Source organism: Colletotrichum fioriniae (assembly GCF_027942845.1).
Source record: "Colletotrichum fioriniae strain IMI 355084 chromosome Unknown scaffold_3, whole genome shotgun sequence".
Taxonomy (NCBI): Eukaryota; Fungi; Ascomycota; class Sordariomycetes; order Glomerellales; family Glomerellaceae; genus Colletotrichum; species Colletotrichum fioriniae.
In genome coordinates this window covers 194,940-329,621 of record NW_027076839.1, presented here as the reverse complement: position 1 = coordinate 329,621, position 134,682 = coordinate 194,940, and the positions used below count along the sequence as shown (strand labels likewise).

Sequence of the window (134,682 nt, the reverse complement as noted above, 5' to 3'; positions counted from 1 at the left end):
TGATCACTTCAGCAGCATCATCAGAGTCAGCCGAGGTCCAATGAGAACTGGAGCGCTTCCGTAGAGCTTCGTCTCATTACTTCAGATGCCTTCAGCAAGTCGTCGACTTGAGAGCTCGCAGTTATCTCTAGTATCGTGATAGTTTGGTTCACATTCTCAATCTACTGCAACACTTTTAAAAGAGAGATGACTATGTATCCCGCGTTCAGAAGAAGTACTCAGTTAACTTGGGCGTAATGGTCGGCTTCAATCGCTCTCAACACTATCTCCCGCTCATTCTTGATATCGAGTAGTTAACAAGTGTTCCAATGGATCAATGACAGATTGGCTATGCTCTCATGCTTTACCTGCGTCAACTTCCTCGGGATGGTACAAAAGAAGCGCCCCCTTTCCGACTTTATTTTAGAAGTGGTGGTTAGCGAATGAGCATTTTACATGAACTAGGCGCCTGGAATGGCGGTGCAAGAAGTTGAACCGGTACTTACCGAGATTTGGAATTTTTGACGCGGGAATATTACTCGGAGGTATTGCGATATGACCGACTCGTCGGTATATCTACCACGGAAAACTTCTGTGGCCATTGTCGCGGGGGCAAAGAGAAAAGCCTGGATCTAGAGTAAGACAAAAAGCAATTTGTGATATGTGGACGGAGAGAGAGGACTCTAAGCTACGAAAGGAGTGTTGAGAGCTGGAGAGAACAGGCCACGCAACCCTACATTTGTAGGAAATAAGGGACCTGGGGACGTATTTTTCTTTTTAGGAAACCCAAGATCCGCCTTGGCGAATTGAACATTCTATGTAGAAAGCCCTACGGGAAGCCGACAGCTGTGTCTTACACCAGATTTGTCGCCCTTACCAACCACTCCGACCAGCTCATCCAGCCACATCCAACCAAGTAATAAAAGGAAGTAAGGGTACACGTGGCGATGTTAACGCCAAATGCCTTTCATCAGTTTCGACAGGAAACGAGTAATAAAGCACCGCAATGTAGGAAAATAGGGCCGAAGGGATAGCACGTAGAGCCCCAGGAAGTCGTGCCTCCGCATGGCCACGGAAGAGTACATGTGGGATTCATTGTGTCTCACTGTCCGCAAAATTTTCTTCCCGCTGGAAAGAACCTGTCAGTCAGTAGTACCTACAAACATCCACGGTATCTGGTGTTGGTATGTGCGGGCGAACCATGGGATACGTGGCGAACTACCTTCTGCTTGTTTGCCTACACTAGTTTTGAGGAATGCTACTGGGTACCTCCACCACCAATCAGAAGACACTTTGTGATGCCTGATTGTACATCTGGTCCCAGGCTCTCGGCGAGCCGCCTCTTACGACTCAATTACCCGGTCACAGCATGATTCGGTGTTTCCCCATGTTTGGAGGTGGTGGCGGAGCTCAATCAAACACGAAATCAATGGTTGTGTGCGACCTTGGCAATCGATCGCCTTGCCCTGCCACAGAGAGGTACGTTGCATAAGCACGCCTCGCTTACGCTCGGTGTGGTATGATTCACGATACCTTACAGCGTCAACTTATTTCACATTCCTACCTAACACTTACCTACTAGATGAAGCTGATGATAGCATCTTTCGAGCTATCATGGATTGGCCATCAGATCAATGTGGCCTGAAGACGGCCGACTTTGCGAGAGTATTTCGATATAATCCTCAAGCCACTACCGTGGTGAATCTACTGAAAAAGGACTGTGTGAGTAGCTCCGTTTTCCGGTAGTAAGCAACAGTGCTGACATCAAAAAGGGGCCAGTCGTATGGTCTCATAAGACAGCTGAAGATTGGAGATCCTGGCTCAAAGACGTAAGTCTCTTCGGTTCGCAGCGCCAACTTCACTCACACTCATTGCTCTGAGTTAGTACCCTCCTTCTGTCAATGAAGATTCCGGTCTTGTTCTCATGTATGTAACTTTGGCCACTCTGGGGCTACTTATGTCTCACAACTAGTCGATTATGAAGTTTTGCTCGAAAACCAGGTGAACCGCAAAGTGAGATCGGAAAGTTGGCATCAAGAGAGCCGGATTCCTCTTTCATAAAATCTCCAAGCGGCCTGCAAGGCACTTTCAACGAGAAAGATCGATCCTTGACCTGGCCTAAGAATGAAACTGTATTGAACCACGGTGGCCAGTCTGAAAAGCCTCCCTTCGACGTCGACAACAGTTTGAAGGGAGGAGAAAGGGATGTTCGACAGCTACCTTTCGACGAGATCACATTCAAAGACATTTGCGAAAGGTTCTTTGTACATTCTTCGATATCGCGAGTCATCAGCCGAGCTGATGTCTCTCATTTCTCCAAGTCTCGAGTCTCTGTACAGGCCGGAGATTCAGACTCAACCAGCTACCCTGCAGTCGGTGTGTTGAACCATTATATCCAATCCTTGATGACGACGCCCAAAGCTAATCTTACCCACAGTCTACCACTGCAGGTCTTCCAACACTTGGGCAGATGATATGGCATTGACTGCAACTTACTTTCCCCATAGCCAACTGACCTTCGCAATACTATTTGGATGTACCGCAGAGGTCGAGAAGAACGTGTTCAATAGACTAAGTCGGGCTAAAGATCGAGTGTCGCATCCCATGATTCTTCCAGGTATATTTGCAGAGATAGAACGAGATCGCATGATCAAAGTTGTTGAAAAGACAGTAGATGATATCGAAGGGGCCATATTCGATTTAGGCACCGGAAATCCAATTGAAGGCGATACGCTTCAAGAAGAGAATAGGATCGATACGAGACGTTCTCGGAGAACAGCATGGTTGAACACCACGTATCTTCGCAACAGCCTTCGGGTGTGGAAAGTTCAGCTTCAAAAAATGGTCGATCACATCGCTCAACCCCCGAGCTTTGACAAAAGTCGTCCTAACAACGAGGAGAATGAAGAGCTGGGCGACGATGAACCGAGGAACCAGAGAAATGGGTGGATGGAGACTACAAGCACAATGATCAGTGACAGACTTAATGTTCTCATCGAGGAGTTTGAGGACCGAATCCAAGACTGTACCATGAGTGTGGAAGGCATGACCATCGCAACACAGTGGGTAAGTCTGACGCAACCTCAAACTCTGCAAATACCCTTCACCTACTTCGCTGTAATATTGACTACGAGGATAGGCCCAGGGTGATACAAATGTGGACATTGCAACTGCCACAGGCCGTGATTCCAGACAAATGCGATCCATTGCTTTGGTGACGATGATCTTCCTGCCCGGGACATTCTTCGCCGTGAGTATTCCAGGTTCTCGCATATTGCTGATGTTGGCAGGTTCTATCAAGACTGACAAAAGGCATAGACGCTATTCTCCATGACATTCTTTGACTGGTCTACAAATGACGACAAGAAGTCGGTTGTATCAGGATACATATGGATCTACTTCCTGGTCACCGGTGTTTTCACGGCATCCACGCTTGTAATTTGGTGGTATTTTCTATCGCCACGCAGAAAGAAATATCGAGGCTGCAACTTTGCTGCTTCAGTCTTTTCCAGTCAAGAGATCTAGACCTGGGAGCTTAAGTACTTGACCTAGGCACTGCATCGAACCCTGTAGTAAGTAAATGCACGGATACAAGATACCTGACTACTAATACAAATTCAAGGCCACTCTAGATCATCTGAGACTTGGAAGTACTCATTTGGGCTTTGTGTTCAGATTTGGGTTCATGCGAAGCGATTGTGAGTGGTCATTGGTGATAATGCAAGGCTTATCAAGGCTAGGAAAGACCCATGTGGCCAAGGAATGCAAAAGAACACATGCACACCCACAATCAATTATCGTAGCTTCGCCAAAACTTTACTAGACACCCAGAATCGAATAACCTGCCATTCTGCAGGTCTTTGCAAGCAATATGGGGTTGTTTCCCCAAGCTTCATGTCCCACCAAAGAATGTTGTGTTTTGCGAACAGAGACAAGACTACATTTCCCCGTTCTTCAAGTTTAGGTTCATAGAGTCCCTTGAGCGCCAGTGCCGCACTAGATGTCTATCCATCACAAGTTTATGCTATTTGAGTGTATCCTTGCACTGCCACAGTCAAGGCAAATCTACTCCTTATTTCTGACTGCGAGCTGTCGGCGCTTTTTATCTGCCAGATGTCCCCCCTTCAAAACCAATTCTCCAGCCTTGTTTCGAATCTCGAAATCATCAGAGGTTGTCCAGTCGTGCATAGACGTCTTTTCTCTGATGGTGTCCCGGCCAACTTGGTTCTGAATGTCGCGGCGGCCATTCAGAAGATCGTTGCTGAGTTTTGCCTGTGGTCTGGTCAGAAAAGCATCCTTATTAGTGTCCATAAAGAAAACTTACCCCTCGTTCTTTTGACGGCGCACCAGCATACTTGCAGAACCAGTCTGCACGGGTAAGGGAATGGACTATCATTTTGCAGTCCTGTCAATTTATTAGAAACGTCGAGGTATCTGTAAATGAGTCTTGTGAAGATACCTGAAGATTTTCACAGATGGCCTGCCATCTATCTGAAAACGTGTTGAAGTGCTCCCACGTTGACACTGTTCTCGATCCTGACCACATAGGGCGCATGGTGAATCCCTGTTGTTGATCCATGGCGCAACGCTGGATCCAAGGTCAGTTATGTTGGTACAAGAGAAAGAAAATACCAGATCGTGTGCAACATACCAGTAGCCTCCAGCACAGTAACTCCAACTCAATATCCGAGATTCGGTGATGAATCACGGCCTCTAAGATGTCCACAGGCGTACCTTGGTCATTCAGGAGAGCCCAATCGGTCTTACTCATTCCCTTGGGTCTTGTCGATGGATTGAGACTGTCATCTTCAGTAACACCGCCTCTCCGTCGCTTTCTTGGGTTCTCTGGGGCTTCTGGGCCCCAGCCTTCCTGCTGTGTGTTTGTAATTCTGTGAAGGCGCTCCCGGGCTTTCCTCAGCTCAAAGAAATCATCCAATTCGGTGATGCTTTCGAAGAGCTTCTTCACATACGCCCGCTGCTGCTCAGACGAAGCTGGCCAAGATGCGTCCTTGTTAGGGGTCTCGCCATTGGCGCGCTTCACATGCCTCTCATAGGCACTATCCAGCTCTTTGGAATGTTCCATGTTCTCTATGATGCCTCTATACTGGAAGACTGGAGTAACGACTAGTTCTGCCTCTAGAAGAGGATGCTTGTGCCGCGTCGGAGACAAGGGCCGGGAATGGCCTGTATTCGGCACTGCATCTGGCACCGGAGGAGTAGAACTCGGCGGCATGGCTAGCTGTTGCTGTATCGAAGCATCTTTACTGGCAAGCTTAACAGAATGATCTGGGTCATCGCTTGACTTCTGCGGCCAGTCATGAACACTCGCTCGAAGCTTCAGAGCCTCGATAGCTTCGTCGGCATCTTCAGGAGAGGAGGCTGCCACATTAGAGATCCACTCATGGAACCTCACCACGAGACCCCATATAGTGCTTCGATCAGATCGATTGTACAGCAGGGTTGAGTAAAACTCAATATTCGGGAAGAGCCTAAGATGGTCGTGAAAGCGGTAAGGGATGATATCATCTAGGAGGGCCACGTCAGTTTTGGATACGAAATCTAAGCCGAATTTACTCCGGCGAACTTACTGAAGAAAACATCAAAGATCCACATCTTACTCTCGGAAGGCTTCGTAGGGTCGTCAAGCATGTCGAGATCGGCTTGAAATAAAGACACCTGAGCCACCGTGGTGACAGGGGTAGCGGAAGACACAAAATCAGTCGTCGGATTCTCGTCGAACCACTGGAATGCGACCGGCGCAATTCCATCAGCGGGCATGTCAAAGTTGAAGTTTGGCATGTGGAACTCTGGCATATCGAAATCTGACATGTCCAAGCCGGGCGTGCCAAAGTCCGGCATGTTGAAGCCTAGCGAGTCGAAGTTCGACATGGCCGTTGACGAGTTGCACTGGAATTGGGGTAGATACCGAAAGAATTCGGTGTGGTAATATCGAGATAGAGTCCAGAGAGGATAGGGGTTGCGGGATTGCCGGTATTTCGCGGTAGTCTGCGGTGTAGGGATAGAGAGAGATGGAGAAGTGAAGATCTGTCGCAGTGAAGTCCTCTATTTAAGGGCCGGCAGAGGAAGAAGACCGTCCCAGGGCGGCTTCAAGTGAATCGCTGGGAATAGCTTCACTCTCATCTGGTAGTCTACTAGGGCCCGGCGATTGTGGGTCTAGCCACCTTCGCCTTGGCCCGAGCTTTGTCAGGTGGTTTACTACCACAAATAAGCTCCTTGACGATATTGATAAGATGAAGAAATGTGAAGCTCAACTACTCCCAGATAAGAAATTAGAGAAGGTTGACCCACCCTCGCCGGCGAGTATGGAGGGGATAAACAGAAGCTGGAGACATATGTGAGCGTTCCAGGCGGTAGAAGTCTGCCGATGAGAACTGCTACTGCTGACTGTTATGAGAAGGCCCGTCAATCTCCACGAGAGCCTGGCTGCCCGGAGGAAGAGACACGCTTGAGCCTCACATGGATCGCCATCTTGCGCGTTATAAACGCAAAATAGAAAAAGGAGGGTTCCAGAGAAGCTTGGAGCTTGATGACATCGAAGCCCGTGCCAAATAATCTCACTACATAATAGCCGGCTTCTTGTTCTTGTGCCAGTCTGAGGGAGTTAGGGAGTTAGGGGGGGAAGACGACTTCATATAGGTCTCCTTGCCCATGAGAGGCTATTGATACCTCGTGTAGTCTGTTTGCTTCCTACTACTAGTCTATGCTCAATAAAAGCAGACGCTTTGCATTGTAGAATGGTTTGTAACGGGTTGAAGCACACTCACTGCTGTCAACAAACAACTTTCTATCTGTCCTGGACACTCTCAATATCGCCAAACACACCTCATCACTCGAATTCTGCCTCGCATCTGAGAAGAATTCCAACAAATGGCAATAATCCTTATTGTAGCGGAAAGGAATATCACTCTGCGAAATCGATTGCGAGGCAAGCCCTACGGAAGGCAGCTGGGAATCGAAAGTGAACCCCCTAAATTCGACAGACAGTCAACACAAAGCATCAAAGATCATTCGGGCATCGTGTTCAACCAGTAAAGGCCGTGGTAAAACTCAATACAATGCTCAGAGGTGCGTGCTCATTGCAAGAAACCACTCTCATCTGAATCAATATTGACAAGGCTTGGGGCCCCTCAGCAAATCTGCGAAATTTTCTTAGGTATATGATCCCGGGTGAAAGACTGAGCTCCTGGAGTGATGCACTGACAATCCCGGACTGGTAGGAGAAATATTGGATATGTTGCATATCTTTACTAGACATTCTTTTCCTTTCTCGGCGGTGGACATCTTGCATGCAAGAGAAAGACGCAGTCAGTGATAAAGCGACGTGAATTGAGGCAACGCACGCAAGACGGAAAACCTTGGCAAACAACTCGACAGGCAGCTTCCCGAGAGAGTTGGTATGGATAGAGCTTGGCAAATCCATGTAATCAGTTTAGTCGTTGATGATAGTTTGGAAATCACGGTTTTGGAGCTGGATCTTTCGCATTAAGATAGAGAGTTGAGTTGACGTTGACGACGTCCGACTGTGACACAGAAGAAAATTCGTTGGGCTATGCTTCCTGGCGCGTCTCTCTGATGGCCACAAGACGCGTAACGCGTGGAAATTAATGTGTCCAACATAATGAAGCGGTACAGACGACTCGGATTAATTCCAATACAAGCCTCAGCCACACGAGGACCGGATCAACATGGAAATTTGTTGTCTTGGGACAGACTCTCCAATCCCAGCCATGATCGTATCACTCCTCATACATGTGTTCTCGAAGCACAAAAGGCTGTTCCATATCCATACAATGAAAAAATGCTGGCACGACAGGGCTCGTTGGTGCTTCTCCGTGCAAGAATAATCCCTTGCAATGGTGCCGATGTTCGGTCGACGCCGACAGGTTGTGAATCAGCGACCGTTGATGCTCGACGCTGTGGAGCAGATTATGCCATGTGTAAAAGCAGTGCTCTTGGTGGAAGCGCAGATCCGTGTAGAGTATTCTCCTCTCACCAGCCATAAGCACTTCTTCAGACGCTGGCTTCGTGAGGTTCTTGTCGAATGCCCAAGGGCTCATGTTGAATGCGTTGTACGTGCTGACGAGATCGCCGTTATAGCACTGAGATGGAACCCAGCCATAGGCCATGACATCAAAAACGCAGCCTTTCGCCTTTGCCTCGGGGACTGTAGAGCCGCAGGCGTGTTTTGAAACACCGTGTTGAGGGGATTCGATGCTCAACAAAGAGTATTCATGGCTGAAAGCGCCGAGTGCGAACAGTAGAAGAATGATCAAAGCGGAAGAGCAAAGAAATCTGGAAAGGTGGAATCGATGTCGGTCCACAGAAGAGTCAATTTGGTGTTGGCTATCTTCCTTTCTAAGAAGGACGTCAGCCTCGGGATCATCTTGGAAGTTTGCCATGACGACTACCCGAAACCAATGATCGATGTGTTGGTGACTGGAGTTTTGAAGTTTGCAGGAAGTATCTGTAATGCTCATGAGATGCCTTGTCCGTGAAAATCTTCGAAAGTTGGAGAGTAGAAAGTAAAGGGAAAGACTTCGGACAGTGGGTTTAGGTCCCAAGGCGGGCACAGAGAAGTTGAGATCGGGACATTCTTACCACCTTCCTCTCCCATATTGCCATCGTCCCTCACAACACTCCAAGATATCAACTATCAAATATCATGTTTGTCTCGGGGCCTCAAACTCGTTGTATTGTTCCTCCATCGAGTTCAATCCCACATTCTCGGCACAGACAAACATGGGTTTGATTAGCGAAAGGTAGCCGCGACGTCGCCAGGTGAAGTTTCCTAACTAAGTGTACCGAACAGTCTCCCCTGGTTGTTGCTAATTCTAGGAGGTACTTTTCCGCATTCGAAGTTGTCCTGAGCTGGGCAACTGTTGACGGCGGTTCCGATATGCATGTTGGTTAACGCAGCTGTTGGCGTCCTTCCTTGTCGCCCCCAGTTTATACAGGGTCACCCGCCCGGCCCCCCAAGAAAACGCCCGCACACACAAATATAAAACTACCGAGCCAATGAGTGAACATGTACTTTTATATATGGTAACCTTTGTTCAACTTACCCTTGTCCTTTACCTGTTGGTGGGTGAAGCCGTTGGAAGAACTAGTAGTCCCGGCGTCAGGCGGAGAGGGACAGGCGCTGAACATGTCCATAGTCCGATCCAACACCATGTGACTGGACATGGATCTTGCAGAACAAAGCCCGCCCAGTCGACGCCATGCGGTTTGCTTTGGAAACCACAGACATCACATATATCACATTGGCGCTTATCACCTTGGACCCCAACTCCCCAAGGCCGACGATGCTGTTGGTGTTTCTCCCGTGAAGGATGTATGAGACTCGTGCCACACTATGCTTGTCCAAAGACTCCTTGACTTTGAAATCGTGTCCGAGAACATGGTTCAGACTTATCGTTCCAAAGCTTAAAAGAGGCTTGACTCTCCCTCGTCGAGAAATAGACTCGGCGAATCCTTTCACTGAGCATCATCACCAGCAAGCCTCATATCCTCAATCAGCAGCCTCAAAATGCTCTTCAATAGAGTTCTCCTTTCTATCGCCGCCATCATAGGATCTGTTCTCGCTGCCCCAATTCAGCCCAAGGCAGACCTTGATCCCAGATTCATCTACGCGAGCCCTTCTATTGCTACATTCGGCGATGAGGGCCCGGTCGAAGAAGCTACGACAGACGCCTCGACTGCTTGTGTTGAATGCTTCTGATTTATAAATAAGGTATGGCCGTGTTTCTATTATCCTGTCTGCAATGGTTTCAGCGGCATCTACTTAGCAACTGCCTTAGTTCATGAAGTTATAGGAGGAGTCAGCCAGTGATCAGCATATGACAAGCTACTTGCGCATTTCCAGAACGCATAGCGCCGGGTCTCGGCTAGGCAATGGCAAGGAATCTACCAATACGCAGAGGAGGAACAACTAATAGCAATAGCAATGTTCCCGTAGCATAAATTGAGTGATTGGACATTTGAAGTCTTTTGGGTCCGAAGCTCTCTTACAAAGGTCCCAGGATGTATTGTGTTTCTTCCACATAACTGCCCAAGCGTGTCCATATGTCCAGGTCCTCTGGCCAGGAAGATACCATCACTATACGAGCCTTGTGTGTCAGATAACTTGCTAGGCAAGGGATTCTTTGGTCTCTCTCTACATGTTCAGGCCGAGGCTTGGCATCTTCTCGCTCCAAAGAACATGGTGGCAGCACAGTTCTTGCAGGCCCATAGGCTTGACTGAAAGCCGCTTTCCAGGCCTGCTACCTGCCACCTTACAAACTGTTACTATTTCATGTTCATGAGAAATAGAGCTCAATCAACCGACATTGGTTCACGTTGAATTATAAAATCACCCAAAGTTACCATGAAGACCTTCGCAAAAGGAACCTCCTACAGCTTAAAGATCTTGGGGACTTCCAATCATACAAGAATTTGCTATCCTAATGTATGCTTGAATGCAAACTTTATATCGCTGGATTGCGTGTTGCGTAAATAGTACTTGCGGAACTCCTATTGTTTCAATCCTCTTCAAACCAAAGCTCAATCTTCCCAGTGTCCTTGTCAAGCGTACTTTGCGCCTTATTCCAGTGCCCTTTCCCAGCCGTAGCCATGTTCACACGCTCTGCCTTGTTGAAGTCATACCCAATAACGCCTTCCAAGTAAACCTTGTACCCAGCCCAGCTGTGTCGCTTCGCCCATCTCTGTAGGGCCCCCAAGTCTCTGCACTTCTGATGGTGACTGTGCGAGTTGAACGAGACGTACTCGTCCGACCCCGAGAGCGAGATGTCGGCGTGGCACATCAAGTCGTTTCGGATGTGGTCTACGCAGTGCATGGTATGGATGTCGTTGCGCGGCCACTTCTCGAGGGGTATGTTTGATGTGAGTCTGTTTCTGATGCGGTACTACTTCTGTTGGCATCAATTTATCAGTCCTCCTGATTATGGCGTACCAAGCAGTGCAGCGCGTGGAAGACGTTGATTTGGTAAATCTTGGAAGCCGGATCGTCAGGGTGAGAGACTGTCTCGGGAAGTTCCTGTTTCTTTGCCCATTCGCTATGGACCGCGACTATGCCATCAGCTATTGATTGAAGGGTCAGCTATGAGCATGCTAATCAAGTCAAGGGAGAAAGCATACTTTCCTGAAGCTCATGCCAGAACGCGTCTGCTTCCGGCGATTTATCAGCAGCATCTACAATGTCGTAGAGCTTCTCGGTGGAGTTGTAGCTCTCGAGAGTGAAGTCTTTGGAATGAAGTGTTAGTTTTAGTTGACGATTTGACAAGATATGTCGACAAGAAACCCCTTACAATCTTGCTGGTCGATTCCTCTGGATACAGGACCAACATTATTCGTCTGGAAGTTATGGAAGGTAAGGAAGCTAAGCCCCAAGACAGGGATCTGGCATAGGAAAAAGACCAAAAACAGCTTCAAGTACGAGAAGCCCGAAGAGTTCTCTCCCGTGATGGCCTTTTCACAGCGGCTGCACATTCCACCTTGCTCCAAGTCGCTCACCTCTGCCGCCAGGAGTTTGGCACTCATATGAGACGAGTCCCGGTTCATTGGAATGGGGTTTCAGGGCAAGCAAGCACAGTAAGCTCCAACCTAGAGTAAGAGACGTGGTTGCAAAAATCTTCAGGTTGACAATCCGCGCGAGAATACTATGCCATTGAAGCCCATGCGTTTGGAGAAGAATTGGGAAGAGTGACCATATGAGGGAGCTCAATTGCTCCATATTCGGATTCTTTGGATGATAGTCACTGTCTATGCGAGATTCTGTTCATTGTGTTGGACGAGTTGTCTGCGAATCCCATCCATCACTTTTCACTTCCGACCAGCTATCAACACAAAACCTGCATTCTGAGGTAGGTGAGGTCAAAGGGACCAACTCCAACATCATCCAACTGCATTTAAGCTATTGGCAACTGAGAAGCAAACTTGTTCCAAGCCAATGCTTCTTTCCGTGTTTCCGAAGTCGGCAAAGCCTGCTGACTCTTCCCCGAGTCCCTGTCTCGTCCAGATCAAATCGTCAAACATATCCCCTCACACCTTCAACCCCCGGACACATCAATAGATCATATTGTCATCGTGATGTTTGCTCAAACCCCTCCTTTCCCAGCGGCGCAGATGTCACAAAACCCACTTACTTATCTCTCTCAACGCCATCCGAGTGCCGGCACCGGAACGCCGGGCAAGGGTCCAACACCAAAACGTGTCATCATCAATCATCAACCAACAGACGAACACTTCCAACAAGCCAATCACAGCTCACAAACATTTGCTGAAGGAACTACACCCTGGATAACACAAGCTTAAAAAGCCTTTGGCGAGGTCAGAATTATCGTCGGATTCAGGAAGATGTCCGCGTTTACCGCCCTCTTTTATTATGTTGTGGTGACGATGGCGGGATCTGCCAAGGGGCAAAGGTTGAGATAATCGCTTACGAATAGCTTCCAAGGACTCCCAAGGCAGGAAGCAAACAAGATAACATTGCGGGTTTCGAGAGCTTCAGTCGTCGTCACGATCGACGAGAGTGAGCAAACACCCTCGTTATCAAGAATTGGCAGGGTCATTTCGACCGCCCCGTCGGACTCTGCTCGTCGTTTAAAAGGGACCCTCACAGATGCATGTAGGAAAGTGGATGTTATCGTGCCAACGGTTCCCGAGTGCCCGGTTTCTTCAACAGATTCACAATTTCTTCCTGCTAATACTTTTCTCCTCCAAAAACCATACATTACCCTCCACCAAAGCGTTTTGATTGAAGCCAAAGAACTAGTTTTCCACGATGCAACCCCATAGTCCGGACCGTCTGACCGGCCTCGTCCGCCCTAGCGAGAAGACCGCCTACGCTCATCTCCAAGATGAGGAGCTAGAACAGACTCGGGAGGCTAGTCCGCGCCGTTGGTCTTGTTCACCAAGCGTGTCGCAAGTGCTTCTCTTCCTGATCTCCGTGGCTCTTCTCTCCGCTACCGGTGTTCATCATTTTCGCGAAAGCGGACACTCTCACAACCATCGAACAAGTACGAGACATTTTGAAGTAGAGTCGCGAATGTGGTGCTAACATGTGAACGTCAGATGTAGGAAACCTTGAAGAGATCAGAGGTCCGACGATGTTCAAAGAGGCCGATACCTCAGGCCCATCTCCGGAGCTGGATGCTGCTTGGGACAAACTCATCGATGAGCGTAAGCAACCGCTGTCCAATCATTCAATGGCGAGACTAAACTCAACTTTCTAGGCCATTTCATGCTGGTCCCTGATGAAGACTTTCCCAAGTCTGAGTTTAGAGCTAGAGAGCCCCTCCGGGCTTCGACCTCTACTCAGAATGGTACTCTGGCCGTGTTCGAGTATGTCCACGCCTTGCATTGCGTGGTAAGTATCCTCCACCCCATCCGCAGCGCCGGGTGAAGAGGGCTGACGGGTACTTCAGCACCTGATGTGGAAGCAAACATGTCCCGAGTACTACAAAGAAGATCACATGAAGATGAAGAACGACCCGAAGTGGCAACACGCCCACATCAGTATGTCGAGACTTCCCCCTTTCTGCGTTGAAAGAGACATACAGTAGCTAATAAAAGTTGATAGACCACTGCGGGGACTTCTTGAAGCAGTACATTCTCTGCAACGCCAACTTCGCGTTCAACACGTACTCCTTCAACGAGACACGCGGTGGCGCCGACGTGGATATTGTGTCATCGCACACGTGCATTGACTTGGATGCCGCGGACGACTACGCGAACCGACACTACGTCAATGGGTCTGAGCTGGCCATCGCTACCGGCAAAGAGATCACTGCCGATGTATTTTGAGGTGTTGGTGGGAGAGGTTTAACCAGGAAGACTTCATGAGAAGATTGAAAGCTGCTCAGGCTTTACTAGAAGCAGAGCTGCCAATGGGCCAAGGGACTGCGTTTGTAACGCAGACGGAAACCACCTCACTGTACACAGATAGAAGCATGAGTCTTGAGAGAAATGCCAGATGACTTGTCAGGGTATCTCTATGCCTGCTTTTGCCGTTCCGCGACCCGTTCTCGGAACTTTCCTTAGCAAACCATGTGTGACCTCACCACCGAATTCCCAAAACGCCGGCCGGGCTGGACATACATAACCAGCACATCTTTGTAAACAGACATGGAACATAGAGGCAATTACCACTGGCGGCGTCCACCGCGGCCTCTGCCGCCGAATCCGCCGCGGTTGCCGCCTCCCATGCCCTGCTGGTCGTAGCCTCCGTACTGTCCTTGATTTCCGCCAAAGCCCTGGTTGAAGTTCTGACCCTGTCCGCCTTGGCCAGCGTTGCCAGCCTGGCCCTGCATGCCATTGAACATGGCCGACATTTGCGAGGGGTCCATCTGACTGGGATCCATGCCCTGGCCCATCATCTGCTGCATCATGGCCTGCATCTCGGGCGGCATACCTTCCATACCACCCATTCCAGGCATGCCACCAGCCTGCGCGTTGGCGCCAGGTGCGGCTCCTCCGCCGGGTATGTTCATTCCGCCCATCATCATCATGCCAAAGTCCTCCATCATCTTCTTTTGGCCGGCGGCAATAGCGTCGCCGCTGAACTCTCCGCGGACAGCTTCCTGCTTGGCGGCGTAGAGCGCCCACGTGAACTCGTCGAAGCCGTAGTTGAAGTAGTCGCTGATGTCGGTCCCGGGTTTGCGCCAGGGCTTCTCGTTCTCGGTCAAGTCTGTAGACAATGTTAGCAACACGGCAACACAGCAGGTACGAGGGGGCGTTCTTACCCTCGTCAATATTGACCGCGGTGATGGGCTTGCCGACGGGAGGGTAATCGGGATTCGCGTTGACGTCGATCGTAGACTTGGAAGCCGCGGCAGCAGCCTTGTCGGCGCTGGGAATACCGAGAGGGAGGTCGGAGGGTGAGGCTCTCGCGGAATCTTCCTCCTTGGCTGGGGCTGCTTTGATAGCCATGTCGTTGGAGGCTGACCTTTGTGGGATGTTTCTGATGTCGCTGTAGCGAGATTGTCTATTGTTTGTGTGAGCAAAGGCACATGAAAGTTTCATGTCTCTGAAGGTAAACAAAAATTGGGACGTACGTCGGGGGTGCAGCCTTTGTGCCATCTTTGCGCTCGGTGATGATGTCGATATCCTGGAGAAAGCGCCAGAACAGTCAGTCGTCAATTCACGAGTACCAAAAGATGGTGCAAGGTAGGTAAGGTAAGGTATGTACAGAATCATCCTCGTCTTCATCCATGGCGCCGCCCTCGTCTTCCTCTTCGCCCTCCTCGAGCTCTTCTGATTTGCTCTCTGCCGCTTCTACTTTTGGCGACGCCTCCTGTGGAGGAGCAGCAGCATTTTCGGCTGTTGTTGTGCTTGTAGTGGGCTGCTCGGTGGACGGCTCATCCGCGTAGAAATCGTCATCTTCATCAATGTCCATTGTAGCTGTGTTTACGTCTTACGGTGTCGTCGGCAATGTTCCAAGAGGATGGTGGTGGTAGCGGTGGTACGAGTAGAGGTGGGAATGGAGGTGCAGGTGTTGGTGATGCAGCTTTTGCGGGTTGCTTCGCATTCAATGGTTTGGCGCCTGGAGCTCGAAGCTCTGGCGCGCCGAGGGGACCACCACCGAGAGGGCCACGGCGGCCACCGCACAGCAAGGGCCGCCCAGGCCGGCGGCAGCATACGCCACAGCTTGCGCCACAGCAGGTACCACACCAGACTGCACTGGCCAGTTACCAGCCACAGGCGATGGACCTCGACGACCCCCAAAACAGCCCGGCGGACGGTGAAAAGGAACACCGATTAGCCAATGGAGAGCCGTCGCATTTTACCACCAAGGCGGACGAGGCAACGCTCGCTGTTGGAGCTATCGAAGCTGCCCATGGCCCGAGCGCCAAAACAGCAGCCAATTCTTCCCCGTCGAAGATCGCGAAGCAGCAACCAGGAGCAACAAATCATTCAACCCAGGAAGGCCAACACCAACCGATACCGTTCCCACCCAAGTTCCCGGCTTTGAGGACTGACGCGCCCGCGCCTCGCAAGGACACACTTGAACAATTCAATATTGGCGCACTCGAAGAAAAATTCAAGATGTTTGGACGACCGGCCGGTGGCTTGAGCATCAACACTGGTGCCGCCAATGCAGGGTGAGTCGAGAGTCTCGCTATGTTCTGCTCATTGTATATTCCCGAATGCTAACGACAATGCCACTCTTTTCTAGCACCACCAGTACTGCCACAACTTCCGCACCTAGCGGTGGCGGAGGACTCTTCGGAAACTCGACAGCAGCGACTACACAGCCTGCTACGGGCGGTCTTTTCGGCGGCACTTCGACGGGAGGAGGAGGTCTCTTTGGCAACAAGCCTTCGACACCACAACAACCAGCGACCGGTGGCCTTTTTGGAGCGGCACCAGCACAGCAACCCCAGCAGCAGCAAAGCGGCGGCGGTCTTTTTGGAGGGGGCCAGACTCAGCAGCAGCAGCAGCCTGCACAGCACACTGGAGGAGGATTGTTTGGAGGTGCTGCGACCCAGCAACAACAACCTCAGCAACAGCAGAGTGGAGGGCTTTTTGGTGCAGCCCCCGCGAAGCCGGCGACGGGCGGTCTTTTTGGTGCGAGCACAGCGCAGCCCCAGCAGCAGCAACAGTCAACAGGAGGTCTCTTTGGCGGCGGCGGCAATGCACAGCAAACCCAGCAGAACCAAGGCATGGGTGGTGGTCTTTTCGGACAGAGCCAGGCTCAGAACCAACCGAAGCCCGGCGGTCTCTTGTAAGTGGCATTCCCGAGAAGGCGCCTGGCCAGTGATTAACAAAAGATGCAGCGGCCAATCTCAGCCCGCAGGTAGCTCTGCTCCCGGCTTAACTATGGGTCAGTCGACGACGCAGCAAAGCGTTCCTGGCGTGCGAGTAGACATGTCGAATATCAAGGGCACGACGCGATTCAACGACCTAGAACAATCCATCCAGTCCGAAATGGAGAACTGCGATCTCATGATCCAGCGCTTCATGGCACACGCATCCGAAATTAGAGGCTTCATGGCCGCTCACGGTGGTGACCTCGCACAACTCACCAACGACGTCAACTGGCTCCAGCGCAAGTACGAGGGCGTCAAGACGACGCTGGACGAGGATATCGTCACTCTGGGACACCTCAAGGATTTGGTCAAGTCCGACGCGGACATTGCCAAGATGGCGTTCGCAGGCGCCGACCAGCTCAAGCTTCCCGCACACTACCACCAGACCTGGCTCACCCGCGGCGGATCGGGCGGCAACACGACCAACGGCAACCAGGACCGCAACCTCGAGGACGTGCTCACTCTCTTCTCCAACGAGGCCGACCGCCTGAAGGAACTCAGTCAGTTCCAGGTCCAGAAGATTAAGGAGATGGAGCAGCACATGCCTGGTGTCGAACACGGTCTCTACGAGCGCGTACGATCCCTGCGGGACCAGACCCAGGTGCCGGCCTTCAACATGGTCCTCGACCTTCTGGAGACGATCAAGATGATGGGCGACAAGATTTACGAGGCCGCGGGTAGCATCGTTGACGTACGGGAAAAGCTTACCCAGCTCCAGCGCCAATACCCCACCAAATGAGAGAGGAGAGTCAAGATGGAAGTGTCTTGTGGATACATAGTATGCAGGGGGAGGCCACGGTCCAGGGAAGCAAACGGCGTTCAGGTTGGGGAAAAGAATTATATACCGGCAGCATTGGCGAAATGAAGCATTGATAGCTCTCGGGCGACCGTGGCCGCGGATAAGGGTTGTAAGGCTGTAATGATTGGATATTGAGATCCCAGAACGTGATGGAAATGGTCTGCTTCACCTTTGGTGGGAAGTAAGGGTTGTGAGAGACGGGTTGGTGGGTGGCCTAGATGCTCAGGCTCAGTCATATCAGGGCTCGACCAAGAGGATGAATCATTGTCGTCTCGATGCCTCTAAGCGATTCGTTCTCATGGTCCGTACATGACAGGAATACACGAGACGAATACGCAACAGTGCAATACCTTACATTCAAGTCCATCGCCGCATTCGTCAACCAAGCCAACTCGATCCCCATGGTCGAGCGGTATAACGCCCTGGTCCGTTAGTAAAGAACTTGGTGATGAAATTCTGAGAAGTCTTCTCAGATGGAGGGTTTCGTAGGGTGTCCAGTTCGATTCACGAACTGGGCACTTGAGCTTTTGCCTTGTGGGTCTCTTGCCTTCTTCATTACAAAGCCACGTTATTGATTCATATCCCATCGTATCAAACCATGAAATGCAAAAAGTGTGTGTATTTTGTAGTCTGAGCCTTGATATAAGGTAAGGTAATTGATGGGGTATCAGGGAGCTGTAATCCGCTCAGCAAAGCCGTTCATCCGCCCAATAACGCCCGGTGATGCCTCTCGTGTCTGAGGTAATAGCAAGAAGGCCTCTAAGCAAATCCTTCCGCCTTTGCCATGTTCGCCGTCTTCTTCGTCGCCGTAGCCGTAGCCGTAGCCGTACATTCTCAGGAGGTAGATAGGAGGTACCCAAGCCTGGATCAGTACGACCCCTCCCGACCGCCATGCTCATCATCCCCACCGCCATCATCCTCGCCAAACTCGCCGTCGTCAAAGTAGTTCTCCGCGTCGTAATCACCCGCATCAGAGTCATCATACTCAACATCCTGCTCCTCCTCCCCGCCCTCCTCCCACTCCTCCTCCCCACCCTCTCCCTCAGCCTCGCCCATCCTCTCCAGCGCCTCCAACTTCTTCTTCGCCCCATCCGGCCCAACCTCCCCATCCTCATCCCCCTCCGCATTGATATGAAACATTTCTTCCGCCGTAGAGCAACGCCGTGATCCGACTCAACTTCAACCTCTTGGCCTCCCCACCCCTCCTCTTCTCCCCCGGCGCGACGTCATCCCCGTCAAGCGTCTCATGCAGCTCCAGCGGGAAGAACTCTTTACAAAACGGCCGTCCGCCAAAGTCGGGGAGGGCGCGCTCCGGGCGGGTGAATTTCTGCGAGTAGGTCGGTACGGCGTTAAACGGGTCCGCCGTGGCGCGGGTGCGCACGCCGTATTTGGCGTTGACCTGTTCTTGGCCGTAGAGCTTGCGTGTGTTTGTCGGGTCCATGCCCCAGGTGCGCTTGCGGGTGTAGAGGGGTCCGTCTTGGAATTGGCGGCGGAAGAGGAGGAAGGCGTTGACGTTTGCTTGTTCGTGGTCTGTGACGGGTTTCGCTGTCGGGACTGCGTAGGCCTGGCAACAGTCACGGATTAGTGTTTCAATCTTGGTGAAGTAGAGAGGTTCCGTCGCGGAGTTTGTGTACGTACGGGAAAGAGCTCTGAAGGTCGTGTATCGGGTGCGTGTTCGCCGTTGTCCCAGGATAGCTGGGGGCCCTGGCGACCCCCGCGCCCGCCGCGGCCACCTCCTCTGCCACCGCGCGACATTATGTTCTGTTTCTGTTGTATTCGAAACCCCTTTTTTGCAATTGTTCTGGCGATTGAAGCTGTGAGGGCGGTTGTCGGCTCGAGTACAGGAGGGCAAAGTATGCGTCAGAACGAGAGAGTGTGTGTGTGGTGTTTGGTGATAGTTGGAGTCAGCCTCTCTTTTTTTGTCTCCGAGAAAAAAACCCCAAGCTGCAGTTCGGTCTGGGGCAGCGCTGCGGTGCATCGACAGCCTTGGGATTTTTTTTAGCGGGGTCGCATCCCGCACCTGAGGTGCCCTGCAGCGTGGTGGGTGACGCGCTGTGCCCCGCTTACCGGCGCTGTCAGGCACCGGCGTCACCCCGGAGCCGTCCAAATCTCCGCTCCGTCCCTGAGGTACCTCACTTGAAGCTTGATGTTACTGACTGTACTGTACCTCAGCGCAGGTACACGGTCATCCATGACTTGTGACGATGTCAATAAAACTACTCGAATCAATACTTACTTGACCATAGAAAATTCATCATTCATAATTTCCGACAGAGAGTCCAAGGCACCCAAGGTACGAAGCTCTTACATGCACACAGGTACCTAAGTCCACGCAACCCCTAGCAGCCTGTCACTCGTCCTTATCTTATCTTAGCGTCCGGGGACCCTTAAACCGAGCTTCCCTCTCCTTCCCCCGCCATCTCCAACGCTCGCCGTTCATCATCAACAGCTTCCTGAGCTTCACAACTCTGTCGCAAACACAACCACACCTCCATCACCATACCCAATCCACAAAAACCACGGCGACAACCTCCTATCGATGACAGAACACATCGTCCCCAAAATGACCTCCAATTCCGTCCCGATATCCGGCCTCGCCGAGCTCGAAAAGCATCTCGACGACCTTGTCACCTCCCCAGACACACCCCTCGAACCGAAGCTCCTCGACGATGTAGAGCTTCAACTCAACGGTCAGCCCCCCTCCTCTGCTTTTTTACCCCTACCTGTCACCCTCTCTCATAGACATCATCCAGATCAAAAAATAAAAAAACTAACAACCTCGCTCACAGAAACAAACACGCCCCCCCTCCTCCCACGCCTCCTCCCCCTCTAACAACAATCCTCAAAACAACCCCCCATGACCCAAAACAAATCGTCTCCCTCACAATAAAACTCCTCGCCCCCGTCCCTTCACCCAAACCCTCCAGCTCGCAGACGAATCCTCCCTCCTCGCAGCCCTCCGCTCCCCCCTCCCCGCACGCGAACCTCCTCGCCCTCGCCATCCTCTCCAAAGCATCCGCCTCACCCTCCGACGCCGCAATCCTCTCCCTCATGCCCCGCGTCGTCGAGGAGCTCCTCCGCCGCTGGCTCTCGGCGCCGCAAGTCGAGGTCGGCGAGCGCGCGGGCCGCGTGTTGGGCGATTTACTCGATGTCGACTGCGAACTCCCGCCGCCGAGTCACCTCCCCAGCTCGTCTGCGACGCAAGTCGTGAAGAGGAGAGCGCCGGGCCAAGGCCGAATGTGGCGCCGCATCTTCCACGATAAAGAACTCTTCGGCCTCGTCCTCTCGCTTGCAAAAGGCGTCGACCCCTCCCCCACACCGGACGGCGAACAAGTCACCCTCACAGAGCGCCAGCTCTCCCTAGCGCAAGGCCGCATCCTCCGCATCCTCCCGCGCCTCGCGGCCCTCAACATCGTCGAAGTAGGCGTTTCGCAGTTTCCGGACCTGACAGGCTCGTCTGAGACGGGTCTCCTGCAGCTGGCGGCGCTGCACATGGTGGACAAGAGCGATACGCTGATGCACCTGAACCTCATCGACTTCTTCGAGACGTTGCTGAGTGTGATGCGCGTGGTGGAGCACTCGCACCGGACGATGGGCATTTTGAAGGATCTGGTGAGGCAGGCGACGAAGGATGATAATATGTTGAAGAATGCTCTTGGTAGTCTGCCGGATCGGACTGTGCCCGAGGAATCCGAGGCACTGAGGACCTTCATCAGAGACGTATTAGCTTGATGGACACATCCCACACCTTGAGATTTCAGTAATGAGCAGAAAAAGGGCGTTCAGGGAACACAAGGACAAAAAGGAGCATAACGAAAGGCAAGCACGGAATAAAACAGCTTCTGTTAATAATAGTTCGACTTTGGTCGATCACGAGCCCACCGAGATAGGGGGGGGGGGGCGGTGACTAGAATACCTCAAATATGGACACGGAACTGCGAACAAACACCCCCTCGACGATCCGAGCCGGGTCGAGTAATTTTACATGGAAAATGATCCCCTTCCTACAGTCTATCCATTACGCCATCCCCATGTGCGTGCTCTCTGCCGTATTTTTTATGTTTCCTCTAAACAAAGCTCCACGAAGAACTAGCGCCTCATTCTCGCCGAAGCGTCACCCTCGGGCCCGTCGACTGTGTTTTCCGTGGCGCTGCTGATGATGCTGTCCCTCCGATCCACCTCCACCTTGGTCATTCCCTCAATACCGAGACCAACCTCGCCCACGCGTCTCAACACGAGCAAGAGCGCCGTCCTGAGGTCCGAAGTGAGGTCTTTGCCGAGGAGCTCTACAGCCATGACGTAAAACTCCTTAATGTGCTTCTGGAAGGCGTCCACAGGGAAGGCCGCGTAGCCCTCGAGGACATCAACCACTACGGGTCGCCAAGCGACAATGTTCCGGTGCTGGCTGTCCTCCTCGAGACCGACAAAGTCCTTGATGATGCTCTTGCATAGCGGCACCAGCGCCTGCTCAATGGCGTCGCGCGCCGCCGTGCGTTCATGACTATCGTCTGCATACATGCGGAAGAGAATGGCGACGTACGTAGCGGCCGCTCCGCTCTCCTGCTTCAGCAGGTTGGGTGCTTGCTTCATGAATCCCTCGCGCCACAGTCGCATGCGGAGCTCCTTGTCCGCGTTGAACTTTCTCGCAAAGAGGTACGACCTCTTAAGCAGTGCCATCAGGCGAAGGAGCTCTGATGTCGGGATCTGGTTGTATACGGTGTCGTTGCTGAAGAGCTCGTTCACCGTCTCAATCATGAGCAGCTGTAGCACGCATCTGGAGATGATTCTGTTGAAGTAGCGACGACGAGCCGCTGTGACCACGACCGGCTGCTGCTGCAAGTTTGACGTTGGCTTGAACTCCTCTAGCGGGGTTGGGGTTGGGGCGCGACCGGGGCCGTCGGCGTCTTCAGGTCGTCCTCGTTGATGCTTCCGAGGTTGGCATCACTCGAGTTGCTGTCAGAGTTCTCGCCGTTCTTTTCCGTTCCGTTGATCTTGAGGTTGTCCTCCTCCATTGAGGTTTCGGTAGGGCTGAGAGGACCTGAGAACTCCAATCCGTTCGGCGGCATGTCGATGGATGCTGTTGAATTGATGGTTGTCGCGGAGAAAAGCTGGTGAGCAGTTGTGCGCGCAAACAGCTCACAGAACGCCCCTACAATCTTGGCCCAGTGCTCTGTCGTGAACTTGGTGACGTTCTTCAAGATAAGCTGCTGCAAGCAGTTGCTGCCGATTCTGGAGATGGTGTCGTTTTCTTGACAGATACACAGGGCTAGTAGCTCCAAGAAGCGGTCCAGCATATATTCCAATGCGTCAAAGTAGTGCGTGAACAGTGTGATCATGTTCCGGAGTGCCTGGATCATGGTTGTGGAGAGCCAAACAGACAGCTCCTCGTGGTTGAGTGCATTGTTGAGATCCGGTCGCGACCGCAACACCATGAAGATGGGGTAAAGTTGCTGCCGCCAGAGGATATCCCAAAAGTCGGGTGGAAACTCGCCGCCGTACTTGAGGAGGGCCTCGAAGAAATACTCGAGCGCGTTCGACCGCACCTCGAGATCCTCGCCCGTCATCAGCACATCGTGGAAAGCGAACAAAACCGGGAACCAGTATCCCTCCTCCACTGACGTCCGGTTCTGAGATCTCTGCAGTGTGTCTGCTGCTGATGCTGTGTGCTCCCCGGCGGCGTTTTGTCCCTTTTGAGACAGCGGGCATTCTGGCGTCTTGAGCATACGGGGGATGATTGACTTCAAGCTCTCAAGCGCCTGCAGACTCTTCTTCTGAAACTTCATGTTCTTGGAGAACTCGGTCAAGCAAACAATCAAGTCGGTGAAAGCACCTTGTGAGATGACAACGCCAAACTTGGTCTTGTAGACCTGTGTGACGTTCTCATACGCAAGATTCACAATGCTCTCGTTTGTCTCGCGGGCAGCTACCGTGAAGACACCAAACATTGTCCTCCATCCAGAGCGGATGTTGTCGCCTCTGGCTTGGATCATTTGGATCAAGCAACGCAATACCATGTCCTTGACAGCAATGTTTTGGGAATTTGCCAGAACGTGCTCAAACGGCTTGAGGAAGTCTTTTTGGAACTTGAAACCAGCCAATTCCTCAAGCTCCATGAAGCGCATTGACAGTTGACGAAGCGAGTCCAAGGCAAAGAAGACAATGGTAATGTTGTTGTGGCATCCCACGCGGTTGAAATGGTCTCCAAATACGTCCCAAATGTTGCTCCATTCGAAACGCACACGCGTCATGTTGTAGTAGGCAATTTCAACAATCTTTTGCAAACTGTATGTTCGCGGCGAATCGTTGGAACCGGATACCTTGATCTCATCCCAACTGACTTCTGTCAGGGCCTTTGCGAAGTGGACAATAGCCTCTCCGTTCAAATTGCCCGTGTTGGTAAATATCCTGTCGACCGCCTTGATCACCTCATCGGATCGGCTCTCCAACGCAATTTCGCTCGAGAAGCCCTGCGGGCCGGTGCCAGACCTTGGACGACCACCTCGCCTCTTTGACTGCGTAGAGGATCTAGAGTCGCTAGTATTCTCCCGCTGCGGAGGCATGAATCGCGCTTTAGACACATCAGGAACAACGCTCTCGTCCACGCCGCCTGTGATCAGCTGTAAGCGATCAAGTTGACTAATGCACATAAGGACGTCCTTCCATGATGACCTCAGAACGTTGCCTTCGGTCTGTCCGAGCTCGAGGATGACCTTGAGAGCCTCCACATTCTTGGTCATCATCTCCTGCGGATTGTTCAGGTTGGTGGTGTTCTTGAGAGCGGAAACAAAGGCTTCCCTAGGCGTTGAGAGGTCAAAAACACATGCAATTTTTGTCGCAAGCTTCATTCCCTCGAGGCATAGCTTGTTGATCTCAAGATTGTGCGTCTTCTGCATCTGACTGGACAAGGCCGAGAAGTACGACATCCATGTGACGTCGAACATAGGGCCGATGTGCTGGAAAGAAGTAGCGGGGATGAACCTGACACCAGATCGCTGGGCGTTTCGTCTTTGGTTCTTGTATAGAGTCTTGAAGAGCTGCTCTGACCGCAACGCAATCTCTTCTGACTGTTGTAAATAGGCTTCTCTTTGCAAGTCTCGGCCCATGTTCGACAGGGCTTGGCCAAGACCAGCAGCAATGCCAGTCGATGGTGGTGGGACAGTGCCAGCCGCAGCCGCCGCCTCGCGTTCACTCTTGAGAACAATCTCGTTGCTCGCAATCTCATCATAGATGGCCAGCAGGTACTCGTCCGGCAAGTCAGCATTGTCGTTAATGCCGCGGTTGTTCTTGATGAATTCCTCCTTGCTCATGCGCTTGGCGATTTTGCTGCTGTGCAAATCGGTGTTGAGCATAATGACAGAGTATGCAAGAACGTAGGCCGTGTCAGCATTGGCAAAGGCATTCGGATTGCCCATCACGTAGCGTTCGGCGAACTTCAACATGTAACGATCGATCTTTTGCGCCTCTCCGGGGAGTCGGAAAGACTGGAGGAATGTCCGCAGCGCATCGACGAATCGCTTCTTGGTGAAGTCCATGGCATCGACAAAAGCGTGCATAGTCTCGATGTTCTTGGGGTCGCCTTCTCCCAGGTACTCGCCAATTTGCGCCTTGTCCAAACGCTCCTCGGTAAGCAAAAACTTGGCGACATCTTGCGGGCTATCGCTCGGAATGAAGCCGTTTTCGATGAGGAGCTTGATGCCCCTCTTGGGTTTGAAGTTGAACTGCTTAATAGCGTTGTTCATCGCCGTCTTCCTCGCCTTGGCCTTCTCAAGCGACGCCGGATCATCCTCCATGACGGGCGTTGATGGCGCAGGGGTTTCGAAGCGAGACGGGTTATCGTACATGCTCGGATCAATCGAAGGACGTACATCTTCGGAAGTTCTCGTTTCGCCATCTGGCCTCACCCCGTTGGTGTCTTGCCGCACAGCGGCGGACCAGTCCACCATTGACCTTAAAGAATCCACCAAGGCATCCAGAGCCACCCGCTTCATGACATATTCCTTGGGAATCTCATTTTCAGGTTCAGTGTGAGGCGTGATTTGCGCGACAGAAAGGGGCGGTGGTAGGATGGCTCTTAGCTGCCATTCGCCTGCCGACGTGCTCTTTGCGCTTCGTTCCTCGTATTGCTGCTCTTGAACGGGCGTTACCGGAACTGATGCTGTTGAAAACTTGGACAAGTCCTCAATAATAGTCTGGAAAATGTTGTCGACACTGCGCTCGCAGTCGTAGTTGAGATATGTCTCCACCAGGGCCTTCGAATCCGCGCAAAACCTGTTCAAGATGTTGACGACGTACACCTTTTGAGAAATGGGAGCTGTCCGCCGTGCCAGTAAGGCGAGATAGATTTCGTTGAGGAACACTGCGATTTCCAGCTTGAAGACATGTCAGCACGAAGACGGAAAGCGCGTAGAGAATCTGAGCACCAACCTTGAAAGACTCTCTCATGTACTTGAGCATCAACCAGAAAATCTCGCAGCAGACATCAAATACGCGGTCGACGGAGCTGGCACCGTTGCGCGTTATGCTGAGACACAAGTAGAACTTGACTGCTTGAAGAAAGGTCGTGGGCTCGTTGCTCTTGGAGTTCGTAATGGTACATAGAGGAGAAGTAAAGACGGCAATGTTGTTGTTGAGGAGGGTGTGAATAAGGTGAAGAGAGATGAGCTTCGAGCGCATGGGCTGGCCGCGAAAGTCGTACAGCTGATCGGGCGGCAGCACTTTGGTGGAAAGGTTGCAGAAGGATCGGAAGACTAGGTAGGCGTCCTTGATGTACACCTCGTCTTCGGCGTCCAGGGCTTCGGGGCTGTCCTCAAGGGACGACTCAGGGGTGGACTGCTCGGAAACGGATCGTGCTGCTTTCCTTCCGGGCTTGATCTCTGTCACCATGGTCGGTCCGTCGCCTAAGTGTGAATCGTCGAAGCTCTTGCGGTGCTCCAGATCTTTGAGTGTGAGCTTTCCGTTGCCATTTTCCTCGCTTTCGGCCGGGGTCTTTTCGATTTCGGAAATAGGGGCTGCGGCAGAATCGTCCTCTTCATCCCCGTTTACGTCTTCGTCTTTTTCTTCTGCAATGGTGGTGCCATTGATAGAATCGCCCTGCTCGAAGGTGACATTGCTCGAGCTGTGTTTCAACTTTTCGAGGTTCACCCGGGCCTCCTTCATGTGCAATCTCGTCTTTACGCGCTCGAAGACGGTGCCAACCATTTGTGTGAGTGTTCCCTGGGCCATTTGCTGGTTCGCAGTACTTCTCGACAGGAGGAAAACATTGTAGACTTGGCGGACGGCCTTGAGCAGACCGGCGCCGTGAACGACAATCTTGTCATTCAGGACAGCAGCCAAGAGCGACTTGACAATCTGGAGCTGGACCTCGACGCCGGTGGTCTCTCCCTGGAAGCAATCGCAAATGGTATCGATGGCTCGCTCGATGAGGGGGGCTCTGTCGGCGGGAGCATCTTGCTGGCCGTCTGCTGTAGTCGGCAAGCTGAAGTAGGAGTATGATATGAGCTTTCCGATGCAATCGAGGGCGCCAGTGACTAGCTGGACATTTCCGGTGCGCGTTGCCAGCTGCAATGGGGCAAAGACTATTTCGGGGTCCGGGAAATTCGGATCGCTCTCCTTGATGGCAGTGAGCGTCTTTTGGAGGGATTCGGTGAGCTGCTTGTTCCTCTGGGCCTCTTTGGAAGCGGCAATGGCCTCCAGAGAGGAGACGAGGAATTTGAGGGAGCTCATGGGGGAGCACTGGAGACACCAAGTGCCATTCGCGAGTCGAGGGACGGTTCGTGATCAGGAGAGGTTTTCGAGAGACAGTCGAGACGCCGATCTAGAAGTCTTGCAATAGCAAAGGTAATGGCAAGGTATGTAGGTAAGCTGGGCCGGGCATCGAGGGGCGCATGCGCATATGCAGGGCGACGTGGAGAGGACGGCAAGGCAAGGGGTGGGCCCGAGGTTGATGTCTATTAGTTTGGTGGTGTATCCGGCGTCTTCGGAGACGGCAGCATCGATGCTTGGGGGCGGTGGCAGAAGAGAATAGGCTAGTGTGGTCGGTAGTATGCACCTTGTTGCTGACCGTGGTGGTGATGGCGTTGATGGAGATGGGTTTCGAGGTTGGTGGTGACGGAGTCGCCCTAGCTTCTCGAGAAATGCAATACGAAGCAACACCGCTATGCTGTACTGTACTGTAGTCTTTCAGTCCTCGCGAATTGGACAGCACAGGTAATACACAGTACTAGAGTAGGCCGCAAGATGGAGATGGCAATGACGGTCCAAATTTCTTTGAATGGAGGGACCCCTGGCTCTTTCCCACGCTTAGCTTGGGGAATGGGGATCAGGCACTTGGAGCTACCTGATTTCATGTGTTGGTCTTGATGGTCTGCACTGTGAGCCTTTGGTGTAGAGCTGGTCGTAAGGTGAGGAGGAAACTCTGAGCTTGGTTCGAACACTGTGTAATGTGTGAATGGCGACACTGTAATCCGAAGGTGGCCCTGGTCGATTTACTGTAGCTGCTGCATGGAGCGTTCTTTTTTCCCAGGAGGGCTCCAGCAGCACCGCAGGCAACGGGACCATCTGGTTTACGTGGCGGACTGAGCAAGGCGTGTGCCAGGGAGCGGCCACCTCTTCATTGTTTAATTGCCTTATGTCAGCAATTGGAGATGGGAGCACAGACATCCATCTCAGAGACTCAGACCAGGCAGAAGTGGAGAATTGAAGCTGAGGTAAGCAAAGTGCATCCGTGTTCTTTTGGACTCTTCTCTCTTTTTCCTTTTTTTTTTCTTTTTTTTTCGGGCGAGGGTGACAGTCGCGTCTCGTCCCTACCTTATCCGACGGGAGTCTTATCTGCTGCGTTATCGGTGGTATCACGTGTGGCTGCGCTTACCTGCGGCCAATAACCCAATGAATGGAGCACAATCACCGTAGACCCGCACTGCTCTCAACATTGTCTGTTCTCATTGGACACACGGCCTCTGTTTGTTGCAGCTGGAGCCGTGACTCCAGTAAGGTCCCTTGTTTTCCCGGGCTATTCCCACTCCACCATCTCAAGTCCGAAAAGTTCCTCAGGCGTCTCGGTCTTAATCAAGGCCGCCCAGCGAGCAAAGCGATCGCGGACCCTGTTGGCCCTGGCCCATTGGCGTTAAGCACCGGCCACAATTATCGGCGAAACTATCTTACCTCTGCAGGCAGGCTTAGGTAAGTACCTATTACCTACGTGCCAAATACAGGCTGCTGTCCACTGTATCCAGGCCTCGCCCGGTGCCCTCAGTGAGCCAACGTGCGCCAAACGGCCGTCTCTCCCTGCGGCGTATTTTGTAGGGACGCGCTAGCTCCCGATTCGGCCTAGCGCCCCAAGCTCCATCCAGCGACGGAGCTCAACGCAAAAAACTCCAGCCCCAAGGAAAGATTCCCGTCCGACAATCTCGAGCATCAACCTCGCCGTCCCAGAATAATCCCGCGTCGTCTTTCTTCCTCTCCTCCTTCCCCCCCCTTTCTCTTCGTCTCGTGCAATCCCGTCATTCAATTGCCCGTAGGCTTCAATTGTTCGACGTCGACGGTCCTTTCTTCCTCTGAAAAAGGATCATCCTCTTGAATCGTCGCCCCCCCGAGCCTGGTCCGACGCCCAACTATCGCCAAATTTCTCCCTGCTTTCGCGCCGCCCGCGAGAGCTATTTATTCACCATGATCTCCACGGTCCTGAGACGGACTGTCCGTCAGAATGCCCTCCTCCGCACCAACCTCTCTTCCCAGATTCTGAGATGTTACGCCTCCTACCCCCCGCACACCATCATCAAGATGCCCGCTCTGTCGCCCACCATGACAGCGGGAAATATCGGATCTTGGCAGAAGAAGGCCGGTGACAGCATCGCCCCCGGTGATGTCCTGGTCGAGATCGAGACCGACAAGGCCCAGATGGACTTTGAGTTCCAGGAAGAGGGTGTTATCGCCAAGCTCCTGAAGGAGTCCGGTGAGAAGGACATTCCCGTCGGTAACGTATGTCCACCCCGATACCCAAATCCCCAATTCCCCTCGTCGAGTCCGGCCGGCGCATTTCGCCATCATGCCGATCATCTTCATCAACACCATCATAATGTACGCGCAAACTGACACATCCCTCGCAGCCCATTGCCGTCCTCGTCGAGGAGGGCACCGATGTCAGCGCCTTCGAAGGCTTCTCCGCCGCCGACGCCGGTGGTGAGTCCAAGCCTGCCCCCAAGGAGCAGCCCAAGAAGGAGTCCGAGTCCGCCCCTGCCCCTACCCCCGAGCCCGAGAACTCCTCCGACGACTTCAACAAGCCCGCCGGAAAGCTCGAGAACGCTCTCGACCGTGAGCCCAACGCCTCCTTCAGCGCCGTTCGCCTCGCCAAGGAGAAGGGCATCAACATCCGCGACGTCAAGGGATCCGGCAAGGGCGGTAAGATCACCGAGGAGGATGTCAAGAAGGCTGTCTCTTCCCCGGTTGTCGCTGCTCCCGGCGCTTCCTACGAGGACGTCCCCATCAGCGGCATGCGCAAGACCATTGCCTCCCGCCTCGTCGAGTCCACCCAGACCAACCCCCACTTCTTCGTCTCCTCCAGCATCTCCGTCAGCAAGCTCCTCAAGCTTCGCCAGGCTCTCAACGCCTCCTCTGACGGCAAGTACAAGCTGTCAGTCAACGACTTCCTCATCAAGGCCATCGGTGTCGCCTCCAAGAAGGTTCCCCAGGCCAACTCCAGCTGGCTTGGCGATGTCATCCGCCAGCACAACACCGTCGACGTCTCCGTCGCCGTGTCCACCCCTACTGGCCTCATCACCCCCATTGTCACCGGTGTCGAGGCTCGCGGTCTCGAGGGTATCTCCTCCGAGGTCAAGAAGCTCGCCAAGCTCGCCCGCGACGGCAAGCTCAAGCCTGAGCAGTACCAGGGCGGCTCCATCTCCATCTCCAACATGGGCATGAACGACGCCGTTGACAACTTCACCGCCATCATCAACCCCCCTCAGTCCACCATCCTCGCCATCGGCACTACCAAGAAGGTCGCTGTCCCCGCTCTGTCCGAGGACGGCACTACCGGCGTCGAGTTCGATGACCAGATCACCATCACCGGCAGCTTCGACCACAAGGTCGTTGACGGTGCCATTGGTGCCGAGTTCCTCAAGGAGCTCAAGAAGGTCCTCGAGAACCCCCTCGAGCTCCTTTTGTAAGCAAAATCTGCTGTCGTTGTTGTTGACGTTGCGTTGCGCGTGCGGAGGCAAAAAAGAGGGCATGATGAAAGTATCGAAGAGGCGTATCCGGCGTGAGAGAATTATAGACAATCCAGGCCGATGGATATGACCTGTGGCTTTTTTGCCAAAGGGAGGAAGCGGAGGGCAGTGAAAGACGGGCCGAGAGCATACACCATCTGCTCGGCGGCGAACGAGGAACGAACCCCCCTACCACAACCTACTTCCCGTGTACAATGATCTCCTGAACTAATGCTGCATCTCGGGTGCGGAAGAGGTTTCTGTCTTGTACATTTGGTCTCCTATTCCCATTTTACCTAGAAATCCAAGCAGTTACCGTTGAAAAGCTGAAACCGTCCCCAGTCCCTTCCGCCTTTTTATGTGTGCTTTGTATGTGCGCGCGAGTTAAACCAGTCAAACAGGTAGCCAGGGACGTGGCTTTTGGCGCGCTAACTCGAAGTGGTTCAAGATCGGATGAACGCATCGATGCTGGAGTGACCATTGACATGTGGTCAGGGATAGACGGCCTACCTTGCCTCGAGGCACAATCACATGCCAACATTGTGCTTTAACGCAATTGCCATCTCTTGGATGTTGTTTTGTTAACCCGTTCATTGAAAATATCATCGATTCCGGCGCCGATATCGGCCTCATAAGGTAGAGAAAGAATGCGTAGCTGAGAGTCGCGAGAGGTAAAAGTTTGAGAAAGATCATCCATAGCTTCGTCTGAGCAGGTCCGTTCAAGCTTCCATGTTCTCGGCAACAGTCTCGAGCATGCCAGTACCTAAATCTCTCCTCGGATTGCCGCTAACATTTTGAACAATCTTCTTTCGTGGGGCAGTAAAAGCTGCCTCCAAGCAGTTGGCTAGAATTGCGTTAGCCATAAGTTTCTCTTGAATATCATCCCAATTTGCGAAGGAAACTTCCCAGATTTCTCGCATACGACGATGAATACAGTATTAGGTCTGATAGTGGAATATGTTATCCACTCTTCTAGATGCGATACTTGGGAGAAACCCGATGAGACTATGATAGGGTGCCTTGAAGCGGTTTCTCTGCTCCGACTGAGCATCGCCGTTATGAATGCGTGGGAGATTTGACTCATAACTGGTCTACATCTTCGTGGAAGGATTGTGGCCGTGTAGTTTCACGACAACAAAGAAGTCCAGTGCAATGAAATAGTTCATCCATTTTCCCTGTCGTAGCATTTAGGTTTCTATTCTCATATTTTTGGAAACGTCCAAGTTGGAAATTCCGTGTATCGTGGCAATGTAAAATGAAAAAGTAAGGCAGAGTAAGGCGGATTGTCCCAATTCAATTTCTGTCCTCAGTCATTTTTGCTCAACTAACAAGAACTTCTGATTTCGAAGATCAATGTGTAGAGGAAAACGCATATGAGCCCAGCTTACCTATGCGCAACATTGGTAGCGTTAAAGCGTTAAAGTATTGGCCACCGTGCCATGCTAAGTAAATAAGAGTGTGGGTTATCGCAGCTTTTATCATCTCGTCAACAAATATGGAGCCGTGCTGTTACAGATTCCTAGAAGCCGCGTAGATGTACTAGGCGCCACTCTCGGTGATTTTCTTTGAATCCTTCTCGGGGTATCGTGTAAGTCGGCAAATTGGAGAGCAGCTCGGTGATTTCAGCTCGAGAGCTCTGCGCCAATCAAACTGCTGGAAACCTCGGTGTATGGCGGGCGAAACGGTCCATAAGCGCAAGAATCCCGACGACATGCCGGGGATAAGCTTCGTCTTACTCCCTTCGCCATCAAATCCATCGTCTTCGACCCTCTTCACAACTCACACTTATCTGATCATCTGATATGATATCTTGAACCTCTGCTAGTAATATCATGTACCCTTAAATTCCCAGCCCAGGCAACAACTTTCTAAACCGGGCCCAATCCGTTGTGGTGGGATTCGGACTCAGTTCAAAAAGCCGAGCATCCCACCAAGCTCGCCCAGCCCGCGTCCCATGATCGCATCATCCCCCCATTTCCCAAATTTTACTACCAGACACTTGTATTACTCCCCAATATGGACTCTTTGAGAAGCTCGGAGCAGCCCTCGGCGCCAAAGAAGCGGCGTAGACCTGCCCTGGCATGCGAACAATGCCGCCGTCGGAAAGTCCGCTGCGATAGGAACCTCCCCTGCAGCACCTGCGTCCGCTCGAAGCACTCGCTCTGCACCTACACCTCACAAACAAAGCCAATACCCAGGAAGAGTCCCAAACATGGGGCCGAAGGTAATGATGGTTCTCTCCATACTGCTCTTCGCCTACCGGACCCCATACTCCCGGCGTACTCATCCCTGCGGGCCACGAGACATCCCGTCACCTCCTCTTCCTCCTCTGCCGGCGTGAACACACCTCTACCTACACGCATAAGGCAAGAAAACTTCAAAGACCCCGTTCATGGTTCCACCAAAGCCAGTGAGTCAGGCCTAGGGTTCCCGGAACCAATCATACCGACTTCTCGGTCCTTGTCAGAAGCATCTCCCGCCACGCATGATCCCAGGACGCTGGATGGCCACCCCCTCTTCGACTCAACTAGCCCCGGCGAACATGCCGGCCCAGCGGACTTTGGGACCTGGCGGCCAGTGAACCCTACACGTCCTTCAGCCGCCGTCAGTGTGAGAGCGGAGACCGCCTCGACCCCCGGAAGCTGCCCCGGTTCCTCGTCGACGGTGAATTCTCTGGTTGACAGGGTGAAGCAGCTCGAGCAGCAGTTATCTGATCTTACTGTGAAGTACGGGGCTCGGGAAGAAGATGTGATTCCTCAACCTGTGCCTGGCCTCCGAGAGGGCTTGAGATATAGCCGTGGCTGCGTCAGCAAGACTCGCTATTTTGGCCAGAGTCATTGGATGAACGCGGCTGATATGGTTAGTCACCATTTTCTCATTTCGAGTTATCTTGATTCAACGTTTGCCATTCCCTCTCTTTTCCCTAGCAACGAATGACCTCCAACTCATCTGTCTATCATTTCTCATCCTGCCGTCATCCAGCTGTAGTGCCTACCTATGTTCCGCCATGGGGAACTGGGCACTCTTCCTGTCACATTGAAAGAACGTAGCTGACTCTGATAATAACTCCAGTTGTACCGCCTCGTCAACTTTGCAAGAAAGTTTGAGAACCGTCGATCATCCCAACTCTACGTCGACCTAGAAAAATGCAAGAAGCTAGGCCGCATAATCAAAGCCCGCCGGACTCCCTCATTCAGCACAATCTCAACTGGCAAAAGCATGCCCTCTCGAGAACTAGCAGACGTCCTCATCGAAAACTACCTACGTACTTTTGAGTCCATCCACCGCATCATCCACATCCCGACCTTCAAAGCGGACTACGAAAAGTACTGGCTGAACCCATCCGAGGCGAGCGACTCCTTCATCATCACCATGCAGCTATGCATGGGCATCGGAGCCACTATGCACGACGAGCGCTTCACCCTAAGAAACCTGGCCATCCAGTGGTTCTGGGAGGCCATGTTCTGGCTTATTACGCCCTGTGAAAAGTCCAAGATGACCATCCCTGGGCTTCAAATCCGTTGCTTGATGCATTACCTCCGTCACACGGCCAATATCGGCTGCGATCTGACCTGGATCGGCGCTGGTGCCCTCCTCAGAACGGCGATGTACATGGGACTGCACCGTGATCCCAAGTCCATCATCAAGATGTCTCCATACCGCGCAGAGATGCGCCGGAGGCTATGGGTCACGATCTTGGAGATCACCTTGCAGACGAGCATCGATTCCGGTGGCCCGCCTCTCATCTCACTAGACGACTTTGACACCGAATTACCGGCAAACCTAGACGACGAGCAACTCGTCGAAGACGGCGAGTCCGCCTTTCCCGTGCCCAGAGATCCGGGCACACACACACAGATGACAGTCTCCCTGGCCGTATTCGGAACATTCGCAGCTCGTCTCGCTGTAGCAAAGCGCGTAAATGAGTTTCGGTCAGACACAGTCTACGAAGAGACCCTTCGACATAGCAACGAACTCAGCAAATCCCTCCAGAGGATGATGCAGCAGCTCAAGGCACACCCGGCCGTCACCTCCTTCCAACTGCGCTACGTTCAGTTCCTGACATATCGGCTCTTCTTCGCCCTCCACCACCAGATCGCTCCGCTGGCGCTGCGAAACCCGGTTTACTACTTCTCCCGTAAGATGGTCGTCGACACGGCGTTGCGGCTGTGCGAGGTCGCCTTCTTGGCACCCGATAAATCTGGTACCGGCGCCGCGGTGAAGCCTGCGACCCCGTCTGAAGTGGACTTTCACCGTTTGACGATCAACGGTGCCGGATTTTACCGGTCTGTTCCCTTCCAGGGCGTCATGACGCTGGGTCTGGAGCTTATCAACATCAAAGAGGAGGAACTGAGGAACGGCCACTCCATGATCTACAGCGGCTCTGAAGATCAGCTGCGCGGCATTCTTGACGCTGTCTATCAGTGGTCGAGAGATCGGATTCAATCCGGGGAGACAAACATCAAGGGCCACGCGCTGAGTGTGCTCCTCATTGCTCATATTCACGGCTTGGAGCAGGGTGTCAGCGACGACAAGATTGAGGAATTCTTCGAGGAAGCGTGTAAGGAGCGGGTCAAAGAGTGCCATGATTTGCTTACGGAGTTGGCAGGGGGCGATGTAATTGAGGAAGGAGTTAGTATGCCCGATGTACACGATCTGGATATGGACTTTGATGCCGGGGTTGACATGCTTGGGGATTGGGATTGGGCAACATCCGTGGTAAGTTTTTTTCCCCGCTAGCCCTAGACTGTTTTGAAGTCGCGTTCTTACTTGGTTTCAGGACAATAATGGGTTCGGATTCAGTAACATCATGAACTTCAACGCTATGCCTGAGATGTTCTCATGATGCAGCACTCTGTCTGTTAGTAATACTGTCTGAGGAACCAGGACACACTCATCTGTACTTGTGTTTGCTCGAAAATCAGCGTACAATTTAATGTAGCATTGCGTCTTTCTGCAACAAACCGAGTGGCGGAAATCAATTCTCTCAGCTCAATCATAGGCCACGTGCTTGATTAGCGACGCACCAGCGACGAAATCTATTTGCGGGAAATCGCTCTTTTTTGTTGACAAACAGGACAGGTTTGAAGAGCGATAGGAGAACTAAATACACGAAAGATTAATGGATAGAGGGATCCATCACATTGGCGAGAAGCTGATAGACCATCAAAACTTACCAAGTGTGATGATGAGTTTTATTGAATGATTGAACATAGGACTGAGAAGGAAAAAAGAAAGAAGCCCAAGTAAGGTAGGCGGAAGACCACCTAATTCCCCTACGAAAGATGAAGAACCCGCTGTCTTAGCATGGCTATGAGTGAGGTTTTCGCTGCGGAGATTCTATAATTTCGGCGTTTGGCGGGAATAACAGCGGAATCCTGCTGCATCCTACTTTCATGCTCTGAGGTACCTACTTTAGCTGCAGCTCAGGGCGATTGCGACAGCATGTATCAACCTGGGGCTTCAGCGGCGTAGTGGCTGCTGATGGTCCTCCTCTGACAGCTAGGTACCAACATAGGCAAACCTAGACGTAAGTTTTGAGACGTAAGCTTAGAGGATGTCGTTCGTCCCGGCCAGCATCAGGATCGGATGAATGCCTCACACCGGTCAAGGAGGAATTTGTGACTATGGCTCGATGGAGTTAATAACTGTGCGGTGCAACAGTATCCCGTCAGACGAACAGAAGTCCCTTCATAGGCCCATAAGCCTCGGACTTGGTCCTTTTGAGGTCTTACTGCCTTGGTGCAGATTCCAGAAGCAGCCGCGCACGCAATTCAGGCGCCGTGAGATGGCGATAGCGCTAACTCCGGGACGCCTCCCGCCGGCAGATGACTCTGTAATTCGTCTGCTCTGGCGCCAGTGTGGATTTAATGTCCGCAGGACGCGGCCGCACCGCCCGCTCCGTCTTAGACGGCTGAGATTGAAAAGACGGCCGGATCGCTGCTGACCTGACTGAGATGTAGATGATTACTCTCTCATCTCGTTTACTTCTGATATTCAGCGCACTTTAGCACAAGCTAGCGTTTTCACGCCAACGTTGTTGTCATTTCTAAAAACGCGACTCAATCGACACCACTAACACCATGCATCTCATCCTCACTGGAGCCACTGGCCTTGTAGGCTCAGGCGTTCTCGATGCCATGATCAAGATGAAGGACATCACGAAGATCTCGGTCCTCAGCAGGAGCCCGATCCCCATGGCCGAAGCCGCCAAAGATCCTCGGATCAATGTCATCATCCACAAGGACTTTGAAAAGTACGACGCAGACGTACTCGACAAGCTCAAGGGCGCAAACGGCGCTGTATGGGCACTGGGCATCAGCCAGAACAAGGTCAGCAAAGAGTAAGCACAACCCCTCTAATCAACCTCAACAAACATGAGAAGTGCTTACACTGCCATAGAGATTATGTCAAAATCACAAAGGACTACACGTTGGAAGCAGCAAAGGCTTTCGCCAACCTACCGCCGGGCAACGAACCCTTCCGCTTCATTTACGTCTCAGGCGAGGGCGCAACGCAGACGCCGGGCCGCTTCAGCGCCATCTTCGCCCGAGTCAAGGGTGAGACTGAGACCCTCCTCTCCGAGATGCGCGCCGCGAACCCGCGTCTGCGCGCCGAATCTGTCCGACCTGCTTTCGTAGACAAGGCTGGCCACAAGGCCGTCGAGATCTATGCGCCGAACGCTGGTGCGCTGTACAACGCCATGAACATGTTTCTTGGCCCCGTGATTCGAACAACGATGCCGTCTTTTGTCAGCCCGACAGAGATTCTGGGCAGATTCATGAGTGAGATGGCGATGGGCAAGATGGATGAGGGACTTGCTGCTGGTGGGAAGGGGATTATTACGTTGAACGGCGGATTGAGGGTGGTGGAGAATGTTGGCTTCAGGAGGTTGGCTGGTTTGCAGTGAAGATACCCCAAAAGACATGAACTCTAGAGTGGATGCGTAAAGTTACTTTTCTGTTGTAGTGTCGCGGTGCACTGGCAGCTTAATTATGTTTCACCATACAAGATGTTTTACTGTTCAGAGTTCACACGGATTTGCGCTCATGTTTTCGAGTAGTGAGTTGCACAGCAGGATCTTGAGACTATATAAAGCGCAATCTGAGGCCAAGTCGCCACTGTCGAAACCACTCATTGGATCCCGCAGGGATCCCCTGGCTCAATGGTCTAGTGGTATGATTCGCCCTTCGGGTTTACCAATCCTTGCGCACAGCGTGAAATTGGGCGAGGTCTCGGGTTCGAATCCCGATTGAGCCCTTTCGTTTTGCCGATTTTTGATATTTTATGTCAAGCCTCCTTTAATTTTGGCTGATGATTAATCATACGTGTTTGCAGTCCACGGCTTCGTTGCTTTGACGTGGTTGTGGCCAGATAGCCCCTTTTGAGGTTTGGAGACACTGAAGCCAACACGGAGGTAAGGCACTCATGTTGAGATTGTGCTTGGTTGGCATGGCACGGCAACATTCGCGAAACAACAGTAGTGGATGGGAAGATGTGCGACAATGGGTGATTGGGCTGTATGAAGTGAATGCGGACTATCTTTTGTATTGTTGTCGTCAAGCGAGCTAACTGGAGCTGAACTCTCACTTCGGCATGTTTGCCAATGACCCCAATGACCCTTCCTAAATCAAACGAATGCTAGAGGCCAAGACGCCTCATTACCAGAAAGCCAAGACTCCCGAACGCCGAAATACGAAATCCTCAAGACCTCGAGGTTGTAGCTCTTTTGGTTGTTGTGACCCTTCTCCCGTTTCTCGTGATGTCATCCCAACATGCCTCTCTCCCTATGCCCATCCCCGTATCCCGTTTTGTTGTCTTTGACCTAGGAGCTCCCAAGTACATCTCGAATCGAAGTAGGAAAGCGATGTTCATCATGCGAACCAATCTAAGACAGATGGTTGGCGGCTGGGCGGCGTGTGTTGCTAGCCAATACGCTCTAGCTGCATCGATTGGTCAGCCCGTGTAGTTGCAAGGAGATGTAGTGTGCGTTAAACCATGAGAGTGGTATCGCTGCTGTCTGGTGCAACTGGCGACGATCCTGCTGAGTAGTCCTCATCGTTCTCATCGTCTTCATACGGCGCCGGAATATGGAAGACGGTACCGTATGCGGGCGGCGGGGTATTCCCTTCGAAAGCAAGAAGCGGTCTTGCAGTAGGATCCTCGCGCTCATATCGAGGCAACGGCTCCGACTGGTCCCGAAAGCCGCGCAGGTTGGGCACCGTTCGTAGGTTGTCTCCGTAGTAGTATTGTGGTGGACTGTACCGGGCATCGAGGTAGGCGACGAGCGTATTGGTTCCGAGCGCTATGCCTCCGAAGAAGATGAAGCTGAGAAAAATCAAGAAGAGTGCTTGAGGGAGGTGCATGTCCCAGGGGCTGCCGTGCAAGTCTTCCATGGCCTTAAGTTTGGAGTCGGAGATGCTGAAGTCGTGGATGGCGAAGAAGTAGTCAATGCGTCTGTCAGGAATGTACATATTGTCGTCTGGTGTAGGTGCTGATTCTGTTTTGATGTGTATTTGGGTTGAGCTCAGGCCTGAAGAGATAATTTTCGGGTGTATGGCAAAAAAGCGTGGTTATCTTTTTTTTCAAGAAGGCAGAAACAGAATTGTGGATGTATCCTTTAGGAGAATGCACACAGCCAGGTAAAAGCTGGTCTTTGAGTGGGAGCGTGAAAAGTATTTATTCTACAGTTCCAGGTCTTTCTCCGGAAGGAGGTAATCAAGCTTCACGATTACTGTTGTTGCCGAATTAAGGTGGTCTATAGACTTCCCAGGGACCTGTCTCTCTCTCTCTCTCTCTCTCTCTCTCAAGGAGGCACCTTGGTACCATAATGTAGGACAAGCTTTCCTGTCGCCCACGGCTCGTCCATGGACGAACACCTGGAGGATGGGAGTGTTGCGGCCGGGTAGTAATGCAGTATTACTCGATGAAAAATGAGGATGACCCGAGGCGGAGACAGTAAGAGATCGAGCTTCTTATTGAGTGTAGAATAAGAAATTGAACAAATGAGTTTCAATATTCTTTCCATTGGCAAGCACTTGCGAAGCTACATGTGCGCAGAACAATCCCCGTCAATGTGACATCAATCTCACTCGGCAGAGAAGCTGCGACCTTAATGTTGTCCATCTTTATTTTATGCCTCTGGCTTTCTTCCGTGAATGTTGTAACTATCATTAGATGTTAGCTCATATGAATTCCAAGAACAACTTGTTACTAACACTGTCCAGTACCCATGTATAGACTTGTCTTTCAGGTCCTTTCGGACGTCGACCAGGAAGGCCTGCACCTCTTCCTTTGTCCAGTTGTGTATGCGCGTGAAGGCGGCCATAGTAAAGCCCTCCACACCAGAAGACATATTCTCATGGTTCCACATTCCGAGTTCCTTGTACTTGGGATCCCTAGCCCATGCGTTCGAGGGCCATTTGTCGCTCTGGATTGCAACATCAACGAATCCGACCTCTCTCATCATCTCTGCGAGCGGTTCGATGTGCTGGTAGGGTCTTCCAAACTTGATGGATGCATCGTAAATCAGGTCGACACATCTGGAGACAGCATGTTCCGACTTCAGGGTACCATCGTCGGACTTGACGAACACATCGTACTCCTGCAGCTCGAGGAAACCTCCCGATTTGAGGTTGCTGTGAAAAAATGAGTCAACAACCATAATTCACTTTCGTCTGACTCTTTCTGGACAAGGGCTTCTTACTCAAAACACTTCTTGATGTAGACCTTCCAATCGGTGATTGAGGAGTTCATCGCCCGTGTGTGGATGTAATCGAACGGCTGCGAGTAGACCCAAGGCTCTTCTAGGTCATCAATCTCGAACTTGACGTTAGGAGGGATGCTTTACGGTGTCAGTGTTACGGAACCAGAGGCAAATGCAGTCTCCAGAATGGCTAATAGCTGAATTTGACTTTTGTATCAGGTACCTACAACTGTGGCATGGAAGGAGAAAGATCGATGCCGAGGATCTGATTTTGTCATTACTTTAGCTTTGCGCCATGGGAGTCACTTATGAGTATGTACTTCAGCTTCAGGGTGCTCCTCTCCAAAATCAACTGCCCAGATTCCAGTGCCAGTGCCGACATCAAGAACCCTCATCACCTTCGAGTCGGGGGCATTCGGCGGTGCGAGACCCAGCTTGTTATCCCAGGTCAGAAGGAAAAGGTTGTGTTGCAAATCTGTCTTACTCATCAGTGTAGTTCAGACCAGTTGAAATACAAGGACTTACCCAGCCTATCAGACTCCGATGCGTCATTGGGAATATGGTATTCTGCATCATCGATGTCAGGTGTGCTCCTATTGCCGATGTTTCATTGAGTCAAGACTCACGGCCATCCTTGTACTTGTGGTACGTTCGACCATTCTCGAGTCGAAAATCAAGAATGGAGGACGTAATACTCGTGCTCGATGAAGCGATGCTCTGTCGTTGATCATTAGCTTGACCACGTCCAGAGTATGGACACCAAGAATCGAACTCACCTCACCAAGCTCCGACGTATTGTCATCAAGGGCCTGATCCGTGTCAACGATTGATAAGAAACAAGGTCTTGCGTCTTTCACTGTACATCTTGCGGAACAATGTGTCCTGGGCCTTTGACGGTGGCCAGGTTCGTGGCAGCAGGGGCTGCGCTTGTGGTGTTGCTGAACATGGTCGGAAATGGAACAAGAACAAAGGTGTCGAACTTTGAGGTCAGGGTCTTCACCGCAAACGATCTGGCAATGTTTCCTCAAGATTTGTATTCACTTTGAGGATGAGGAGATCACAACAGTGATCTGTTTAGCACGTGTCCTCAAGAGCTTTATTCATTTCTATTTTACCCCTCTCCTTGGCTGGAGACAAGTATGCATGTTGGCGGCGAAGATACTATTCACGGCGAATGCAAGGTTCGTAAACACGGAACCAACGCACGTACCTGGACGAATCGGTCAGGTAAAATACGACGTGGAGCTTATTGCCATGATGCAGGATATAGTTATGAATATGCAGTGCACAGTTGTTTGTGAGTGTGTTGGTATCTCACTTTTAATAATTACAAAAAAGAACTTTTCACGCCAAGAGCAGAATATAGCATTGTGATTTGATGTTCACAGCCGAAAGGCATTGGTTTTTGAGGAAGTATGTGGATTGAGCTCAATATCTCAAACGGAGGACCCGCGGTCCCGCAAGCCATGACAACTAACTAAGCACTATCGCATACCATGAGGTTTCTAGAGGTTGTCAAGATGACATGCCTGGTCGATTTCAGTTCAAAAGGGTCGCTCTTTAGGAAGCAAAGTACCCGAACGGGTGCATCTTCTTAGTGTTGCTGTTCCCAAGGTTGGAACAAACTCAAATCTTCATCTAGTACCATTTCCATCATCAGCGGCCTCGGTAGGACTGTTAATCTCAGATTGATATCACCTTGTCTCCCTCATGCTTTCTTCCAAACACAGATTAGCTAACTCACGTCGTCAGCTTCGATGCGGGGAGATAGTAGGCATGAATATGCTGATCTCTCAAATCCTTTCGCACGTTAATGAGAAACAGCTGAACTTCTTTCTGGGTCCAATGATGTGCCCTTGTGAGAGGGGCCATTGTAAACCCCTCGAAGCCGTTGCAGAAGTTTTCGTTATTCCGGATTCCCAATTCCTTGAATATGGGATCCTTCGGCCAGGAGTTTGAAGGCCACTTGAAGATATGCATCTCCACGTCTATAATGCCGACCTCCTCCATCACTTTCACCAAGGGCCGGATCTCCTGTTAAGGGCATCCCATCATGACCGAAGCGTCGTAAATGAGGTTGAGGCACTTTGTTAGGGCACTGTCTGTTCTCAAGCACCTTTAAGAGCACATTCATATGTTGTGTGTCTCAAACAAATCGTCTACTCAACTCTCCAAGTTCCAATGAAGTATCACCCGTGACCTATGGCTCTTAGCTCTGTTGCCAGTTTGTAACTTCCCAGCATACCTCATCCGCGACTAGCCCAGCCACGCTGTTGGCTTGGACAGTGGGCGCGACATTCACCGCGTCTGGCACAGCAGAAGAGTCGGCCACAAGCATTGTTGCAGAAGACACTAGAGCAGCGTTGAGCGAACCTTTGCTAGCTTTTTCGGAAGTGAGGTTTGTGTAATTGATGTAAAGGAATAAAAAACCAAATGACCAGTGCAAGTGATTTAATGCCATCCAGGGTACAGGCAATTTGTTTGCTTCTCATAGCTCTTCTCCTTGGCCGGATTCAATTGTGCGGGATCACGGCGAAAATGCTCTCTGCAGCGAGGAAACATCCGCGGAAAAGAAAGCAACGCGCGTAACATAGCCAACCCACCCCCGCCCGGAAGCATGGAGCTCGTACGATAACATTATGCAGTTGGTTGTGATGTCTGATGCATGGCAAGGTAGCTCATGCATGGAAGTCATGTCGTTGGACCACATGACGGGGATATTTCCGACACTTTCCAGCTGCAGCAGCTTGTCGTCTTCGTGGTATTTTCCAAAAGTTTGACACGGATGATACGTTGCGGCTCACTTGGGTGTGGCTTGGTGAGGCTTAGAGTAGGTGTAATTCAGGGAACTCGTGAGGGGCGCCTTCTACGGTTCATCCAGACTCGGGCACCACCCAGAGTTCAGACGATTGGGCTTGTCAGACGATGGCGTAAATAAGTTAATTCGATAGACGTATGTGCGCCATGCAATGAAGTTCGGGACGGATTCTGGACACAACAAAGAGAAAACAGCACAAGCAACTGGGGGATAGGGAGTATTTCGAAGCAACTCGTTGGCGAGAGCCAGCTAGGATAATTATGTGAACGTGTAAGTTTGAAGACAAGCGTCCAGCAGAACCCGTCCGATGTTGTAGACCGGCGGGGCTATTCCGATCCATCATCTCAACAACCCGCTGTTTGAGTTCAGCTAAACCGTCGGGTTGACAGATGCAAGACTGGCAACCCCGGATTCGAGACTCAATAACGGCGTATAGCGTATACGATTCAGCTCACCCCCCAATTATTATGGATCATTTGGATTAGTCAATTCCACACAGAAAGGATTTGGGTACTGATGGCCTGCTCCCGACGCGCTCCACAACGGCCTCGGGAAACCCTTGGCGGCCTATTCCATACAGATGCAGCATTTACCGAGAATCGGGGGCGACTAACGTCCCGAGCCGTCGGCCGTGCCAGCCAGAATGGTAATGCCGTCAATATCGAGCCCCACTCAACATGCTCCGTCTCTCGATCGTGTAAGCCGTCACTACACCATTGAGATATCCTCGTCAAAACTGAGACCGAGTTGTTAGCTGCATTGGACAAGTATATAAGCTAAAGATCGTGGTCTTCGAGGTCTCAATTACACCAACACAGTTTTTTCGCTTCAGTGATGGTATTACCAAATTCTGGATTCTGATAATTTAATCGTCGAAAAAGCGCCCGCCATGACTCTCATAGCTCAAGAAAACAACGGCACTTCTGCAAAAGATGGTGTTCCCAAACCAATGCACGAAAGCACTTTCTTAGACGGTGTACTCCGATGGCCCTCTACAGGACTCAAGGTCCTCGTCGTTGGTGGTGGGCCTGCCGGCCTGCTGACCGCTCTCGAGTGCTGGAAAAAGGGACACGATGTCGAAGTTGTGGAAAAGAACAGCAAAAACTCTACAATTGGTGAGCCTTGGTTTCGATACATGAAGCAAAAAAACCGAATAATCAGAGGCAAATGGGTCAGCTGACACTCGGACATAGGCGATGTGATTTTCATCGGCCCATCTGCTCTCGCAACTTTCAAGGACTACCCGAGCATGCTTGAGGAATATCACCGCCAATCATGGGATGCGTTTTGTTCATACCGAAGACTTGATGGTGAAGAAGTGTGTCCTCCTCAAGAATTTGAGTACAATAGAGACGATGTCCAGCCCCATGTTGCTTGGCCCCTGAGAATCAGGACTATGGTCAGCCGACCAGGCATGTCAATCATGTTCTACGACCAGTGCATGCGTCTAGGCATCCCGGTTAAGTTTGGCGTGAATGTCATTGACTACATCGAGAATGCTGCCGAAGGAACAGGCACTGCTGTCACAGCTGATGGCCAGCGATTGACGGCTGACATTGTGGTTGCTGCCGATGGTCTCGGCACTAAGTCGCACAAAGTGGTCATGGGAGAAGCAATCAGAGCCGTTCCCACAGGATTCGTCATTTGCCGCATCTTCTACCGCCTTGACCCGGTGAAGAACAAGAACCTCTATGAGAAGCTGATCAAAACAACACGACCTGATCTCCGCACTCACTCCGGGTAAGTTTCTTGCAGACGATTGATGAAACTTTCAGTATACTGACTTGTGATATTGTAGTGACGATTTCCATTGCATCTTTATCACCGCTAATGACTCCATTGTCATCGCGATCACGATGCCGGTATGCCCTTGCCCTCCGACTACTCTCGCAATCGATATTGTTCTCCCTGTAAAAGAATTGACTAATCACTGCCGTTTTAGGACGATGGGACCGCCTCAGAGTCTTGGGCCGAGACCATTACTGGTGACGAGTTCGTCAGTAAACTACCAGTGACCGAAGGGTGGGATCCTTTGATTTTGGAAGGCATTCGCAACATCCCCGAGAACAGCATCGTCAAATGGCAGCTCTGTTGGCGTGACCCTCAGCCCAAGTGGACATCGCCCGAGGGTCGGATTCTTCAGCTTGGTGATAGTGCGCACGCTTTCATTCCATCTTCGATATCCGGCGCATCCACAGCGCTGGAGGACGCTCAATCTCTTGCGGAATGCTTGCGGCTTGCAGGAAAGAAGGATGCGAACATCGGAACCAAGGTTCATGAACTGTTGCGGTATGTTTAGCTTCATGCACGTGCACGTGGCATGCGATCCCTCGAGCTAGACTGACTTGGGATTAAATTTCTAGCATCCGACGCGCTTCTACACTCCAGCGTCTCGGATTCGCCAATCGACGAGAGATGCACCGCAAGGGTGGTTTTGAAGAGGTTATGAAATCTGCAGCAAAGGGCGGCCCGATGGGACTTGGTAAATGGATATGGACTCACGACCCTGCGAAGTACGCCACTGAAAAGTTTGCCGAAGGCCGCAGCCATCTCGAGAATGGCACTCCCTTTGAGCACACAAATCTTCCGAAAGGGTTCAAATGGGAACCCAACTGGACCATGCAGGAGGAGACTGAGAAAGAGAAACAGGGGATTCACACCCCTGACCTGAAAATGAATGGTGACTGGAGCATCTACTAGACCTGCAGTCAGGCTTATAGAATGAGACACACATATAGAGGCCTAGAATCAATAGACTATGTTTTCAAACACGAAATCAGTCAACTTAATCCTGACTCAACACCTCGGCCGACGACACGGCGAGGCTCAAAGGGGAGGCATGCAATCAGTCTGGTTACCCAGGGTAAATGATGCGGAGAGCTGAAGTAGGCTGCAAATACAGGTGATCCGACGTCATAAGATAGAAATCATGATCAAATGTTGAGGTGGAGCGCCGCCGAGCGTTGGTCCATCGCAGGAGGAGCGCCGCCGGGCCCCAGCGAAATTCGATTTGTAAACTGATTGAATTTGTCAACCGATTCGATTTGTAAAATTGTTTGATTTGTAAACCCAGCTGACCAGCGATAATCACCATGATCCTTCCTGCCAGCCGCTGTTAGCACTTGAGCCGTCGCTTACAGGTTGCTCAATCTAGACAACAATCGGAGCTCTTACTTTGAACTACTTTACGAGATAAAGTGGGTCACATCACCAAAGAGTACAATTGGCTCAGGATGCCAGTTTAGACGCGGCCTGTTGATCCTTTGTCGTTGAAGTTCTAGCTGTAACCTGGCACAAGGCACGGATGTGGCTGCAGGAGGTGCTTACACCTTATGGACGCCACGTCTGTTGTCCGGACATTGGCGCGGGGGCTGAAGTATATATGATGGAGAAGTCCGACAACACCACGGGGATCATTCCCCGACCTTGTTCATCGGAACCGACCGCTCTCTTACAATTTTGCAAAGAGTCCACTAGAAGACGAAGCAGCGATGGATTCGAAAGCAATTTTCAGAGTCGACGGCATCGTCGCCGTGATCACAGGCGGCGGGACAGGTATGCATCCTCCGTTAAGATGTTGATGAGCCCAGTTCTAAGACCGCATCTAGGCATCGGCCTCACAATGGCGAGGGCACTGGTATCTCAAGGTGCCGCCAAGGTCTACATCCTTGGGCGCCGTCTTCAGGTGCTTGAGGCCGCAGCCAAAGAACATCCCAACCTGATCCCGCACAAATGCGACGTCACCTCAAAGGAAGACCTCCAATCCATTGTCAACCGTATCACTAAGGAAGTCGGCTATGTCAACCTCGTCATCGCCAATTCAGGTGTTCTTGGTCCTTCGGTTCGCTTCAACCCGGCGCATTCCGTGTCCGATCTGAAGAAGATTCTCTTCGATGACTTTTCTATGACGGAAATGACGGAGGTTCTGCATGTGAACATCACAGCTGCCTTTTTCACCATGTCAGCCTTCCTTGAACTCCTTGATGCCGGTAACAAGAATGCTCTCAAGGGTGGTTTCGGCAAGCCGGACCAGGAAGGCAGCGACGTTATCGCTATTCAGAGTCAAGTCATCTTTACGAGCAGTATTTCGGCTTTCAGTCGGCATTTCTCCTCGACACCCCCGTATTTGGCTAGCAAGACTGCCATCATGCAGCTCACTAAGCAGGCCAGCAGCCAATTGGCTAGACATGGCATTCGAGTGAACGGAATTGCCCCTGGACGTAAGTATCACCGTTCTGATCCTGCAGCTCAATTCCACAAAACTAACAGACTCCAGTATTCCCCTCAGAAATTGCTGCTGGGCTCATCGGTGACCGCAAGCCAGAGACGGAGTCTCCTGATGATACGAAGTTCATTCCTGCGAGGAGGTTTGGAGGGGATGAGGAGATGACCGGAGCAATTCTCTACCTCACCAGTCGATCCGGCAGCTATTCAAATGGCTCGATCATGGTCATCGATGGCGGCCGGTTGAGCGCTATGGCTAGTTCCTACTAGAAGTATTGTAGTTCTTAGTGTCGATGAGTTGTGATCGTTAATTGAGGGGGTTCGCAGCCCCATGCCTGAATATCATGTTATAACATCGATGAATGCAAATTTGATAGAGATAACCAAACACCATAGGGCAGAAACGGAGATTTCATATCGCTATCTCAAGTCTAATCATGTAAACAGATCTTGATATCGGAGTTGCCGCATGCCGCATCATGTCTATCGATAAGTGACCTATCATCAGTCTGCTAAGATGAAGGAAATGGACATACAGGTTCTGTGATTACCCGGGCTGGCCGAGATCATGACAATAGAGAGTATTGTGTTCAATTACAGGACAAAGTAACAGCCAATGCGTCTCGTTCAACTTGCAATGCATCGTGATTTCAACATGAAATACCGATTCGCCAACAAAGGCCAATCCAACGACCTTCAGCTACCCACAGAACCAATGCCCAGTACCTTCCTATTTGTGCATGACGAGAAATACACACACAAAGACTAGACCTCGGTCTCTGATATCTCACAAACATGTTGTCTCTGGCGAGGTGTTACCAATCGCCGCTGTTGATCAGGAGATAATAATGAAGCAACCCACCGGCATCCGAATGCAGAGGCAAACCCACGATTCTACAAGCAACTTCTTGGAGTCCTATTTCCAGATTTTCTTGGCACCATCAACTTCGCATAAGCCCCCTGCAAAATCTCGGACAGTATCAAGTTTCCACTTACATCGCCCGCCCTACTTAACGTAAGCCAGAAGCAACTCTGCCCCTCGTCAACACCTGTAGGCATGAATGGCCTCTCAACCTCCAACGAGGCTGAGCGCGGTCAACTATGTACTGCCTCTCTTCCGAGTCTATTTTGGGGAGAAACTCGTTGATGAGTTCCGCCGACAGCGCGAGACAGATGAGAACGACGTGATGACACGAATGTTCAGGGCCGCTTGCGAGGGTCAGCTTGACGGCTTGATGAAGAATATCCTAAATAAACACGGTGTTGGTGATGAATATCACGTTCCTGATTGGATGCGCAGAGCGGCAAAGAAGCTGCACAGACTAGCGGATGGCTCTTCATTCCGGAAATGGCAACGGAGTCGTCGGCGCAAGGCCAGGGGCACAGTTGCGAGACGTTTGGTGAAAGTTGAACTCTTCCAAATGACGTTTCCAAGTAGTGACTGGGAAGCTGGACTTCAAAGAGAACCACTATTTTACCTCGGTGTATACCAGCACTTGTACGACCTTCGTCGGGGAAATCTGAGCGCTGCATTCGACGCCGTCTTAGATGATCAGCTTCGTTGGGGCTTCCGTGCCAACTACCTCGTGGCAAACATCGCAGAATTGCGAAGATTTTGGCCGGCAAACGGGAACTGCTTCATATTCTCTTTCCGAGACTGGAGGTGTGTTGGTTCCCGCACCATGTACATGATACGTATGCAGCAGTACAGGGTATTGACCTCCTACATTCGAAGCACGACAATCTTTCCAAAGCGGCACATGGTAGCTGAGGGTAAGAGAAACGATGCGAATACCGGTCTTGCTTGTCGGGCGATGACGTATATTGTAACTAGGATCATTGACGCCTGTGTTCCGGATCACGAGTGGCCAAATATGGTGTTGCAGATGCAGGCCCTCGGAGATAGATTGGAGGAGTCCCACAAGGACAGTAGGATCTGTGAAATCAGGGAATTGTTGTCGAATTAAGTCCCAATCCTCTTTTCAAGACACGACGGTCACATTACCGAAGGCATTACCCTAGATAACCCCTAAACTTGAATAAGAAACTTCCCGTGACTAGTTAGTAATATAAAACTCCTGGTGGTGGCTGATCTATCGAAACTGATCCCCTCAGATTAAAGTAGACAAAGTAGGCTTCCGTTCAGACTTAGGGCGTCAAAGTGTTCATAAATTTGTCAAAGTGCCTTTCCTCTTTGTGAGTCATTTGAAGATATAGTTTAGGTTTCTTGATATCAAGGTACACTCAAGGAGGGGTTTTTAACGTATGCTTTGGGCGCAACATTCAAAACCCGTAGAGGTACAGACATTCTAGTTTCTCCGCGGCGTCAAGCCCAGAAACACGTGCTGAAAATTTACCCACTTGAATACTTTATATAATAAGGTAGCTACTTGAAGGCAGAGGAGGTGTTTTCGAGCAACAAAGTCTATCATACCCTCTAGATCGCGTACAACACAATCGTCCTCAGCATTCCGCCACATCAGATACCACAAAATGGCCTCCTTCCAGATCTTATCCGATTTACATCTCGAACACAACAACTACTCAAACTATCACATTGTACCAACAGCGCCATATCTGGCTTTGATCGGCGATATCGGATGTGTTAGAGATCCCGGCTTCATTGGCTTTCTCAGAAACTTGCTGGACCAATTTGAAATCGTCTTCTATGTCCTCGGGAATCACGAGCCTTATGGCTCCAGCTGGGATAATGCGTGGGAGGCGCTGGACAAATTCGAAAAAGCAATCGAAACGAACGGAAGAAAAATCTTCATAGCGCAGTTGGCGAGTTCGTCTTCATGTATCAGAGAGAATACCGAATTCCCGACAGCCACATAACAGTACTGGGATGCACACTATTTTCCAATGTCCCATCATCGAAGATGACACCAGTTAGCAATGGCCTAAACGACTTCCGTGAGATCGATGGCTGGACAGTCGAAGAGCATTGTCAATTACACAAGCAAGATCTAGCCTGGTTGAATGACAAAGTCAACGCCATATCCGCCGACTCTGACCGCAAGATTGTCATCTTCACGCACTACAGCCCGACCGAAGATATCCGTGCTGTTGAACCTTGTCATGCTCAAAGCGACATCAAATCTGGTTTCCAAACAGACTTGCGAAGCGAAGATTGTTGGAAGAGCCCTAATGTCAAGGTCTGGGCGTTCGGTCATACGCACTTTAACTGCGACTTCGTGGATAAGGCGACAGGGAAGCGACTCTACACCAACCAGAAGGGCTACTCGCAGGAACACTCCCCGGGCTTCACGGAAGGAGACGTGGTTCACGTGGATTGAGGCTCAAAAACGAGAATTTGGTCTCAAGCTTTCGGCTGTGGAAATGGTGGTTCCCTAGCCTCGTGAGAGGGTGGCAACCCTCAAAGATTTTCCTCCTTGGGTTGGGCATATGCAGCCTACCGTTCGTAGCCAAACCCTAGCCGCCCGGAAGAGAAAAAAATTCATTCGCCTGCCGCTTGATCAGCATATTTTCTCACAGGGGACTCAAGTGGAACGCAATTCTGATATTCCGCTCTGCAAAATGGTCAGCTTTCCGACTCGTCCCGACTCTCGCGTCCGTATTCAGTGGAGAGAATGGTCGGTCAGCTGTCGCAGGCTGCGAGACATTCGTTCTAGAAGAGGCCACGCTCGAGCTCACCGACTCGGTGGTACCACGACCCTCTTTTACCCCTTTCTCCCCCAAAGTCATACGTGCGGAGGATTTCGGAGGCTCTCCGGTGAGACTGAAGTGCGGGATGAACAGGAGGCAAGCATCGAAAAGTTTGGGACGGTCATCGGATGGTGCAAAACATGGAGAACTGGACACAATTCTGGGGGGCGATTGGGGAATCAGTCCCGGCGATTGAGCAAAAGGATGGAGAAAACTCGAAATAGATGGTAGCAGACGTGTTAAATCCAAGAAAGCCAAGACATCGCTCTCCATTTATCATTTCTCCTTTCCCCATCAAAGACGTTCGAGTCGGTCCGTTGAATACAGCGAGAGTCTTGGGCGATTCCCACTCGCAATCGGACCGTTACACTCCACATTCCACCCCGAGACTGCGGAGAACGGGGCATGCAATTTGGGGCCCCGACGCTCCGCGCATGGCGGTCAAGTTCCCCGGCTGCCCCGATGGAAGGCTGTCGGAAGTATTGCTACATAACTGATGTCCCATGGGGAGCTCCAGAAAGATGGGCGGAGAAGCATAATGGAAGCTTTAAACTGTACTGTGAAGCTATCGAACGAGGAAGCTGGAACCTGTGCAACAAATATGGAGAAGGCCAACAGGAATCTCAAAATACGGCATAACTTCTCAGCGGACGTGAGGCAGACTGTCAGATCACAGCCACTCACGCTTCTCCCTCATCGAGTAATACTTAGAATTCATATGAATATCTTAGAAACTTACAGCCAAATGCTTTCAAGTATTCTACTGTCAATGATAAACTTTACAAGATGGACCAACAAGCAGCACTTTAGGTAATGCCAGAGGCGTCCAGCGCGCTGAATCACGGAGGGATCGCAGGGATGGCATTGACTCGTGTTACGGAGTAGTAGTCTGCCCAGACTGAAAAAGCACAACTTTGCCAATTGCCAAGTGACAACATTCGCCTAGCCAGCAGCCTTGGAAGTCCATAGTTAAGTTGAACAGAACGCGTTGCACTCACAAGTTAGGCACGTCACATTCTGTCTCGGAGCCAACCAGTGACCTGGCTGCATCTTACAGCGCGATAAACTTCTAAACGAGCAGAAACAGGTCGGACGCGCCGCTGTCTGACTCGCACGTGAGGGTCTGGGGATCGTCATTACTTTTTATTCCTGGTGTTCAATTCCAAGACGTTGCGTTGTGCAAAGTCGGCCCCACGTTGCCGGTTCCGCCTTCGCCTATTGCAGGTTTTGACATGCGTTTAGGTGGAAGAATCAGCAGCTTCGCAGAGTTTCCGGGGAGACTCGGTCGCGGTTTGAGAGCTTGGCCTTCCACCGTGGACTCACCTTGGCAGCATAAGCCGGTGTCTTGGCTTCACAAATCGATTCCGTATGCCAATGTCCGCGTACCCCTGCCTCGCTGTCGGCAATGACGGGGGCCAAGCAGCCGATCTGAAGCCTCACCCTCAAGTCTCCCAACCATTGTCGGCACAGTGAGCCCCATGAACAGGTGCTTTTCGCCCTATTCAGCTTGTCTATTGTCCGGCCTTAGCTTGTCAACTCGCTGGCACTGCGAGCTCTCTAGCTTGCACGACTCGCTCACACCAATTCCTGCCTTGGTGGAATGCGCGGCGCCCTTCCAACCCCGGATTGTCGATGCATGGGTCTTCTGGCCGTCGGTCGCGTGGGTGGCGCCTTTCCTGTCTCCCCCAGATGAAGGCGTGGGATGAAAGTGGATCGTGTCCATGTACGGATACAACAAGTACTTCCCAAGGTCATCCCACACCTTCCATCGAGCCTTCATCAACCTTGCCGGTCTGCGCCCCAGTATGGAGAAAGGATAGGACCGAGTCGGCTTCTGGGGCAACGTCATAGCATCGTCCCCAATCATTGTAGTCGGTCAGCCGACTCAGGCTCGTCCGCATCTGCGAAGTGGCAGGATGTGGCTGCAGTATAAAGCCATCATGGTGCATACTCGAGAGACATGAGCATCACTTGTCACGCTCTCTGGCTTTCCCACTATAACTGGTCTTGAACCGACCTTTCATCCTGTCTCCGCTACTCCTTCACTGGACTATTAGGACACCTGCATGAGTCCTTGAGCGAAGAGCTTCTGCTCCCTTGCATACTATTCCAGATTTCACGCAATTTCAATATTGGTACCGCACAAGAACATCTGAAAACATGGGGTTGGGCAAGAAGTAAGAATGAGTTATTACACAGTACACTTTGGTAGTCACTAACATGACGTTAAGGTCCATTCGCATTAATGGCGCCGACTGCGGCATCGAGTCGCTTCTGCTCGGTGTAATCACCAGCATAGGAGGCTTCCTTTTCGGTTACGACACTGGTCAAATTTCATCCATGCTTCTTTTCACGGACTTCAAAAGACGCTTCGCAACTGGTGCACCAGATGCTGACGGTATTCCACAATGGGTCCCCATCACCCAGTCCCTAATGGTGTCGCTCATGAGTATCGGTACTCTCATCGGTGCGCTCTCAGGTGCCTACACGGCCGACTGGTGGGGCCGACGGAGGAGTTTGAGTTTTGGTGTCGCAGTGTTCATTGTTGGAAACATCATCCAGATCACAGCCATGAACTCATGGGTCCACATGATGATGGGTCGATTTATCGCTGGTCTGGGTGTCGGCAACTTGTCTATCGGTGTGCCCATGTTCCAGTCTGAGTGCTCTCCCCGCGAGATTCGTGGTGCCGTTGTCGCATCCTACCAGCTTCTCATCACCTTTGGCATCCTCATTTCCAACTTGATCAACTTCGGCGTTCGCAACATCCAAGAGTCCGATGCTTCATGGCGCATCGTTATCGGTCTTGGTATCGGCTTCTCCCTGCCATTGGGCTTGGGAATCCTCGCCGTTCCCGAATCTCCTCGATGGCTCGCAGGTCGCCAGGATTGGGAAGGCGCTCGCATGTCTATGGCGCGCCTCCGTGGTCTTAAGGATGACCCGCACAACGAGACCGTCGAGAAGGATCTCCAGGAAATGTTCAAGGTCATTGAGGAGGAGTCTAAGACGGGATACGGTACTTGGCTCGAGTGCTTCACTGGATCCTCTGGAATCCCGAAGACCGTCTACAGAACGATACTGGGTATCTGCATTCATTTCCTGCAGCAGTGGTACGTTGCGGTACATCGAAGTTTCAACGTTTAAGAACAGTGTCTAACATTCATCATAGGACCGGCATCAACTACTTCTTCTACTACGGGGCACAAATTTTCGAGTCGGCCGGTATCGATGATCCGATCATGGTTCAGCTTATTCTCGGTGCCGTCAACGTTGTATGCACTTTCTATGGTCTCTATGCCGTTGAAAGATACGGTAGACGCTGGCCCATGTTCATTGGCGCTCTGTGGCAGTTTGCCTGGCTTACAATCTTCGCCTCTGTCGGCACTGCCCTTCCTCCCGAAACCAGCGCAACCAGCGGAATCGTCATGATCGTCTCGGCCTGCATGTTCATTGCTTCCTTCGCTAGCGTAAGCTTCTCCCTGCCAACTTCAACGATTACTCTTGCTCACTATGTATCTTACAGACCTGGGGACCTATGGCATGGTGCGTCATTGGAGAGACCTTCCCTCTCCGGACTAGAGCCAAGCAGGCATCTCTCGCAACCGCAGGTAACTGGTTGGGCAACTTCCTCATCTCGTTCCTGACGCCCTTTGCCACCAACGGTATTTCTTTCGCATACGGATTCGTCTTTGCTGGGTGCAACTTGGCCGCAGCTTTCCTCGTATGGTTCTTCCTCTACGAGACGAAGATGCTGTCCCTCGAGAACGTCGACAGAATGTACAGCGACCCAAGCGTCAAGCCCTACTCTTCCACCAAGTGGGTGCCTCCAGGCTACATCACTCGCAAGGACAAAGACGAGTCTGCGTTCCAGCGAGCATCGGTCCACACCGACAACAGCAACCCGAACGAGAAGGCAAGTGATGAGAGACCTTTCTCTGAACATCACACCAAGCAAGAAATTGCTTCCAACGCCGTTTAGGCCTTCGTAGTTTGATAGTTGTTTGAGTATACACTTGTAGTCATAATATCATTGAACAAAATTCATGTGCAAGGCCTTGGAAATTGCGTGTGAAATCGTCGTGTGACACATGAGCACATAGTTCCCCCTCTAAACGACTCCTATGCAACAGCTTGGTAGTATTGCAACGATAAGTGTATCATTTGAGCTATTACTTAGAAAACCGAGTTGTGTCGCTTTCCCCTTTAGAGCGTCACTGGCCGTCCCCGGTCCTCATGAAGATATTCGAAGGTCTGTCTCGGTGCGCGAATTGCTCTTCAACGTCATATTCGATCTCTGGACCTTCTTGCTTGAAACCCAGCTTAGAATACACGTGTCTACCCATACTTGACGCCTCGAGGAGCAGCTCAAGCCCGCCACGTCGCTTCGCCTCATCGAGACCCCACTGGACCAGCTTCTTGGCGATGCCCTTACCCTGGAACTTGGGATCCACGGCGCACATGTCCAGCACGAAAACTGCCGGCTCAGCCGCCGTCGCCTTCTCTGCGATGACCTCCTCACGTCGCTTGTGCAGCGATCCCATACAGGCCGCGGCGTATCGCTGCTCGGCTTCGTTGCCGGGAAAGATGGACTCGAGACCAAGCTCCTTGATCAAGTCTTTCGGGGGCTGGTCGCCGTGACCTTCAATGGCGGACTGCTGTGCCCAGATGGCCATGCCTACGATTCTGCGCTGTCCGGCATTCTCGGGATCCGGAACGGTGGCCTTAAGGAACACAGCGTTGGGCTCGCCTTTGTTGTTCTTGCTGACGGTTGTGAAGCGGTTAGCCATACGGCCGGCGCCGCGAACTACGCCTTCCGGTGTGTCCCAGCCTGGGTTCATGGACAGGTAGACACCATCGCGAGCTTGGTGACCAAACGCGTCACGGACGACTTCGGTGACTTGAGTGAAGTCTTCGGGTTGGGAGATGACTTCGATGCGGACATCAGAGTTCTGCCCCGCGACGGTGGTGCTTGCCATGATTGCTGCGGGGTATTCGCCGTTGAAGACTTCGAATGGCGGGGTAAAACCGCTACAGTTTGGGTCGCAGGGGCTTCGAGGCGGTGTTACTTCGCAAGGTTCCAATGTGTCTCGAGTTTGGCTGCTGAGTCTACAATTTCTGCATAGAACGAAGCAATGGGACAAAGTGTCTTTACTGAAAACTGAAAAAGTCAGCAACTTTGCCAAGCTCTTTGCTCTATCACATAAGACGGACAACCCGAATTGAACCCGGACGCATGAATCATCCAATGCCCCCTAGTTGGTATGGCCCACTAGACTCCGCATCTCGGAGACGAAACCCCCGATTTTAGTCGTCAACTCCATGTTCTTCCTAGTGCTCGAGCTGACTTAACTCTTATTAAGAGACACGATGGATCCATTTCACGAGAACGTTACGTTGGATGACAACATGGGCTCTGATGGGTCGTCAAAGTCCAAGAACTAGTTGAAGATCGAGAAAGTTCTCAAAATTAACACAGCTAACTTTAGTCGAGAAAACACGGATCATGTACCAGAGGCCGAATGCCGCTAGAGGTAAGATATGAGACCCATGCTAGGTAGGTAGCACTATTTGATTCACACCGTCCCATGGAGCAGGCAGTAGCAATTAAATGGTGTTCAGCAACAAGAGAGTGATTAAGATGCTTGGCATCGACTAATTCTCCTATTAGTTTCGTCCCAAACACTCAGCGCATTCATGGTAACTTCAGACTTTTTCATCCAATTGATTTGATTATATCCGGCGCTCCAAAATATTTCCGATAAATCAACAGCCAAATACTCTAGCAGTGCAAACATTGATACCAGCAGCTCCAGCGCCAGGTGCAGCCATGTATTCGCATTTTGTCGCAAATGTCCACGAGCCATGGGGCGCAGAGTATTCCACAACATCGTCACGGAAACGCATGTATGCTGAGTATCCAGATCGGCAGTTCAGACCTAAGTATGAGATCAAAATTAGCTACTGGTGCACCGTTGCCATGTCAGTGCAGTGAATTTAACTCACGCCAGCCGTTAACATCTCCGTATCCGTTGACGCTGCAAACCTTTTGGCCATTGTCGGTAAGGGTAATGGTGGCATATTGAAAGTTGTTGATGCTCGCAACGAAATCAACGCAGGCTAGTGCAGAGCCGGCGAAAGTTGCGAAGACGATGTTCTTGATGGAAACCATTTTGATTGACAGGACGATTTTTCTTTGCAATTTGGAACCGAAAAGTTGAATAATGAGGAGATGCGAGCTGACTGAGGTGATTCATCTGATCGTGAGAATTGCGCGCAAGAATCATCATACTTATACTTCACCATCCTAGTTATGATCAATGTTGAATTAGCAGCAAACTTCTGCAATGAGAACCATAATGGCTGCCTAGTCGGAACTGCCCCATAGTCATTTCAATCTTGACAGGCCTACTACCGTTTTCAAATTTTTTAGGCCTTGACCGCTGCGATGTGAAGCATTGGCGGCTTACTTGCCAAGACAAATGTCTAGCTGCCTGCCTCGCCAAGTTAGACAACCCCCAAGCTCTAATCCCCATGGGGTTTGACGTCGCAAGGGGCTGTTTCCCCTTTCGGGATCCAAGGCTACCTTTCAAGAGGACGTTTGCCCCGATTGGTTGTTTAAGTAGTTGAACTAAGAGTATAACATACCCTCGTGAGCCTGACAGTGAGACTGTCGGGTAGCCGCTGACTCGCGCCCTAGCAGCGGCGAGAGACGATGAATATTGATCCTTTCGCTGAAATCCTCGCATTCGGTAGTCTTTGCAGCTGAGAATGAAGAAAATATACGTTTTCAGCCAATTTATTTCAGCTGACGTGAGATTCTCTGGTGGGTTTAATCAATGGATTGAACTTCTTCTCAAGCGATGTGACAACGTGGTTATCGGATGAATACACAACTCAGCCCATTAGTCATGTAGGCAAGTTGTTCAGATGCAGTAAAAATGGCTCTATGACATTAAAGCAATTGAAACGCTCTGTGGCTCATCCTGGAAATCGCTATCAAGCGCCAGATCCATAGTGCTTTCTGCAGCATAATTCTGCCCAAGCAATTGACCGACTACCATGCTGTGTCCTTGATGGTGTGGCACCCCACAACCCGGACTGAAAGTTCCTCTGGAGCATCCCTGCCGCCTTCCCTGCCATCCTAAAGTTAATTGCCCTTTTGATCCGAGAGATGCGTCCTTAATCGCACCTCACTTGAAAAACCCGGAAGGTTCAACAGATTACTGTTCTACCTGTGCTTTACTTCCTACTGGTCATAGGCTCGAGGAGTTAACCCACGATAGAGTGTTAGTTGACAAATGATTAGTGAACACAAGTTAAAAGGTTCAACAGACGTTTCTGAGAAGTGAACTGTCATTCGAGAAAATCAAAACAAACAATCTACAAGGCTAAACAAAGAAAATGATTCAATAAAGCATAGAACCAAACGTTTGAAATCATGCAGAGCCAACGGCGAATTCCTTGACGACCTTGCACACCGGAGCTGCTCCATTGGCAGCATACTCGCAGCGCTCGCCCATCAGGGTAGAAGCCAAGCTCCTCTTCTCTTCCATGCGGGCAAAGTGACGGGAGCGCTTGGCGGGAACGCTCTTGGGAGAAACGTCAGTGAAAGCCTTCTTGGTAGAGTCCCAGATCTTGTTGTCGGAGGTGATAAAAGGGGCACCGGCAAATTTGGTCAGCGACTCATCCTTGCCATTGAAAAATCCAGAAAGCTCCTCAAGGAAGGGAACAGTATCGATGGTCTGGTTCTTGCTGGAAAGAGAGCGCTTGCCGAAGGACTCCTTGCAGCTGTTGCGGTTTGTGACCTGACCCACGTTGTCGGTGACGTACTTGCAAGCCTGTTCAAAGGTAGTCTTGGCCAGTGTGTCGTTCTTCCCCTTGTTGAAGATGCCAGCAAGGTTCTCCATGTCGAGGTGAAGGGACTGGATGGGCTTGTTGGTGCCGTCGGGTTGGCCGTCAAGCCAGATGCAGCGTTGGCGAACACCATTGAGGACGGCACCCCAGTTCCACTCGCGGCCGCACTGAAAGCCCAAATCACCAACGGGGATGAAGACCTCGTCGCGTCTTGCTTGGGTGTCGCTACCCTTGAGAATGATGTTGGAGACGCAAATGGCATTGCCACCAGGCTGGATGTCGAGAGACTTGAGGTTGAAACCATTGTTGGTCTTGAAGCTCTGAATAGGCGCCTCGGCGTTCTTCAGACCCTTGAATAGTTCCAAGTCACCGTTGTTGCGGCATTGGTCTTCGGGCTTGTCACTGTTTCCTTCGAAGACACCAAAGATCTGGGTGTTGGAGAAGTCGGACAGGATGATGGAAGGAGGGTTGCCCGCGGCATCTTGGTTATCTCCGATTTCCATGCGGATAGTGTAGAAGTCAACCTCCTTGGGCTTCGTGTTGATGGCCGACATGATGCCAATGCCCGATGAGACGAGTCCCAAAAAGGTGGCGACATTGCCAATGGCGGTGCCGAGGGTTGCAACTGCTCCGATAGCGGCCATTTTGAATCAAAAGATTGGTGGTAAGTGAAAGTGGTAGGAAAGTTCCTAAGTGAGTGAATAAAAAGCACACAAAAAAAGAAGGAAGTACAACTCGTTGTTGTGATGGAGGACTGATCTGATTGATGTGATGATGAGAAGAACAACATATTCTCGAGGGAAAATGAAAGACCTTTATAACATCTGGATTCCACTGGACTTGCTCCTATTCCATGTACAATCATCATTCCACTCCTCAATATCAAAATTGGTGATGGCAAACCATCAACTCGCTTAGCCTCTTGATTGAATCCATATTGCGCCTGGCCAAGTAAGGCCAGCCTTTCCCATGGTAGTCGGCGCCGAGCGGACACTTTGGCAGTACAAAGGCCGGATGCCCGATGCTATTCTCAGCTGCCAAGTCCGTATTCGATTGTTCGTGAAGTGAATTAACAAGGTTATTGTGGACTTCTTAGCATGTATGTTAAGGAGACTGTAGAACCCAATTCTTTACTTCTGAAACCGGCCAGGCGGGACGAGGGATCGACACTGGCAATGCTTGACAACCAGTATCCATGCACATCCGGAAAAGCTCTCCGAAACAACTCGGAAGGCATCTTGGTTACTAGGGCCGCTGGCGAGGCGAATAAACTGAACTCTCAACGACGGTGCCACAAGGACTTCTGTAATCTGCAGTATACTCGAATCTTTGCCTTTTGGCAATTGAAGCTCTTCAGGTCGCTAAATGAGGGGATGAACACACTCTCAGCTGCTGTGGAATCAAGCGGAGATGCGGAGTGGCGTCAGTGCAAAAATAGAGTTCCTCTAGCCCACGCAGCGTGTGCCCCCTATTGTGACCAGGAAGGCCTCGAAGTGGCCTTGTAACCATTTCCCTGCTTACTATGGAAGAAAGGCTCTAGACTCCATTTCCCCATGATACCTGGGCTGATGCTAAGCCCTATCGCGAATTTTTAGACTCGGTGGCGCATCCATGAACAGCTCGCACTATGTGGACTGTTTTCAACCGCCGGCGGTGAGCTGTCTGTCAACTTAGTAAACGTCGTTAAGCGACTTGTCAAAGCTCTGTGTCGTGTCCAAGGCATTTCCAAACGCATAAAGGAGTTCGGCGTCTTCGGAACCCCCTGAATATGTCACCTTGGCAAGCAACGATCCGGATGAACCTAGCAACTTAACTAGTTTGGAGGCCGAAGACTTGGCTATTCTGACAGGACAAACACCTTTTCGTAGTCCCGTGATCAGTCATAGCGTCTTGTAAAATTCTGACGTTGATTGGAACTTTGAGACTAAATGCAACTCCTTGTACGCATTTGCCTGTCTATTGGCAATACATGTCGAGCGTGTTTAAGGCGACATACTCGCAAATCCGACCTTTGGGGGGGGGGGGGTCACGTATAGAAATGCTGCCCACAGCAATGAGCTTTACCGCTGATCTGTAAACATCCAAAAAAACGTATGCATTTCCTCCGAGATCTTCATGACGGTCATGTGCGAAGGAGGGCAAAGAAGAAGAGGCCCCCCTTACATTCCTTGGCCCCATGTCGTTCAATGGCCGAAAACCGATTGGCTGCTCCTGTTTCACCAACATGGGGCGATGAGGAGCATCCTTGTTGAGGGTTTCAGCCTCTGGACGAACAGTAAGCCATTCAGTGGCCCCGTCCAACACTGCCACTCTTCACAATGGGCTGACAGGCATTCCTGTTCCATGGGAATGGGCGACAGCGGGCCGCATGGATCCAAGTTTAGTATCGTCCTTCTTCGCTCGTGCACATAGTCCTTATTGACTTATCCAGGAAGCTTTCCGAAGCTTTAGAAAGGTGGTTCATCTACCTTAGCTTGTGGCAAGCTACCTGCGGGGTCTGTCTATGTGGTGCAAATGCAAGAAACATCCTAGTCCAGGTCACGAGACGACGTTTGACGAGATATGCATCGATATTGGTGGGATTAGTCTAGCACCATTTTAGTCCACTTTACGTTGACCACGGTATTGTAAAAGTGTCATCGCCTTTTCCAAGAGAGCTCGACCACTCATCGAAATGCCAACATCGTGTTGAAGTCGGGTCGCCCGTAGGAACAATAAAAGTGTAGGATTTCGGATCCACCACGTCAACACGAAACAGGGGAGGCACAACTAGTAGCCACGGTCGAAAGTTTCTTGCTCAGTGCAACATTGACAAATCACCTCGGCAACTTGCTGCAAAACCTTCCCCCATCGTTGAGTAATCGATCTGATGTTGAAAGCACCAGGTTTCGAGGCTCCCCGACAGGATTTGCCGAAGAACCAGACCGGTGACTTTGTTGAACTTTATTCAATGATGAGGTAGACCCCATGCCGCACCGACTCACAATTCTCGAGGTGAGAACATATCACTAGACTTTCTTTATCGTACATAATGGCCTTGCGCTATTATGGTGTAGCAATATTAGATCGTGACGTCGCCGGTGCCCCCTAGCCGCCTCAACGACTCATGGATAGATGCACACTGTCAGCCCAAAGGAAGCGGCTGAAAGCCACCTCCACGGGGCATCCGCGAAGGTGATACCATACTGAACGGTGGAAACTACAGGCAAAAGCCTGTGCGAGAGTTTCATAACATTCCCGGCTTCGCCCCTTTTTTTCAGTGTAATTGCACGCGCTTTGGAGTAAACACAGCTCAGTTAAAATTGAGCTCTCCATTACTAGCCATGAACAGGTCGAAGGAGACAGTAGGATCTTGGGTCAGTACACTAAACTTGACTCCCACCAGATTATTCGCCGCATCCATTTCATGGAAATTCTGGGTCAAAAGCTGGCTATATACGGCCTACGGGGGCATTACGTCGTACTTCTGGCGGCGGTTGTAGTCCTTGAGATCGGGGTCTTTGATTCCGTCTTTACCCGTGCTATCACTTATCAGCGCGAACGGTTCTTTGAGGTTGTCGTACGTGATACTGGCAAGGTCCCGAATCGGGTAATTGAGCCAGATGACTAGGTCTTACTGGTTGGGATGATCACCTTAAATAATTATGAGTTGACATTGGATAAAATTGACATCGGGTATGAGGGTGTGATTGGGGCGGAGTTGGTGGCAAGTAAAAGTCTTTGTCAACCAGTTTTATGGACACTTGCGGAATTTACAGCACAGTGCTATCAGCCAAGTATTTCGAGAGCGCCAAAATGTAAACGAGGAAAGAAATGCAAGCAAGCGGAATATACTACAATCATCTATGGCGTGATCACTGGCACCAATCCTCTTTCTCAGAACCTCAGCTAGTAAGCCACGGTCTCCCTAGTGATTCTCTCTCAACGCGGCATTCAGGCCTAATGTCGCAGACTTCTCTGAGCGGTAGGAAATAATGCTTCTTGAAGGCAGATTATCTGGGGCGAGCAACTTAATAATCGCCTGAGCTGCAAACATTTCAAAATACCTAGGCGATAGCTGCCCGTGCTGCTGTTTTCGTCAATGTATCCGGGGTACCTACATTTGAAATCACCGCGATAGCCTCAGATCCCACCCACTTCCCGTGATGAAGAAAAAGCCGAGAGAGAAGAATGCACTCGCCTCGGGGGCGAGTTTAAGTCTGGACTTATCAGGCGTCCAGAAGGGAGATTGGACGTGGGGTCAACCTCTGAGCTAGAAATTTACTCCCAAGTCAAATCTCACCCAGCCACCAGCTTGATTCCAGTTCATCCCACCGGGTGTTCAATGACTCTGGCATACATCATCCCCATAGTTTCTCTAATCGTGGTACCAAGGATGGGTACAGCCAGGGTCAATGGCCCTTCCAGCGGCCAATGCCACGCCAGGAATGGATCTGATAAGATTATCGAAACAGATTTTGACAACAATTGCCAGGTCTTGGGCAGATCAAGTGATGTCAAGTCGTTGAGGGATTTTTGACTTGCATCCCGACTCTTACAACTCCCCCATCCCCTAGATAGTGGGAGATCTAGCAGGAAGCATAAAAGCCCCTTCACCTCACGCTGCTCAAACTCTCTTTCTTCTCGCATCATCACGTTTCAACAAACTCAACCACTCTAGTCACGACTATCAACTTATCCTTCCATTCAATATGCAATTCCTCACCGTCGTCAGCCTTCTCCTTGTCGCCGTTACCCAGGTCGCGGCGGCCCCTCCTCCCGCTCTGGAAGGTCGAGACTATGCCCTTTGCTGCTACGTAGGTTCACGCTCTTGGCTTGTATTAGGTGATAAGAGAATTCTGACTGGTTAATAGCTCACTTGCAAGGACGACCCGGCATGCAAATGATGGAGTATGCTACCGCTGAGACGTGAACGGTGAAGTCTGAAAATGACTACTAGGGACACTCACGAGCTTGTTTTGGAACCATGCCGAGACCGCCTACATATCTCACACTTTGTTACTCTATCAGCATACTTTCCACGCCATGAATATACCGGCGACAATCACGAAGTGTTTTTACCATATGGTTTCAGGAGAGAATGCGCCTTCCTGAAAACCCTCTATGTTTGCAATGTAATGAATCTCATGTTGATGGGCCTACGCCTCTTCATCGCTCCATCATATGGGCGGCATTTGATCCAAGCGAGTAATGTTAGTGATAGGCGTGAAGTTGAAGACTAACACGCTTTCAATTTAGAGTTATGTGAATGAGATCATTTTGGAGTGCTCAAAGTAGAAGGACTACCATGGGCGAGATTATTCCCCTGATCTAAAATGTCCTCCGTAACCACCGCTTCCTTCACCCCATCGCACGATGTCCATGCAAATACCTGATACACTCTCAGTCTGGGGTAGACCGGAGATGGCCACCAATTCGTCCCGTCACTTGCTCCCCTGGAACGGATAGAGTCATCTAGTTCTCGCACATGATCTCCCGCATCACCTTAAGGTAGTCCACTGTCGATGAAGTCTCAACTTTGGGTCTAAGATCTGTATCCAGGAATCTTCAACTCCAGGTGGTTCCTGGTCCGCCGATCCCATCGCCTCCTCTCGCCTTAAGTCCTCGGTCATCATTATCCCGTCTGGTTACGCTACCAGGGAATCTCTGCCTGACGCTCGTTATCCCCATATCAGTGGGCTGAACCAATATCATGCCCGAAATTTGTCGAGTTCGTGTACACAGATCCGCCGACACCTGTTTCACCCACAGTTCCCGAGCCAGTGACATGCACGCTGCACCTATCGCCACCTCGAATTGAGCAATTCGGTATGTAAGCAGTGAACTGGGAGAACGCAGTATTAGCCGCTAGTTAAGAGTAAACAGAGTGCCTCAAAACACACTTACGTAGTACGCTAGAGTTTATAACGTATCCGGTACTTGCGAATTGCCGAAACTCATATGGCACGCGTTCCTTACATTTAATCCCAAACTCATACTTTCTACTGGAGATTCGGGAGGCACGAAGGTCAAATTTACGATTGCCTCACAGATTTCCCCATTTGGGACCTTAGCTGAAAGACAGGAGCCGACGGACCTAAGGGGTCTCTGTTATGCTCTAGTCTAGATCTACATAGATGGCGTCAAGGAGAAAGATTGTACTCGAAAACGACCTTTGAGCTGGCTTTCAAGTCAAACATAGCTGGCCACTAGCATAGAAAGAGGCGACGATGCAGTACGGAAGGCGTTGGAAACATCGCACGCGGACCGCGCTAGCAACTGCTCGCCGGTATCCCACGTGGCGTTCGTGCCCAGCCCCGGGAGTGCCCGTCCCGCACACCCAGCAACACGTGGACAATGGATCCGCATCATCCCTGGGCCGGGCCGGAAGTGAACGTCCCCCGTCGCATGGTACGGTAGCGACAGAGACTTTGGCTTGAAACAGCTACCCCAATGTGGTCCTTCGAAACGATCTTTTGAAGTGAGACCCCATCAGAATTGAATGGGAAGACAAGCTTTGAGTTTGACGTGTTTCTCGGAAAGATCCTTCGAAATTAATCCCTAGTAGTTGCCTACGTGTAGCCTCAAGTCACAAATAGCGCTTGGCGATTGACGTGTTTCTCGGAAAGATCCTTCGAAATTAATCCCTAGTAGTTGCCTACGTGTAGCCTCAAGTCACAAATAGCGCTTGGCGATGAGAGACGAAGCCTTGGACTAAGGGCGAATCGATCCTCAGGTTCAGCAACGACATCTAGATCGTAAAGTTCTGCCTCTAAATTTGCCAGTAGATTATGTTCACGACGGTTTGTGCGTGCGATTCTGTTCAAAATCATTATATACTCGCATGATATATCTTCGTACAACCAAGGTCGTTTTAACTCCGTACAGACCATACTGCTTACAACACGACAAGAGCCAAGATGTTCCCATTTGTTTACTGACTTTTGGTCACTGAAAACGCAAATCAAATCTGCATGCAGAGCTTTGACTTGAGACGCGACTGAGCCAAGGTGATTAAGATGCATGCCTGCAATCATAACCCTCTCAATGCCGACGAAGGAGGTCACGTTAACAAACGAGCACAGTCGCGAATCCACCTCAATGCTCGTGCCAAGACCTTCGGCAAGATGTGACAAGAAACAACGACAGCAACCGCATATTCGTTCTCGACCTCATCAAAATGCGCTGCATGTTTGTTTGAGTTTTCCAGATTGATATGCGTGACATGTAATATCCGACAATTTTACAAAAATTTCTAGCCCTGATTTGGCAGTTGCACTAACGCTATTTCCAGTGCAAGAACGAACTGCAATGTTTTCGGACATATCCCGTCTCCTCGTCTGCTTATGCCACCCCTTGCCCCTGATTGATGGGCCGGCTTGATATTGGATCTCGTGCCGTTCCCTTCAGCATATTTAGCATGTTTAATTAATCGCCCACTACGGGATAGACTCGGGTATGCTGTACTACTGCTACTAACTAAAATGTAACTTGAGACCGCTCCATAGTGCTTGTGTGAGGTCCACCGAGTCTGGGGCAAGCGGGGTACGCTCTCCGAATAACTGAGAGTAGTACGATGGCTGAAAAGCATCGGGAATTGAAGTCCGTCAGAAATATGGTTACACAAAAAACTAAACAAGACAGATTCTCAAGTTGCGAACATCTACGCGTTCACGTTGGCTTCTTAGCCGTCGACGGAGAAGCCGCTGCTGGCTACTGGCAAGACAGAAGCTCCTCTATCACGAAGAAATGCGAATGCGAGAGTGACCCCTGCCAGTACTTCAGTTTAGAGGCTCTTGTCCCCGGCTCCTTTAGGCCTTTAACCTCAGTTTCCTCTCACAGCGAAACATCCCTTTGGCTTGGTACGGCATCGATCGGCCGATTTCCTCCCGCACTTGCTGAGATAATTGCGATGTGAAACATGTTTTGATGGATTTGACGGCTGCGAGTGTGAGCTGCCTTGGGTCGAGGTGGTTTCCGCGTCGGAGAAAGGCCGCGCGGGTTCAGTAGCTAGCATCACGAATGACTTGCCCAAGAAGAACATGGTTGGAAAGTTCCGTAGATATTTGCTTACATTTGGCATATGGGGCCGTGGAGGAGACGTAACTATTCTCAATCGAGCAGACTCTGTGTCCCATTCAGGGGGGCGCGTAGGGCGCACGCACCGCAGCAAGACTGTAACTAACCAATCATAGGGCTCTTGGGGGGCGCCTTACACCTATTCGATCTGTCAGTTAAATTAAAGTGACAGGCGTAGTCTGTTCCAGGTAGAAAGATTCCTCCTCTTTGTGAGCCAACGGGCTTGACCGTATTCGCATACGAGAAATGGCTAGCATCGATGCTTTATCAGAGGCTGCGTCCTTTCAAAGATGTGTTGAGGCTCGGTTTTTCACAATCCATTCTCTCTAGCTGTTGGGTCACCCTCAAGTCTCTCTTTCACTTGTTTTGTCTCGAATTGTCTTATTCGAGCCTGTCCATTCGTTGAGTTCTGGAACTCGCCATTAACCACCTTCCTTTCTTCCCAGTCTTTATAAACGTTTTTCGCCTTCTCCGCGGGTTCCGCGTTTCTTCCGGACACAATGAAGTCGGCTTCAACCATCTTGGCAGTCTTGGCAGCCGTCGCCAATTTGACTTCCGCTCAGACCGTGAGCGGAAAGGCGGAAGGCTTCGCAGCCGGAGTTACCGGCGGTGGAAGTCTTGCCGCCGTCACGCCCAAGGACATTGACGAGCTGACAAAGTACCTCACCGACGACGAGCCTCGTGTCATTGCTCTTTCTCAAGAGTATGACTTTACCGAGTCCGAGGGCACGGAGACCGGCACGGCATGCGCCAACTGGGGCACCGGCACCGCTTGCCAGAGAATCATCCTGGACGACTGTGGCAGCGCCACCAAGGAGACGGACACTTGGTACAAGGCCGCTCGTACGCCTATCGACGTCGGATCCAACAAGACTATCATCGGTGTCGGTAACAAGGGCGTCATCAAGGGCAAGGGATTGAGGATGCAGGGCAGCAATGTCATTATCCAGAACATTGAGATTACCGACCTGAACCACAAGTACGTCTGGGGCGGTGATGCTCTGTCTTTCGCCGGCGCTGACCTTGTCTGGGTCGACCACGTCACGGTGAGTAAAGTTCTACCGTAATCTAAGTATTTGTAATTCAAAGCTGACTTGAATTCGAGACTACCCGTCCCGGTCGCCAGCACTACGTGTTCGGCTTCACTGCTAGCAAGCGCATCACCCTGTCCAACAACTTCATCAACGGAAACTCGACCTACTCCACTGGCTGCGATGGATACCACTACTGGACTTTCGAGATGGTTGGTAAGGACGACCAGATCACCATGAAGAACAACTACGTGTACATGACCGCCGGCCGTGGTCCCGCCCTGAGCGGTTCCACCCTGCTTCACGCCGTCAACAACGTCTGGGAGGACACCAAGGGACACGCCATTGAGGGTGGCGAGGCTACCGCTCGCGGTATTTTCGAGGGCAACGCCTTCATCAACGTCAAGCAGCTCGTCTCCGACTACCAGGGCAAACTCTTCACCGCTCCTGATGCGACCAGCGCTGCCGAGTGCAAGACTGCGCTGGGCAGAGCGTGCGAACTCAACGTCTTTGAGGACACCACCGACGCCTTCAAGTACACCGACACTTCCTTCTTTAGCGACTTTGATGGTCTTACCATTGCCAGCGCCGCAGCTGGCAGCGCGATCAAGACCACCGTCCCCAGCAACGCCGGCATGGGCAAGCTCAGCGCTTCCTCTTCCTCCTCCGATGCTACAACTGAGGCTGCTGCCGAGACCGCCGATACCGTCGAGACTACTCCCTCGACCGCTCCCGTAGCATCTACCTCTGCTGCGCCTAAGGCTTCTGAGGCTGCGACTTCTGGATCCGTTGCCCTTTACGGCCAGTGCGGTGGCCAGGGCTACTCTGGTGCCACCACCTGCGCCTCCGGCAAATGCCAGCTTGTCAACGACTGGTACTCTCAGTGCGTCTAAGTTGATGGAATGAAGTTAACAAGGTCGGGCTTTAAAAGCAAGAAAGGGAAGAGGTGTGCACATGATCACGGGTAACGGCATCATGTTACGATACCCACTATGTTGCAATATCATTTCGGGTTCATCGGATCCATGCATGTAAATTTTTCCTCAGTAAATACATTTATGGCCTGGGGCCACGTAGAAAATGTTAGCGTTTTGCATCAAGTAACGCTCCTACAGGCGAATACTTTCCTAATTCGATCTGAACTGAAACCACTGCCCGTGCAAGGATGACGAGTCTCTAGAGCTTCAGCTCGTATAACTAGATCATATGGTATGATCGCTGCCTGACTTTGTGGGCTGGGTAAGGTAAGATGGATCCGCGGCGGCGGACAATATCCGTGATTGACTATGAGATGAACAATCAGCATGGCTCAATTATCAAAGCTTTTCATGTTCCGATTTCCCGGGACAAAAGCTTCAATTGTGGACGACTCAAAGCAATAGCAGAATTATTCGTCGAGTCGTGGGTTTCATTGCCTCTTGTTCCCACTTTCGCTCTCGCATTCGCTCCCTGCCGTGGCTCAGGCCACGCCTTGTCTCCAGTTCACCATTCTCTTGAGTCGTGAACAAGATCATCGCACATCTCAGCCTTGCGGCAGTACCGGGAATCACTGGAGTCCCGATCTAGTTGAATCCGGCGTTTGCTTCAACCATGTTCAACCCTATGGCTATGACTTGCTGACATGTCAAGCAATGGCTACTTAAGATCTACAGATTCCTCTCTTCGACAATTATTCTATCAACTCACAATTCACTCAAACAGTCAACAGTCGCTTCAACATTCACTCACTCACTTTATCAACCTACCTACTTCGTTCTCAAAATGCAGTTCTCTACCGTTACCGCCATGATGACTTTCATCCTCGCTACCGCAACTGGGTAGGCTGCATCCATTCTTCTTTGCCTATTCGTGTTTTCTTTTCTTATTCTGTTATGACCACGACAAGGACATGATTACTAGTTTCTTAAATCTTGTTGCTAACAAGTGATTCAATAGTGTCACCGCCAAGCATCACACTCAGCTTCACTGCATCACTGCCTCCGGCAGCGGACAATTCATCTTCCCCTTCCCCGTAAGCTCTTACCTCTCCCCAAAGCCTTGAGGATTGAGACAAAGAAACTAATACTGGACTAGAATGATGCTGCGACCAACAAGGTCTGCCCCGGCTTCTGCTCCGACTGCACGCTCGGTGATGATGATGGTCACCGTGTCTGCAACTCTCCCGGCAAGCAGATGGACGGCGATGGCTTCTCTAACGCCTGCATTGCTGCCGGCGCCAATGGTAGCGACTAGGGGGCTTCAACAGCTTGACATTGCTGTAGAGTCTTCACTCTTTAGCCTGGCTTTCCATTGCCACGTCTCAATTTAAACAAGATAGCCTAAATCATTCCTGTTACCTGAGCTCGTGAATCAAAGGCTTTTACATGAACAAACTCCGGTTCAGTTTATGATCAATGCAATTGTTGCCTACGTGCAATTACGCGCTTTGCGCTACACATGGCTTTCAATTGCTAGGAATAGCAACCCTTGTCATCCTGCTGTTGCCGGTTCCACCTTCGGCCTTTATGAGGCCTTTACGAGAGAAACCAGACGGCAAGTATGCAAGGTCGGTCAATCTACAGTATTAAACAATAAACTTTAGGGATCCTTATGAAGATGAGCTGCTAGTGATATCCAAATGAGCCTCTATAATCTTGGCTATTTCCTGTTTAGGCCACAGCAGAGTGACGAACCCTGCACAAACTTTAAAGCAGTATTGGGAATGACCACCTTTGGCTCGGAAGGCAAACTTGTAGCCCACAATGGGCTTGGCATGGGGACAGTGGGCAGATGTTGAGGACCTTAGATACAGAATCCGGGGCCTTAAACTTACTGTAGGATCTCTTCTAACCAGGAGTTACGCTTCTGCGCGGAAAGAAAATGGCCAACTGCCGCGTACCCGCTCGCGCAATGTTACACGGGATGGCATCATCCTCAACACCCCCGGTAAGACGTCTAAACGATATCCAGAGGAAAGGTCGTCGTCCAACCACACCTTACAGATATGATGACCAGATAAGCTATCGGGTAAATAACTACATTCTTTTTATTGCCGAACCTTTCCGTCATGGGTACGCGAGTCTGGATCCTCATCGGGAGAAGCCCGACCCACGGTTGTCGGTGATGTGCTCAGGTACGGCATTGACGACTTCAACCAAGCATTATACGAGACTTGGTCGAACTTGGCCATGATAAATACTCGTTGGTATAGAAGATGATGTCTTGCAATCGATAGTTCCGTCCGGTACTGTTGCAAGCCCAAATACGACTTCAAACTCTTACGCGATGTCAACTCCGTCGGTTCGCCGTTGGTACCACTGGTTTGCACCGACCGATAGCCCTGAAGAGAGAAAGCTGATCCTCAAACTCGACTTTCTCATCGTACCCTATGCTTTGTATGTCTCGATCTTTCTGCATGTTCTGTTCGACAAGACTGACCATACACCCGCAGCATCATCTATTGGGTTAAGTACATTGACCAGATCAACATCAGTAGGCAATCCTTCAAGACGAACTCTGAAGGGTTTCCATTGCCGCTAACAACAATAAAGACAATGCCTACGTTTCTGGAATGGCCGATGAGCTCGGCTTTCACGGCAATGAGCTCGTCCAATTCCAGACCATCTTCGTCGTGGGCAATGTAGTCGGTCTCTTGCCGTTTATCTACCTGTTCCCGAGAGTCCCGATGCACGTGCTTGTTCCGACCCTAGATCTAGGTTGGGGGCTGTTCACTCTGCTACAGTACCGCGCCCAGAGCTATGCGGAAATCATGGCATATCGGTTCATGGTGGCCATCTTTGAAGTGAGCCCCTCTCTTTTGCACCATCCGTCTTGGATTGAAGCTGACGTACAAAACAGGCCTCGTACTTCCCGGGCGTTCACTTTGTCCTCGGTTCATGGTATCGAAGTGACGAAATCGGCCGAAGAGGAGGCATCTTCTACATCGGTCTCACCCTCGGTACCCTGACAGCATCCCTACTGCAAGCCGCAGCAGTGACATACCTCGATGGAACACACGGCCTGGCCGGTTGGCGCTGGCTCTTCATCATCAACGCAATCATCACACTCCCTCTCGCAGTAATCGGATACTTTGTCTGGCCCGGCACACCCGCAAAGCCAAACAAGCTGCTCATGAAGGAGTCCGAACTAGACCTGGCACGCTCGCGTCTGGAAAAGGCTGGCGCATCAGTCAAGAGCACACCCTTCTCCCTCAGCCTATTGAAGCGAGTCTTTACGAATTGGCGATTCTACGTCTTGATCATCTGGGATATACTCTTTTTCAACACCAGTGCAAACAGCGCCGCCTTTTTGCTCTGGATCAAGAGTCTCGGTAGATACAGCACCGCTCAAATGAATAACCTGGCTGCGCTTAGCCCTGGGCTGGGAATCTTCTTTGTGCTATTCATCAACTTTAGCGCAGACTTGTGGATTGGACGACCCGCTGCTATTACCCTGGCGTCGGCAGTCAACTTCTCGGGGCTGGTCATATTGGCTATTTGGAACGTGCCCGAAGCCGCGAAGTGGTATGCATTTAGCACCACGTACTCTGCGGTCGCAGTCTCCTCGGTGCTGTACGGATGGGCCAACATCATTCTTAAACACAACATTGAAGAGAGAGCATTGACCTTGATCCTCATGACGGCTATCGCCACGTCTACGAATGCGTGGATCCCGCTGTTTGTATACCCGACTGTTGAGGCCCCGAGGTTTCCCAAGGGCTATGTGTACTCTGCCGTTATGGTGGTTCTCCTGGTCATCATGACGCAAGTTGTGAGAGTATTGCTGGGCTCCCATGGGTAAGTGTTACTGATGTAGAGAAGTGAAAGGTCAAGAGCTAACTCTGTGCTAGGGAGAAGAGGATCCGCAAAGCTCAGGATAGTGATAGCACTGAGGATGCTAGTGAAGGCCAACCATCAACGCATTACGAGACGTTTGACCAGAAGGGGCCTACTCCTGTAGTTGCAGCAGTCTGATTGCGCGGTCATGGTGAGCTGAAAGGAGGAGTAGAAGTGAAATCACTAGTAGTTTCCACTTCATAGGAAGTTGGTATGCGTCGACGACAGTGGCAGCGACAGCGATGTTTTCGTGGCATCCTTGTATGAAAATGGATGTCTTCGTAATTAAAGGCCGCTGGCAGTTGCAAAACATTAAGATTTCGAATTGAGTAACGCAAGCTATACGCCCTTGCTTTAGTATGCGACGTGAAATCTGAGCTAGAAAAGGTTTTTGAAACATGGTAGTGGTGATACGAGGGTATGTCGATGCTTGAACACAACTTATGACATTCTTCTAGCTTTCATCAACTCATCGCAGATTACAGTCCTCTACATAACAAGCACCGCAACCCATCCTCTCACTAGCGACCTAATATCCCTCCCTCTTGTTCACAAGATTAGCCAGCTTCTTGCCCTCACTCAACCTCTTCAAATTCAACTCCAAAATCCCCAAGACCCTCTCCCCATAACTCGTAGATAACCCACTAATATGCGGCGTAATCAACAGATTCTTCGCCTTCCAAAGCGGGTGCCCATCAGGCAACGGCTCCGGATCCGTAACATCCAGCGCCGCCCCACGAATCGTCCCCTCCTCCAGCGCGGTAATCAAATCATCCGTATTAATAATCGGACCACGCGCAATATTCGAAATAAACGTCTTCTTCTCCGCCAGGATGCCAAACTCCTCGGCCGACAGCAAGTGACTCGTCTTATCCGTCAACGGCGTCGCGACAACCAGCAAATCGAGCCCGGAACCGAGGAAGGCGTGCAGGTCAGCCTTGGAGGCGCCCGAGAACCATTTGGACGGGAACTTGCCCTCCGGGTCGCCGAGCCCGGGGGGCGTGTAGGAGTCGTCGCGCTTGGATTCGGGGGTTGGGCGCGGGTGGAGGGTGTAGGCGTGGACTTTGAAGCCGAGGGCGGTGGCGACGCGGGCGGTTTGTCTGCCGATGCTGCCGTAGCCGAGGATGCCTCTGCGGTGGTGTTTGTGAGAACGGGGTCTGCGGATTAGATATGGATGAGAGACTTACATTGTGCGGCCGACTGCGTCTTCTACGAAATCGTTGCCGCGTTGCCAGTGGCCGGAGCGGTAGTTGTCGATGTATTTAGGAACTGGGCGTTGAGGTCAGATGAGTGATTCCGGGAATGCCTACGTTTGTGATGAGATGTCTCTTACGTTGATGCTGGAATGAGAGGAACGTTGTGATGATCCATTCGGAAATCTGGGGTCTACAGTCCTCACATCAGTAAAAAAGTCCTCCAGCCAGGGAACCCTCAAGACAAATCTCACCCATGGACACCATTGGCCGTGCAAAAGCTCACATCCGTATCTTTGAATAACGGGTCCTTGAGAATGTGATTGGCGCCGGCGCTCTGAAGCTGGACGTAGTGCAGCTTGGGCGCGTCCTCGATGGCGGGCAGGGCGCTGCCAGTCAGAAGGATCGTCACGTCCTTCCACTCGTCGTGGTTGAAGCTATCTTTCGGTTTCTTATCAGCCCAAGCCAGCTCGTGATGCACCACCTTCAGGTCGGGAAACTCGGCGTGCACCCTGTCGAGCCACTCCTGCGGCAGCGGGAATTGCGAGAGAACAAGCAGCTTGTGGCCCTTGAGGGTCTTGTTCGGTGGCGGGAGGAGCATGATCATTGGTGTGGTTGGTGTTTTATGAGGAACGCCTCAATGGAGAATCTCAGAAGTGAAAGAAGACGTTGGGCGATAAGCTTGGTTTTATAGCTTATAAAGCAAGCTGAGGTAAACCTCGAGATGAGATGAAAGCCGTTGTGTGAGTTTGAGAGTTTGAGAAGCTCCGACGGGATTGGGGGATTGGTTTCGTTTCAGCTGATGATCGCACAGTAAAGCAGGCCAAGCTTCTCAAAGCTCCAACCCTCGCACTTTCAATCCCACCATCGGCATCTTTATGGGATTCGTCGGGGTGCGGGGAGCTTGCTTTGCGCATCGCAGGGTCGAATTGCGCAACAGGCAGGTCGGAAAACCGCCGATGCGACCGATGGCTGGGGTGGGGGGATACCATTGAACCAAGCCAAGGACCTTAATTCGTACTACCTACCTTCACTGTAGAAATGTGTGGGGTGAGGAGGACGCTCTGGGGGGTTCAGACGGCTCAGTCAATGGCGTGCGGGAACATTGTCCATGTCATCATCACTGGGCAAGGATAAGGACACTCTCGGTCCAATTGTGAAGCGGTATTGGGTGTATTAACATCAACTTATCAACTCTTGCCGGCCCGGTGTCGGCGACGATAGGAGCTGTGGTATTGGGTTCTCCCGCCGGAAATCAGTCTCAAGTCCCGTGCTAACGACGAACCTCATACATCTAGATGTGAGTAGCAAAACGCCATTGAGATGTGAAGGTGAGAGAAAGTTTCGTTTATCTACCAGTACCTGCATTGATGACTTGACTTATGACAGTGTAATAAGTCAGTCGACCGGGGCCTACGGAATGAAACGCTGATGCTTTGTAATTCACGATCAGAGTGATTTGGCTGCTCAACTCCACAATCGCACCCCATGCTCTTGGCGATTTCATTTTTTGTGACACCTCGTCAGTTCATTGAGATACCATGGAAACCTATAGAGACTCATCATGGCTTGCTTCTCTGGAAAACCAATGAGCATTATCGTGAGAGCTCATGTGAAACATTCCAGCAGGCGGTGAAAACCGCGACTCAATTCTGCCGGGACAACTGAGGGGGACTTGCATGCAAGCTTCCCCACCACATGACATGAGGCGCGCCCTTGACAATCGTTTCTCAACATCTTATGGATACAAGAGTAGTATACAGTAGAGGTACATATACCACATTACGATCACGACATATGAGGCTCTACCAGTCACCAATTTCGCAATCTTACTCATCATAGAACTTCAATATCGACCATTCAGTAGACGTGAAGATGGCATCTGTCCGACACGCCCGCCGGGAGGGTAAGTGAAGAGGAGCTATTCCGCTATCAGAACAACGGACCCAGGACTAACACCCCACCAGATATCCCCACCATCCTAAGCCTCATCAAAGAGCTCGCAGAATACGAGCACGAGCTCGACAGCGTCCTCGCCACAGAAGAGACCCTCGGCGCCACAATCGCCTTTGCGCCCTCCTCCCAGACGGCGACCAGCTACACGCCAGGCAAACCCCAGACGGAGCCCACATCGCCGTCGAAACCCGCGCGGTGCCTTCTCCTCTTCAACGAGGCCGGCGAGGGCGTCGGCATGGCCCTCTACTTTTACAACTATAGCACCTGGCGCGCCAAACCGGGTGTATACCTCGAGGACCTCTACGTGCGCCTGTCGGAGCGCAAGAAGGGGTACGGCAAGCGGCTGCTCGTCGAGCTGGCCAAGGAGGTCGTCGCCATGGAGGGCGGGCGGCTCGAGTGGTCCGTCCTGAAGTGGAACGAGCCGAGTATCAAGTTTTATGAATCCATTGGCGCAAAGGCCATGAACAACTGGGTCGGCATGCGCGTCGATGGCGACGCCCTGCCGAAGCTGGCTGGCTTGCTTGATTCGTGAGGAGAGCCAGTCTCTATCAAAGGAAAAACAAATAGTTACAACCATATAATACATCGTTAAAGTATGAAGACCAGCAAAACCAGCCACTCCATAAGACCCCTTTCTGAGATGTCCCGCTCCACTACCTGTGGTATTCGTTTGCCTCTAAGTAGAATGATTCGACCATTCTGATATTCGGACTCTTGATTCCCTCGGCACTCTAGCTCCCTGGGCGCCTTTGGCTTGATGGATATGTTAGCGGCGACTTGACATCGGTAGAACCAATGTCTTTGTCCGCCTATCTTGACGTCAAAGATGCTCGCCCAGAGTCACTTAGTTGGTGTTGTTTGAGTCTCGCGGCCTTTGGTCTCTAGGCTTGGAAAATTTGAAGTTTCCGAAGCTGCCTGCCGTGTTGTCGACTTGACGTGGAGGTCTGGTTGGCCTGGAATGCTTAAAGTCACGGCGCTTTGCTTCAGAGTCGCCAGCTGCTCTGGACTTCTCGGAGTCAGGCGACTTAGACCGAGGCTCGCTAGTTGCCCCAGGTTCACCACCGGAACTGACTTGCTTTGAATCTCTAGACTGGGCTTTCTCACCCTCAGGCATAGGGCTGCTGGTGTTTGTAGACTCGAGTCGCTCTAGTTTCGACATGCGACCTTGAGCATCGACGCCTTCGAAGAAATGATGATGTGTAGCAGTAACCACGGGCAGCGTTAGTTCCGTACGACCCCACACGGGTCTTGCCGGTCTGTTTTCGGTCCCCTTCATATACGAGGTTGCCTGCCACATTTTGAGATATTCGCGCTGCACAGCGCGCTTGGAGAAGGCGCGGCGTTTGGCATTCTCAATTCGAAGCCGACCTGTCTTCTCATCCTGTTCAAGAAGGAGGCGACGGGCTTGCGAATATGGCCCAAGGTCCTTCTTGCCGGTGAGCAATTCGAGCTTTCGTTGAGTTGGTCGTTCGGTATCGCGAGCAGGGATATGGGCGGAAGATTGCCACTCCCACGGTTCCCACGGTTCCTGTGATTCCCATTCATCTCCATCGTTGTCAGAGAGTATCGGAGACCGCTCGCTGGTTATGGTATTTTGGGGCGCTTCGATGAAGTTGCCGGCGATAGGCCTTCGTTTGAGCATCCTGTACATCTCGGGAGGCGCCTCTCCGGATGCGAGCTGCTGCAAAGACTCCCAATCTGCCTGTGATACCGGAGGCATGATTTTGTCGGCCTGGGCCTTCCAGAACTTTCTTGTGAGTTTCGTCACTCTCCGCAATGCGACTGGGCGGCCCCAGCCGTCCTTCACGGGCACATCTTTCTCTGGATCAAGATCGCCGATTGTGCCTCTAGGAAAGGCGGCGCCCGTGGTGTTACGCTGGTGACTCTTTTGCGCCCTGAGATATCGATCCAGCTTGGGAAGGTCCCAGTTTTCTTCCATGGGACTGAGATGTTGCCGAAGCCAGGGCGTGGGCTCGTCCCAGGTGTATTCGCGGTTCCAAGGGTGAACTTTGGCGCGCTTCTTCATCATCTCTTTGAGCTGTTCCTTTTTCTTTGCGACCTCTTCTAGCTCGGCAGGGTCGGCCTTGGGGTCCGGCGCCTTTTGAACAAATGAGGCCATAAGCTCGCGTCGGGATTTGCCAAGTCGGCCGAAGGCATGCCACATGACACGTCGTAGACGGGTTTGATCGCCTTCAACGGCAGCCTGGAGTACAGGAACTTTGTGTTTTGCGTCGGCAAGGACCTTTTTGCGCCGGTCCTCTTCCCTCTCTCGAGCTTCTGCTGGGTTAAGGGACTCGACGATGCTAAGCTCGCTTTCTGCCATTCTATCTCGTTCGTCTCGGAAGGCATTTCGTATGCGATGGTCGAGGAACGGTCGTAGGGAGGGAGGGAAGTAGGTGGCAGAGCGCAGCAGGTGACGGTAGACATGCAACGGTTGCACTGGTCGTGGTAGAGGTATTCGGGTCTGCATTGCGGCGGTACCGGTGAAGGCCGTCGTCGCAAAGGACGGGACGGCGAAAGAAGGAGGAAGGGTCAGTCAGAAGGTGAGGTTAGGGCGAGACTGGTCTTTTCTTCATCGTGGTTGTTGCCAGGTCAGGCAGAGACGCATGTGCGATGTCGAGCAGGATGCATGCAGATGACAATGCAGAGGAGCATCAAGAAGCTGCCCTGACAGGACCTGCACCGTCCTCTTGCGCCGCTGCTGCCCGTTGGCTCGTCGGTTCGGCTGGGCTGAGACCGACTGGCCCAAGCTCCAGGTGTGGGGCATTTTTATAGGGTCGTGTCGGCGCTCGGCTTACCTCACGGTGAACGTGAGAATTCACCAAGACAACTGAGCATATCCGTAGGTAAGGTGGATATATAGGAATAGTGACATGACCATCATCCGAAAAGTAGAAAAGTCTACGGACTTCATTTCGTTGCCTATCACGCCGAGTACAAGATCAAGTATCTACCTTGGAGATTGATAGGAGCAATGGGGAAGGTGAGCTATTCCTTTATTACCGGTGACTGAGAGTAAGGTATGAAATACGTCGTCTTGTACCATTAGGTATGAAGTAATGGGTGAGTGAAATGGCTGCCCCTCCTTCATGTGAGTGATGCATGCTTGAGTTCCATGGCCCCTCGAGGCGGGAGGGAAAGTGGCAGAAACGCGATAAGAGGTCTGATAAGTGTGGCCGTGAATGGAAGCAGCGAATGCCCGGTGAGTCGAGATTGAGACGCGTCACGCCCTTTCCTCCCACTTCCAAGAACGCGTTGAGAGGGAGCAAGGGCCCGGGGGGAACCTTCCGCATCCTGGAGCCCGGCGCACAGTCAGGAAGATACGTTCCCAAGGTGCCTTATGTAATACATAGGTACGTAGCGTAGTTGACCGAGAGAACTGGCCTGTGCATTTCGCTCAACAAATGGGAAAGCACCAATTTTCCCCCTCCCTCCCCGTATCTCGTGCCTCCCTTCCCAAGTTCCCACCCTTGATTGAGTCAGCCGTTTCCCCGTTCCTTTTCCATACTTCCAGGTTTCCAGCGCACAGCGTGCCGTAAATTGAGACGCGCGACACGCTCACATCGCAAGACACGCCCTCGCGAAACAGACACGTCCCCAACACCGTTAATTGAAATTCCCATTTCGGGCCCAGTGCCGCGGGCCCTTTTTCATTTTCGGACCCGGCAACCAAAGCGAGCGACGAATACTCGCAGTTGTGAACTCTGTCAGATATCCACTTGCTCTCCAGTTCGTCGTTGTCTGGACGCTCCAATCTCAACCTCATCCTTCTTCTTTGGGTGGTTTTTTTTTGCGCCTTTCTGAACCTCAAATCCACCGCCTCTTTCTGCTCTCTGCTCGAACCCGAAAGACCTTTCTCGCTTTCTCCCTTGGAGAATAGCCGCCTACCACCCAAACCTCGCCTTCGCATCCTTCCACTCACAACCCACGCCTCTGCTCTGCTGCTGCTTATCCCTCCAGCTAGCTGCCCTGCTTTATCTTCTCCATCGCTGCTGCTGCCACCCATTGCTACTGCATCCGCATAGTACGGAGTATAGTACCCATCGCACCGCACACAAAGCACCCGGTCAAAGGTGGCGCAACGCAAAGCACCGCACAACGCAACGAGCCCCCAACCAAAGACCAAAGGGAACAAGACGGCCGCGGTTGCACGTATTTCGCATTTCGAATCAGCGCAACCCCCGAATCCACTCTATACATACCCTCCTCACCTTCTCGACCTCTACAACTACAAGGCCAAGCAATACCTCTCAACGTCGACTGATCGCCTCACTCATTTAGAGCTCCGTTCCTCTACCACCCCTCTCCCCTCTTCTCCGCCTATCGATCATATCGCCTTGCCATCGGTTGCTCGCTTCCAATGTGCTAGCGCTGGCACATGTCTTCGACCACCCTCACAACTAGTCAACCCTCCCACTCCCTCAATTCCCGTCGCAAATCGTCCTTGTCCGCCGCCCGACACCACGATAATCGCGGGAATCCCGCTTCTACAGCAGTGATGCCTTCCGCATCGCAATCACAGCCATCATCTCAACAGTCCTTTACAATGAGCCAGCAATCTCAGGGCGGCTACCGAGCCTATGGAGGGGACTCGAGGCTCGCCAATGAGGCCCCGCAGATTTACAGCGTAAGTACCGGCCCTGCTTGTGGTCCCGCTACCCCAAGGTCGCAGTCCATCATACTGGACAGTCGCACTGACAAGCGCAACTAGGCCGTCTACTCCGGTGTCGACGTCTACGAGATGGAAGTCAATGGTGTCGCCGTTATGCGCAGGCGGCAAGACAGCTGGCTCAATGCTACCCAGATCCTCAAGGTGGCCGGTGTCGACAAGGGAAAGCGCACAAAGATACTCGAAAAGGAAATCCAGACTGGCGAGCACGAAAAGGTCCAGGGAGGATACGGAAAATACCAGGGCACCTGGATCAAGTTCGACCGTGGCGTCGAAGTCTGCCGTCAATACGGCGTAGAGGAAGTCTTGCGCCCCTTGCTGACGTACGACATGGGTCAGGATGGAGGAGTTGCAGGCCGAGGAGACTTCAACACCCCGACCAAGGAGCAGGCCATGGCTGCGCAGAGGAAACGAATGTACAATGCGGGGAACGAGGCAAGGACGAACGCCATGGCTGGTCTCAACGGCACCTTTTTCAAAAACATCTCGACCACTGCGTCGCACGCTGTCGCTGCTATCAGCAAGGCACGATTCGACTCACCTGGCCCGAGAAGCCGTAACGGACCGACCAAGGCCCCCAGCTTCAGCCGCCAGAGCTCTATGCAGAACGGCGATGACTTCCCCGGCAACTCCCAACAAAGCTTCGCTTCCGACTACGGTAACCAGAACGACTCGGCCTATTCGACCCAACAAACAAGTCAGCAGTTCGATGGCCCAGAGCCGCCTAGGAAGCGGCAGCGTGTGACCATGACACCGCAAGACAGCTTTGGATACAACAACAACAACTCCATGGAGATGTACCAGAACCAGTTCCCCGGATCGCCCACAGAACCCAACGAATCCTTCATCTATTCTCAGGCCAACGCCCCGCCACACGACGGCCACAGCCCTCTGAGCCCTCTACCATTCGAAATGTCCCCCGATGCGGAAGCCAAGCGTAGCATGCTGATGAGCCTCTTCATGGACTCAGCAACCTCGGATCAGTCAAAACATGAGATGCTGCGGACATTGGCCCCCATTGAACTGGACATGCCTATTGACCAACAAAGCCATACCGCCCTACACTGGGCAGCTACGTTATCACGCATGTCCCTCTTGCGGGCCCTCATTGCAGCAGGAGCCAGTCCTTTCCGAGTCAATGCCTCTGGAGAAACCGCTTTGGTTAGGGCATGTGTTGTGACAAACTCCATGGACCTAGGACAGTTTCCCGATCTTCTTGACGTTCTTGGAAGCACAATCGAGGTCCGCGACAGCAAGGGACGGACCGTTTTGCACCATATTGCCATGACAAGCGCCGTGAAAGGCAGGAACGCGGCGAGCAGGTATTACCTCGAAAGCCTCCTGGAATGGGTTGTGCGACAGGGCAGCAATCCCAACGGGCAACTCGCTGCCAATGGAAAGGGTGAGAGTGCTCCAGCCAGCTCACAATCCCAGCCATCATCACAGCCCAAAATGGGCATTGCTCGCTTCATGTCGGAGATTGTGAATGCCCAAGACCACGCTGGCGATACGGCTTTGAATATCGCAGCACGGATAGGCAACCGAAGCATCATCTCACAACTACTAGAAGTTGGTGCAGATGGCGAAATTGCCAACCGTGCTGGTCTGCGGCCTGTAGACTTTGGCATCGGGGGTGAACCTGCGGATGAAGCTTCCAAGATTATCAACGGAACCAATGGCAACGCAACAAATGGAGATGTTGAAAAGAACGGACTCGTCAGCAGTGAGCCGACAAAGGAAAGCAGTGATGACATTATTTCATGTGAGTCTCATATCAGACCCCCTTCCCGTTCTCTCTTTTACTGCATCACCAAACTGACAGTTTCTCAGCCATTACACATCTTCTTACCGAAGCAAGCTCCACCTTCCAAAGCGAAGTGAAGTCAAAACAAGCCGTCATCGAGTCTCTCCACACCACCCTCCGCACAACATCGGCCCAACTAGGCGAGGCCAAGAGAAACCTCGAAGCCATGCAGGCAACTCTGCGCAAACAGCAACTCGCGCGGCAAAAAGTCTCGAATCTGAGCCATGCCCGTGAAGAAGAGCAAGTGCGCCTCACGCAAGAACAGAACCGGGCAGGACGAACGAATGCCCTCTCCTCGTCATGGGAGACGGAACTCAGCGCCGCGCTAGAGACGGCCGGCACGAATGGCGAAGGCGGCCTTTTGCCCTCAGCGGCGACCCTCAAGGCCAGGTTGAGCGCCGTGTCGGCAAGACGAGACGTCACGCGCAAGATGGCCGGTGCGCTCAAGGGGAGGAGCAAAGACCTCGAGGTCAAGTACCGGCGCGTGGTGGCCATGTGTACGGGGGAGCCCGAGGACCAGGTCGATGCTGTTGTCGATGGTCTGTTAAGGGCCGTGGAGAGTGAAAAGGGCGAGCTGGAGGTTGAGCGCGTGAGGCGGTTCCTCGGCGGCGTCGAGGGTGTGGTGCACTAAGGTACCATAGTTGATGATGTCGCGTGTCGACAGGATGGAAAGAGAGAAGAAGTGCTCTTTGGAGAGAGAGCTGCTTTGTGTGTGGATATTGTCATACCCCCCTACCATGTTGGAGAAGCAACCTCTTTTTTTCTCACACCAAGTCGACCCTTTTGGCGAGTATTCATTCATATATTCATTCGAAAGGGGAGTGGCGGTCTTTTGCCCGGTTTATTTTACTCAATGGCGTTTGAGGGAGTGAGGGAGGCAAATCAGGAGATGCGCGCGCGAGGCACAGCTCAGGATATCATGATATTATTTATTCGTCTTACCATACAAGACGAGGCATTCAACAATTACAAGTCTTTTTTTTCAATTTTCAGACTTGTTGAGCGTTCCAATACGTGCTCATCCTGCTTAAGCTATCTTATGAATGCCATGCCCACCTCATGAAAACTGATATATAAAAAAATCCCAGGGGTGGTGGTACCAAGCTTATTGACTTTGTTTGTTCCCTCCCCAAAACGCCTTGCAATGCTGCTGTGAGATTCTGGAAAAACAAAACATTGAATCGCTTCACCTTCTTCTCCACTCTCCTTTCTTTCATCTTCCGAATCCTTTCCTGCATTTGTCTTTTCCAGGTAGGTAGTTGTGACAGTCGTCACCGCGCCAGACCAGACGCATAAAGGCCCTCCCATCGTTCCTCAACGCCACCCACCAACTTCTTGGCCCTCTCAATCTCCTTGTCCAGCTCTTCTACGTTGCGCGTAAGTGCACTAACCTCCTCAAACCGTCTCGCATCCCGAGCAGAGTCCACCATTTGCTGCACCATGAAGCGTTGCTCTTCCAGGACCACCAAACGCTCGCGAGCCTCCTTCTCTTCCGTCTCGAGCGCTGATACGGCCGTGCTGGTCTCGCTTGCCTGGCTTGCTGTTTCGGATTCGGCGAGCTCCTGGTTGCGAAGGGGCGATAGGTGTAGGGACGACGAAGACCCGTTCACGCTGCCAGACTGCAAGGCTCGGAGGCGAGAGGCCTGTGATGACCGAGAACGTAGGATTTGCGGTACCGACTTGAGGGTCAGCATATGGGTGTGCAAGAACGTGGAGGCGGCGGCGTAGACGGCTTGCTGTAAGCGGAGCTGCGTCTTGGAGGTAGTCTTCATATCACGGAGTCGACGGGCGGCCGTGTCGTATTTAGTAAACGCATCGGTAAGACGTTTCCGGATCTTCGAAGCCTCCTGAATCTGAGCATGTGTGGGAGGCGGTTTTGATGATTCGACCCCATCGTCCCCCTCTGGCTGAAGAGCAAGTAATGTTCGTTGGAAGATGGGCATAAGCTGGCGAATTCCACGCTCGAACTGGCGCAATGTCTCGTATGCTCGCTGGTCAGCTGGCTTGTGGGAGATGGTCGACGCAAAGTCGCGTTTCGCAAAGATTGTGTGATTGCACTCGCGGCACATGCGAACATCGATGCTAAGTTGGCCAGGCTGTGCCGCCGTCGGGGGCTTCTCCGTCGCAGGGCTCGTAGCTGAGATTGTTAGCCGCGGTACTCGTGATGATGATGCCGTGGACTGAGACTCACGACTGGCAATGCTCAAGCCGACTTCACTCGAGCAGCCTGTAAGTGGATCGGCGCAGACCACCCTGCCACATATTCGGCAGTGGTGTCTTCTAAACGTCCAAGATCCAAACTCTTGTTGGCAATATGGGCATTGCGTGACGGAGGCGTCATCCTCCCAAGTAACGACCGACTGCTCAATCAGCTTCCTCTGGTTCTTCTGACCCGCTAGGGCGGCGACAGGCGACAGCAGACTTCCTCCATTTGTCGTGACATCTTCGGGCGCATTCGCAAGTAATTGCGTCAGCTTCGTCAAACGCTTTTCCAGCCTAGCCACTTCGAGATTCTGCCTCTCCACCCTCTTCCGTCGCATCTCCGCAAATGTCGAGGTGTGGTCAATCAGGACACCGTTGTGGTCGTTGTAGCCATCTCTCGACTTGTAACACGTCTCGCAGACTCGGACCCAGTATCCCCGCACGGGGTCGTGCTGGGCAGACCTCGACAGCTTCATCTGGTACATGGTGTGCTCCTCGCAGAATAACCTGCCGCAATTCCTACAGTTGATGCTTCCATTGACAGCTCCAAGGCCTTTCCCGCACGTTGGGTCGGTGCATCGGTCGTTGCTCGTTTGGCGTTGCCAATGCGATCGTGTGATGAGCTCATCCGGGTCTATCGGCCCCTCATTGAGCTTCGCAGTCGTAGGCGGGGCAATGGGCAGGGACTCGTTGGATTCGAAGACGTCGAGACCTCGCAATTTTTGGTTGATTATAGATAATGGTTGGAATCGTTTGGCCTTGAGCACCTGCTTGTCGAACCAGGTGCGAACCTCATCTTGTTCGACTTCGGGAAGTTCTTGGTGGTTATCATCGATGTGTCTGAGGAGGGAGGGTCAGAGACTAGAGTTCAGCGTCGCCAGGACGAAAAGCCAAATTCACCTGTTGAGTTGAAGCAGCGTCAACTGGGATTTACCGTCAGCAGGCCTCTCTCTCTCATACATGACAAACGAATGAACAGACCATTTCCTCTTCACATATCGGACAGACTAGCTTGGAACTCGAGGTAGCGGCTCTAGAGGGGCCTCCAACACTAATGTTGGATCCAAGATCTTGGGCGAAGTCGGGTAAAGGACTGGAAACCGGGGGCGAGGCCGAGGACGAGTTGAGTGACAGAGTGCTTTCTGAGGGAGCAAAGGGACTGGGTGTGCGTTGGTGGCCGTTGATGGCGGGAGGCGTGGGAGGAGCAAGGCCTTTGCCGCTGCCCAAGATGCGGCCGCCTCCCAGCTTGCGGCCGGACATCGTGGAAGACGGGAGGACGATAGCTACGAGACCATGAATCGGCGGTGGTGAGGAGGAGACGTTGACGTTCGTTTCCTTGGGTTGTCCCGGCGGGGACGGGAGTTTGAGCGTATCGGAAGGGCGGGGGTTTTGATGGTGTAGATGGAAGATGGCAGGTGACAGACGCAGGTCGCAACTGCAAGTGGTTCGTGGCGGTGGTTCGTCTTCACGGGTGATGGCCCCGTCAACTCAGCTCACGGCAGGGCAGGTTGGTTCCAGTTCCAGTTACACTACAAGTCGCAGGTTCCCGCGCAGCCCGTCAGGCCTCTTCCCTGCCCAAGGATTGAGAGAATCAGCAGCAAAGCGGTGGGCGGACTGCGGGCGGGACAGGCAATGGCAGGCAATGGCAGGGCGGTGGGAAGAGGACGACAGGGGTTGGGGAGCAACGCATTCGGCGGGATTTGGAGACTGGGACGCTAAAGACATGCGCTAAAGGCTGCGCTAGTGGAGACACGCGCTGACCAGGGCCCACAGACAGGGGAAAGGCGGGGCAGCCCGGTGCCGATTGATACAGAGATACTCTTCTTACCGTATATATTGAGCTCTGACTTAGGTATACATCTATCGTGCAGACCGCCATTGCGTCCCTTGGTGTGGGGACGCCAGCCTTATCGACGGCCTTTGCGCCTTATCGCCCCCGACCTGGCAGCTGCATCTCTCCAAAAATGCTGCCCAAAAAGTTCCCTTCGTCATAGAGGAACTCAAGAGTCAAATCTCGTCCCATAAACCATCCCCTCGCCATCCTCACCACACACACACGACATGGCCGCCAAGTCAACAACGAAGAAGTTCCCCGAAGTCAAGGGTGGAGGCAGTCTGATTCTGGCATGGCAGATCAAGGGAAAGAAGGTCCTGGTTGTTGGAGGAGGCGAGGTACGTTATATTGCACAGCCCAAACTGCTGCATCCCCGCGGCGTAGCTAGAGCTCCATCTTGCACCAGAAATGACTCTTACCTCATGCCATGCTATTGCTATGGCACTATACTGGCGAATGCTGATCGCCTGTCTGGAACAGGTTGCCGCGGGCCGGATCCTCAACTGCCTCGATGCCGATGCCAATGTCACCGTTGTCTGCCCGGCCTCTGGCCTCAATCCCGAAGTAGCCCACCGTGTTGAACAAGCCCAAGTTACCCACGTCGATCGTCTCTTCGAACCCTCCGACCTGGATGGCGCAGCCATGGTTCTTGTTGCCATTGACGACCCAGCTGCCTCTACCGTCATCTGGAAACTGTGCAAGGAACGTAAAGTGCCTGCCAACATTGCCGATGTACCACCAGAATGCGACTTTTACTTTGGCAGTGTCCACCGTGACGGGCCCCTCCAGATTATGGTCAGCACCAATGGTAAAGGCCCCAGACTGGCTGCCATCATCAGGCGGCATATCGCAAAGTCGCTTCCCAAGAACGCCGGCAATGCCATTGAGGCCATTGGTACACTCAGAGCGAAGCTGCGCAAAATGGCTCCGAACTCGGAGGAAAGCCCCAAGCGCATGGGCTGGTACGTCTGAACCCTTGTGCGGGCACTTCTACCTTACTATAAGAGATGCTTACAATTGAGCAACAGGATGATCAAAGTCAGCAACAAGTTCGACTGGGAAGAGATTTGTGATCTCACCGACGAAGACATGGAAAACCTTCTCAGATTCTATGCGACAAACGAGGTGCCTACCATCGACGACCTCTTGGCTATGAGAGAAAACCCTGGCTTCAATAAGCTGGACGTATTTGACGGATCCTTTGGTTTCTGCGTAGGTGCATGATAGATACCAAAGACATGTACACACCTTGTGTATATACCTTGTGTACATACGTACCGGATATGGGTGTTTGAGCGGTATTGGGCGTCATTTCATTGGAGTTATCTAGAGTGCTTCATGGGCGACATCTCACGACATGAAAAGGGTTTTGGAACTAAAAAGGGCCAGGCGCAATATGGCATGACTGGCATATAATCGGGTTTTGGAACATTGTACCATACGAAAAAGTCGATTAGAAGGCACGTTGTGGAGCCGACATCTCGCCTTCGTTACCTTTTGACCGAAAAAAGAATTCAGGGAGATGTGTTGTACTTTGCGAAGTGTGGTCTACCAAGAAATGGCTAGAAATGGATTCGAAACATCTTATTTATCGGCCATCTGTCGGCCCATCCGACTTCTCCTCCCAAGCGCTGTGCTGGGATCCGTCGTGAAGACGTTCACTAGTAGAAGCGGCTGGCCTGGTGATGTTGAGTAGCTTCCACTCACTTTTGAATGTCGGTAGGCTCGATTGTGTCCAGCTTTGTGAGTAACTTTGACATTGTATCGACTGTAATCCAAAATTCCTTAATTAATAGACTCTATGAGAAGGGATTTCGATTTGGCTATCCTGGGTGTTTCCATTCAAAACCCGTTCGGGGCGCAGATTCCGGAGCTGGCGCCGATAGATCCACAAAACCGGCACGGCGTGCAGGTGCTGTGTGAGGTACTTGCCTCCGGGTACCTTTCGCTGCTGCGCCTCTTGCCCGGGGAATATGCAAGTCCATCCTGCACACATTACCTTACCTTGGACGAGGTTCCTCCATCATAATACACAGGATATTCATTCTACCTTGGAATCACTTCCTGCACACATTTATCTCTATCATCATTACAAGCCTCAACATTCTGTCTGCCCATGCCTGGGTGCCCATTGCCAACTGGCCCCACATTAGCTTTAGAAAGCCATCTTCCTTACTTTCTACACAATCACAGCTACCTCGCATACGGCATTCGTGTGCTCCCGCGAAACTCACGATCAACAACACCGATACAAATCGCTAACCGACGCGTATTCTACCCAGGCGATTCCTACGAACCTGCTATCAATCGAAAAAGTCGCAGACTCAGCCAGTACTAACGCGTCATCCCTGCACCAATTAGCAACTTGAGACATCGCCGCTTCCACACCCATTCCCCGATTCGTGGGCACACTTGCCGGCCCATCGTCATGCCTCCTAGAGGTCGCCCTCGTGCGGCCGCGGCCGAATCCGATTCTGAAGTGCTTCCCGACAGGCCATCCCCATCGTCCGTCGAGGACCGCGAGCCTCCTCCGCCCTTCTTCAACACCACCTTTTCCACCCATCGCGCATCACCGCTCTACGTCGGCGCCAATACCCTAAGCTTTCCTCGATTACAGGCACTGTCGCAGCGCTTACGTGACACGCTCGTGGGGGACGTCGTCAGAGGTGTACAGGTCGGCCTGGAAGGCAGCGACAGCTCTCTAGGACGCGCCGGTCCGCTGGAAAAGGTCGGTATTCGATGGGTTGGTGTTGAAGCTCTATTAGGCGGCGCCGACGACACAGACCCCGATCTGAGTAGAGATCTGAGCAGCGATGCCGTCGAGACCGATGATGCCGTTAGCAAGAAGAGATGTCTTGTATTCGAGATGAGATACGAGAACGCGCTTTGCACAGCTGTGCTTCTACCATCGCTCTCCGCAAAGACCGCGGAAGAGTCTCCCGCCGGACTGCAATCAGCGAATAGCCTCGGCGTGCCCGGGTTGCTTGCCAGTAGTGGCTCAAAAGATGACAGACACTTTTTGCTTCTTCCTCTACTTCTCCTACGTATGCCTGCTCCTTTGAAAACGGTTGTTGTCGACTTTTTGTCAAGCACATTCGACTGCCGGATCAGTCCCTTGCGCCTGGGTACGAAGGGCCTGGCTACGGCATGGGAACGATGGATCGAAGATGCAGGCCTCCCTTCACAAGGCCCTCTGGCAAAAGACATGGTCTTGACCCTGGGCTTCTACATACCACCCGCAGTGACCTCAGATGGCACTGACGAACAACCTCCAGACGGGCTTGGAATCAAGTCCATCGACATCATCATACCAGCCGAGGAGCTCAAGCGATTTACAAAGGAGGGGAGAGCGCTCACGAACCCGAGAAGTATCAACAAGACAGGGCTCACTCAAGGCTACCAAGACGATCCGAGAAAGAGAAAGAAGCTCGCGGGCGGCAAGGCGGACGAAGGATGGGGATGGGTTGACGGCCAAGGAGAGCACGAAGAAGCATTCTTACATGCCTTGGGTGCCTACTTGGAAGAACATCTCGCCCTTAATCTCTTCCATCCCGGCGTGAGAGTCACCAAGATTGCTTGCGGCGGGTTCGTGCTCTCAGAGGGGCGCGTCAAGGTGTTTGTACCACCTGGCGACGATGAGGAGGTTTTTGAACCGGTCAAACACCTGATCGGCGACCTGATCGCCAGCGCCAACTCCTGATTTATCGAGGCCTCGAAAAAATAGATACGACCATGAACAAGGCCAACAATCTTGTGCCTGCATTGGTTTCCCTCTCATATGCATGAGAGCAGTCCTACGGATCGAATTTCGATTCAAAGGCACGCCTACTACTTCGACTCAGTAAGAGTGGATGTGAGATAGTCCTCACACCCTTCGACCTTCCAGGGATGGGATCGTCAGGATGAGGGGTTATGTGCCCGTCAACTCAACTAAAAGTCCGGGAAATAAGATCAATCTACATCAACCTAGAACAATTCCCCGGCTTCATGGCGTATACCGGTCATCCGAGAAGCTACATGGCACATCAAGTAGTCCGGAGGAATGGTGGAAGGCCTCTCATAAAAGGCAATGGTGGCCAAGCCCCTGGGGTTTCACTCGGTACGCATCAAACAAGGGTGGCCTTCTGCAGCTACCGAGGCTCGCCAAACTCGGATCTCGCAAAGTTCGGATGTTACCTAGGCGCCTCATTTCAGCCGTCCTTAGCAATCACCTGCAAATTGCAATCTATCTGAAAACCACGAGACCACTGCATGACCAGCACGCTGCCGCTGAGTGCGTCTTGCGATGCCCAAATCCATGACTAGTCCTCTTGGGTAATGTCACTGCCGGATGCCCCCCAGGAACTAACACATTCAGCCGACATCTACCATGATTATTCCCCGCATTACCAGGGGAAGTGCCTTTTTTCCCAGGCCGGCGGGTATCCGCTTCTTACACGATCAATAACACCTTCCGTGCCATTACGGCTTGTTACCACCGAACTTGGCTTTCCAGAACGGGCTGAGATCCTGGTTTCTGCATCTGCGAGCCTCTCGTTTGACTTTTGGTCGTGCCCGAATAAGCAATTCGGATTATGATTATTGTATAGTAGTAGTCTAAGTAAATGAATGGTCCTTCATCTAAGGTGAAGCCATGTGTGTTGGCTAGAGAGCCTCCATCTATCCGAGAGCACAACTCTCAACTCTATAAAGGCGACTAGCTTAGACAATGGAATACACCATTCACAGCACTCAAGTCCACTCTTTTCCACCTCATCGCTGACAATGAAGTTCTCCTCGAGCCTCGTCTGCCTCTTGGCACCCATCACCGTCCTCGCCGCCCCCCTTGAGGAGAGGCAGGCCTCGCAGTCCATCGACAAGCTGATCAAGGCCAAGGGCAAGCAATACTTTGGCACCTGCACCGACCAGAACCGCCTGACCGCCGGCAAGAACGCCGACATCATCAAGGCCAACTTTGGTCAGGTCACTCCGGAGAACTCGATGAAGTGGGACCAGATCGAGCCCAATCGCGGCCAGTTTAACTGGGCCACGCCCGACTACCTCGTCAACTTCGCGCAGCAGAACGGCAAGCTCGTTCGCGGGCATACTCTTGTGTGGCACTCCCAGCTTGCGGGCTGGGTGAACAATGTCCGTGACAAGGCCGGTTTGACGACCGTCATTGAGGACCATATTAAGGCTGTTGTTGGCCGGTACAAGGGCAAGATCTACCACTGGGTGCGTCTACTCCGCCTTCCTCTGAGAAAATAAACGTTACTCAACCTGTGATGATTAGGACGTTGTCAATGAGATCTTCAACGAAGACGGCTCCCTCCGTTCCTCCGTCTTCTCGCAAGTCCTCGGCGAGGACTTTGTCGGCATCGCTTTCCGCGCCGCCAGGGCCGCGGATCCCAATGCTAAGCTGTACATCAACGACTACAACCTCGACCAGGCCAGCTACGCCAAGACGCAGGCGATGGCTCGCAAGGTGAAGGAGTGGATCGGCAAGGGCATCCCCATTGACGGTATTGGTACGTGTGAAGCCGACCAATATGCGATGACTGAGGTATCATCACGAATACTAATTGAGACTCCCTAGGCTCCCAAGCTCACCTCCAAGCCAACCAAGGCGGCAACGCCCTCGGCGCCCTGCAGACCCTTGCCGGCAGCGGCGTCAAGGAGGTCGCGATCACGGAGCTGGATATCGTCGGCGCCAGCGCCGCTGACTACACTGCTGTGACGAAGGCCTGTCTGCAGGTTCCGCAGTGCGTCGGTATCACAGTCTGGGGCGTGCGTGACCCCGATAGCTGGAGGGCGCAGAATAACCCGCTCTTGTTTGACGCCAACTTCAACCCTAAGGCGGCTTATAACGCGGTCGTTACTGCTTTGCAGTAGGTGTCCTTGGTCGACATGACTGTGTTTCTCTTTGGACTGCTCGGTCTCTGCCTTCATGTACAAATTGGAACTTTTGGCATCTATGCCGTATATAGGACTCTCTTATGAACAAATTTGACTGTTATATCTTGGCCCTTGTTTTGTGTTAGCCCCGATCAACATGAGGATGCTTCAGTCGATGTTCCGATATCGGCAAGTATTAGAGACGACCGGACTATTGTCACGTCTCTCTAACCACTAGGTTAGGATTCAAAAGAGGTAGTGGCCGCTCTTGAAGGCTATTCGAGCAAGTCTGTTGTCCTCAGAACCCTACCTACTTAGTCAAGTACCTCTTTTTACTACTTTAGGTATCTAAAGCAGTAATAGTAGAACTCTAAACTCTAGCCTTTTACCGACCTTAGTAGTATAAGATAGCTTTTCGTTATACACGGTTGGTGCCGTCAAGGTTGAAGAAGATAGCAGCTGTAGAACTCGCATAATTCAAACAGTTGATGGTTCCCGTTTCCTACACACTACTCAGGTACTTACTTGGTAGGTTGTAATCCATTGGTACATGCGTAGTCCATCTCCACGCAATGTACATGCGTCTCTCTCAAGTGCATCTCCTAGCGGACGAGGTGCTGTCTAAGCCTGTGCAGCTATTGAACATGATCGGCCGCCACCGGGCCTCGCGGACCTTTGCCCCTCATTCTTCCTTGGCCAAGTTTTCCAGAGAGCTCATGTTGGAACAAACATTGTCGTTGGATGGAGATTTAAATCTTGGTTATATGCAATGGCTTGGATCGGGTAGGGAGACAAACACGGTGGACGTCTGCGAGACACTCCAAATTCAACTCGAGAAGTATGGTGCTCGCAAAGACGTCATGGTTCCGGGGTTCAGAATGACAGAAACTTGTGCTGGGTGCATTTACAATACTAACTGCCCGACGTATGATCGAGAAAAAAACCACCAACATGTTACCGTTGGTAAAGGCATTTCTGGACTACAGCTGGGAGTGAGGCTCCAAGATGGCAATTCCTCATCTACATTTGCAAATATCGGCCAGGTTGGGCTTCTGGAACTTTCCGGCGACATGGTATTTGGCGGCTACTTTGATGACCCCGACTCTACTTCGGCTGCATTCACAGAGGATGGCTGGTTCATTACTGGCGACCTCGCTTGTTTCAACCACGACGGTCAATTAATCCTTGAGGGACGCTCCAAGGATACCATGATTATTAACGGGGTGAAGTACGCTCCAGACAAACTGGAAAGCCATCTCGAAAAGTAGTCGATCCGAGGAGCAGTCCCGGGCTTTTTCTGTTACTTCTCAACTTTACCTCTTTCAACCAATACACAACAAATAGTTGTTGCCTACTTACCATCGGTCAAGGAGAACCATCCTGGAGCCAGGATCGAGACTCGCAGTAGGAGAATCGATATTATCGGCTTACATACGTCTTCCTCTGCCATCGTTCTCCCTCTGAACGCCGTTGATCTCAAGCCATCGACACTGGGAAAGCTGCCCATGGGCGCAATCAAGTCGGCTTTTGAGAAGGGCGCATACGGCCAAGAACTGTGCGAAGCGAGCGAAACCTAACGAGTAGAACATGAAGGTGCCGAGGAGATATTGTTCTCTACTGCGGTTGCTGGAACCTTCCGCCGCACATAAAGCACCGCATGAGGCAGCTCGGCTGGGTAGAGTGTCTCGCCAACCTATTTCACTTCACGAAGCTCATGAGACAGGATCAAGCTGTACAGCAGATCCCCATTTTGCACATCTTCTCTAAGCAAGAACCATTCGCACATCTGTGAGCCCTTAGCGACTCGGATCGTTGGCTCGAGTTAGGCCTCGGCGAATGGGAGTACGTCAAGTGGGCAGATTTAGCATCTTCGCTCCAGCACCTGGCTCGAGACTACGAACCACGAGGAACGATACACAGCATGGGTGTGTTCGTCGCAGATCCTCTCGAAAAGGTGGCTGTTGACCGTGAGGATTGGGTTCAGAATAAGCTCAGCCGGTGGCGGGAGTTCGTAAGCGACGTGCAGTTTATGATGTTCCGGGCGAACAATACTCCATGCTGGACGAGATCAACGTGTCGCGGTTTGCCAGGAAGCTGAAAGAGATCTTGGAGGCACGAGAAGCCCCTCTGCGTCGGAAGCTGCAGTGAGAGTCTCTCCCGGAACTCTTCGGTCCGGACCAACAGGATGATAGTCAACCTCATGGACGGGAAAGCAGCGGATATGTAATTTGGGTGTCTACGAGTCAACTGCGACAACAGCATTGGCTTTCCCCTAAGCTCACATCAAGAAGTCACAACCTAAGAGCCGGCCTCGTAGCCGGCGCGTCTAAGATCTTTTATCAGTACCGGGCCGGTTCTGAATCATGCTTCCGGTCCGTCAACGGTAGAAAAATTGTCCCCGCGGACTACCTTTCTCCGCGGGAAACTCTATGGAAGAGCTTCCAAATTCCACACATCCAACGGGATGCATGCCAAGACCGAAGAGGTGCAATAATAATACGCGCTATTTATTTACTGCCATAGCGGCGGCTGAAGTTTCCTTCAAACTATATCCAAGAATACTAGTGCGTGTTTTGAACGACTACAGGCCGAAGAACTTCATGTCATCATCACCCCGAATGGGCACGGTGTGTCCAACGCCTACTGCCCAGACGCCCGTGAGGTGATCGCCAAACACATCCGTGCGATAGTTGGCAATAGGTGTGTTCTGAGAGGAAGTGACAGGCTTGTCCGGGTTGTATCCAAAGACGCCAGACCACTGCTTGATAGTCTCCTGGTAGTTCGCGTAGTTGAGGGTGGTGTCGGTGCTGCCGTGGTAGATCTGCATGCGGGGGCGGGCCCCCGTGTAGCCGGGGTAGGCGTCGTAGACCCATTGGGCCCAGCGTGCTGGCGTGGCGATCGATTGGCCTGAAGAGCAGGTGCTGTTCCAGCCGTTGACCGTACCGGTGTAGAAGCAACCGGCCGGGACGCCGTTGTAGACAATGCCAGCGGCAAAGACGTCGGGGTATGTGGCGGCCAGGACATTCTGTTGCTCGTCAGTCACTCGAGCATTCTCTCGTTGAGCTGTCGTTATTCACTTACAGTCATCATGGCGCCGGACGAAGAGCCGGTGACGAAGACCTTGGACTTGTTGCCATTGTACTTGTTGAGAGTGTATGAGACCATATTGGCGATGGAGTTGCTGTTGGCTCCGCCGTTGTGCGTGAGAGTTGCCTTTGAGGAGACATCCCAGCAGGTTCCCGAGTACGGTGACTCGGGGTAAATGACGATGAAGCCCTTCTGGTCTGCGAGTGTCTTGTAGGGGCTGTTGTTGTAGTAGGCTTGAGCGGTACCGGTACAGTAGTGGATGGCCACAACCACGGGAGGGTTCGCCGCCAGCTTGTCGGGAACATAGATGTACATCTTGACACCGCTAGGATTTGAGCCAAAGCTGGTGACCTGCTGTAACGAGGCGGCGCTGGCTGAGGCGGCCAGGCCAAGGGCTGAGAAAACCGTGCTGAACTTCATAACTGCGATGGACTTGCTGCAACCAAGTGCGATGCTGTTACGTTCTCTCGAGGGCGATCTTGGGCTCGTTCTTGAGCAATTACTTATAGTCCTAGGGAACGGAAGCGAACGAACGAAGCTGTCGACAGAGCTTTCTGTGACGCATATGGCAACTTTTGTAGACTTCCCTTCAGCCGCTGGTGTATAGCACCGAGGGCGCAGCATGCACTATGTGTAAAACCCGGTGATCTCGTTACCCCACATGTAGGGGAGCGTTGAAAAGGGGGCCATCATCGTCAATTTAGCCGGTTGGCTGGGGGCCGTGCTAGATCCATGTCTCATCCGAAAGCGAAAGGAAACTGGTTCATCTGGAGTTGTCTAAAAAGCTTTTATTCGGCACTTGCCATGGCTTCCGAAAGGGAAACCCGGCTCTTCTGAAAAAGTATGGGTGCCGGTATCCGTTGTCCCAAGTGGCTCTAGCATTGGCCTTCCCGAAGGGGGTGCCTTGCAGCGCGGAGGCTGATGAGCCTTTGGAGGAGGTGTCATGCCGCATTGCTGATCTGTGCGGGTAATTCGACAGGGTATTTCTACCGGTCATGCCGGGCACGGGTGATACTCCCGCGACTTAGCATCTGCAGATTCCTATTCAGTTGCCGAACAAGCGGGGATCCCACGTCGAAGCAGTTGGCAATGAACGGCTTCGGTGGAGTTTGGACGAAGCTTGAAAGAAGGGGCTCGGCTTGACAAGCCGCTGTATCCTCACAGCGTAAGATAACCTCACCGCAGTCTGGATAAAGAAGTAGTACTATTATCCCGTTAATTCCGGCGAATGGTTGATTCGGACAATCAGGGTTGCCGCGTTGCCGATCGAGGCTTTGGTTATTTCCCTTTCTCCCTACAACTCACACCCGATTTGAATGATTTGTCTTTCTAAAACTATTTTGTACAGCGAATAGCTCTTGTTACTTGGTATCTTAAACATGGTACACCATCGTTATATCCTCGTCAGCCAATACGACGCTCTCAATCTACGCGCGATCACTGAACATCTGGCATCCAGTAGACTGGCGATCCTTCGAAGTTGGGAAACGTAGCAAAGGCCTGAAGACAATCAGCTCAACATCCTAGTTGAAAAATCTGGAGGAAATCGTGTACCGAAGAGTCCAAGTCCAGCCAATCCGTTGTCTCCCAACCACTGAGGAGGTTCGTCATCCCTTCGAATCCGTGCTGCTGGAACACTTCGCCCATATCGGCCGGGGGTGCTGGAGCGCCCGAACCCTCATCTAATTGCATCGGCTCCGCACCTCCGTGCTCAGCACGTTCAATGGTCGGCTTCTTCTCACGCGCTGAAGGACCTTCGGAATGATAACTGGCCTCTTGTCGAAGCTCTTCGAGAATGACAGAGTACCTGCGGCTTGGGCTCTCGGCAGTCGTTGCTTTCGCCAAGTGATTCTGACAGCGATCCGCTAGCTCAAAGAGACCCCTTTCCGGGTCCTGTCTCCCTCTCTGAATCTCATAGACGTACACCACCGCGAGTGCACAGAAGGTGACGTACGGCGTCCACCAGAACGCATGGAACAATGTTCCGTCACTAGCCATGCCGTCGACCGTCTCAAGCGCGGCCTTGGCTGCAGTGATGCATTCATCAATACTGTCTTCTAGAGGAGATCGCTGACCACCTCTCGAGCCACCCGTTCCAAGAAGAAAGGGCCGGTTGGCGTGCATAATGGCATGGCAATATGCCAGCTTGAGGGCTGTGTTCTGCCTCCTGAATGATGGAATCAAGGACATGGGCCGAACGGTGCCCAGGTGGTGTGGCAAAGACTCGCGCCACCGGTGCAGAGCCTTACCGTATCGATGTGCAATCATGAGGCGGTCATCTTTATGGACGGGCTTGATCGAGTACACCTCGCGAGAAATGCCGTCAATGATTTGTGCGAGCTTTGCGTGGAAGATGAGGCTCTCAACGTGACAATCCATTTCTGGCTCGTCACTTGATCTTCCTTGGGGTGTCATGTCCTCATCGTTGACGCAATCAGGAAAGTCCTGATCGATCTCGTCGTCACGGTACATCCTCGGCCGGCCAAATACAACAGACAGATACTTGTCGATGGTGTATGCCACCCAGAATGTTCTCTTACGGCACTGCGATAGGATGTAGTCCCTGTCGCTGTTGGCCCTGTTGCGTCCGGATTTCCGATGCAGACCCAACGCCGAGATTATGGGAAGAATACTCCCAAAGACGTACCACGCTTGGTTCATGCGAGATGTTTGGAGGAGATACAACACCTGCAAGAGGCGCGCCTGCGAGGACTCTAACTTCGGCAACCCGATCTCCGCATCCGTTAGACTCAAGGCCTGAGAAAAGAGAGCATCGCTGCGCAGAAGGTGAGAAAACTTCTCTTCGTCGACGTTTCGGACCTTGCTTTGTCGGAGGGTGACGATAGCGAGAATGGTCAAAACGATAGAGGCTTTGGCGTGGCCAATTTCATGGTACAACGGACGGCTATCTTTTGCATTTGCGAGCAGAATCTCGAACCACCAGGCAACGTAACCTTGATGAAGGCATCGATAGGTTACCACGCAAACATCAAAGTAGAAATCCAGCATGTCCAAGCCGACCAACCGGTCAGGAAGAGTCGAGACATCCAACGGCTGCGGATCAAAAGGCTTGTCTCCTGCCCTCGTCAGCCTCTGGTGCTGTTCGGCATCGCTCGGTGCGTTTCCAGGAACGTCAGTGGTATTAGATCTCTGCGACGAAAGACGCTTCCATGCTCGGTGCAGGAATGTTAGACTCGAAGTGGTGTCAACATACTGCCCTTCGATCTCGGCAATCTCGACTTCTGGCGAGGCTCGTGAGCCTGGTAGAACACTACGGCGGCTGCGCTCTGCAGCATCTGCCTCCTCAGCCACATGATCACGGCTTCTCGACCGAGCCGCACTCTGGAGGGGAAGAGGGGGTTCACGCGGAGCTAGGGATGGGAGAGGCGCCGACGAGGGAAGCCGTCTTCTGTGAAAGGTCAACTACCGCTCTAGCCATGATCAAAAGCTGCTTGTTTCTTACAACGACTTACCTATGCACCTCTAGGGAAGTTGAGGGGACTAGTCGGGCTTCGAATAACTCGGGGCCAGAACTGGATGCTGGCGGAGGTGTCGGCGGTCTACCTCGGCGATAAGTGGCGTCATAGATGCAGGAGAGACGTTTCCGGGTGCACACATCGCAGGGAATTGTTCCGGAGCATTTCAGCTTCTTGGATTTGCAAAAGTCGCATGCGCGACTGACTTTGTGACTTCTTCGCCGATTAGCGGCGGCGGTGGCGGCGGCGGCAGCAGCCGATGACGAACGGCCATCTTCGGGGCCCTCGGGCGAACCCTCGGGCAAGCTGCGTTTCCTCCGATCGGTAATAGTCGACGGCAGACTAGACGGGGACGGCTGTGATATGTTTGACGAAGGTGTCGGGGCGGATGTCGCTACAGGGGCATCATCGCGGATAACAGTGTCGGTGCTCGCCGTTGTTTCCGCTGGTGTGTCGGCCATCCTACCACTATCCACGAATATCCGACCCTCCGATGCAATTGCTGATGGTCTCCACTGACTCAAGTCCGACCCTCCGGACTACCACGTCGGTTCCAGCACCCACAACGGCTCCTACGCCGGGTTCAACACTCCGAGTGTATGCGCTTCGTCTGACTACGGCATATGGTGAATTCGTAGGTGGGTCATAACGGAGGAAAATCTTGTACCGGAACAAATCGACAAATACCTGACGCCTCTCGCGTGGTGTGGCACGCAGATCTGCCTGGGAGTTTGTGCATAGAGAGCAGTCCGGAAAAGCAAAAGTCAGGGGCTAGCTGATTATTAAGGAGAGCAAACAACCGGCCACAACATACAGCATACAGACGCCCCCTTGCCCGCGCTCAAAGCTCGGCTGAAATGCGGGGCAAGGATGAGCAAATCGGTTGGATCGAAACCTTCTTACCCTCCACAAGTCCGGGCTCACTGTTCCCAGAGTCTGTCTCCATGAAGCCCCCTCGCTTCACATGCTGTTGATAAAGGATAATTTGTCTTGACGAGGAGCTTGTCCAATGGGGATTGTTGCCGAGCAATCACTACATGTGTTGGCCACGTGTTGCTGTGCTTACAATCAGATTGTGTAAGTTTGTAACTTCGTCCAGTATACTCGATCTGGCCTATGGATCAAACTGTTCATGACGAGCCGGCAGATAGTACAGCTTGGCTTTTTGCTATGCATGCCCACAGGAAACTCGCAAGAGACGTATGAATAAATAATTATGCAATGATATCATTCATGAGCTAAATACCACAGTACTTGCACAAAGAGTCGGATCTGTGGCCTGAATTGGCCTTAGTGACCCCTCTCCATGGAATGACAAATACGCAGTATGCCAACTCCCGAGCTTTGATCCCTGCTGCAAATCATCATTGACTCCAGCGCTGCAGAAACGATGCAGCTGAAATTTTCAGAAACCATGGCGCGGGAATAAGTCAAGCACTGGAGCAACCATCATCCGAGTAGACAGCAGTCTGTAACCCACGGCCTCCCACTATCATCTCTTCGAGGTAGCTCGGCACCGATGTGGATGAGATCTAGGAGACTGTCTATCGGACGATCGGACGGTCAGTCCATCCACCCCCACCAGAATCCTCCCTAAATCCGGTCGTCTGCCCCGCCATCCCCCGCTTTACTCCGGACAACCCGAGCCGGTCCCTGTCCGCTGCCCCCTTGAGGCGGACGGCGGCTTCCAGAGTTGCACCGGCTCTCCAGAATTTCGACCCACCAACCGCAGCACCGTCCGCTTCGTCGCAGCTTGCTGCGCTCGTGAACTCTGCTCCTGGACCCCTGACGTCAACATGGTGGCACTCTAGACTCTAGACCAGCCGATCCCCTAGCGGATGTGGTACTTTATATCATGCGGGCCGACCCCTCAACTGGATCGCCTCGGGGCAGACAGAATCAACGACCTCAAACATCTATCTCCATCTGATTCGTATCGAAACAATCAATCAATATGTCTATCGAAGTTTACCATCTTGGACTTTCTCAATCTGAGAGAATCGTGTGGCTTTTGGAGGTTGGAAACTTGCAAACAGTCATCTAGGTCTGCAATTGCTGAGACTCAGTAGGAACTCCAAGTACCATACGATTTGCACGTCTTCCAGAGAGACCCCATCACAGGACTCGCACCCAAGGAGATCAAGGAGATCGTGAGTCTTTTTTTTTCTTTTCTTCTTTGAGCAGACTTTGTGAATAATGGATAGACAGCTGAACGAGTCAGAACCCCGCCGGAACCGCACCGTATTTCCGCGACAGCACCGTTTCACCGCCAATCGAGCTCGGAGAATCAGGCGCAACCGTAGAGTACATTCTCAACGTCCACGGCAGCAAGGCTGGTTCCGGAGCCCCGAGACTCCTTCGTACCCCCGATGATGCCGATTACGCCGCCTACCTCGAGTGGTTCCATTTCGCAAACGGCACTCTTCAGCCCACTCTCGGCCGCGCTATGACCCTGTTGTTCGCCGGCGCTTCGCAAAGTGACTTTGGCAAGCGGATGGAAGAAAAGTCCCACCAGGCCCTCAAGCTAATCGACAACCGCTTGGCCAACAACAAATGGCTTGCGGGTGAAAATCTGAGCGCTGCGGATATCATGACGGTCTTTACCCTGACCACAATGCGCGGTTTCTACCCTCTCCTGGACTTATCGGAGCACAAGAACATTTTGCGGTACCTGAAGGACGTTGCCGAGCGGCCTGCGTATCGCAAGGCGCTGGAGAAGGGAGATAAGGGCATGGAGCCTATGAACGGGCCCAAGGTGAAGGCTTTCAAGCAGTTCAAGGGATTCGGTGCCATTTACGAGTCTTTGGGATACTAGAAGATCGAAGCGGCCTACGACAGTTGGACGGATACTCTACTCACGATTCATGAAACTTCAATAACGCAAGGCAATTCAACTCCATATATATACAGAAAAAAATGTCGTAAAGTACCGAATTGTCTGACCAAAAAGAACACTTATCTGCCGCAAGCTAGGATACCCTACGAGAATGGCAAAAGGATACTCCATTGACCAGCCTGGGGGTCGAACCCAGAATCTCCTGATAACATGATAAATCGTAGTCAGACGCCTTGCCATTGGGCCAACCGGCCGTGATAATCGAGTTGTTGATCCACTGCGGTGGATGCTGGTGGTCGCTGGTCTCAGGGAACTTGAGAAGTCGAGGTTGAGGGCGTCATGGTGGGCGACGAGGTGACTTGACGGATCGGCTGTGAAAACGAAAACTGCTGGTCTCTTTCGGGGTTGCTCATGTATGTTGATCAAGAACGGGACCCGGGGCCTTGGTAAATCAGGCGCTCTTCAGTAGTTCCCTGCCCCGGCTTGGCTAGTAGTTCTTAGGGACACAGGAGAATCTCTTGTTCGACGATGGTACATAACGCATGGATATGACAACTTCTAACCGCGTGTATGGGAAACCTGACAGTGTTGGGCAAAGTATAATAGTATCTGGCAGTGTTCAAGTTTCATTCAGAGGGCATACTTGAACAAAGGGCTCTTCTCCCCCATGCGGCCCAGCTCTTCCTCGGTGTACCTCTCTCTCACTTCATCTTCAGTCTGTAGCGCTTTCTTCTCGTTGAGCCTCTTCAAAAGAATTTCGAGAGCAATGACAGCAATGATACCAGCTGATGCGAATCCAAAAGATGTGCCAAAGCCCGTAGGATATGTCGGCGCTTCCTTGTCGAGGTAGATATAGCTGCCGATCAAGCCACCAATATTTCCGACACAGACCAAAAAGCCGATGCTGATTGCTCGTTTCTCTGGGCTCGGTGTGTTTGCTACGTTCCAGGTATTGACACCGGGTAGGATCGGGTACATCCTAGCGATTCTTGGTTATTGTCTCGATGTCTTCTATAAAATAAAGTATGCAACAGAATGGTGTTTTGAGATGGTTCTTGATATGGGAGATACTTACCCGAAACAGGCCAGGCACACGGCAAAATAACACAATGCTATGTTGCCTTTAATGTCGGCACTCTTTGTGAACAAGATACTGAATGCGACCACGAGACAAAGCTGGGGGCCAATGATGAAAGGCATCCGCCAGGAGCATCTATCAGCAAAGACTGAAAATATGTAGGCTGAAATAGCGCCGACCGCATACGGAGGCATCGTCAAAAGTTGAGCGTTTGCCGAGGTGTACCCCATGTTCTTGATGATCTGCGGCATCGTAAACTTCATAGCGTAATTTGGGACCGCATTCGACCAGTTTGCAAAGATCAAGAGATAGATCTTCCAGTCTGTCAGGACAGACATCAGAGCTTGTTTGTCAAAGTGCTTCTCTCTAAACTCGCTCGGTCGATGAACCCGGCGAGCTTCTTGTCGTAATTCAAGATAGCGCTTTTCGTCGACGTCAAGCCACTTGGATAGAGCGGGAGAGTCGATTAGAAAGAAGAAGCACATGACGCCAATGGCCACTGTAGCCAGACCTTCGAGTATGAAGATCTAAGATTTCGTTAGAAAGCTACAAGGAAAGTGTGCAGCTTCTGGACTTACCCATCGCCAGCTTTCGTATCCTCCAACACCATCCATTTTTGCAATGCAAAATGCCAGCAGACCGGAGACGCCTCCGCCAGATGCGGCGGACGTATAGAGAAGAGCTATTCGAGTCTGCGTCTCGTTTGGAAGGTACCACTTGGAGATGATCAAGATAGCACCCGGTAGGAAGCCTGCCCTATTGAGAAAAATTACCATCTGCTGTGATTGCCGCAACCAGCTAGGTGGGAGTACTCACTCAAACAAGCCGAGGAATATTCGGATCACTACTAGGCCACCGTAGCTCTGCACCACGCCGTTGCAGGTCATGATAACGCCCCAGCATGTGACAATGCCGCCAATGTAGAGCGATGGTCTCTTGAACATGTGTAGAATCATGTTACTCGGAACTTCAGCCAGGACGAAAGGGATGAAGAAGACAGAGACTGCAATGTTGTACTCGACGCCCGTCATGTTGAGGCTGCCCAACAGCCCTTCGATCTTGGCGTTTCCAATGTTGGTCTTGTCGAGATACGCCATGAGGTAGAGCAGAATCAGCATCGGCATGAGTCGGTACTATTGAAAACGCGAGTCAGATTCTATTGTAACACCGATACTACGTATCATAGGTGAAAGTGACAACTAGATTGTACGTACGTCGACCTTGCGAACTGCTTTCTTCTTCTTGTCGTCTGGGAAGTTGCCGAGGAATACAACATCATCAGGGCTCAGGTTGCCATTTCGTTGATACTCATGGTGGGTAACAGAGTCTTTTTCGTGAGAGACGTGTTCAATGTCGGAACAGTCCGAAGAGACCCTATTGACAGCCATCTCTCTTTTTGCGGATTTGATTGGTTGACACTTTCTCTTTGTCAGGGAGCTCTCCATAGAATGAAATGATCGTCATGAAGCAGCTGCTTGAAGCTGGAAAGTCGTCGCAACTCGGCTTTACAGTTGAAAGGCGGGAGACGAGACCTTAATATCAAGTTACGACCATGGAATCTGGGGAAGCGGCTTGTAACCTTTGACTGGGTCTGGAGTTGCGGGGGAAATTTTCCAGGAATCTGGGGTACCGCCCTTGGCGCCGGGGTCCTCGAAGGAACGAATGGCTCGGAAAACACATATTTTCCAGTTTTGATAATAGCGTCAAGCCACTTTTGCTTAGCGTCAACACCCAGAAGCAACCCGGATTACAGGATTTCGGAAATGCATGGATTAGGACTTCTTGGTTTGTGATATGGCTTCGTCCCAAAGGCTCTAGCAAATGATTAGGTGGGGAGAATCTTTGCAATGGATTGCTGTTGTGGTTGTCGAGACAGTTGCGTTCTTCGTTCTACGATTCTCCACACCTAAGTTCAGGAACACATCACTTATGACACGTTTGCGGCAGTGGATGGGGTGACAATTGGACGAGCCCGGACTTGTCAAGCCCCATCCTGGCACTCACACCACCCTTACCTGGTCTCTTGGTTGTTGTGTGTGGGTTCTGGCCCCTCTTTTAGTGGACATGAGTCGTGGTTCCGAGCCTTCTCGGACTTGTGTTTTCGGATTCTGGCCGGAAAACATGTCGCCCATCTCACACCGGGTCGGATGAGCGTGGCTGGCAGTCGGCTCCAACTATACGCCGTAAGCATTCAGCATTCTTCTTCAGTCATGGAAAAGGGTGCATAGTTCCGAGTTGGTAGACGCGACTTCGGCACGTTCTCAAACGCGAGCTCAACCAGTGGCTGTGCAAGGTTGTATGTGAAGTTCATCATGATCTAGTTATAAAAGACTTCATTGCAGGTGGCATCTCTAGACTTGCCTTCACCACATCTAATACAGACATCGAAATCTCAATAACTCCAAAATCACTTTCAGAACCCCTTTCATTTCCATTACCACAAACCTTACCGAATAATGGGTTCCAACGTCGGCCTTGACCTCCGTGGTCTCACCCCCGCCCCCGTCACCCCCTTCAACAAGGACGGCAGTGTAGACTACAACGCCATTCATCGTCTCGGCTCCTGGCTCGGCAGCATCTCAGGCGTCAAGGGTCTTGTCGTTCTCGGCCATGCCGGCGAGGGCACCTTTTTGACGCAAGACGAACAACTCGCCGTCATCAAGGCCTTTGTCAAATCCGTCGACAACCGCATCCCCATCATTGCCGGTATCACGGGAGAAGGCACCGAAGTAGCGGCACTAGAGGCCAAGCGCGCCCGTGAAGCCGGCGCCTCGGCTGGCCTCTTGTACCCATCGCACGGCTGGCTCCGCTTCGGCTACCAGCCTGGCGCTCCACAGGACCGGTACAAGCGCGTCTTTGAGGTCAGCGGACTGCCACTGATTCTGTTCCAATATCCGGACGTAACAAAGGCGACGTACAACTTACAGACTCTACTCGATATTTCGGCGCATCCCGGCGTCTTTGCGATGAAGAATGGCGTCCGAAATATGAGACGGTGGGACACTGAGATTCCCGTCATCCGAAAGGAGAGGCCGGATCTCCAGATTCTCACCTGCCATGACGAGTATCTTTTGCACACCGCTTTTGATGTCGACGGTTTCCTGGTTGGCTACGGCAATATTGCGCCCGAGGCTCTGATTGAGTTGATTAAGGCGGGCAAGGCCAAGGATTACCCCAGAGCGAGGGAGATCCACGATAAGTTGTTGCCGGTGACCAAGGCCGTGTACCATCGAGGATCGCACATGGAGGGCACTGTGGCGCTGAAGCACGCGTTGGTTGCAAGGGGGATCTTGGAGCATGCGACTGTCAGGTCACCTTTGTTGCCATTGGAGGACGGAGCGGAGAGCGAGATCTTTGCAGCCGTCTCTGCAGCCTCGCTCGCGCGTGTGAAATAGATGATGCATTATATTAGGGAGGTATTTCAGAAAGTGCCAGGGCGGGAGAATAGGCCATCATGTATGTACGGTAGAAACCAGAGAACCATTCATTGGCATTCAGACAACTCTTCACCTTCAGGCCCTATCAGCGGAGGTGAGATCCGCAATGGGTGTCCGCGTATACCAACCATGGATTATCAATGATGAGACCCGTAAAGGTCCAGCCAGTAATATGCTGAGGGCAGCTTTGGCAGCTAAAGATAACTAGGGGGCTCAGCCCGCTTTTAGCTACTTTTAGGTCCAAGAGGCTTGAGACATCGTCCTGTTACCTGGTACACTTCATTCCAGTCAAAAAAGCCACCAACATCACCCATAAGGCCATGACCCGGTGCGCTACTCGGCAGTCAAGACAGACATTCTGCTCACACCTCAGACACTCGAACTTCTCGAGTGGTTTCCCCAATCACGGTCTTCATGGCCTCTTAACTGCAGCAGACTGATGGGATGGTGATGCTATCATGCTACGACATCAGTCCTTTGATATGGCCCTATCGATAGAGCCGCAATCTGCACAAGTCTTTTGTCTCCAAGATCGCTGTGGTCTAGGCTCAAGCTGTGGCTATCAAGGCTTGTGTGGCGAAAGCCTAATGGCCAGGAACGGCCAACATGCGTCTTTGTGGCTCTCGATAGCACGAGCCAAGCACATGTCTGGACCCCGTATACCTCCTCTCGATCTGGGATCACCCTTTCCCAAACGGCGGGAATCCTTTCAGAAATTCGAGCCCTCAATGTTTCCTTCAAACGTGGGCCGCTCTTTAAGAACCGAATCATTCCATTTATCCTCACTAGTGTATCCCTGCGAAGAGACATCAGCTTTCTAGCCTTCCTCGCAGACGAAGTATGGAGTTTAGTAAAGATATTTCTTTCTTTCCTGGTATCTTCTGGGCCACAACCCGATGGACCCAGATCCTCGGGGTCGGGCTCGCGGCGTGGTTGCTCTACGGAACTCTCCTGGCAATCTATAGAGTCACCCTCCACCCGTTGGCAAAGTTTCCCGGCCCGAAGCTCGCCGGCGCAACATACTGGTATGAGGTGTGGTTCGACGTAGTACGCTGGGGAAAGTTTACGCACGAGATTAAACGTCTCCACGAGATTCACGGTTCGTAAAGTTGACTGGGCGTGCGTCTTTGAGACTGATCGATGCTGATGCCATGATGTATCTAGGCCCTATCGTTCGGATCAACCCAGATGAAGTTCATTGTAATGATCCGGAGTTCGTGGACGTTATCTACGCAAATGGAAGCAAAAAGCGTAATAAGTCGAAGATGTTTGTAGAGGGGTTTGCTGCAGAGTGAGTTGCGCCATCTAATGTCTCGTTCCACATGTGCCGGGTATGCTGACATATGTCGTGTAGCTTGAAGAACGTGAGTGGCCTTTATAAGATGATCTGAAGTCACTCCCCAGTCGGCTAACTTTTGTCATCAGGGAGGATTTGGGACAGTTGACCATGCCCATCATCGCCTCCGCAGAGCGGCTGCCAGCAAGTACTTTTCCCGAGCGCATATCGCCAAGCTGGAGTGGGTTATCCACCAGGATGCCCAACGACTTTGCGACAAGTTCCTTCGGTATCAGGGCCGTGGACCGTTCGAAGCCGCGTCGGCATACAGCTGCTTCACAGCCGACATTGTCAGCGATTACTGCTTCGGACAGCCTTTCGGGTTCCTTCAACAGGATGATTGGGAGCCCAATTTTAAGGAGGCAGTGTATTCAATGCTGCGGTTGATCCACATCATGAGGCACTTCCCGTGGACGACGTGGTTGATGGAGGCTGTTCCGTTGTGAGTACTCATGCTTGCATGATCTTCTCATGGGTGCTAAAGACGAGCAGGAGCGTCATCAAAAGACTATCGACAAAGATGGGAGCACTTGCTGAACAGTCCAAGGTGAAAGATTTTGATAGAAGTATGCAGCTGAACAAGCTGACAAGGGCAGGTGAAAATGCCGGAGATGGTCAGGCAGACCAAGTCAGCATATGAAGCCGGCATCAAACGCGATCGGACGACGGTGATCCACTCGCTTCTGGAATCAGACCTGCCGCCTGAGGAGAAGACAATCAAGCGACTCACCGGCGAGGCAACCGTGATGCTTGCCGCCGGCACCGAGACAACGGCTTCAGCCCTCAGTGTGTGCACCTATCACTTGCTCCGCAACCCAGACGTCGTTGAGAAGATCAAAGCCGAGCTTCTCTCTGTCACGACGGATCCAAAGCAAATTCCGACCTGGGCCACTCTGGAAAGGCTACCGTACTTCAGTGCCTCCATTATGGAGGCATTACGGATGGGTTACGGTTCGCCGTCGAGATTACCACGGATCGCACCGGACGAGGACTTGACGTACCAAGGCACGTGGACACCTCCGGGCGCCTCAGCACCAGTTGAGGTGACGCACGTTATTCCGCGAGGCTATGCAAGTGGAATGTCAGCGTGGATTATGCATCACGATGAGAGAGTGTTTCCCGACTCGAACGAATTTCTTCCCGAGAGATGGCTTGATGAGGACGGACAGAGAACGCGGGGTTTGGAACGGTACCTATTGACGTTCTCCAAAGGAAGCCGGCAGTGTTTGGGGATGCAGTAAGTTTCTCACCTTTTCTTTGTAGTAGTTCCCCATGATCCGTATCAAAGTTCATGAGCTTTCAGCTGACCGACTAAAGGCTGGCATACTGCGAGCTTCATGTAGCCATTGCTGCCATGACGTTGCGCGTCTTGCCGCAGCTGAGATTGTATGAGACGACAGATGCCGATATAGAGTATGATTACGACCTTGCTGTTGCAATGCCGAAGAAGGGCAGCAAGGGCATCCGTCTGGAGGTGGTGTGAAGACAGCAGAATGGAACGGTTGTGCAGATGGCGCAATGGGGTCATAGCTCCCAGACAAGCTTTGATGAGCAATTGAATGCGAGAAAGTCATTATGAACGTCTAATGGTGAAAGCTTCCTGGCGTCATTGAGGGGATCATCCGAGCTTGAGAGTGGCATCCAATCTCTTTGCTGGCCATAGGCACCTACACGGTGATCGAATATGGTTTCCTAGATGATGCCTTTCATGTTTGCTAAGGCATTTCCGATTTAAAAGTACACAATTGACCTTGGAAAGCTTTTAAGTGATTGTTAAGCAATCTAGATTGAAAAATAGTTCTCCAGGGGTGAGTGAAGATGAATGAGTGAGTGAGTGAACAGAAAGAGAGTGAGAGTGAGAGAGAGACCGCCGAAATGTCAGTGCGGCGCTTAGGGCCACACTGTGACCACATCAGACCTAGCGGGCCCCACTCGGTCCCGAGCGCCGCGCCTACCGGGACCGAAACCAGGGCCACTGGAACTGAAAATACGGCGAACGGACACTATCTTCGCCGACACTACCAACACACAAGTCTTTGATGATGGCTTTACGGTGTACGGATGTGCACTACTTGAAATTTGCTTCCACTCATTGCTTCCACTCATCCCTCATCGCTGGGTGCTTAGGTAAGACGACGACGCGCGCGCGAGTATTACCAATGCGCCGCCCAACCCCCTGACTAAGGCAACGCTCTAGAGATCCAGGGACACCGCCAAAATAGTGTAGACAAGTCAAGCCCGTCCCATTTATGATCTCCCACTCTAATTATCTATTACTTCTACTGGGGAATCTAGACCCGATGCGACTGTTGGGAATCAACGATTGGTGAAGGCTATTCATTGGGTCGCAACCTTTGCTTCCGGCGCGCGGCATCCCGAGTGGCACAGTACAGCAACAAAGAGCCAAAGTGCCCGTAGACAGCCACTTCTCCGCAGTCAATGTAGCAAAAAGCATATGATTACAAGAAAAAAGCATCTTCTGTCCCCGTTTTCCTCGAGAGCGCGCGCTACCTCTGACTAATGCCATGGCACCCGCCGCGCCGTTGCCTTGACTCGGCCTGGCCTTTCGGACCCCTGCCGCACCAGATCCCTACCTTCACTATGTTGGTTGGTTCATGTTGGAGCCCTGGGCAAGCTCCGGACATTGTCTGACGGCACGGAGTACATCTGCCGTACAGCTTGTTCCTACGTCTTTCTCATGTACACCAGCATCTCACTCTAGGTACGGATACCACAGCAGCTAACCCGCTCCATGTGTCTGATCCCAAAACCCAAGTGCAAGAAGAAAAGAGCAGCATACTAAGCTTTACCAAGTCCAATTTCGCTTGTCACACGCAAGCTCAAAGCTGAATAATCCGAGCGCCGCTTCGTCTGAAACATTGGATTGGCTCTCAACTGGTCCCGTCCAGCGCGAGAGGTACAGGCACACAGAGAAAAGACCGGGCCGCAGTGCGACTATGCCGCCGTGCGTGCAAGCGTGTGGTACCTCGCATCTTTGGGGATGGGATGGGATGGGATGGGAAGGATTCGACCGAAGCCCAGGGCGCCAGCTAAAAAGTCCCCGAATCCTCTGCCTTTGTGTCAATAAAAATCATTCATTATCCTCCTGCTCGCTCCCACCCTCCTTCGAGACCCTGCGAATTCTGCTCTCTCACTGTAGATCTCTTTGTCCAAGCAACTGTGCCTCGTTGGGTGCTCTTTCAAAGGTGTCCACTACCGCACTCCCCCACGGCAGTCCCGTACCGTCACATCTCAACCTCCGGCCCCCAAATACCGACGACCTTGCTTACTTTCTCCCTTGATTGGGGAACATAATCTCACTTTCATCACCGCCAACACAACTTTCCTCAACACCATCTCGTGTTTCTCATCAGTTACTGCCAAGACAAACAAAACACCCTCACAAAATGGTCAAGCAGGTCGTGATTCTGGGCGCAGGCTACGCAGGCCTCGGCGTCGCCCATAAGCTGCTCAAGTACACCCAGCCCAAGGTCAAGGATCTCAAGGTCATCCTCGTCTCCCCCTCGACCCACCTGTACTGGAACTGCGCCGCCGTGCGCGGTCTTATTCCCGGCGAGTTCTCCGACGACACTCTCTTCAACCAAATCAAGCCCGGCTTCGAGAAGTACCCCCAGGATGCCTTCGAGTTCGTCCTCGGCAAGGCCACCACCTTTGACGCCACATCCAACACCGTGCAGATTGAGACCAACGAGGGTCTAAAGTCTCTCGAATACGCCCAGCTCATCATCGCTACCGGCTCTTCACTCGCCAGCGGCGTCCCCTTCAAGACCATCGGCACCCACGAAGAGACCCTCACCGCATGGCACAACCTCCAGTCCGAGGTCAAGGTCGCAAACTCCATCATCATCTCCGGCGCCGGCACCACAGGCGTCGAGACCGCCGGCGAGCTCGGCCACGCCTACGGCTCTACTAAGCAAATCACTCTCATCGTCGAGGGCGACGCGCCCCTCCCTGGCCTCCTGCCCCAGCTCGGCAAGATCGCCGCCAAGAACCTCCAGCAGCTCAAGGTCAAGCTCGTCACCAACGCCCGCGTCACCGAAGCCAACACCTCTGGCGCCCTCAAGTCCATCAAGCTGTCCAACGGCGAGACCCTTACCGCGGATCTCTACCTGCCCCTCTTCGGCGTCCGGCCCAACTCTTCCTTCATCCCGGAGCACCTCCTCGATGACAAGGGCAGCCTGAAGCTGAAGCACGACCTCCGCGTCGAGGGCCTCACCAACGTCTGGGGCGTCGGCGATATCGGCAATCTCGAGGCGAAGCAGCTCATGCGCGCCGAGGGCCAGGCGCTGCACCTCGCCGACAACCTCGATGCCGTCCTCACCGGCAACGAGACCAAGGTTAAGGACCTCAAGCTCACGCTTAAGCCCCAGGTATTTGTGACGATCGGCAAGAAGAAGGCCACGGGTCAGTTCAACACGATGAAGCTGCCTGGCTTCATCGTCAGCGCCGCCAAGGCCAAGACCTTCTTCACTGAGAAGGGTCCTGGTCTGGTCCAGGGCAAGAACATTGCCAGGGCGTCAATTTGAGGAGCCCTAGTAGGATAGAATGATGGATGATGGAAGATTGGTAATGGGTTTGCTTCAGCTTTGATATCCCGAGTTGCGAAACGTCGTTGCATGGCTTAGTAGTGTGTAAGCACACGGAAACTTTTAATCATTGGACATATACCCTTAATGCAGTCGAAATATGCAATTGCAATTTGACCAAAGTTCGTGATTCCTATACTGTTCTCTAATGTAATTCTGGTTGGCCCAAGGCAGGCGACCACATGCGACAACGACCTGATTACAGTCCGATGGTGATTGCATGTGCCTAAAGCCTGACTGCTGTCTTGACAACCTTCCTCATAGCATCTTTCATGTCGATGTCAGCGCTCTTCTCAGCATCAACCCAAATCCCCATCTCATGCTTGTCTTCATTGACTCGGAAGCCAACTCCATCTCCCTTGGTAATGACAACAAAATTGAAGTGGATCACCGGACGCCTGATCACGACAGGCTCGGCAGTCTGGGCAGTCTGGCCTGCGGCATCATTCTGTGCGGATTTCTTCTCTTTGGCTGACGCATTCTCCACCGTCTCTTCCTGGATGTCGAGGATTGGTTGAAGGCAATTCCAGACATCAATTACCTGAAGAGAGACTGACTCGGCAACTGTCCGGATGATGGCATCTCGAGTGGTATGGTCGGTATCCTTCATCTCGCCTCCGGGAATCTCGTGGAGGTTGTGATTACCACGACCGGGGCTGTTCTTGAGGATCAGAGTCTCGGTTCCGGAGGGTCCCCGGCGTACAATGGCGGCGCCGACCATGATCTTGGGACATGGGATTTGCGCTCGAAGGTCTATCCACGACAGCAGATCGCTGCGGGAACAATCAAGAATGTCCATGTGGGGCATATTGATAGTTAAACTGAGATGAATGTCGATTAATAGCGTGTAGAGTGAATGTCGAAGTACAATTTCCGATGAGAGTCGGGCGCGTTTAACCGCTTGTTGGGAGTGAAGTGGGCGAGGATGAAAGGAAGAAGTGGAATTTCGTGGGACTTAAGTGCCTCCCAGAAAGACCAATCCTGATATTCCATTTCCTGCTTAGCCATGCTGCTTGCCTGCTTGGAAAGAGTCGTTTCCTTGATTGACTGCCTAGTGTTGAATCAGTATGACAATGACTCCTTTAGCCTTAATGTAGTCATAAAACGTCTTGAGACTTCAGTTGGTAGATGACGAGCCTTTAGTTTGAAGACAAGGGCGGTTTCGGAACTCAATGAGAGTAGCTAGGATGGTGACGGAACCGTGACTATCAGCCCGTTACAGAAGTTGATAGTCCTTAAACTCATGGGATCAAAACTTCGGCATTACAGATAACGTCTTTCTTTCCCTTCATAATTCAGTAAAAGCCTTTACTGGGATGTTCTTCACCCGGCCTTACGTTCTAGGCGACTCTGCTAGCGCAGTTCCGATTATTCTATCTCAGCTCTATGATGCTTTCCTGTTATGAATCCCTAAAAGTGAGTGGTCAGAATTCTAGCTATCTATCGTAAATCATTCCTTATACCGCAGCTCGATTTCAACACTTTGTCAGACTTAGCACGCATTTTATGAATGAGATCTCCTCAACCAGCGCAGTACTGGCTCTTGCTTCTAAGCCAAGCGCCCCATCTCCACATCACAAACGGCACAATCAATCCCATGACAAAGACAATGCCAGCAAGCAGCACATTGCCCCAGGCAATACCCAACACATCGTACAATCTCGGCGCAAATAACGGGAAACTGAAACCAGCCATCGTCCGCACAAAGGCCGCCGCCCCTGCTGCGCTGGCCGCATACCTCTCATACGAGTCGATGACATAGGTCTGTACGCACTGAAACGAGAGGATGAGACCAGCGGCCAAGATCGCCGCTCCGATGTTTGGAACGATCCAGTGGACTTCAAAGTGCGCTGCGATTCCGTATAGGAGGAGACCGACAGGGGTGATGATTGCTGTGGGGAACATGAGAGGGATTCTGAATTCTGGACGTCCCGTGTCATTGTTTTGTGCTTTGAGTTTGCGGTAGACCTATCATGTTTGAGCTAATGATACCGGAAGTTACTGTGAGTATGGCTTCAGCTTACCTTATCAATAAGGGGTCCAGATATCTGCAGTCCAATCACGAAGCCAACGCCGAGTGAGATGTAGTTCAAACTGGCCGGTCCAGGCTCCATGTCGTATTGCTCGCTCCAAACATAAGGGAACGAAGCGAGGCTTGTGATAAGTTAGCTTTCATGCATAGCACCATACTGAGGGAATGGGAGCCTTACACAAGATACATAAGACCATACAGGTACGCCCTGTACACCGCGGTGATCTGCAGTGCTGGCTGAGTAAAGAGCATCCTGAATGGTCTGACAAGATTCTTCCGCAATGTCTGTCCGAAAGTCCTGTCTGGATGATCAAACTCGGTACGCAGGTTCGCGTTACCCGTCTTCTTGCGCAGCATTTTGGCTTTGACTGCCAAGATCTTCGGGGCGTACGTCTCAGAGAGAAAGAGAAATGCGAGAATCTGGACGACTGCATCAGCGATGGAGACAGTCCAGAAGATCCAGCGCCATGAAAGGTATTGCGTTAGGTATCCGGCAGCTGTAAGAGTCAATAAAAGTTTTCCCCTAGAAGTACTCAAAATCCAGGTAGTAATACTAACCAATAGGCCCGACAGCGGGTCCGAGAAAAGGAGCAAGACTGTAGATGGCAGTCGCCGTGCCCCTTTCTTCGGCTCTCCAGCAATCGCTCAAGACGCCACCACCAAGCTGAGAATCACGTTAGCAATATTTATCACATAGGATAGGCTAGAAACTGACAGCTTGAGGAGCGCTTCCACCAAGTCCACTGAGAAATCTGAAAGCCAACATCTGTTCCTTTGATGCCGAAAAGCCGCAGACGGTGTTGAAGATTAAGTAAAACATATTGGCGGACTGAAGCACGACGACGCGACCATACATCTCAGACAACGGAGCAAGAACGAAAGGCCCCACGGCGTATGCTAACAGAAAGATGGACATGAGGAGATATGTTTCAATATCGGACTCGACGTCAAAGTCGTCGGCGAGGGTGTCCAGTGCTGGGGCTAACATGGTTGAGGAGACTGGCGATATGAATGTGAAACACGAGACCAAGATGGTTGCCGTCCATTTCTTGTGCCTGGCCCAATTCTTTGGGTTCATTGGATCGTCGGGCCCAGACCACGTTACCTGAAGGATAATTAGCTTCCGCTATAGAGTCGGTGGAGTGTATACTATAGATAAGGTTTAGTTACTACATACCAGCTCTGGATCTTCAGGATCATCAGGTCTGATGCCCTGTGCAGGCTTCTCCTCGAGAGGAATCTCTGCAGAGGGTCCAGCCTGCGTGTCGTCATGAGAAAGCAAGTGTGAACGATCGTCATTAGCAGACGTCTCTAGGATAATCCCAGGATGTCTGCTACCAGATTCCTCCACTGGATTTTGAAGCCAGGGAAATTTGTATGCTGTTCTCTCATATTCTGTAAAAGAAGGCAATCCTGGACTCCATCCTCGCCATAAGCTAGATCGAGATCGAGTCAAAGTCCTATGAAGACTGAATCCCGGTTCGGGAGTCTGCCAATACCGGCTTCCGTGGGACGAAGTAATAGGCATGTGGTTTCGAATCGGACATGACAGAAACGAAAACAAAAATGCAAGAGCGAGAGTTGGAAATTTGTTGAAGCGAATGTTTAAAGTGAGTGACGAACGAATGTTGGTGATGATTCTCGAGTGTGTCTAGATACTGTATGAAGTTATAAGCCTTCATCTAGCACATTATATGAGTTTCCTCAAGACTGAAGAAACAAGAGTATCTCGTGAAAAAACCTGAGGGAGGTCAGTATTCTAGCACCAAGACGACAAGGAGAAGAGCACCGCCTCATGCACTCATGATGGCATCGCCTCGGTCCTGGCGTGATGTCTTCGGGCTGAGGAAAACCAGCCTTCCTGTAAGCGGCAACACCAGCCGGGCTCAAGAGCACTCACATCCCTAGTTTCATTCGCCCAAAGTCATCTTGCCAAGTAACGCAACAAGTAAGACTAGCACTGTCAGAGTGTATCTTTGAACCAGACCCTAGGTGAGAATGACAGCCGAAGCTTTCTTGGCGGTCGATCGGCGGGGTGGGAGTGGGTTCTTGGACTGCTACGTCAACTGTGGCTGATGAGTGCGTCTTTGGAGTAACATTTTTCTAGACTCCGCCCAAGCGACGCTATGAGCCCTGGGATAACCTTGAAAATAAGTGCAATTCTTATTTATAGCTCAGGTACGGCCGTAGATGATTGGAAGACTATGTTTTAAGACGGAAAACCTTGGATGGATGTTTCGGGGTCCGTCGTCGGTTGAGATACGAGATCTGGGACCACCAATCTGGTCGCGTGCTCACTACGCCCGGCATCACGTCTAGGAATCAGACATCATGATACCACGCATACCAGCCAGTTGGATCTTGAGAGCACATCATTAATCGGTGGCACTCTGCTCTGCCGCTTTCAGAGGCTGTGCCATGATGTAACCTCCGTAGACGACTTACTACGCCATGGAAGCCGTTGACAGCTCCTAGTCTTACCTTGTTTCGAGCCGTCTCGTGCAAGTTGGTTGCATTCGACAGCCCATCGAGGCAAAGGACACGTGCAGGGCTGAGAGAAGCCATCATGGTCCCTGGCCTTGGGTATGCAGAGATCACACGATCGCATGCCCGTTTGCGAGAATATGCACCGGCGGAGCAATTCATCGCCACGGCTCGGCAGCTGGACGTTTGTAGTTCCAAGTTAGACTACCTGATGTTGGGTATGTTCAAGCTTGAGATCAGAGAGATGATGCCCGGGGGTAAGTCAGTCTGAGCTATTATCAGTTGTGTGCGTTTCGTCTTGCTCAAGGCGCTGAAGATCATCATCAAAATGATATAAAGAGGGCGGGTTGTGGTGTCTAAGAAATGCTTTTGACCAGATTCACATCACCGTCAGTTCACATATTCATTTACGTCACTCACATTCGCTTCCCACAGCTACTTCACTCGCTATCATCATTCGCTTGATTTCAAACCAATGAGCTCTTCCCCTAACAACATTGCGGTAACACCTGATCACAGAGAGTCATCACCATCTCCCATTGATCTTACCGAGTCCGCCGCCCAAAACATCACCCATCAAGACGATATGGGTTCCCTTCCTGTTCCCGAGGGCATGAGAGTTCTTGTTTGCCCTTCGGGATTCAAGGGAAGCTTACAGCCAGACGTTGCTGCCGACTGCATCGAAGCCGGAATTCTGGCTGTGATGCCAGAGGCGGTCGTCCGCAAAGTTCCCCTTGTCGACGGAGGCGAGGGTTTCACTCGTGCCCTTGTATCGGCGACTGGCGGCACGCTTCATCCAGTCACCGTCACGGGCCCCGTTGGCATCCCGATTGCATCCTTCTTCGGTATCCTGGGAAGCAACAACCCCGATACGCCAAAGACTGCCGTCATCGAAATGGCAGCGGCCGCTGGCCTGAGTCTCGTGCCTCCTCAGCTTCGAGACCCGGGCCTCACCACAACATTTGGAGTCGGCGAACTCCTAGCCGCTGCTTTGAGCGCTGGCGCGAAGCGGATTGTCATCGGATGCGGTGATTCGGGCACCTGCGATGGCGGCGCGGGAATGCTACAGGCGCTTGGCGCTCGACTTATTGACGAGGATGGACACTCGCTACCCATTGCTGCCGGTGGCGAGTCCCTTCTGCGTTTGAGAAACATTGATCTTGGCGGCATCGACAAGCGCGTCAGGGACGTCACCATCGAGGTTGCCGTCAACTGGAACAACGAGCTTTCTGGCCCCGACGGCGTCGCCAGAGTCTTTGGTGCGCAAAAGGGCGCCAGCGCGTTGCAGACAGAACGGCTTTCAGCAGCCATGGAAGTTCTCGCCGTCGTGGCCGGCCGGTTTCTCTGCGACGACAACGTGGGCCTCTCACCCGGCGGAGGGGCATCTGGAGGACTGGGCACCGGTTTGCGGCTGGTCGGCGCCAAGCTCCGGCCAAGATATGAGGTGGTGGCGGAGTATGTCGATTTCGACGGCCTGTTCACCGACTGTGACCTGGTGCTCACGGCCGAAGGGGGCATCGACGACCAGACTCCGCGGGGCAAGATTCCCGCAGAGATTGGCGTGCGCGCGAAGAAGCACGGCTTGCCTGTCATCGCCATCGCGGGAACCATAGGGCCAGGAGCGCGGGTCAACTACGACGTCGGGATCGATGCGTACACGTGTATCCTGCAGCGACCATCCACGCTGGACGAGGCCATCCTGGACGCGGAGGTTCTGACGCGCGAGAGCGCCGAGTGCGTCATGCGGATGATTGTCGTGGGCCAGGCGTTGGGGTCCAAGAAGACTTTGCCCATGGCGCAGCAGCCGGCTTCGACATGGGTTTAGAGATGTTTCTGATTGATAGTTGTTTTGAGGTGCAATGCAGCCAAGACCGTAGATGGGGAGACTGGACGGGTTTAGTGTACGCCAGTAGGGAACAGGGATGTGATCTAAAGTTTTTTGACCGACATGAGGATATGAAAGAATGACCGCTAGTAGCCCTGGAATGAGAGAAATTCAAGACTTGGCATGAATCAGAAATCTTATTGTGAAAGGGAGACATGACTGGCGGGAGAACGCACCAGCCAAGGCGCTTGGTGTGGCGATGCAGACTGTGAGCTGGCTGTTAAGGGGCAAGATTGGAGAGCAAGTAAATGATCAGAGTAGTAAACAGGACTATGTCATGTAAGAATCGGATGATCAAGTGATTTAGGTTCGAAGGGATGTTCGTCCGAAAGGTAAGGGAGACGGGATGGAGTTGAGTGGGAGTTGTCAGGTCGTTTTGAAAAATCACGGAACGGGACGGAAGTGGTGGGGAACCATGAGACGGAGTGGACAGCCGTTCAAAAATACGTACCGATAGACTTACCACCGCGGTCTCTCGCAGCACATGGAGGAGACGGGCTTCATTGCTGAGAATTCACAAATTCCCGTTTGAATCCCAATGAATGCCCTTTAGTCTATTTTTGTGAACTTTTGTAATCGTCTAACTGATCATCTTGATGCGTCCCTCTAGAACAGGTGCAATGACACGGGTCCAGTCGACCGTGAACTCCCCCTCATGCAGAGGGTCACATACCTCAGCTTTGACTCCCGCCTTGCTTGCCCATCTAGCGAAGAACTTACGCATAATGAGCATCTCCATGTCAATCTGAGCGACACTATCCACTTCATCCTCAGAGTCAACCTCTTCGTCGGAGTCATCCTTGGGAGGCTTGATGTTCAGGGCATGTCTCTTGACCATCCACTCGGCCCACGACTTTGACTCGACTTTTGGCTTAGGGTCAGAGGTGCCCGTCTCCGCCGGCGTCTCCCACATCTTCCGGGGCTCGACTGGACTGTGACACTTCTCGGCGACCTTGACCCAGTGTTCGCTGAGGTTCTTCCATTGACCAACTGTGCGAAGGCTCATAAAGTACTGGCGCAACATGGCGGAGATGAGAATGCCGTTCTCTTCGCAGACAATCTCCTCGGCGGTTCCGCCCTCGGGCTCGACGAGTAGGCTGGTAAATCCATCTACTACGGTCAGCTGATGATTCGGTTCCAGGGGGCTCTGGCATTACCTTTTCCTCTGCCCATATACCCTCGCGTTGCGAGTGTGTACTTCTTTTCCGGTTCTATCGGGCCGCCCCCGAGAGTCGCTGCTACAATACGGGAGCCCGCCGGCTTGCTGGGGTCGAAGGTGTACTCGATGTTGGATACTTGCGGGAATCGGCCTGATGGGTCAGCACTTTCCAAGGTCTTCGAGAGTAGTAAGCTATATGGAGCTCACCTTCTTGTGCTGGGTACTGGGATACGCCATTTTCCAAGGCATCCCAGAGCTGCTGGCCAGTGACTCTGATAAAGATGACGGGATCCTCAAAGGGAAAGCAGTTGGTGATATCCCTGACCCTGATCGCGCCGGGAGGATAAATCTGGTCGCCACGGATTGTGCCGGCTGCCATCAGGGCACAATCGGCGTTGTGGTAATGTCTCATGACGTCGCAAACGAAATTTCCCATGTTGCTCTCCTTCATCCGGACGGTGCTGAACCTCGCATCCAACGGTGAGGCTGTCCAGCCTACAGACTTGGCCAGGCTGTGTTTCAGCTTGGAGGTAAGGTCTTCAGTAAGCTTTAGTGTCTCCTGATCTTCCGCGATGGAGGAAACGATGTCGCGCTGTAGAATGTCAAAGTCCCACTTTCCTGAACCATCCTCCTTTTTTCGAACCTCGATGTAACTGAGCTGTTTAAAGTCGGAGCCGGATCGGAGCACGTGCGTGCCATTGACGAAGCTATGAGCGTAGTAATGGTCGTGCCCGCCCAGGATTATGTCAATGAGACCTTCGGTCTTCTCAGCAAGCTTGTTGTCGTTTGGCTCACGCTGATGACTGAGACAGATGATGATGTCGGCACCCTGGGCCCGGAGCTGCGGTACCAATTCCTTGGCTGTCTCGCTGGCCGACTTGTAGATGATGTTTGGCGGCAAGCTATTGATCGTCTCTAGCCATTCTCTTTCGCCGAGACCGAGGAGACCAATCTTGATTCCATTGGATGATGTGATCATGTGCGTGTGCTTGGCATGTCCGAGAGGTACATTCTTGCCCAGAGCCGGGTCAAGGACATTGGCGAGAAGCCAGGGAAAGTTGCACTTGGCGGTCAAGTGCTCAAATTGCTTGACTCCAAAGTCAAAGTCATGGTTCTGTGAAGCATGTTAGTTCGAGAAAGCAGCAGCAAGGTATAAGGCCCACTTACACCAACGCAAGTGCAGTCAACGCCGATCTTGTTGAGCACTGGGACCATGTGCTCGCCTGGGGCATATTCAGTACAAGTGACAGACAAGTGGCACGTGATGGAGATGAGCTGTACCTTTTGTGACGGAACTTTCGAGACTAGGGTTGAAGACATCACCCGAAAATAGAGTCACTAGCTCGGGCTGGCCCTGGTAGCGTTCGTGGCTTCGGTACTCGTTGACGGCAGTGATGAAGCGAGCAACACCGCCCACCGGCTCAGCGCTCGCAGGTTCTAAGTGATAAACATCGTTGAGGTGGAGAAGACGCAGGGCAACCGGTGCGTTGGAGCCTGAGCTGAAGGTGACGACGGGCTCATCAGGCGCTGGGGTGTTCTTTGGCATGGTGGAGACGTTGGGGAAGAAGGAGGGAAGTAGAAGTGGTCTAGGAATAGCAATGTAGTCGGAACGGGTCGGAAGGTTGATGTAAAATTGCAACGCAAGCGAGCGTTGCTCGTGAGCTGGAGCTAAGGATAGTGTGAGTGAGGTAAGGTAAAGTTAGGTTTTGGGGTGAAGGCGAGGCGCCGTGCCGTCCGTCGACCCGTCGTCCGTAAGGTACGGTGCGGTGAGCTGAGGACTGCGGGGGCGGGGGCGGGGCAGGGGCAGTGAATTGGGACCGCGATTGATTGGTGCAGTAGCGACGAGGACGCAGGAACCAACCAAAAGAGACAATTACCAATGGCAGGTTAACGGCACGTGATGCACCAGCTGCGCCATAGTGGGCCCTGCTATGTACCGGTACGTCTATTTTGAGCACAGACTCCATCTGATAACGATAAGGTTGCTGCTAATTATAACCACTAAGGTACCTACCCCACCAGAGCAGGGGGCAGCACCTAAGGTAGGTGCTGGTTCTAATTCTTGCAGTGAATTTTGCCAGCGCCTTCCTCTAATTTGATGAATGTGAGAATGAATGTCTTACGATATCTGAATAACTCCATGAATTGGATAAGCTTACACTGGATCAGCATGTTAAAGATGGTGATGTAGGGAGAGGAGTATCATGGATAAGGCGGCGTCAAATTACACATGCACTTTCACCTCTGTGGCAGTTAACAACTTCATCAAGCAAAAGATTCAAAAGACGACTAGATGAGCTATGTAATAGCTCCCCAGTGCCCTATCAATCTAAACACAACCATCTCTTTTGCCACTCAAATCAGTTACCACTCAATCTGTACAGTTCAGCAAACTTGGTGTTCCCTGGTATCAGTTCTCGTGGTTCACCAAATTCCAGAACCTCTCCATCTCCGAGCAAAGCGACTTTGTCGTATTGACCCACATGCCCAAGTCGATGCATCACCGCCAACACCGTGCAGCCCGCAAACTCAGTGTCAACTATATTCTGCATCACGGATTCTGTTGCAATATCAACGCTGTAGTATGTTAGCGAGGCTCTAACGTTTCATGCAATTCTTCCGCGAAAGAACTTACCTGCTCATGGCCTCATCCAGGATCAAGACCTTGGACTTCCGCACCATGGCTCTAGCCAGGCAAAAAAGCTGCTTCTGTCCTGCTGACCACGCAACAGGATTCATATCCTTATCCAATCCACCCTGTCTCGAGACGATGTCCCAAAGCCCAACTCTTTCCAAAGCTTGGAAAATCTCTCCGTCATTCGAGACGACGCCGAACGGGTCGATATTGAAACGAATAGTTCCAGGCACCAGAAACGGGTCTTGAGAGACCACATTTATTCGAGAGCGAAAATCATCTTGCATCACTGTCGCAATATCTATGCCATCTAGCTTGATGCTGCCTCCCTTCACATGCATCATCTGCAGTAGACTGAGAACAAGGGACGTCTTGCCGCTGCCCGACCGGCCACAAATCGCAACGTGATGACCAGCTTCAATGGTAAGAGTAACGCCTTTAAGCACCATTTCATCTCCAGGGCTACATGCCAGGTCAGAATTTTGGAAAGGGGAGTGACTCGTAAGGGCACAGACATAAAAGACTTACCTATACGATGCAGAAACTTGAGAGAAGGATAGAGCCCCAGACTGAGGCCACTCGGGCAGTAGCGAAGCCTTCCCGCTGCTTGTCTCAATTTCTGTCTCCAACACAAAGCGTCTGACACGAGCTACCGCTCCGACGCTGGACTCAAGTTTGGTCCAAGTCTGAATGAGACGAGCCAAAACTTCACTGAAGCCAATGACCATAATCAGGCTTACACCAACGCTGCTTGCGCTGAACTTGTCATGCCAAGTCACCACTGTAGACACCAAGATCACTGCTAGTGCAGCCACAAGAAGGTTCAGAACGAAGGTCAGCCATGCTTGTATACAATTCTGGATGTAGTTTGGTCGTTGAAATGTGTCAATGTGGCCGTAGTTGCGCTCCTGGTACTGGGTCTGCCACCCGAAAGCGCGTATGGTTGCGCCACCGTCCACAGACTCGGAGAAGTGTGTGTATAAAGGGGCCTTGGCCTCAACTCCCAGAAGTCGTATCTGGCGTGATGTTTGGAGATAAAATCTTTGCAGGAAATAGAGCACGGTGGCGAGAAAGGGCAGGGCTATACCAAGATACTGAGAGAAAACGGCAAGGATGACGACTTTTGCGAGAACCGAGATAGCGGCTGGTGAAGAATTTAGTGGCTAAAGTCATCCACTCGGTTGCGGGGTACTGACTCGATGTATAATTCACCATGGTCGCAGGTAGGCCCATATCGACCAGCTGCATGTCTTCGCTGAATCTATTACATGGATTGGTAAGTGAGTGTCTCGTCAACAGTGTCGCGGAACTTGAGCGGGACCTACCTGTTGAGAAGCTCGCCGCTATCCGTCTTAGATAACAACCTCAAAGATGCTCTGTGTTGATGAACTTCGTCAGCCTGAGCAGTCTTGCCTCCAAACAAACCCACGGAGACTTACGAAAAGACTGTTTGAAGAAGATCGCTGTGCAGACCAAGAGCTGTGTTGGGCACTACATCGAGGAAGGCAAACCATGCGGCCAGAGATGCGCCGACCGTACCCAAGATCCCGATGATGACATAGATGCCCAGGTAGTATCCAACACTCGTATTAGGCGCAGCCGTGTTAGAGTCAGACCACCACTTGATCCAAACGGCTGGCAACGGATGTATCAGCTTCTCTGTCACTTCAGAAAGTTGGTCAACCAATGCTTACTTGCAAATTCGGAAAAGAAGATCCAAGCCACAACGGAGACAGTGTACATGACTACAGCCTTCCGACCGGCATTTCGCAAGTAGTATAAGTAGACTGCCTTCTCCCCATTCTTTCGCCGCGCGTCGGTATCTTCCTGGGAGGCTTGAGCCTGCGTGTTCAATGCTTTGCCTTCTACCTCCTCGAGGGGCTTAGAGTTTCCGTCCGCCCCAGGCTCCTCAATTGCACCGGCAGAAGTGTACTCGAGTCCCAGCTCACTCACGTATCCTTTCTGATTCGCCAGAATCTCACGGCTGCCGGCTTCTCGGATTCTGCCGCTGTCCATCGCAATCATATTATCTGCAAATTGCATGATGTTACCTGGGTCGAGAATCACGTCAGCATTGTGCACCCCACACGGGGAATCTAGATATCTGAAGCTTACGATTGTGTGTTGCAATCACAGCTGTGATGTGGTGTTGCCGGAAAAGACCATTGGATCCCAAGAGGCGATTCGTAACGTGGCGAGAGGTATGAGCGTCCATGCCACTAAACACGTCGTCAAGAATGACTACTTTGCATCTTGAATATACAGCTCGTGCAAGTGCCTAGAGGTGAATAATTGCACGTCAGTTCTCGGAGGTCAGATCACAGATAGAACAGGACAAGGGCTGGCTACTTACAACGCGCTGTTTCTGTCCCCCGCTAAGATTGACACCGTTGCTGCCAATGACAGTCAGGTCACCACTCTCGAGTACCTTCAAGTCGGCTTCGAGTCCACAAGCAGAGATGACGCTATCGTACCACTTCCGCTCTAGGATGGAAACACCGAGTATGTTTTGTCGTAGCGTTCCATTCTCGAGCCAGGGCGACTGGGAGCAATAAGCCATAGCGCATTTACCCGTACCTTCTGCTTGCTCCGTGGCTTCTGTCGACGATCTAGACTTCAGCTCGCCTAGTATTGCGCTCAGGAAACTTGATTTGCCGCTTCCAACTGGGCCGACTACAACAGTCAGCATGCCTCGGGGCACTTCGACGGTGATATCGTGCAAAACTATTTGGCCTTTTCCCCATCCAAAGCTCTGACTTTCCCAGGAAGCAATGTGCTTTTGCTTCAAAAGAGGGGGATTACTTATCGCGAGTGACTCCAGCCCAAATGCTGTTTCTTGTGAATGCTCTGACGGATGGAGGACGTCGGTCGACTCGTTGCTCGGTCCAGATTCGCGAGTATAGTTGCAGAAGTCTTGTATACGGCTGAAGCAACCAAGCGATTGCACCACTAGTGGAAGTAGTTGAATAAACTCAACGACCGGTGTCGTGAGGAGTGCAATTAAGGCAATGGACGTAAAGGCTTGTGCTGGTAATAATGTGGCGTGCTTCCAAAAGACAGACACGATGACATAAACAGAAAAAGTTACAATAGGAGCCAGATTGATTGGAGTGAGTGCTAGTTGTGCGTGATGGTCAGCACTCGTAAAATATTCTGTGTCCTTTCTAGAACTGAATCACTTACACAGCAACAAAGTGGTGACAAGAAGCTTTCTGAATGACTTCGAGGTTTCTACCTCTTTGACTCTTAGCTTCTGGAGCACATTTGTCATGACTCGACCAAGACCAAGCATTTTGACAGCCTTCATGTCGCCAAGTATGGTCGTAGTTATACGTAGACGCTCTTGAATCCTCTCAATCCAGCGCATCTGAGCTGTTTTGGTGGCCACTGAGATCCTGGACGTCGCTGCTATGAAGACTTCCCATGCTCGGTAAGCGAAGGGGATGGAAAGAAGGATCAGTACCTTTCACATACCTAAAACTAGAAGAATAGGGGCCAAGCAGGCCAGTGATAGCCGCCGTCCAAGCAACCAGCTGGAGATAGCAATGTCGAGAAGCGATACCCAGACTGAATGGAACATGGACATGGCTCCAAATATTCGCTCCACGTCTGTCCCCATGATGGTGACCGCAGTAATCTCTTCCATATCAGCCGCTCTAGTATAAACAGCGTGCCGGTAGAGAAGAGCAATCAGACCTCCGCGTAGTCTGGTGGCAAAACGGAAGTTGTGGTATTGATAGACTGAGGTGCTCACCGCAATTCCCAGATAGACTAAAACCCATGCACCAATCAGTCCTCTGCCGTAGTTAGCGTCGGGGTTACTTTCGGCTATGTAGGCAACGGTTGTGTTGATAAGAAATGGCTGCGCGAATGTAAAAACGGTAAGACATAGCCGTGGAAGTATGGGTGACAGGAAAGGGATGAGGTAGCTTCGAAGACTGGCCCGCAGGAGACTGTAGCGGTGTTGACGATCATCTACAAGGCAATTGAGGTGAGAAATGAGTCCCTCTAATTCAATACTTTGCTGAGAAACGCTTACACTTGTCCCACGAAGCGGTGAGCTCGGTGTGCAACCTATTGCTTTGGATACTTGGGTCAAGACCTGGAAGATCACTCAAAGATATAACTTTGGTATGCCCCAAATGGAACGTCCTTGCCAACCACCAAAAGCAAGTCCTCGACCAGAAGCCGCTGCTTTGTTCTGGCGTTGCGTACTCGCTCTTGTACAAAGGCTCTGATTCGACCTGTTTCTTCGTCACTGCAAGGGATTCTAAGACCAGAGCCACGAGAGTAAGGAAGACGATGCAAGTAAAAACAGTCGATACAGCGAGTCGATTGCTGAGGAGCCACAGAGTCCGAAGTCGTGCAACACCCAGAATACTGTATACGGAGAGATATAGAACAACAAGCGTAGATGGCCTTTGGGACCTTCTGTGGGTTAAGGCAGAGAGAGCAAAGACTGCGATCGTTGAAGCCATGGCTAGGACATCGGCGGAGATTGATGCCGTCGTATTGAATGAGGGGTAATGTATCCGTAGAGCAAGAAAGGTGGCCTGAAAGGCAAACAATGCGGTCAACGTTGTCTTGGAGGTCATTAGCTACATTCGAATTGGATTCAAAAATGCTATTGTTTAACGTGGATCGTCTCTCGGAGTCAGACCTACCAATTTGGCATAAGATAGCTTGGACCGGAGAGTCAAAACAATGCGTCGGCGATGCATACTAATGAGAGGCGCTGGCGCAAGGAGGAGCAGAAGAGTAGACGGTAAACATGCGAAGAACACGTCCTCGAAGAGCAAAGTGAAGTCAAACGAGCGACATTGGTGATCGACTCGTGGTCCGAAAGACCCATCGCCTATTATACCTGGGCAGGACATGATCAAGCTCAGAAGCGATGAGATGAATTTTATCACGGCGAGGTAATTGTATCGATGATTTGGTTCATACTCTAGTGAAGATAATTGGCTTCGCTAAATACCTTAGAGGCGCTGCAAAGGGTGAGAATTGTAAATGCTGCAATGTATATGGATTTTTCAAGACAAGGTTGGACACGCGTGTACGAATGCCTGCGTCAATGTTGGATGTGCAGACACTGACGCGTTATCCGCTGCCTCATCTCATAATAGGAAGATCTAATAGCCCAGGCTGCAACTTGCGTGTCCTAGACCTCACCATCTTGCAGCGCTGGCGGCATTGGCCAATGGCAGAGTGCTTTCCATATGATCCTTGCTCAAATTGACGGAAGTAGACACTCGTATCTACACAGTTGGCGTCGTGAAGCTAAACCAGGAAACAAACAGCATACTTAGATCACACACCCCTTGCAAATGGAACTGATAACGATGACCAAGTGCATATTGTCAGGCAATATTTGTGCTACTGCGAACGCGATTTTGTCAAGTATTAAGGCGCCTAAAAAACGGATTGTACGTCTACCTTATCTGCCTAGCTGGATTGTTTAATGCAATTCCATCAAGCATACTTACGTAGCATGGGTGCTGCACTCCTAGCGCCCGTGCTCTAAGGTTGATCTCGCCTGGTATTGCATCTTGATGGAATCAGTTTATGTTGAAGGTAAAAGATTGGTCGCAGAACCAACCATTCAAAAGTACGTTTGATGAAGAGTGCCAGATGGTATAAAGCCAATAAGGCCACTACCCCGATCAGCTTAAGCTAACATGTAAGCTTGGATTGCCCCTTCGAGCCCTTGTGTCAACGTTACATCTCAGCAGGGCTCGCTACGCCGTTTGAGGGATAAAGTCCACCTTATTCTCCCAAACAAGTAACGATAAGTTCAGCTGTGCGCGGGGTATGCAGATAAGCTTAGTTTAGCAGCCTCGGATCGTCGTACAACATCGTTCAGCCGCGGAGTAATAATAATGAGGGTATTGACGCCCGGGGAGCTGAAACATCCCCGGGTCTTCATCTTTTTGCAGCGTTGTCTAGAAGGGGTGAAGATAGCTCTGCTTTACGTCACAATTACGCTTGTTATGTGCCCAGCTGAAGACTTCAATCAAGCATGGCAGTACCTATTGCACATTGGCAAATAGACAACAGGAAGCGGGGAATCTGTCTCCCCGTCTGACCCGCTAGAATAGCTTCTTCCAATGAGTGCCGGGACAGGTACGGCAGGACCCAAGACGAATCAAGAGACCATCTCAGAAGTTGTCTTATAAAAGTGTCTCACAATGCCAAGTTCGCTTCCACAGCTAAGTGACAGATGACGCCATTCTGTAGGGCTCTAGATCTACAGGATCTTCAAGGGATTTAAGGCTTGTTTCTTATGTGCGTATATTGTGCTGTGGCGTCTGAATTGTCTCGAGGTGCCAGCAAGAACGTACTCCAAGGAAAGCAAAAGCCAAATCAGTTCTCATGCTATTTCCGCAGACTCGACCGAGTTCTGTCCCCAAGATTTGCCATCGCCTTTAGGGAGCAGTATCCGTGCTGATTGTGATGAGTATGGCCTGATAAAGACCAGCCTATTTTTACGTCCAAGATCCTGCCTTTGCCCCTCATATCCACCTAGACCTCGCACAAATCTTACTTAGATATTAGTGTTTGGTCCTATCATCGTTTCTGCCCCATCATCGCTAGTGAGACCTTAGTTTCGGCCGCTAACGTAGCTCTGTAGGGTCATCCCGCTGCATCCCTGCAGGGAAACGACAGTGTGAATGGTTGATCATTTGGAACTAATCGTTGATGGCTTAGGTGAACCCCGGACTACACGCCACCGAACAGTTCAGAGATAATTTCAAAAAATGGACACATCTCGACGCCACGAGCGTTACATCAGCTTTCAATCCATCAAATGTAAGGCCCAGTGACGAGTGCCAAGCTTTATGGTCAGCTCGAGATGCTGTAATGGTGTGCACATACTTTCAGCTATAGTTGCCTTGCCGATGTTCTGTGTCGCATAAGCTCGGGTAAACTCGTGGAAGGCAAGAAGCTGCTGTAAGAAGCAAGCAGACAGTCAATATCAAACTATATAAACCCAGGCCTCCACGGTCTGTAACAGTCAGGATAGAATTCGCAACGCAATAACGCACTTCTACAACATAGTCTCCCAAAGTTGTTTCTTTCAGAACTCATCATGAGATACCAATCACTTGTCGTCTCCTCCATTTCAGTGCAGGTCGCACTGGCGGCGCTCAATGAGCCCTGCTATGGTTCCGGTGGTAGAGCCGGTATGATGACTTCATCCTTGCCTCGATGAAAGACTCTTGACTGATACTCCCCTCAGGTGTCTGCGTAACTACAAGTTCGTGCTCCTCGAACGGAGGTACAACTGTTGACGGCGCTTGTCCGGCCGATGCTTCCAACATCAAGTGCTGCACCAAAGCTTCCTGCGGAAGTGGGGGCAATTGTCGTTGGACAAGCGACTGTGCAGGAACATCTGCTTCCAACCAGTGCCCAGGTCCAAGCGGCTTCAAATGTTGCTCCTCCACTGCCACCGGATTCGGCGTCTACGACGATCCAATCGTGCCATCTGTTGGTGCCTGTAAGCAGGTTGCAGTCAGCGGCGCAAAGAAGATTGTCGCAGCATTTCCTGGGAGGGTTAGACAAATCTACTGTACTCGTGACTGCACATGCCCTGGCGACTCGGATCACTGCTGCGGCAAAGCGACAGATATGATGTGCTCTGATGCTGGTGGTGTGAGTCAAGCGCGCCGCGTTTATTGCTTGCTCCCAACATCGTGGCTAACCCCTCTACAGGTCCCCACTATCTCTGGCAAGGAGATTGCTGAGTGGGTTATGAACAACCGTGGAACCCTCGACCTCAAATATGTTATTTGGGGCCAGAAGATCTGGAATCCTTCTCAAGACTCAGTCAAGTCTTGGTCCAGCTGGCGGAGTATGGATGATCGTGGTGACTTTACTGCGAATCATTGGTGGGTTTTACTGCCTCAATCAAAGTCCAGAAACGCATACTCACAGGTTTTCTCAGGGATCACGTTCACGTGAGCTACAACTAAAGGTGCACTGAGCTTCTCGGAATGTAAAGATCAAGCGCGCATTGAATTAGGGCAGAGTTTAGCCAAGCATCTGAGGACCACTGGATGGAGGAACTTTCAGACGAAATGCCTACATACTCACTGAAGTACAAATTCAGCTAATTTCGCGAACGCTGCCGAGGTTGGTTGTTGTACCGTTGCCCCGGTTCATGTACCCGAAATAAATGTGAATCTTGCTCTTTCTACGAAGCGTTCCCAGCAAAGTTTGAATGTGAACCCCAGACAAGTTCTAGCCACCTACCTAAGCGGAGCAAGGGTTGTGTTCTAAGAAGGCAGGTGGTGATCTTGACCGCCGACACGAGAAAGCCCTTCTCAACAGCAGACACGAGAAAGCCCTTCTCAACAGCAGACAGCAGAATATTCCGTGCCGATGCTTGCAGCTTGCAATTGATACGATACGCGCCAGGACATCCGGAGAGGGTCTGTTCCTGCTCTTCCGCTTCAATCCGATAGGATACCGGTCTTCTCTCTTTTCTAGGTAAAGAACCCGCATACATCGCATTACATGGCGTGGTCACAACCAACATGCATACTTCTCTCTGACCAAGATGAGGGGTAATGTTCTCAGCCAACTGGCTTCTCGTGTTTAAAAGTTGCACTGTTCGTCAGGATCTGAGACGCATGATCTATTTACGCAGTCCTAAACATATTGCTCAAGCGGCAGAAACTCGCTTCCACTTCAACAAGGCTGATGAAATCATGTCATCAAACGCCAATGCAGCTGCCACGGCTGAAACGGCTTCTATCTCTCGATCATCTCCTGCGGCGCAGGCTCAACAACCTGAGCTCACAACCACCATCGCCCCTGACCTCCATCCAGATGATGTGAGATACTAGTGAAAGCCAACATATTGCGTTCTTCTGCTGACTGGAGAAAGTCTGGGGATGACTTTTCTGCTAGAGGAGAGGTAAGGCTTAACCCAACCACCCCGCAAGGGGCTTCTTACATGTGCTGACGATAGTGACACCCAGAGCATTGCTTCTTCCAGCACTAGTGTAGCCGACTCCGTACTTCAATTCCGTCTTGAAAACGGGCGAACATACCATAAATACAAGGATGGCAGTGAGTCAGTGGAAAAAGAGGGTCCGGGAGTTTAGAGATCATGATCACTAACAGAATGCAGAATATGCCATTCCCAATGATGAGCGAGAGAAGGAGCGACTTGGTGGGACACCAACAATCTTGTCAAGTGTCGCATTTGACACAAGGCTAATTAATATGGAAAGATGTGCAGCACAACATGTTCCTGCTTACTTTCGACAATCGACTTGGTACTGCACCTCCCAACAAAAAGGACTCCGGTATTGAAGTGAAGAGAGTTCTAGATGTTGGAACTGGAACTGGGATTTGGGCTATGGAGTTTGGGGATGAGCACCCCGAAACTGAAGTGAGTGTAAATCCAGAACTCTATCATCTGTATGTGTCTGTGTTACTTGAGGTTACTGACCTTCGAGCGTGATTTGACCTTAACAGGTTCTTGGGGTCGATCTTTCAGCAATCCAGCCAACCTCGTAGGTTCCTAAGTCTTGCCGTTGATTTCATGTTGTATCCACAGCTGACCTCATTTTCTCAATAGCACACCCCCAAATGTGAAATTTGAGATTGATGATGTTGATGAAACGTGGACCTATTCACGACCCTTTGACTACATCCACAGCCGAATGATGACATCTAGTATTGGGGATTGGAAGGTATATCTTCAAAAGTGCTACGAGTAAGTCTAAATCCTCCAACATACAAACACGCCGCTAGTTATTACTCTAGTCACTTGAGTCCTGGAGGATACCTCGAGTTGAATGAAGTTGACCTCAAACCCGGCTGTGATGACGGCACTCTCAAGGATGATCACGCACTCAATAAGATGAGTCGCTTGTGGGGTGAAGCCGCGGAATATTTCGGCCGGCCCTTCCAAAACAACAGAGAATTGGTCACTGTCTTGAGCAATATCGGGTTCGTTGAGATACACGCCCAAACCTTCAAGTGGCCCTCGAACTCTTGGCCAAGAGACAAGAAGCATAAGGAGCTCGGGTACTGGAATTACGAAAATTCTATCGCAGGTCTCGAGGGCTTCATGATGGCTCCTTTCACTAGGGCTCATAACTGGACTAGGGAAGAGGTCTCTGTGTTTGCGATGGAGGTTCGGAACGAGATGAAAGATCCCAAAATCCATTCATATTCCAACATGTAAGTGACGCCAATCTTCTCAGCGCCGTAACCATCACTCAGCTAACCTTTGCAGCTGGTCCATTTATGCCAAAAAGCCTGCAGAAAAGCAGAAAAGCAGAAAAGCAGAAACCAGCGAATAGGTTGAAGGAACGAAGGTTCAGGGAATAAACGTATTTTTTCGTGGAACATGATTCCGGTTCCAATAAAATATGTGTTTCCCCGTCAACCTCGATAACAGCCCTATGCCCTGGCCACTCCCTTTCTTCTTCTTCTTTTGCTATGATATGTATAGATTAGCCAGCGACCCGTTACTTTGGGCAGCATCCTTTTAGTTGCAGACTTCTCTTGCACCTTGGTAATCTGATGCCAATACCCTTCAGATCAGGCCTGTCCCAGCGCGTTCCTGCGAGATGCTCTGCTGCCCCATGTGGAGGGGGCCAAATAGTGCCACCCAGCGATCCTTGAACCTGCGTGATTCACATAAGGTGCATGAATGGGTCATTCGCCGGCTTTCCGCCCCAACATGTGATATTTTCATGCGAGGTGCAACCGGGCTGAAAGCTGACTGGTAGTTGTCTTTATCAGGAAGTGTAACCGCCGTCCCAGGCCTGGTCGCCACAGACGTGCGTAATATCACATCGCAGGAGTGGGGTACACGTAGCCTGGGGCTTGCCAATGATAGAACCAACAGAGACCGGTCACTCCGTTCAACAATTTGATGCAAATGTACATAATAACACGTCTTCCAACTTCGCATAAGCGACTTTGTGAGAGAACTAACGTTTCACTCAACCTCCTGTTGTCGTGTACCATGTCCGATGTCAACCAACCACGCAACGCCGAGGAAAGCACAGAATCGGCTTCGTCTCGAGGCGCTTCTCTTCCCAACGGAGACGATGCTACGACACAGATTACGCCGGATCTGGACGCGGAAGAGGTAACGGCGTCTCTTCATACCATGTGCCAGATCTCATTCCCTAACGACTTTACTCTATTGAACAGCCTGGCAAAGATCGCCTTTCCGTCGGAGGCGAAGTAAGTGCTAATTATCCCATTCCTCTACATTTTCCAGCCGAATGGTACATGGAGGCAAGCATGAGACACTAACCTAAGCACCACGCAACCTAGAGCATTGATTCATCGACCGCAAGTGTGACTAGCTCTATTCTTCAGTTTCGACAGGAGAATGGGCGAACATACCATGGCTATAAAGATGGCAGGAAGTTGGTTCCTTCATTCCAAAACGAAAAAAGTTAACAATAGACAGAATATCTCATGCCCAACGATGAGAGAGAAAATGAACGATTAGGTATGAAGTCTCTGCTTGCTATTGAATCTTCGAATCGCAATTACTAACGGGCTAGCAGACATTCAACATAACATGTTCATCCTCACCTTTGACAACTAATTGGGAAGTGCCCCAGTGAATGCCAGGGACACCAATATGAAGGTGAATTGGGTACTTGATATTGGTACAGGTTCCGGTATCTGGGCAATGGATTTTGCAGATGAACATCCAGAGTCTGAGGTAATTTGAAATAACGTTGGAGACATACCTTGACTGCTGACCTGTTTGTTTCTTTCAAGGTCCTTGGGGTTGACCTTTCACCCATTCAACCAACATTGTACGCTCTGCCCAGTTCTGCCACAGAACCCCCTGCTGCAAATGTCACTAATACGATTACAGCGTCCCCCCAATGTGAAGTTCGAGATTGATGATATCGAGGAGCCGTGGGCTTTCTCTGAGCCCTTCGACTACATTCACAGTCGTCCGATGACCTCAAGCATCGGTAACTGGCAGGAATATATCCAGAAATGCTTCGAGTAAGTTCCCTGAATATCTCAACCAACTTAACCTTCTGTCATGCTGATCGTCCGATCGTTAAAGCAATTTAAACCCCAATGGGTTTCTTGAGCTCAACGAAGTCGACTTGTACTG

General features: G+C 51.6%; 44 protein-coding genes and 2 non-coding genes across 46 annotated transcripts; 27 read left to right on the top strand and 19 right to left on the bottom strand.

Annotated features, from left to right (window-relative positions):
* Nucleotides 1-4,044: 4,044 nt before the first annotated feature.
* N0V96_002997 (uncharacterized protein) lies at nt 4,045-5,868 on the bottom strand (the record flags this gene model as incomplete). The annotated part of the gene is made up of 4 exons (XM_053189852.1): nt 4,045-4,251; nt 4,304-4,347; nt 4,714-5,505; nt 5,568-5,868. The coding sequence occupies 4 exons, from the start codon at nt 5,866-5,868 to the stop codon at nt 4,045-4,047; spliced, it is 1,344 nt and encodes a 447-aa protein (XP_053052775.1).
* Nucleotides 5,869-10,924: 5,056 nt separating this feature from the next.
* N0V96_002996 (uncharacterized protein) lies at nt 10,925-11,556 on the bottom strand (the record flags this gene model as incomplete). Its single annotated transcript, XM_053189853.2, has 3 exons — nt 10,925-11,076; nt 11,134-11,238; nt 11,304-11,556. The coding sequence occupies 3 exons, from the start codon at nt 11,554-11,556 to the stop codon at nt 10,925-10,927; spliced, it is 510 nt and encodes a 169-aa protein (XP_053052776.2).
* A 1,547-nt stretch (nt 11,557-13,103) lies between these two features.
* Nucleotides 13,104-13,800, top strand: N0V96_002995 (uncharacterized protein; the record flags this gene model as incomplete). Its single annotated transcript, XM_053189854.1, has 4 exons — nt 13,104-13,176; nt 13,230-13,363; nt 13,422-13,512; nt 13,577-13,800. 4 exons carry the CDS (start codon nt 13,104-13,106, stop codon nt 13,798-13,800), a joined length of 522 nt encoding a protein of 173 aa, XP_053052777.1.
* Nucleotides 13,801-14,138: 338 nt separating this feature from the next.
* FIP1 (cleavage polyadenylation factor subunit fip1) lies at nt 14,139-15,391 on the bottom strand (the record flags this gene model as incomplete). Its single annotated transcript, XM_065756705.1, has 4 exons — nt 14,139-14,683; nt 14,739-14,965; nt 15,051-15,103; nt 15,185-15,391. The coding sequence occupies 4 exons, from the start codon at nt 15,389-15,391 to the stop codon at nt 14,139-14,141; spliced, it is 1,032 nt and encodes a 343-aa protein (XP_065614472.1).
* Nucleotides 15,392-15,699: 308 nt separating this feature from the next.
* On the top strand, nt 15,700-16,724 carry N0V96_002993 (uncharacterized protein; the record flags this gene model as incomplete). Its single annotated transcript, XM_065756704.1, has 2 exons — nt 15,700-16,097; nt 16,205-16,724. The coding sequence occupies 2 exons, from the start codon at nt 15,700-15,702 to the stop codon at nt 16,722-16,724; spliced, it is 918 nt and encodes a 305-aa protein (XP_065614471.1).
* A 91-nt stretch (nt 16,725-16,815) lies between these two features.
* On the top strand, nt 16,816-17,544 carry N0V96_002992 (uncharacterized protein; the record flags this gene model as incomplete). The annotated part of the gene is made up of 1 exon (XM_065756703.1): nt 16,816-17,544. The coding sequence occupies one exon, from the start codon at nt 16,816-16,818 to the stop codon at nt 17,542-17,544; it is 729 nt and encodes a 242-aa protein (XP_065614470.1).
* A 927-nt stretch (nt 17,545-18,471) lies between these two features.
* RPC31 (DNA-directed RNA polymerase III subunit C31) lies at nt 18,472-19,359 on the bottom strand (the record flags this gene model as incomplete). The annotated part of the gene is made up of 3 exons (XM_065756702.1): nt 18,472-18,684; nt 18,743-19,168; nt 19,243-19,359. 3 exons carry the CDS (start codon nt 19,357-19,359, stop codon nt 18,472-18,474), a joined length of 756 nt encoding a protein of 251 aa, XP_065614469.1.
* An 808-nt stretch (nt 19,360-20,167) lies between these two features.
* On the top strand, nt 20,168-21,336 carry N0V96_002990 (uncharacterized protein; the record flags this gene model as incomplete). The annotated part of the gene is made up of 2 exons (XM_065756701.1): nt 20,168-20,275; nt 20,539-21,336. 2 exons carry the CDS (start codon nt 20,168-20,170, stop codon nt 21,334-21,336), a joined length of 906 nt encoding a protein of 301 aa, XP_065614468.1.
* A 357-nt stretch (nt 21,337-21,693) lies between these two features.
* On the bottom strand, nt 21,694-27,327 carry SEC7 (guanine nucleotide exchange protein for ADP-robosylation factor; the record flags this gene model as incomplete). Its single annotated transcript, XM_065756700.1, is given in 3 exon segments — nt 21,694-22,437; nt 22,494-25,973; nt 25,993-27,327. 3 exon segments carry the CDS (start codon nt 27,325-27,327, stop codon nt 21,694-21,696), a joined length of 5,559 nt encoding a protein of 1,852 aa, XP_065614467.1.
* Nucleotides 27,328-29,268: 1,941 nt separating this feature from the next.
* LAT1 (pyruvate dehydrogenase complex dihydrolipoamide acetyltransferase component (E2)) lies at nt 29,269-30,767 on the top strand (the record flags this gene model as incomplete). Its single annotated transcript, XM_053189860.1, has 2 exons — nt 29,269-29,580; nt 29,709-30,767. The coding sequence occupies 2 exons, from the start codon at nt 29,269-29,271 to the stop codon at nt 30,765-30,767; spliced, it is 1,371 nt and encodes a 456-aa protein (XP_053052783.1).
* Nucleotides 30,768-33,647: 2,880 nt separating this feature from the next.
* N0V96_002987 (uncharacterized protein) lies at nt 33,648-35,652 on the top strand (the record flags this gene model as incomplete). The annotated part of the gene is made up of 3 exons (XM_053189861.2): nt 33,648-33,665; nt 33,879-35,525; nt 35,587-35,652. The coding sequence occupies 3 exons, from the start codon at nt 33,648-33,650 to the stop codon at nt 35,650-35,652; spliced, it is 1,731 nt and encodes a 576-aa protein (XP_053052784.2).
* A 1,237-nt stretch (nt 35,653-36,889) lies between these two features.
* Nucleotides 36,890-37,716, top strand: N0V96_002986 (uncharacterized protein; the record flags this gene model as incomplete). The annotated part of the gene is made up of 2 exons (XM_053189862.1): nt 36,890-37,149; nt 37,209-37,716. 2 exons carry the CDS (start codon nt 36,890-36,892, stop codon nt 37,714-37,716), a joined length of 768 nt encoding a protein of 255 aa, XP_053052785.1.
* A 249-nt stretch (nt 37,717-37,965) lies between these two features.
* N0V96_002985 lies at nt 37,966-38,066 on the top strand. The gene has a single exon. It is a non-coding gene; the product is annotated as a tRNA-Pro (tRNA).
* Nucleotides 38,067-38,797: 731 nt separating this feature from the next.
* Nucleotides 38,798-39,280, bottom strand: N0V96_002984 (uncharacterized protein; the record flags this gene model as incomplete). Its single annotated transcript, XM_053189863.2, has 1 exon — nt 38,798-39,280. One exon carries the CDS (start codon nt 39,278-39,280, stop codon nt 38,798-38,800), a length of 483 nt encoding a protein of 160 aa, XP_053052786.2.
* Nucleotides 39,281-39,939: 659 nt separating this feature from the next.
* Nucleotides 39,940-41,458, bottom strand: N0V96_002983 (uncharacterized protein; the record flags this gene model as incomplete). Its single annotated transcript, XM_065756699.1, has 4 exons — nt 39,940-39,973; nt 40,037-40,427; nt 40,520-40,650; nt 41,370-41,458. 4 exons carry the CDS (start codon nt 41,456-41,458, stop codon nt 39,940-39,942), a joined length of 645 nt encoding a protein of 214 aa, XP_065614466.1.
* A 2,761-nt stretch (nt 41,459-44,219) lies between these two features.
* N0V96_002982 (uncharacterized protein) lies at nt 44,220-46,030 on the top strand (the record flags this gene model as incomplete). Its single annotated transcript, XM_065756698.1, has 5 exons — nt 44,220-44,445; nt 44,524-45,070; nt 45,129-45,192; nt 45,273-45,619; nt 45,694-46,030. 5 exons carry the CDS (start codon nt 44,220-44,222, stop codon nt 46,028-46,030), a joined length of 1,521 nt encoding a protein of 506 aa, XP_065614465.1.
* A 922-nt stretch (nt 46,031-46,952) lies between these two features.
* Nucleotides 46,953-47,824, top strand: N0V96_002981 (uncharacterized protein; the record flags this gene model as incomplete). Its single annotated transcript, XM_053189866.1, has 2 exons — nt 46,953-47,550; nt 47,607-47,824. 2 exons carry the CDS (start codon nt 46,953-46,955, stop codon nt 47,822-47,824), a joined length of 816 nt encoding a protein of 271 aa, XP_053052789.1.
* Nucleotides 47,825-50,264: 2,440 nt separating this feature from the next.
* N0V96_002980 (uncharacterized protein) lies at nt 50,265-50,853 on the top strand (the record flags this gene model as incomplete). The annotated part of the gene is made up of 2 exons (XM_065756697.1): nt 50,265-50,268; nt 50,336-50,853. The coding sequence occupies 2 exons, from the start codon at nt 50,265-50,267 to the stop codon at nt 50,851-50,853; spliced, it is 522 nt and encodes a 173-aa protein (XP_065614464.1).
* A 2,590-nt stretch (nt 50,854-53,443) lies between these two features.
* Nucleotides 53,444-55,202, top strand: HXT5_1 (hexose transporter hxt5; the record flags this gene model as incomplete). Its single annotated transcript, XM_053189868.1, has 3 exons — nt 53,444-54,333; nt 54,393-54,690; nt 54,747-55,202. 3 exons carry the CDS (start codon nt 53,444-53,446, stop codon nt 55,200-55,202), a joined length of 1,644 nt encoding a protein of 547 aa, XP_053052791.1.
* A 232-nt stretch (nt 55,203-55,434) lies between these two features.
* N0V96_002978 (uncharacterized protein) lies at nt 55,435-56,199 on the bottom strand (the record flags this gene model as incomplete). Its single annotated transcript, XM_053189869.1, has 1 exon — nt 55,435-56,199. One exon carries the CDS (start codon nt 56,197-56,199, stop codon nt 55,435-55,437), a length of 765 nt encoding a protein of 254 aa, XP_053052792.1.
* Nucleotides 56,200-58,659: 2,460 nt separating this feature from the next.
* N0V96_002977 (uncharacterized protein) lies at nt 58,660-59,721 on the bottom strand (the record flags this gene model as incomplete). Its single annotated transcript, XM_053189871.1, has 1 exon — nt 58,660-59,721. One exon carries the CDS (start codon nt 59,719-59,721, stop codon nt 58,660-58,662), a length of 1,062 nt encoding a protein of 353 aa, XP_053052794.1.
* Nucleotides 59,722-67,635: 7,914 nt separating this feature from the next.
* Nucleotides 67,636-69,059, top strand: N0V96_002976 (uncharacterized protein; the record flags this gene model as incomplete). The annotated part of the gene is made up of 2 exons (XM_065756696.1): nt 67,636-68,181; nt 68,241-69,059. The coding sequence occupies 2 exons, from the start codon at nt 67,636-67,638 to the stop codon at nt 69,057-69,059; spliced, it is 1,365 nt and encodes a 454-aa protein (XP_065614463.1).
* An 868-nt stretch (nt 69,060-69,927) lies between these two features.
* N0V96_002975 (uncharacterized protein) lies at nt 69,928-70,398 on the top strand (the record flags this gene model as incomplete). The annotated part of the gene is made up of 3 exons (XM_053189873.1): nt 69,928-69,983; nt 70,102-70,177; nt 70,240-70,398. The coding sequence occupies 3 exons, from the start codon at nt 69,928-69,930 to the stop codon at nt 70,396-70,398; spliced, it is 291 nt and encodes a 96-aa protein (XP_053052796.1).
* A 1,032-nt stretch (nt 70,399-71,430) lies between these two features.
* On the top strand, nt 71,431-73,118 carry SEO1_1 (MFS transporter (Seo1); the record flags this gene model as incomplete). Its single annotated transcript, XM_053189874.1, has 5 exons — nt 71,431-71,540; nt 71,597-71,637; nt 71,697-71,947; nt 72,004-72,941; nt 72,995-73,118. The coding sequence occupies 5 exons, from the start codon at nt 71,431-71,433 to the stop codon at nt 73,116-73,118; spliced, it is 1,464 nt and encodes a 487-aa protein (XP_053052797.1).
* Nucleotides 73,119-73,509: 391 nt separating this feature from the next.
* N0V96_002973 (uncharacterized protein) lies at nt 73,510-74,780 on the bottom strand (the record flags this gene model as incomplete). Its single annotated transcript, XM_053189875.1, has 4 exons — nt 73,510-74,110; nt 74,168-74,249; nt 74,314-74,366; nt 74,428-74,780. The coding sequence occupies 4 exons, from the start codon at nt 74,778-74,780 to the stop codon at nt 73,510-73,512; spliced, it is 1,089 nt and encodes a 362-aa protein (XP_053052798.1).
* Nucleotides 74,781-76,048: 1,268 nt separating this feature from the next.
* On the top strand, nt 76,049-76,661 carry ats1 (Peroxygenase 1; the record flags this gene model as incomplete). The annotated part of the gene is made up of 2 exons (XM_053189876.1): nt 76,049-76,079; nt 76,141-76,661. The coding sequence occupies 2 exons, from the start codon at nt 76,049-76,051 to the stop codon at nt 76,659-76,661; spliced, it is 552 nt and encodes a 183-aa protein (XP_053052799.1).
* A 312-nt stretch (nt 76,662-76,973) lies between these two features.
* N0V96_002971 (uncharacterized protein) lies at nt 76,974-78,599 on the bottom strand (the record flags this gene model as incomplete). The annotated part of the gene is made up of 1 exon (XM_053189877.2): nt 76,974-78,599. The coding sequence occupies one exon, from the start codon at nt 78,597-78,599 to the stop codon at nt 76,974-76,976; it is 1,626 nt and encodes a 541-aa protein (XP_053052800.2).
* Nucleotides 78,600-80,627: 2,028 nt separating this feature from the next.
* On the top strand, nt 80,628-83,233 carry SWI6 (transcriptional regulator swi6; the record flags this gene model as incomplete). The annotated part of the gene is made up of 3 exons (XM_053189878.2): nt 80,628-80,756; nt 80,841-82,560; nt 82,629-83,233. 3 exons carry the CDS (start codon nt 80,628-80,630, stop codon nt 83,231-83,233), a joined length of 2,454 nt encoding a protein of 817 aa, XP_053052801.2.
* Nucleotides 83,234-83,873: 640 nt separating this feature from the next.
* PEP7 (carboxypeptidase Y-deficient) lies at nt 83,874-86,064 on the bottom strand (the record flags this gene model as incomplete). The annotated part of the gene is made up of 3 exons (XM_065756695.1): nt 83,874-85,644; nt 85,705-85,727; nt 85,786-86,064. 3 exons carry the CDS (start codon nt 86,062-86,064, stop codon nt 83,874-83,876), a joined length of 2,073 nt encoding a protein of 690 aa, XP_065614462.1.
* Nucleotides 86,065-86,865: 801 nt separating this feature from the next.
* On the top strand, nt 86,866-87,862 carry MET8 (Bifunctional dehydrogenase and ferrochelatase; the record flags this gene model as incomplete). The annotated part of the gene is made up of 3 exons (XM_053189880.1): nt 86,866-86,976; nt 87,119-87,600; nt 87,667-87,862. The coding sequence occupies 3 exons, from the start codon at nt 86,866-86,868 to the stop codon at nt 87,860-87,862; spliced, it is 789 nt and encodes a 262-aa protein (XP_053052803.1).
* A 1,204-nt stretch (nt 87,863-89,066) lies between these two features.
* On the top strand, nt 89,067-90,338 carry N0V96_002967 (uncharacterized protein; the record flags this gene model as incomplete). Its single annotated transcript, XM_065756694.1, has 1 exon — nt 89,067-90,338. One exon carries the CDS (start codon nt 89,067-89,069, stop codon nt 90,336-90,338), a length of 1,272 nt encoding a protein of 423 aa, XP_065614461.1.
* A 1,064-nt stretch (nt 90,339-91,402) lies between these two features.
* N0V96_002966 (uncharacterized protein) lies at nt 91,403-92,509 on the top strand (the record flags this gene model as incomplete). Its single annotated transcript, XM_053189882.1, has 3 exons — nt 91,403-91,852; nt 91,911-92,145; nt 92,214-92,509. 3 exons carry the CDS (start codon nt 91,403-91,405, stop codon nt 92,507-92,509), a joined length of 981 nt encoding a protein of 326 aa, XP_053052805.1.
* Nucleotides 92,510-95,093: 2,584 nt separating this feature from the next.
* On the bottom strand, nt 95,094-96,019 carry N0V96_002965 (uncharacterized protein; the record flags this gene model as incomplete). Its single annotated transcript, XM_053189883.1, has 2 exons — nt 95,094-95,537; nt 95,594-96,019. The coding sequence occupies 2 exons, from the start codon at nt 96,017-96,019 to the stop codon at nt 95,094-95,096; spliced, it is 870 nt and encodes a 289-aa protein (XP_053052806.1).
* A 1,095-nt stretch (nt 96,020-97,114) lies between these two features.
* Nucleotides 97,115-99,536, bottom strand: N0V96_002964 (uncharacterized protein; the record flags this gene model as incomplete). Its single annotated transcript, XM_065756693.1, has 2 exons — nt 97,115-98,941; nt 99,282-99,536. 2 exons carry the CDS (start codon nt 99,534-99,536, stop codon nt 97,115-97,117), a joined length of 2,082 nt encoding a protein of 693 aa, XP_065614460.1.
* A 1,493-nt stretch (nt 99,537-101,029) lies between these two features.
* On the top strand, nt 101,030-101,890 carry N0V96_002963 (uncharacterized protein; the record flags this gene model as incomplete). The annotated part of the gene is made up of 3 exons (XM_065756692.1): nt 101,030-101,041; nt 101,145-101,225; nt 101,297-101,890. 3 exons carry the CDS (start codon nt 101,030-101,032, stop codon nt 101,888-101,890), a joined length of 687 nt encoding a protein of 228 aa, XP_065614459.1.
* A 192-nt stretch (nt 101,891-102,082) lies between these two features.
* N0V96_002962 lies at nt 102,083-102,165 on the bottom strand. The gene has a single exon. It is a non-coding gene; the product is annotated as a tRNA-Arg (tRNA).
* Nucleotides 102,166-102,541: 376 nt separating this feature from the next.
* N0V96_002961 (uncharacterized protein) lies at nt 102,542-104,377 on the bottom strand (the record flags this gene model as incomplete). The annotated part of the gene is made up of 5 exons (XM_065756691.1): nt 102,542-102,890; nt 102,987-103,516; nt 103,568-103,745; nt 103,806-104,122; nt 104,204-104,377. The coding sequence occupies 5 exons, from the start codon at nt 104,375-104,377 to the stop codon at nt 102,542-102,544; spliced, it is 1,548 nt and encodes a 515-aa protein (XP_065614458.1).
* Nucleotides 104,378-105,445: 1,068 nt separating this feature from the next.
* N0V96_002960 (uncharacterized protein) lies at nt 105,446-106,384 on the top strand (the record flags this gene model as incomplete). Its single annotated transcript, XM_065756690.1, has 1 exon — nt 105,446-106,384. The coding sequence occupies one exon, from the start codon at nt 105,446-105,448 to the stop codon at nt 106,382-106,384; it is 939 nt and encodes a 312-aa protein (XP_065614457.1).
* Nucleotides 106,385-107,266: 882 nt separating this feature from the next.
* On the top strand, nt 107,267-108,208 carry N0V96_002959 (uncharacterized protein; the record flags this gene model as incomplete). The annotated part of the gene is made up of 4 exons (XM_065756689.1): nt 107,267-107,525; nt 107,591-107,717; nt 107,781-107,790; nt 107,852-108,208. The coding sequence occupies 4 exons, from the start codon at nt 107,267-107,269 to the stop codon at nt 108,206-108,208; spliced, it is 753 nt and encodes a 250-aa protein (XP_065614456.1).
* A 156-nt stretch (nt 108,209-108,364) lies between these two features.
* Nucleotides 108,365-109,245, top strand: N0V96_002958 (uncharacterized protein; the record flags this gene model as incomplete). Its single annotated transcript, XM_065756688.1, has 2 exons — nt 108,365-108,941; nt 109,106-109,245. 2 exons carry the CDS (start codon nt 108,365-108,367, stop codon nt 109,243-109,245), a joined length of 717 nt encoding a protein of 238 aa, XP_065614455.1.
* A 1,924-nt stretch (nt 109,246-111,169) lies between these two features.
* N0V96_002957 (uncharacterized protein) lies at nt 111,170-112,309 on the top strand (the record flags this gene model as incomplete). The annotated part of the gene is made up of 1 exon (XM_065756687.1): nt 111,170-112,309. One exon carries the CDS (start codon nt 111,170-111,172, stop codon nt 112,307-112,309), a length of 1,140 nt encoding a protein of 379 aa, XP_065614454.1.
* Nucleotides 112,310-112,595: 286 nt separating this feature from the next.
* N0V96_002956 (uncharacterized protein) lies at nt 112,596-113,168 on the bottom strand (the record flags this gene model as incomplete). The annotated part of the gene is made up of 1 exon (XM_065756686.1): nt 112,596-113,168. The coding sequence occupies one exon, from the start codon at nt 113,166-113,168 to the stop codon at nt 112,596-112,598; it is 573 nt and encodes a 190-aa protein (XP_065614453.1).
* Nucleotides 113,169-113,890: 722 nt separating this feature from the next.
* N0V96_002955 (uncharacterized protein) lies at nt 113,891-115,389 on the bottom strand (the record flags this gene model as incomplete). The annotated part of the gene is made up of 5 exons (XM_053189892.2): nt 113,891-114,337; nt 114,394-114,523; nt 114,580-114,898; nt 114,960-115,065; nt 115,117-115,389. The coding sequence occupies 5 exons, from the start codon at nt 115,387-115,389 to the stop codon at nt 113,891-113,893; spliced, it is 1,275 nt and encodes a 424-aa protein (XP_053052815.2).
* Nucleotides 115,390-117,360: 1,971 nt separating this feature from the next.
* N0V96_002954 (uncharacterized protein) lies at nt 117,361-118,710 on the top strand (the record flags this gene model as incomplete). Its single annotated transcript, XM_053189894.2, has 1 exon — nt 117,361-118,710. One exon carries the CDS (start codon nt 117,361-117,363, stop codon nt 118,708-118,710), a length of 1,350 nt encoding a protein of 449 aa, XP_053052817.2.
* Nucleotides 118,711-119,350: 640 nt separating this feature from the next.
* Nucleotides 119,351-121,475, bottom strand: N0V96_002953 (uncharacterized protein; the record flags this gene model as incomplete). Its single annotated transcript, XM_065756685.1, has 5 exons — nt 119,351-119,880; nt 119,928-120,080; nt 120,137-121,043; nt 121,097-121,152; nt 121,211-121,475. 5 exons carry the CDS (start codon nt 121,473-121,475, stop codon nt 119,351-119,353), a joined length of 1,911 nt encoding a protein of 636 aa, XP_065614452.1.
* Nucleotides 121,476-130,193: 8,718 nt separating this feature from the next.
* On the top strand, nt 130,194-130,526 carry N0V96_002952 (uncharacterized protein; the record flags this gene model as incomplete). Its single annotated transcript, XM_065756684.1, has 2 exons — nt 130,194-130,217; nt 130,278-130,526. The coding sequence occupies 2 exons, from the start codon at nt 130,194-130,196 to the stop codon at nt 130,524-130,526; spliced, it is 273 nt and encodes a 90-aa protein (XP_065614451.1).
* Between the last annotated feature and the right edge of the window lie 4,156 nt (nt 130,527-134,682).